At 39.5% G+C, this 104,711-nt stretch overlaps 2 protein-coding genes across 2 annotated transcripts; both read left to right on the plus strand.

Annotated features, from left to right (window-relative positions):
• Positions 1-13,695: 13,695 nt before the first annotated feature.
• TMEM71 (transmembrane protein 71) lies at positions 13,696-21,272 on the plus strand. The gene is made up of 8 exons (XM_018076629.2): positions 13,696-13,800; positions 16,813-16,870; positions 17,929-18,138; positions 18,934-19,103; positions 19,603-19,782; positions 20,314-20,389; positions 20,891-20,940; positions 21,144-21,272. The coding sequence occupies exons 1-8, from the start codon at positions 13,788-13,790 to the stop codon at positions 21,218-21,220; spliced, it is 834 nt and encodes a 277-aa protein (XP_017932118.2). The 5' UTR covers positions 13,696-13,787; the 3' UTR covers positions 21,221-21,272.
• Positions 21,273-29,593: 8,321 nt separating this feature from the next.
• On the plus strand, positions 29,594-63,140 carry LRRC6 (leucine rich repeat containing 6). Its single transcript, XM_018074419.2, has 12 exons — positions 29,594-29,653; positions 33,188-33,355; positions 36,259-36,336; positions 38,161-38,333; positions 39,026-39,225; positions 40,354-40,542; positions 43,196-43,273; positions 45,789-45,854; positions 47,506-47,575; positions 48,399-48,494; positions 53,830-53,915; positions 62,569-63,140. Exons 1-12 carry the CDS (start codon positions 29,644-29,646, stop codon positions 62,753-62,755), a joined length of 1,401 nt encoding a protein of 466 aa, XP_017929908.2. The 5' UTR covers positions 29,594-29,643; the 3' UTR covers positions 62,756-63,140.
• The last annotated feature ends 41,571 nt before the right edge of the window (positions 63,141-104,711 follow it).

Consider the following 104,711-nt stretch of genomic DNA (forward strand, 5'->3'; position numbering starts at 1 on the left):
TGCCTTAGGGACACTGGGCTGCTATGGGGATACACTGGGATGGGGACACTGTGCCAGGATGAGGCTGCCCTGGGGATACACTGTGGGGGACACTGGGACGGGGAATACTGCTCTGAGGACAGTGCTCTGGGAACACTGTGCCAGGGACACCGGGCTGCCCTGGGGACACACTGGAGTGGAGACAAACCTGGGGACACTGCACTGGGGATACTGCCATGGGCACACTGGGCTGGGCACACACTGGGATAGGGACCCTATGCCGGGGATGAGGACACTGTGACAGGAACACCGGCTGCTTGGGGGGCACTGGGGCAGGAACACTGCTCTGGGAAATGTGTGCCGGGGATGGGGTCACTGTGACAGGGACACACTGGGCTGCCCTGGGGATACCCTGCACTGGGGACACCAGGCTGGGGATACTGCCTTGGGGACACTGGGCCAGGGACTCAGGGCTGCCATGGGGACACACTGCTGGGGACACTGCAGTAGGCACACTGGGCTGGGAACACCACCCGGGGGACACTGGGTTGGAGACACCCTGCGATGGGGACACTATCAGTGTTGCTGCTTTCCCCAATGCCGTCACCGACTGTCAGCCTCTGTCTTAGCAATAGGGGAGAGTGGAGGGCAAGAAAAATGGTGAAGGGACTGGAGCATCTCTCCTACAAGGAAAGGCTGAGGGAGCTGGGGCTGTTCAGTCTTGAGAAGAGATGACTGAGAGGGCACCTCATCAATGTCTATGACTATCTGAAGGGAGGGTGGCAAGATGATGGAATCAGGCTCTTCCTGGTGGTGCTGAGCAATAGGACAAGAAGCAACAGGCAGAAACTCATGCACAGGAAGTTCCACCTGAATATGAGTAAGAACTTTACTGTGCAGTGACTGAGCACTGGAACAGGTTGCCTAGAGAGTTTGTGGAGTCTCCCTCATTGGCGATATTCAAGAACTGTCTGTACACAATCCTGTGCCATGTGCTCTAGGATGGTGCTGCTTAAGCAGGCAGGTTGGTTAAGATGACCCACTGTGGTCCCTTCCAACATAAGCCATTCTATGATTCTGTGAGAAGGACACTTATTCATTTCAGTTTCCCCACATCCCTCTGTGAGCAGGGGTGAGTGAGCAGCTGCGTGGGCACTTGGATGCTGGTGGAACCACCCCACTGCCGTCCCTGTGGCACCCAGAGTTGTGGTGACTGGTCTGTCTGTTTTTCACAGCTGTTAAGCTGCTACTTGCTGTTGCTGGTCCCAATGCTGAATTATTTGTTCCCTCTCTTGCTGCACATTAAGCTCCAAAGCTTCTGCATGGCTGCTGTCAGCTCTTGCTGTTTGTTGTGCTGCTTATCACTGTGTTCTGCTCTGCCTGGGAGACCTGTGATAAAGGCAATGACCGAGAGCCAAGTCTGGCGTTCGGCCCCTGCATTGCTGCCATCCCAGTGTTCAGGGAACCGTCTCATGGAGACATTCTCTTCTTCTCCAGGACAGATGTTTCCAAGCTTGTAATAGCAAGATCAGCATTATCATATCCCCATGGATGTGATCAGTAAGATAAATGTCGAGTTTCCACCAGCTAATAAAAAAGTTTTCCTAGGCATAGTGCATCTCTGGAAACTGCGTATTCTGGGTCACAGTCACTTTGTGAGTCCTCTCCATTGAGTGACCTTAAAGAACTGTTTCAAATGTATTGTTTGTGTGGCAAGATTTTGGTAGTTGGGGGCCAGGGGGGCGGCTTCTGTGGGAGATTGACAGAAACTTCCTCCATGTCCAACAGAGCCAATCCCTACCAGCTCTGAGTTGGACCTGCCATCAGCAACAACAGAGCCCATCAGTGATAGTGTTTTGCCCCTGAGGGTAACTGGTGAGTGATCTCTCCCTGTCCTTATCTTGACCTAGGAGACTTTTGTTACATTTTCTCTCCCCTGTCCAGCTGAGGAGGGAAGTGACAGAGCAGCTTTGGTGGGCACCTGGTGTCTGGACAAGGTGAACCCACCACAGTTCCTAAACAGCAGCAGGATGGTTTGTGTGGTAGCCCTTGGGCCTGTCCAAAAAGTATCAGCTGTAAGAAACATGCTCTGTTCACCTCGAGCCTCTGGCAGAAAATACCTGGAAAGACCCAAGGTTGACCGCTGAGGTTCTGGAGCTGGGGGTATCAAGGGTTCGAGGTGCTTGTGCTGCACTAGATGTTCACAGGAAGGGTCGCCTCTACACATCATGCAACGAAAGCTACATTGAGTAAGAGGGTAGGATTGATCACACAGCTGGCTCAAATGAGGAAACCCCAGTGCCCTTGTGTTACAATCTGCTTAAATGTTGCAGAAAGAATTTCAGATCCGTATATACCCTGGAGCAAAATTAAAACTCACACAAATTATCTGTTGATACCAAAACTGATTTTATTAATTGCTAAGAGATGCAAAGAGAAAGATGAAAAAATAAGAAAAGGTTGGAAAATGCTAAGATTACTTCTAGAAGCAGAGAAAAGATACCACCAAAAACTACCTCTCCACGGAGCTGGTGTTGGGGGGGGGTGGGGGGTGGTGTCTTAACAGCTTTAGTTCTCTGGAATGCAGCTAGGATGAGTGGTTTTGCTGCTCATGCCAAGAGCCATGTCCCAGGCTGTGCAGGGGTTGCAGTTCAGACGCACCTTTCAGCCTTCAAAAATATGGTCAGGGTGGAGAAATAAAATATAACTCACGTATGTCACACAGTGGTTCTCAGTCCTCTCCAGGCTGGCAGAATTCCAGTCTCCCGTGACAGCTAGGCAGCATACAGTGGCAGAAGAAAGGTGAGGGGGGCTTGGGAGAGATTCTCAGCTAGGGTAACTGGTTCTCTCTCTCCCTTTGCTGTCCCCTTGATTTTTCCCAAATTTTTCCTCAACTTTTATAGTGTTCAAAGGAGGTTGTGTGTGGTTTCTTGGCACGTAGCCCTATTCAGATGTTCGAGGAGATATGATAACCATAAACAATAGCAGGATCTTTTGGCAGGAAAACTCCAGCAGGAAGCTCTGGTGAGAACTTCTGGTAGAAAGCTGACAGAGAATTTTTGGTAGGAAGTTTTTTGACAGGCAGAAACAATGGCGAAACATTATTTTTGGCATTCCTATGTTATATGTGTGCTACAGCTTGAATGCTGGAAGAGATCACTGTTGGGCCAGGAGGCAGAGATTTCAGAGCATCATCTGAGAGGTGGCTCAAGCCCAAAAGTATAATAAATAACAGAAGGTGAAAGGCAATATGCTCTATTTGCCAGTGGATCCCGTTGTGTTGTGTGAAACCATCTGATGTGCTCCACACAGCAGCTTCCTACAAGTCATGGACCAAATTGATTGACTAGACTTGTATGGACATTTGGGAGATGTCCCACAGACTAAGGGAATGACGTCTGTGCGTATGTCAAAGGACCAGAAGGGCAGTTGTGGTTGCTGGTGATGACTGAGAATGTAGGACGTGAGTATGGTGGTAATGGTGTGGAGCAGTGGGTGGAGACTGTACTGGGTCTGACTGGGATGGAGTTAACTTTCTTTGTTGCTGCCCATGTGCTGCCATGTTTGGGATTTGTAGCTAAAACAGTGTTGATAACACACTAGTGTTATCAACTATTGCTGAATAATACTTGCACAGAATCAAGGCTTGCATTTTTTTTTTTCACTTGTCTTCCCCAGCAAGTAGATGGGGGCTGGACAAGAGAAAGGGAGGGGGCAGAACCAGGACAGTTGACCCAAATTGGCCAAAGGCATATTCCATGCCATTCCATTGACCTCAGCGAGAAAAGCTGTGGCAGAGGAAGAAGTATGGTGGGGCTTTAGTCTTCCAAGGTGACTGTTGCTGGGAGGCCGTCTGGGTGTAGGTCTGCTGGTGGGAAGTGGTGAGTGATTGCCTATGCATTGCTTAGGGGTTTTTTGGGTTGGGTTGTTTTGCTTAGATTTTTTATTTTTTTGCTTTCCTTTATTCATTGCTGTCCTTATCTGGAACTACAAACATTCCTGGGGGTGCTGGTTGACAGCAGCTGAACATGAGCCAGTGTGTGCCCAGGTGGCTAAGAAGGCCAATGGCATCCTGGCCTGGATCAGCAATAGTTTAGCCAGCAGGACCAGGGCAGTGATCGTCACCCTGTACTTGGCACTGGAGAAGCCACACCTTGAATTCTGTGTTCAGTTCTGGGTCCCTCACTACAAAAAGGACATTGAGTTGCTGGAGCATGTCCAGAGAAGCGCAACAGAGCTGGGGGAGGGTCTGGAGCACAAGTCTGATGAGAAGCAGCTGAGGGAGCTGGAGGTGTTTACCCTGGAGAAAAGAAGGCTCAGGGGGGACCTTCTCACTCTCTACAACTCTCTGAAAGGAGTTTGTAGCAAGGGGGGGTTAGATCTCTTCTCCCAGGTACAAAATGGCAGGACAAGAGGAAATTTCCTCAAGTTCCACCAGGGGACATTTAGATTGGATATCAGGGAAAATTTTTTCATAGGAAGGGTGGTCAGGCATTGGAACAGGCTGCTCAGGGAAGTGGTGGAATCCCCATCCCTGAAAGTGTTCAGAAAAACATGTGGATGTGGCAGCTGGGGACATGGTTTAGTGGTGAACACAGCAGCACTCAGATGATGGTTGGACTTGATTATCTTAGAGGTCTTTTCCAACCTTAAGGACTCTATGATTCCCACTTGTGTTCCTTCTATTTTCTCCCCTATGCCACTGCTGGGGGAGTGAGCAAGTGGCTGTGTGGGTGTTTGGCTGCTGTTCGAGGTCAACCCATCTGCTTCATTTAATCCCTATAAGGCTGCCTCCCACTTGAAGAATCTTTATAAGCAGACTGTTCAGTAGGATATTTTAAAGTATTTGCTATGGTATTTCTTTTTCTTCCTTTGATTTTCTCCTGTTATAATTTTCTGGAAGGTGGTGGCAAACAGGAGAGACTGAAGGAAGAAAGCGGCTTGAAGAAAAACACAGCAAACAAAATAAGAAAACAAAAAAAGGAGAGGAAGTGAGAAGTTGTTTTCCTTTTTTTCAGTAAAGAAGTTGCCATTGCATTCATTTGAATTCTTCAGTTCTTGCTGCCCTGAGTGTAGTTTTGATGCAGGCTTTTGTTTAGAGGGGATTGTTACAGGATGGTGAAGGCTGTTGTGCAGGGAATGAGATCTCTCTGAGTGGCAAGGAATGTGTGGTATCAGGATACCTTTAGAAAAGTGACGGTGCTTCTGTCCAAAGAGAGAGAGAGGTGGCAGAGGCAGTGAGGATGGGGCTGGGTATGTGGGGTGATTGAGTCATGCTCTTGACTGCCAGCAGCTGTCTGGGTTATCCTGTGGCATGAGAAGGGCTCAGAGCAGTGTGTGACGTCTCACTGCTGAGGGAGTTGGGAAAGGGAGGCAGAGCTGCCAGAAGATTACAAAGGCACAGCAAGCCCCAGGTATTTGGTAATATGGACATCTGCACACTCACAGAAGGGCACAGGAGGGTGAGCCCATATAATCCCCTGCCCTGGCAACTCCCGGGGGCAATCAGGACATCAAAATCCCATTTCCTTGATCTCTGAGGAGCACAGGGGCAAAATGGCAGGTGGGAACCAAATTAAGGACTCAGAGGAAGGGACACCCAATGTAGGGTGCTATGTGTGACTTCTACCACGCTGTCTTCAGAACAACAGAAGTCCACTTGTGGTCCAGCAGTACAGGGTAGCATTTCATTGCACTATTATCAGAACATTTAGGAAAACAAGGAGCCCCAGCCAGTGTACCCGTTTCCTTGCTACCATTTCATATATGGCACCCCTGCTCTGGTGGCCCCCTGCAGGCACCCACAGCCTCTGGTGGCCCTGACTTGCCCATCCCAGTGCCTCCCCACCACTGTCCATGGTCCAGGACCCAATTTCAGCTACACTGTTCCACCGTAAAGCAGCAACTTTGGCCAAGACCTTTTTTTATTCTTGTAGCACAAAAACATATCTGACATTTAGTTTGTCTCGTAGGAAAACAGGGTTGAATTGCCTGTCTGCCTTCCATTTTATCCTTCCTCACTTTTTCCTGAAACTTCCACCATACTTCAAGCTTGACAGAGAGAGAGAAATATCTCATCACATTATCCCAACCTTTCCTGTTAAAATACTCAACTGGACAGGGGAGAGCAATGGTGTCGACCTCACCATGATGGAAAGACTTGGTCCTTCTTTTCCTTCAGACACCAAAACATGACAAGGGAGAGGTGCAGGAAAAGAGATTTCACTGCTTCTATAGTGTTTAATCTTGTCACGAAGTAGGTCTTTAGCATCATGAATATTATACAGACCATAAATTGGAAACCAAACTGGATAGGAGATTTTATCTTGCCAGTCAGTGACTCACTGAGACTTGGAGGGGGAAGAGAGGATTTCATAATCAGCTGAGCATGAGCTCATGATATGCTGTTGATGCTGAAAAGACTAATGCAGTCTTTGCAAAGCACATGCACACGGAAGCACAGAGTAGGAGTAGAGAGGTGACATTATCGCTGCGCTTGGCACTAGTATGTTGTTATTAAAATAACTTACTGTTCAGAAAAGCCATCCGAAAACTGGAAGGGTTCAGGAAAGGTCTGGGAGCACAATTAAACACCTGGTGAGAAACCCAGACATCAGTTTATTTATTTTGCCATTTATTTTTTCTCGTGGGCGATTGTGTTAGTCCTTAAAGGAGCCAATTTAAATGTCAAATATTGCAATCATGAGGTGACAGCAGAATAAAGCTAAGTTGTTGTTTTTACCTTTATTATAGTAGAAAGACATATTTAAGATGACTGCTGGTGCTTGTATTCAAATGATGTCTGCACAGTCTCAGTTTAGCAAACGTGCAGCAGCACCTCTGCCCTGCTCTATCCATCTCTGGAAGCAGCTTGGTCATGACCTGGCTCTGCTCCATCATCATCTCTCCTTTTCCTGCCACTTCCTTGGTCTACTTCAACACCATGTCTGACAACAAGTTGTTGTGTCCTCCTCTTCAGTTTCTCTGCCCTTCTTCTTTCATCCAAGAAACTCCTTCCCCTCCAGAAATTCCTCCCTCCTTTGTGAAGGTTTCCACTATCTCACCAAACACTTATCTTTCCCTCTTAAAGCCCTAAATTTTCCAGAAGCTGGGAAATACCCTAAAGTGGATGAGTTTTGTAGCATCTGGCCTTGTATGGGAAAAGAAAGTAGTTTCCACCCATTGCTATGGACACCAAACAAAATAGTAACCACACCGGTTTGGGATACAAACCCCATTTTTTTCCAGTTTTGAAAGATACTGAAACTGAACATTTTTTACTCAGTTGCTCACTGGTTCTTTGCAGAGTGCCTTTAACTCAATAAATGATTTCTCTCAGAGAACTGGCTGTTGGCTGCATTTCACTGCATGCTGGAGAGGTGACATGAACCTGTGAACTAGAAGAAAGGTTTCCTACTGGCAGTATTTTAAGGGTGAAGTACAGTAAGGTGAGGATGCTAAGGAATGAAACCTGCTAAAGCCGGGTTGGTAATGAAATTGCATTTATCAGAGTTCCAACATTAGTGAAAGAGTCCCAAATCCATGCAAAGAAAGAGAAGAAAGAGCAAACATTTACATTTGATGGGGTTAAAGGGAATCCTTGAGGCAGAGGTTGCTGCTCACCAGAGTGAGCTGCTCACCCTGATGCTCTGCATGGTTGGAAGGGAGCAGATACCTGTTTTGGATGCAGGCAGCTTTGCTGTGTCACGTTGAAGCCTCGTTAAACCACTTTCTGTGTATCACTTGATATTTCTTGGGGGCACACTCAACATTTGCTGTGCTATGAATACTGTTTTGCAATGAATGTTAGACCTCTTGAGATGTAATTGTGCTTTTGCCTTACAAACATTGCTGTGCAATGCATCACTTACTTCTGCCTTACATATTGCAGCCATCTGTCTTGGATTGTGTTTTGTTTTTAGGGTAGATTCTGTAGATTGGAACACATCAGTAAATATTTTACTGACTTTTCTTTCAAAGCCTTGATGACAGCAGTGCTGAACAAAAGCTATACTAATCATACCTGCTCTATGCACTGATTTCCTAGATTATTTCCCTGTGAGATTGAAATTCAGCATATACTTTATGGTGGATCAACAGTGCCCTTGGCTCACAAACATATCTCAGTGGTGTGTTTTTCATGGTTTACCATTTCTGAGAGCAGACCTCAGGGTGGGTAAGGACTGTCCTGCCAAGACGACAGCTGAGTTGGAGGCACTGTCTGAGCACTCAGCAATGGGATGTTTATCAGCATCATAATGATATTGGGGAGTCCTGTACGGGGAAAGCACTGCAAACCCTGTAGTCTGGCAAGGATGGGCTTGTAGTCAGATAGACAGTGTTAATGCGTAGAGAGACTTTGCAACTTGGACTGAAGGAAAACAGAACTCCCAAACTCACATGTCCAGACTGGTGGAGTCCAGGAGTGAGAATGAAAAAGTATTAATCACATCTGCCAGCAGGCAATACCAATCACTTTGTAAAACTAATGTGATATTTTCCTGTGTTCTTTGTGGTCCTGTGGAAACTGGGATGTCCTCAGGGGCTGAAGGGTAGTGGTTGATTTTGAGATTAGCCCTTAGTGCCCAACCCTGCCAGTAAAATGCTTGCAAAGCATTTGTTCATGAGAGCACATGTTCATGGCAGGAGTCACTTGTTTCTTGATACTTGGCCATTGTGTCTGTGCTGGCATCACATGGGCAGGTTCCTGGAAGGCTATCGGAGTTCTGCTCTCTGTCCTTAATTGCCTTGTAGGCCATGTTCAAATCCTTGATCTTTATGCAATGCTGGAGAGCATCCAAGCTGTAAAACCACTCTGCCTCTAGTGTGTCGTGATCCTCCTCTGGATACCAAGGCTCCCTGTGCCTTTGCCTCTCCCTAGACATTGAATTAGTCCAAGACATCAGTTTGAATCCAGGTGAAAATGCAAATATGGCACAGGCATGGCTAGAAAAATTGCAAACAGTTCCAAGAAAGGCCTGTGGATTCTCAGCACAAATTTCACAAATTTAGACTTCGTTTAAGTACTGGTAGACAGGCAGAAAGGAACTCAGTCACTGTCAGACTACAGTGGTTATTTACAGAGACACAACTGATAAGGGCACTGTGTAAAGACAGGCATTTTAAAGAATGTTATTCGAGTATCACTGTCAGTTGTTATGTCTTCATTGGTGCCTCACTCAGCTTGATTTACTATCGAAATGACCATGACATCAGTATGATCAGTATTTTGCCAGTACTGTTGTCTCAGGAATGAGTGGTACCAACACCTCTCAACTATAGGTTTTCAATATATATAAAGCATGCTGTGATCCTTTATAGTCATATGTTGGCCAAAAGCCTTCGCAGTACATTGGTACAAGACCCTCTGGTCCATGTAGATCACATCAGGACTGTCACAGAGACTGCACAGGTTCTCAGGTACAGTGAGCAGCAGTGCAGCACCATCTCCAGAGGAATATTAATTTTCATTTTGAGACTCAAAAAATCACAAGGAAACTCCCAACCAAAGACTGAGATTTTACATGTCTAGTTAGAGCACCTAGAAGGTCCCTAAAGCTGCATGTATCTAAGTGGCCTGTTCAGCTTTCAGCCCCCAAGGTGCTGCTATGTAGGTGGTCTGTCCAGCATTAACCACAGTGACATGGAAGACAAGGAACATGGGCAATCAAGTCTTCACCATGTCTTATGAGTTCTTCCTGGGTTGACCACACAGTGATGTGTTTGGACACGATCTTTTACACCCTTTAGAGCTGAGAATAAGCAATCTTCCCATCCTGTCCTATCTGCTTTAGTCTTTGTCCTTTCCCTCTCAGTCTGGGTGTCTTAAAATGTGTCATGTAGATTTGTGCTGGAAGCTTGATGACCTGCTAGCTTAGGAACAAGCCACACACCATTCACACCTGCCACATCAAACCTCTTCCCACTCATTCTCTACTCAGACCAGCGATCAGTGCATTAATGTTTCTATTCTCTGCAAATAAGGTGCTGCTGGAGAACGATTGGCCAGGAGCTGACTCTGTCCTGATGCTTCTAGTCACTGCAGACAGGGCAGTGTGCTGATTCATGAACTTTTTTTCATCCTTAATAAAAATAAGTCAGACAGCTTTTAGTACAGATTTGTTGCTTATCTTAGTGTTTTCTTAGTGTTCCTACCTTCTTGTTCAGTAAAGTCAGTTCTCCTTGTGAGGAAATTTATGAAGAACTCTAATGAGGACCCACCTGAGTTCTATTAGAAACCTTGCCTAAATTCTGCTTTGGCTGATGGATTTGAGCCTCTTCCTTTTATTTTCTTTCTCTGATAAAAGTTTCAAAGCAAGCAGTATTTTCAGATGCAAGGTCAGGGAGCTGCAGACTCTAATGGAAGCACTTCTTTTATTTTCCCCGTATCTACTATTACACTGCTCATGATGTGGCATTTTGCCATGTCTACAACAAGTTAAATACCGAGGAAATTTCCCTCTGCTACCATATAATCAAAGAGCAGTGAGATACAACACAGACTGGTCATGGCTTTGTACAGAGAAATATCATTGTACATTGCAGGTTCACTTGATTTAGATCTTTTCTAAACACTTTTTGTCTATCTGTGTGCATAGTATACCACAGAGGTAGCTGACACAGCATTATTGCAGGTAAGCTCTTGTTGAGATCCAAGCAGCATGGACGTATCAGCACACTCAGAGCTAATTCCAAGTTTTACAGGTCTATGCATTGAACTCCACCATGCAAACAAAAAAATGCCCTTTGTTACCTGTTTTGCAGGAATAATTAAGCTAAATTAATTAATTTTGGAGGGAAAAGAAATCAAGCCTGAATCTAAGAAAGTCTCTGATAGAGTATGATGGGGTTGCCATCCGATAACATTAAAAATTACTTTGTTCCTCATTAAAGCAAATTAATCTTTGTTCATACAGCTGACCTGATAAGATTATTAAAATCATATATGATGTGTCAGTTCTCTAACTTACAGTGTAATGCTAACTTAATGCAGGATCAGCCTTCTCTTAAAATTGAAATTAAATGTCTAGGTTTGTGAGATTTTTTTTTTTTAAATTACCAGGGTACCTCAAACATTGCTAAGTTTAAAGGAATGCCGCATAAAGGAATGCACTTGGCTTAAAATGTTATCATTCATGAAAGTGTATGGAAATGGGTCTTAATTTTCCATGCAGCAAGACTGCAGGCAAGGACAGTTTCATTTTGACCCAGTGTTGCTGCTCCGAGGTTCTCATGGTCAGCCCTTCCCCTGCCGTTTTTTGGGGATTTTTTTTTTAATTTTTTCAATTAAATTTCAGATATTTCAGAATATTTTTTATTTGTTGAATACTATATAAAAGTATTGGCACAGCTCTGTGATATGGGACAAATGGCCTGATTTGATCACTGAAGCTGGTGGAAAAGCTAAAGGCTGTGAGGTTTCCAGGAGGTTCAAAGAGAGCTACAGAAGCATCACATTACTTTCAGTTGCATTCAATCAATAAGCATTCTACTCCCTCCACCACAGCCACTCAATTAACTCTACCAGGAAAATACCCTTCCTGAAAATTGTGTGTTTAGCTTAATAGTGCACTGCATTGAGTTGCAGTGGGTTGCTGAGATGGCAGAGTTATGGTGTAATATGTGCTAAAAGCTCATCTGCACACCCACAGAGGAGCTCAGAGAGACAACAGTGTGAGGGGGAGCCCAAAGAATGCCCTGCCCCAGCTGTTCCCATTCCAGCAGCCATCAGCCTAGAGGAATCCAGGGGCACAAAGTCAGGTGGGAACCTGAATTAAGGACTAAAGAGGAAGGGACTCCCTGTTGGGCCTTTCCCAAGGAGCATGTTGCTGCCTCAGCCTCACCCCTCTTGGACTGTCAGACCCAACGTAATATGGTGCATCAAAAGTAGAGTAAGCCTGGGAGAAGAGTAGAAAGATGGGTGGTGTCTAGTATTGTAATTTTTCATTTCCTTCCCTTTGTGGGTTGCACAAAACTACTGCACAGCAAGTAATCTTGTTGCTCTACTCATTTTGTAGAATCTGAAACCTGGCAATTGAGACAGGGCTTGGGGTGAGGTGGGAAATTCGAGGACCAACAGGGAGGGGAAGAGAAAAAGCTGTATATATACCTTTGTGTGTGTACTAACTATAATCAAGCACTCACTTATAAAATATTCACCAATGCACAAAGTTTATGCATCAAATGCTTGTGGAACAGTGAGTTTCAGATACAAATAGTAGTGATTAAAAAAGAAAACACCTCCAAGTCTAAACATGATGTAGACACAATATATTTTAACTATATAGACAAACAGGACATTCAAAAAAGCAGCCCTTCCAAAAAGCAGTCCAAGCTTGGAATTAACTGCTTTCTGTTGAGAAGAATATGAAAAGAAACCAAAAATACGCCCAAGGAGTAAATTAGTGTGTGTAAAAAAAATTCTTCTGTAGGTGACCTAGTTTTAAAGATCATTGGGAATTTATATTCATTGCCTGTAGAGAGACAGGGTGGCCAGGGAAATGCTGCTGTGATGCATCCATGGAAATAGTGTTGGACTAAATTTCCTCATGGGCATAATTGCACTAAATTAAAAGAACTGATGTGAAGATCGAATATGTTCCTGTGTTTTCATGTTCGAGAAAAAGGACCATAAAATGTTCATTTTAGTTTAACTCCCAAACAGAAGGTCTTTTGCAACATCCTAATTGCCTAATTCCTATTTTTGTTTTGTTTTCTATGAGGTGAGATTTTTATATTCCTTTTATCAGTAGAAATATTTTGCCTTCTCCAAGGGGAAAAAACCCCACAAACTATCATTAAATCAAATCAATCATATTTTACTAGATTTATGTTTTCTTCTTTTGTCAGTGATACATAGATACATCTAGAGATATAACTAGTAGAATATTTTATCTATTTGGAGATGAAGTTTTACCCCCTAAGGCTGTACAATTCTTCAGTGTCGAGCAACTGATTTATATTACTTTTGTGTGTAATAGTTCTACAGCCAAATCCTTTTGATTGCCGGGACATCTTATTCAGGCTCCATTTCTCTTATGTGGATTTGACTTTATTTTTGTATACTTCAAGGTATGAGGGATGGATACCTTACACAGTACGAAACATACAGAGTACAACAATGAATATGTTTACAAGTGGCTTTATTCCTTTCTCTTTTCAATGGAATTTATATTAACATTGCATGATATATATCTGCAATAATGTTTTTGACCATGAAACTTAAACAGCTCTGAACTCCCAGCAAACGCATCTTCTGTACAATAGTGCTTTTGCAAAATGTCATTATTGTACATGGATTTTTTTTTTGGTAGCAGGATCATTTTCTTACATCAAAGCCTCTCAGGCTGACAAGTATTTCAACAAATGGAATGATTTGGATACACCACTTCAAAGTTTTCTGCATGAGGTAGAAAAGTAAATTTGAAACAGAAAGGTGTCACTTTTCTTTATGAGAAAAGGTTCTGTCTTTGTTCTCTATATGATCGTTGGAGTGAAACGTTATTTGTAGCGTATCTCCTCTTTCACAAGAGCCTGTAAGAGCGTTCACTGAGCTAATCTTAATCTTCAAAACGAATGCTTCTGATGGGAGGCTACTTTACAGGAAGCGTGACCTCATTCGGTCTCTGTGCCGCTGATTGCACGGGGCTGTTTTCAAAAGGAAACAGGGCACTTCATAACCTGCCTCTCCGAAGGGCCAGAGCTGATCTCTCCCAGGAAGCTGCCAAAGGAACACCCTCCACCAACCACCGACAAGCTCTCGGGCTGATCATAAGAAACTTTTTTGCACACATTGGGTTAATTGTGAGATGGATTTTCCAGGTTTGGAAGATTTTAGACTTATTTATCTCTTAATAGATTTGTCAGCTGAGGAATAACTAAGCTTTGGATTCATTTCTATGCTGCTCTTCAGGAAGTTTTGCGTTCTTGTGAATGTTGTTATCATTACCTGCAGGGAGAAAAGACTAAACTGCTCTTCAAAAATAACTGATATGTGTGAACAAATAAAACTCTCTTTGCAGACACTTGTGTTTGATAGGTACAATAGAATAAAACTGGTTGCCTGGGCTTCAGCTATTTTGATAGTTAGCACTATATTTTGGCAGGTACTAATGTAAATATTTAGATTGTAAACTGATGGCATCATTGGCTTGAACACTAATTTGATTTTTGGAGGGAAAGATATTTAAAACTGACTGGCTTGGACTGTGATTTTTGTTTATATTATAACATGAACTTTTATGTGTTTTGAAATTCAAGGGGAGTTGTTGACTTAAATTTTTATTTGAGTTCTTTACATAAAATATTACCACATTCACCTCAGATTCACTTTTAGTGAGAGTTCATAGAGCTATTGGTCTTTTTGCATGCCATAGTTTAAAGGTTCTCTGTTGATGGCTCATTTTGTGGGTTACAGATACAATACTAGTGCTTCATTGTGCAGTGGTGGTTGAGATGCTTTGTTTTGGCTTGCTTATGTCGTTACTATAGCTTCTCATGCTATTAATAGCCCAGAACTAGGACTGAATATTAAATGAAAGCAGAACACTGTGCAGCATTGTCTAAAACATGATGTTTCCATGTTTTCTCCATCACTGATTGAATTATGATTTTCAGGAACTCTTTCATTATTCATGAGACAAAAAATTTCATGATCAAGGGCAGCAAAAAAATCTATTGGACTGCCTGTTCTACAACTGTTCACAGAAGCTTGGTATTATCATTACTTAAAACAGTTTGAAAGCAAATTACAGCTGCTTATTAACTGTTCTTGAAAAGAGAGAAATTCATCACCTCCCAGTAATATAATTGCATGTGTATATTGCTCACTGTCTTTTATAAATAGATGTATATACTCTATTCTATCTGAAACTTTATTTCTGTGGAGGGTGATGGATAAACAAGCATCCTGCAGACACACCTTGCAAAGTTATGAAACAATTCAAATGAGTAACAGAAGGACTGTGGTTTGTTCTGCCACTGTGATCACTATGTGTCAACACTTTCTAATGAAAGCACTACCTATATGAAAGCTGCCACTCTTAAAAGTTATTCTTTTTTAGCAGCTGCTTTATATTATCAGAACTGAAACAATCACATGCAATACAGCTGTGTTGTGGGTTTCAGTTGCTGGAAAGTTTCGCTCAGATCATTAGAGAGTTGTAGTAGGTATAACTGATCATGAGATACACTTCTATATCCCTTTTCAAACAAATTTGCTCTAGAATCAATCATTTTTGCCTGAGAATACATTATAACTAATAATGTTAATGATAGAATCTTACAGATCCTAATTTTCAAACAAGGCGAAATGTGTTTTTAAAAGTCTTTTCCAGGTAATCTATACTCCCTGTTAACCAAGAGTGTATGAAACAGTCCTTTTCAAGATGTATGGACTATCACATGTTGCACTGACAGCAGGAGCAAGTCAATTTGGGCACATTTGTCAGAGCTTTTAATAAAAAAAATATCTTGTGGAGGGGATCTTGTTTGACTGATAAGATTTGGGATTTTGCTGGGTTTAGTTTATATCCAGATCTACAAACTACCTGTTGAGTTCTTCCTGTATTTTCTTTTAGAGTTTGGATGGATTTCTTGGGTTTGAATACAATATTTTTTTCTCCTTTAAAAATCATGATTTTGCCTAAAATAAGAGAAATTATTTCAGAAGCTAGTTGTATGTGAAAAACAGTAGCTCTAATATGTCAGACTATGAAATACACCACCGCTCTCCCTGTTTGTACAACTTGCTCTGTGGTGTTCTGACCGATGCTACTTGATCTCTCTGTACCTCCACCAAATTTCTTCCAGTTGTCTCCTCCTTTTGGAAGCATTAGAGCATAATTTTTGCATGGTAAAGTGATTTTTTTTAAAGGGTAGGAGAAACGGTATGTATGGGAGCAGGGCAATAAGACTGATTTATAAAAAATACCCTGAAGGTTTTACTTCTCTTTTTTGGTGACCCTTCCTGGTCCCAAGGGTGTGACTGACAGCTGAACTCCAAATGAGGATAAACAAGATTACCAAAGTGGAAACACTGACCTTCCTGTCTTTTCTTTGCCTCAACTCATAACTGAACAGAAAAAAATAAAATTCTCTTAGACTTATCTCCTCTAGGAGGTGAATGATGGACACTTACTAACAATGTTGTAAGTCTGAAGCTCTAAAGATATAGAAGAAGCAAGGTAATATAGGGGAAGATCATATCTTTTATCTTTTTATGTAATAACAGATATAAATTCTCCCTATGCATAGCCATTGCTCGTATTTCCTAAGATTGATTCTGTCAGGTGCTGAACACCCAGCAGCACTTTGCGGGCTTGAGCCATGGTAATCCAGACAAATCCTATTTCCTTAGTCTCCTGCCACAATATTACTGTCAAATATTTGTCACTGTCACAATCCCTGTGCCTGTTGTGCTATGTCTGCAATTTTCATCTGAAAATATAATGTAATGGTAACAGTGTACTTTCCATTCTATTCTATATCTATTGCCAGTATATGTACTTGTTTTGGCATGAAGCAGATCTCTGGTAAAACACCATTAAAATTACTGCAGTTATTGTATTTGTGCCTACAATTATTTCTCTGAAGTCTGTAATCTATGCAGAGCACAGGTATCTAATTTTGGTTGCCTCTGATTCTGCATTGCTCAGATGAGTTTCTTATAAACACTATGTCTTTCCCCCATTCTTTCATCTGTTTTATCTCCTTTAATCCCACTATTAATTTCCTTTTCATTTTTTAGCTTTTTTATGATCTTTTTGATATACACAAGGTACCAGTCAGTGAATATGGTAACAACTCCTTCATATTTCACCTTTGCCTCTGCAGGTTCAACAGCATTTAATGGAGAGCATAGACGCAGCCTCTCACAACATATTTTTCCAAGGTACTGAGGAAAGTCCCACTTAATTTTATTTTGCTGTAGATTTTGTAAAAATACCTTTTGGGCCACTTAGAATTGTAGTGCCGATATTAATTTAATTACTGCTTTAAATGGAAGTTCAGAAGTACTGCTGTGGAGGTTGGAAACACTGGCTTTGCAATTACAAGGTTTTGGAGTATCTCTCTTCCATCTGCTTTTCCCTACGCTGAAATTATGGTATCACTCTGTGGCATGCCATATGGGATAGTTAAACCTGCTAGTGAAACACAGGTCAGACACTGAATCAATCCAGTGTCTTCCTTTCTTTCAAAGATGTCACTGCATGGCAATTTGGAACTTGGAGGTGTTGAGGAGAAAGGACTAATCATAAATCCAATCTTACTTAAGCTAAGTAAAATGTCTACGACATTTAGATTCTTTCACCTCTGTCACTACTTACTTCTATTTTAAATACCACATAGTATATTTTACTGTGCTAAATTTCATCTCAGAGTCAATCGTGTTTCAGTGCTGGATGAAGTTATCACCATGTGTAGACTTTATGTCATGTTGTTCTAGCTGCATGGTATTCTAGGATTTGTGAGAGTTACAAGTCATGTATCCTTAAATCTTCTCCAAGTATGGTTAGGCTATAAAAGAACAAATAAATCCTATCTTGTTCAGAGGCACCCATCTCGTGCCACGTAGAGTAACTCAGAGAAGCAAAATACTGGGATGCCTCAGATGGCTCCAGATAGGTGTAGGTGTGGCAGGATTCCTTGGCCAAGAGCGCTGCCGCAGAAACACACCATGCACGTCTCAGCTCAAGCTGGCTCCACGCAGGCATGAAATGCTCCTCTGGCATGTATCCCTCCTGTAATCTGAAGCTCTGGAAAGCGTGATGCAGGCAGACTTCAGCTGGCTGAAACCCCCTGGTACAAAATATCATTTCATACACATATTTTAAATCGATGCCATTACCAGCCTGCCTCAGCTGCGAATGCAAATTCATTGCTATTAAATGGTGGGTTTGCTCTGTCTAGACCTTCACTAAATTAGAAGCTTTCATTTCTCCTTTTCAGTTGTGCTTGTGCCTTTCTGGACGATGATCCTGCCTATGAGTGTTCCACAAGCCCTCTGACAGGCTCCCTTTCCCCAAGCCGCCGCAGCCCTCGGCTGCTTTCTAATGGTTATTACGTTTTGACAGAAGACAGTTTTCTGTCTGATGAAGAGGGCAATGTAACATTGACACCATCCCACACAAGAGTTACATATAAAGAGAATTTAATTCGGTAAGTGAACTATGTGCAGATTTTACTCCGTGCTGGCAACTGCTTCCACCTCTCTGGCCTTATCCAGAGGTATCTGTGTCTGTCTACGTTCTGCTTGGCGTAAGATCAGCATTGCTTCTGAATGGGAACATCCCAATTGCTTTAGTTTAGAGAGTGCAGTGACTGAAATAACCTGATTTTCAGTCATGTCTTACTACCCAAAAACTCTTCAGTACACACTTGCTGCTATAATTGAAGTTGTTTCCAATAACAAAAAAGGAGAGCTACAGCTCATTTTGCCAATGGGGTGTTGCTCTGAAAAGGACTAAAAAAAAGTACATATAAATGTCTAAATACCTATATCTAAAAAACACATGCATATATATAAACATACATATATATACATAAAAAAAAAGGTCTTGTCCTGGAATTCTTACTCAAGGAAAAACCTCTGTTGATTTCAGAAGAACATCAGTTTAGCCAGGTATATAAAATGTAGTTCAAAAAAAGTTGAAGTTCAATGGATTCATATGGCAGGGTGAAGCTCATGAGTAGCATGATACAGCAGTATCAGAGACCAATAGCTGTGATATCATTCAGCATCATAGACTCCAGGATTACAACAGCATCATGTGCCCTCCTGCCAATACATTCTCTGACATTCTATGGTGTGCAGGAGTAATTCCTAGCGACACACCCAGGGGCAAGAACAGGGCTAGCACCCAGAACCTGGTTCTTTTATGTCATTCTTGCAAGTTTTAGAGCTCAGCAAGAATAATTAGCTCTATTCCTTGACAACATATCTTTTCCTTCTAGTGTATTCAGGCGAAGGAAGAAAATCCGTCGCTCTCTTGACAGCTTGTTCAACCTCAGTGCCTCCAGCTCATGGCTCAGCTCCACCATTCCCAGCAACATGGATTCCTCCCATGTAGATGATCCTTGGCCTGATGGATGCAGTAAACCAGAAGCCAGTTACAGCAATATTGGTAAGCCCTGATCAGGTACCAAGTAATTAAACAGACTGTATTTAGTGGGACTTTGAGTATCTCTTTTTGTAAGTTTTGTGGGGGTTGTCTGCCAGGATGTGCAAATAAAGGATAGATGCTCAACAGAATTCAAAGTGGGGAATAAAGCTCTTGGCACTAAACCAGCACATGAGTTTGTAAAGACCTTTGTTCCAAAGAGGCATTTTTAAACTGAATTTGAATCCAAAGTCATCATCAGTACTGTTTATTCTGGTGTGATTAATATCTGGCACTCTCTGCTTTCACCTGGGTCTTTCAATAACTTCATCATGTTATACTCTATGCAGTTTTGTCTTTACTCTGCATATTTTCTGCGTACATTGGACCTGCCAATTCCCTACCCATAACAATTTGGGGCCCCTCCTGTGATTAAGCAATTAACTCCCTCCCCAGTTCATTAACACAAAGTCTCAAAGTTCTTCTTTTGTGCAATCTCAGTTATATGTGCACTTTTTTTCAGGTGATTCAGACTTTTCTTATGGATATAATAAACATGTGGCACAAAGGCAAATTCCAGCATATAATGGAGCATCTCTCACCAAAGATGATGAGTTTCTTCAGTCTGAGAAACCATTTAGTGCTTCAAAACCCTTCTCACCATTTATGATAAATGGAAATGAAGAAACCTTGAGCAGTGGAGGTATGTTACGTTCTTATTCTGACATGCCTCATTTTTGAGTGAACTGAAAATAGTCACATTAAAAATATGGATCTGGTCCCTTGCAAAATAGAATTTATTTCCTTAAACATATATTTTAAATGAATTATTAAAATTAACAAAATATTAAAATTGTTATTTACTTGTTTACTCCCTTCTGCTCACAGCTTTTCCTCTCCCATTTTTTGTAAAAAAAAAAAAATGTGGAGTGAAGAGGAAAATGGAGGAAAGGGCATGGGAACAAAAACTGAAACGGGCAATTATGCAGAAAAGCTTGTTTTCTGAGAGCATGGAGGGCATAGTGTCTCTGTGGTTGTGGGGGAAAAAGACTCCTGAGAGACACCCAGAGCATGAAAATTAGGTTTCTGCTTTGAATCACTCTAGGCAAGTTCTCTTAAAAAGGAACTGAAGAGACTGGTCTCACAGGCTGAAGGTAGTCTTTCAAAACACCTCCTGTCAGATATTTACTTTCCTGAAAACCCATTAAAATTATTTTTCTGATTTTTATTTTAGAATCCAGGACAGTGCAAAATGTCATTTCTCAGATGGTTGCACTGATCATGTGTTTAATCATTTCAACATGTACAAGGTAATTTTTATTTCTTTTATTTGCTGTTTCTGACATTAGTAGTTATTCCATTTCAACTGGTGAAAAAAATTTAAATTAAGGGTCACATTTTCAAAGTTCCCTATATCTTTCTGTGAAAATCTATTTTCACATGATAGTCGATGCAGGCAATTATCTGAACTATAGAGATATACACAAAAATAAGAAATATATGCAGATATGAAAACTACCTTTCCAAGTGTGCTTGGACAGGGGTTTTGGCAGGCTGAGAAGAATCTGAATGCATCTATGTCTTTTTAAGTGGATGTTTCAGTCTGGGAAAGCTGAGGTCTTTTTTTCTTGGAGATTATCCTCAATAGTTTACGCAATTTAAAAAGTTTCAAATTGCAGTTCACCTACCAGAGTTCAGAGGGTTCATCTGCAAAAACCTTCTCTCCTCCTCCCATCCAGGCTTCAACTCTTTTAACCAAATATGCATCCTGTGGCTATTTCTAAACTTTCTGGATAATTTTATATTTTCAGATATTTTCTAGGAGGATTGCCTGCCGCTTTGTTGCTGATAATTTTAGTTGGTAAGTACAGAATTTCTTTATATACAGCACAGGGATTTTTTTCTAAAAAAGAGGGGTTTTCTAAAAAAAAATCCAAGAACCAAAATCCATCCTTGGATGTATATCCATGGCTCTTACTGATGCCAATAAGAGCAGTATGTGGGCACATGGGCACAGAATGTAACCTTTAATCTATTAGAGGATTTTGCATTTGAATTTCACAGGTCTTTTGTCTCAAGATGCTGCTGTGTCATCTTTCTTCAGTCTTGACACATCTTTCAAAACCACAAAGTTTTGGTAAGTGGCTCCAGTGTCATGTGGTGAATAGGGGAATCTAGAAGTTTTATATTAAGAAGAGGAAGGAGAGATTCCTGCTGTTGTTTTCATGTCAGAAGAGAGAAGACAAGATCTGAAGCTACTAATGGAGTATTTGGCTTTTCCTGTTACTGATTTGTATTCATAGAAACTTTCTGTTTATTTTGAAAATTTGCCTTTTCATAATGTGCAATAAATTTTGTAGCACCTATTTGTTTGCAGAAAAGGAAGATAAACCTAATGTGTCGTAACACAGACAGAGACAGACCAAGAAGAGTAACTTACGAATCCAGAGATGTGCCGTCAAGCCTTGCATTGAAGTCCTTGCACTCTCAGGCCACCAAATGGAGCCTTTTTTTTTAACTGGGAAAAAATAAAACCAGCTAATTATGGTGCCAGCCCCATCACCACCTTCCAGGGACTGCAAAATTGACATAACTTGGGCCCAGTAACCCAATGCACCATTAGATTCAGGAGAGCTTTTCCTTTGGCTGATACTGCAACCTGATAAATGTCTTAGAAAGAAGAATTTAATCAGTCCAATCAGTTGAATAAAGGTGCAGATGTTGCTGTTTCAGACTGCATTATTTCTTTGTTTCAAGTGTTGCACAGAGCTGTAGCTTTTAAATCCTTCTGGAGAAAAATTCTTACGTGTTTAGAGGGTTTGAATTATATCTTTAGATGAAGCTCACACATAGGCCTTCATGCTAAAAGCACGTATGGATGTGCTCAATTTATGAATTGCCATTCTTTTACATTTTATGCATCAGAAAATTCTAAAGGTCTAAAATCTAAAATGCTGTTAAGACTAAAAAGTTAGGGCTTATCTGAATTTTTATGGGGTGAAAGTGAAGCTCAAGAGGATCTCTTTTGTTTCTGACACTGTCAGTGTTCAGGAGTTCAGTGTATCCCAAGGGCAAAAAGATAATCTGACAGACCTTTTAGCCTTTGAATTGAGTATGTTGGAAATGAAAAACAGCAAGGCATAGCTTGGAGAGCCATATTGCAATCATAGTCTCACTTTTTGAGCACCCAAGGGTCTTAGCACACCACCCTGGATACTCAAGGATGCTATTTCCCACTTTTGTACTATGTAATTAGTCCCTAAAACTTTGGTTTTACCAAGGTCACCACGTTAGGACCACTGTGTTGCAAACACATGCTCCAAAGTGCTTTCTGTCTTCCTGAATAGTTTAGCCCTGAGTCATAAACAGAGCTGTTCTTCACAAGAGAAAAACAAACACACTCTGAGAGCTTTTCTGTCACAGGTATACAGAAAATAACCTTTTTTATGCTCATCACAAGTGAGAAGTTACCTGCTCAAACAAGTAGTCCTACAACTGAACTAAATTTGTCAAACAGGGCCTACAATATATACTGATTATAAGAATCTGTGGTTTAAATCACGACATACAAAAACTTATTCTATTTTTGTCCCCCAGAGAATACAATAAGAAAGAAAGAATAATTGGTGAGTATATGTTTAAGTTTAGAAAGAATTCCATCTTTTTAGGGATGAGCTCTATTATGAGACAGGGTTCAAGCCGGGTTTAGAAAGGTTCCATGGACTTATGATTAAAAGGTTTAGCTGCAGTACCCTTGCAGTTTCCACTGCAAATGACTCCCACTTTGGTATCTACAACTCCTTTTTTACTTAATTTGGATTAAATATTCTTTTTTATTGTTTGACAACAGTGGCTAAATAGTGTAAGCTGTTAACAATTGCTGTGCTTCAACCCAGAGAAAACACGTTTTTCAGTAACAGGCAAAGCAAGTCTTCCTTTTTCCAAGTTTGAACTGAACAGCAGGACCAGGTGCTGTGCTGCTCTGACTCGGTAGCATTCCACGGAAGCAGTGAAGCAGCATCAACATGAATCAGTTCAGAATATCTGAAAAACACTTACAGATTCTTCTATTCCCTATCCTTTTTCACTAAAGCCTCATGCTCAGATTCCAGTTTCTGTTTTTCAAGCATTTCCAAGCTTTGCTGAAGCTCAAACCTTTAAAACAGGAGCACTGATTTACTTCAACTTGGAATTGGCCATCCCAGTCCTGGCTCCATTATTTCCTTTATGTCTTTACTTTATAAGGATAAAAATGAAAAGAAGGAATTAATTGGAGCTGTGCCCATGTTTGTGTTCCTTACAGTGTGGGCAGAGCAGCCTTGTTCATCAGCTTCCTAGTTGAGTGCAGTTGAGCTTCTGAGATCTAAAGGCATCTGCACGGCTGCAGACACAACCTGGAAAACCTTGCAGTCAGCCCTCAGAAGGAGGGTGTTAATCCTGAGAACAGTATTTTAGAAAGGAGTGCAGGCATTTGATCACTTTGCAGAATTGTTAAAGCCTATGGTTAAAATGACATTCTATTCACAGTGTGCCAAGTTGTGGACACTACATATGGCATTTAAAGTCAGTGGAGCTGTTCCTGTAAGGGCTGCAACACCAGGGCTTGAGAGCTGACTCTGATTTTGAAAGCCAGTATCAATGTTAACCAAAGCAGGTTCTACAGGATGGAGTAAAGAACTTGGCACTTGTTGCCTAGCAGGAGTAAATTCAATACAGACTGGCATAGGTTACTATGAGACAGGAGCTCCCACTGTTCAAAGTAAGCTTGTCTCTTGCATTTCATAAAAACTTAAAAGCAAAGTTGTTAATTCTGTATATTTTGAAATGAGTTCACTAAAAGTTTTCATTTTTCCTCCTCCTCAAATTTATTTTTCTCAGCTCTTCAGCATCAAACTCCTGTATACCTCCTTATGGCCATTGTTATACATGTTCCTGTGGAAAAAAAAACCAACCAGAATTGTTAGTATTCTTCCTCCAAATACAATTCATTTTAGCTTTATTTTTGTTCTGGTTACATGTGAATGAGGCCATACTTCTTGGTGACTGAAAGCAGTCATGCAAAATATTGCTGTACATATAGTCTCTTATGTCAATGAAATTCTATGTAGACATGTAGACTACAAGCATTTTGACAATATATTGATGGTAAAAAGTGTTTTCTAATCCCCATGAAATACTTTTATTTATAAAAATTCATGTTATCTCATATTTTATCTATAAATTTCTTGTAACAACATGCTGTCAAAGATAATGGATTTGGATAGTGGCTGAGTACATGTAATAACATATTTCAGAAGCTTTATTATATCATGTATATGAACTGCCTTTTGGCCTTTATGCTGAGCATTAAGAAGACAGGAAAAAAAAAGAAAAGAAAGAACTATTACTGGAAGGAGAGCACTCTTCAGAAAACCAGGAATCAGGATGTGGTAAAGCAATGATGAATCTGCATTACCTGGAATCATGTACCAAAATGTGAGACCTGTAGGTATTTACTTTGGAAACACTGAGCCCCGTTTTTCAGCTTGTATCTTTGCTACAGACTAAACTACAAATAGAGCCAAAACCTGTTATCTTGTGACTCCTAATAATCTGTTTCTTAAAATACGTCCCTGTGGGCCAGTTTATCTAGAACAGCATGGATTTCGTCTGCCTGTGCAATAAAGCGATGATAATGCATGAAGATGCTGTCACCCACCAAATCATTCTCTAACTCCTGTTGCTTCTGGTCTCCTTGTCCCCTGGTGTGCTAAAAGCAGTGCTAGCACTGACTTGAAACGCTGCCTGTGGAAGGGTTGGGTCTGCCCACGAGGTACAGTCAGGCTGGGAGGCAGAATGACAGGGATTCAAAAACTCTGCAGCAAAACTGCACAAGCGACAGGTTCTGGAGGAAATAAAAACCTACCTAACTAAAACACCACTGTCTGTCAGACACTGTGTCTAAGCCAAACTCAGGGAGGTTATAACTGTATTTCTAGCAGCAAAAATCCAAACAAATGATGCAATGAGGAAAAGAGTACTTGAAGATAAAATGTACATTTCTCTTCCAAAGGGTAAATGTATGCTGGTTATATTTTGAAGATAAGCATCAATAACTCAGCATTAAGAGCTTAAAGAGTGAAATTTCACCCAAATTACCAATTTTCATAGTCATTCACTGTATTCTAGTCCATTAAATTTACTGCATGAAGACAGACCATTGATATAACAACATCAGGAATAAATGGTGAGAATGGAATGTTCTTCATAAAACTGATGTATTATGTAACTAAAACAGTATTTATAAGACTCATCCTCATATTTACTTGTAGTTAATGCAGGTGAAGAATTTTGTCAGTATTAAATAATTCCTCTTCCTTATTTAAACTACGGAGACAACTGAGAGTAAATATCATTGTGTAAAATGTATAAATATTTTGTTACCTGTTTTATGACTACTTATAAAAGGTCCATTATGAAATGCACTTTTAGAACTAAAGAATTATAAAGATCTTTAGCGTTCAAATAATCTCCTGGAATAATAATCTGGAAAATCAAATCCCATATTGAGAGAAAAGTCTAAGACTGCAATTACTCTGCACTCATCAAAGCAATTATGCTGAAAACTAGAAAAACAGAGTCACTGTAAACTAGTTAATTCCCTGTAAACTAGTGAAGAAAAAGCTGATTCAGACTAAAAAAAAAAAAATGGTCTGAAATGAATTGCTATAATCTATCTATTAATAAATACAAACTGTAAATTAGAATGGTTTTGATCTGGAGAGAAGGAACTTCAAGAGCAATTTCCCAACTGGAGCTCAAGAGCTAAAAATAAAATGCTCAGGACCTGCTTAAGACCTGCTCTCCATGATATTCATTAACGTTGAATTAACAAAGTTCTGTTCAGTCACCAAACTGGTTGGCTGTGATAGTTCCCTTCCATATATTCCAATGGACATAAACACAGGCCTCATCTGTTTTCTCTGAAAACAGGCACAATTATACATTCATTCCTGTTGGATGAAAAATTGAACCCAGGGTCTGCCTGATGAAAAAGTGAAAACAACATTTTGCAGCCTCAGTGTTTAAATTCAGACTTTCAGAGGCAATTAGTATTTGCAGGTTCTGTTAACTAACTGATAATTGTGAAACGTAATTCTAGCAAAGTAAAAGCACTTATTGATTAATGATTAACTGACACATCCACAAACAGAGACAACAACGAGAATTTCATGATTTTGTCCCCAGTGATTAAACTCTTACTCCACTTTAACATAGCACGTTATTTAGAAAAAGAGAATCAAATAGAAATTTCAAGGTATAGATTTATAACTCCCTGTGTATTATCTCAAACCATTTATTACATTTTTAAAATTTATTTTTGTCATTACACCTTGTTTTACACTTTCTTATTTCTTGCTGAATTTCAATTCAGCTGAATTTCAGGGTCACTCCTGAGCATATATCATGTAGTGCTTTATAGCGAGAATGTTCATGTTGCAGACGATAATATTGATGGCATCTCTTACCTTATAATGTTCTTAGTCTGTGAGCAGGTCTGGTTTGTAGTTATCCTGAAAGCATTACTCATAGAAGCCAACCCATACAAGGATAACATCTTTTATTTAAGTGATATGGAATAAGCTACACTGGTACAGAATACAGATTATTACCATTTAGTCCAGTTCTGCAGAGTCTGCTCTTTGATGTATGTTTTTGTGAATTGGCTGCACTGTTTTTTAAACCTCTTTGTACATTTTAATATACGCTGAGCAAAACTGTTACTTCATTTTGTATTCAGGAGGGTTTTTTAATGGTTTCTCATGATGCTTTTCTCCCCTATCTCTGGCATTTCCATATCAGTACAGTTGTTCCTGTTCTCATTCATTCCTGTATTTGAGGGTGTTGTCAGTAATGCAGATTATTATCATTAGGAACTTCGCATATTTCAGTGAATTTCTTATTTGTGAGCTTATGTCCTGCCCTGCGGATTGTGTGCTCTTTGGGAAAGGATTTGTTGGTATTTTTGTGCAAACATAAAGCCTTGGTTTGTTATACTATGGTGATAAGTTACTTATCACCATAGAAAAATAAAATAAAAAGTAATATTTTAAAAATCAGTAATTTAATAGGAAATAAATAGAAATATATAGGTTCAGATTCTGAGTGGGTATCAATCAGCTGATTTACACCAGCTGAGACTCTGAGCTGCAGCATTTCAACAGCTAAGATTCAGCCATGGATATCAATTTGCTGGGGTTGTAGCACCTTACCTGAGTATATACTGATGGAACCAACACATGTTCAAAATAATTCTGATACACTGTAATAATAATGCTATAAAGATTATTTTGTCATGACATAGAAACATTTTATATTGCATTGTTTTGTGTGTTTGACAAATAAAGTTGTAATGTATTAAAGCAGTAAAGTGAATTTCTTCAGGAAAGGCATGCCAGATGCGACCCTTTTTCTTCCTTCTCTACTCCATTCTTCTGTTTGAAATGTGGGTCATTACATTATCTCTGGCATGTACATTGCTTCATGCTAATATTTCAGGCTTGTGTCACTTGAAGCTCTTAGTACATAATTTGAGTGAAAAATAACTGTGTGAAAATAGTGAACACAAAAAACCCCCTAATTCAGCATCTTGCTTTGCCCTATGTGTGCCAGGCCACCAGGTTAGGACCAGTGTGTTGCAAACATATGCTCCAAAGTTCTGCTTTCTGTCTTCCTGAATAATTTAACCCTGAGTCATAAACAAAACTGTTCTTTGCAAGAGAAAAACAAACACATTCTGAGAGCTTTTCAGTCACTGGTGTACAGAGAATACTTCTTTTGTGCTAAAAAACTTCTCACAAGTGAGAAGTTACCTGCTCAAACAAGTAGTCCTGTAGCTTAGGTAGATTTGGCAAACAGGACCTACACATATAGTGATTAAAACAAACCATGGCTTCACTCAGGATATAAAGGTAAAAGGGATTGAAGTTTAGTTGATCTGGGAAGAAGGGAGGAATAAAAGAGAGTGTGTTTAGAGTTATTATTTCTCACTATCCTACTCTGTTTAATTGTCAGTAAATTAAATTAATTTCCCCAAGTTGAACCTGTTTTGCCCATGATGGTAATTGTTTTGTCATGTTCCTGTCCTTATTTCAATCCATGAGCTTCTCCCCCTCTTCTGTTGAGGCTGGGAAGTGAGACAACAGGTAGTGGGCACCTGGCATCCAGACAAGGCTGAACCACCACACCTACTATTTGGCAATTTATTTAACTGCAGATTGTATATTTCTTTCCTCAGAACTATCACACAGAATCTCAGCAAAAGGGATGAACACCCTCCCCCCTCGTTTTTAGCATAACAAAATAACATAGTTACTTCCATGTAATACAATGTAGCATTTAAAATACTGTACACAGCAAGAACAAGATTTTTTTCTTCTTCTACTTATTGAAATTGATTACTTTGATTGTGATCTCTGCTCCCAAGTAAAGAATTGACAGTACTAGCAAAAGGAGTGGCTATAAAAGTCCTTATTTGAAGAGGCCTGCAATTTGATATGAACCAGCAGGTAGTGGAACCAGTGGCCCTCCTTTAATCTCTGTGGCTCTGTGGAGGGGCCTGGGGACACAGTGGTGACTCCGTCCAGCTGTGTAAACATCCCTGTCCTCGGCATAGATTTGATACTCAGCCAGTCAGACAGGCCTGGACAAATACTATGCAGTTATAATAAACTGCATAAACTACTTCTGCTCCTTTGTGTCTCATTATCTCCACAAAACTCAGTAGCCTGAACTCAATGACACCTTCATCCTCCATTCTCTAATCTGCAATACAGCAAGAAAGTTGCAGAGTGGCTGTGGAGAGTTGCATTTACATCAGAGGCAAATGACTTAATAAATGAATTTGATAATTTTTAGAAATCTTACAGCCTTATTTAAAATTACATGTGACTTTCCTGTTAGTAGAAGATGACCTTTAGGTTTGATTAGACCTTCAGGTTAATGAAGACCTCTGTTAGCAAAGAGGTAGGAACTACACAGTGACTTTCTTGCTGTTTCCACTTTGATCTGATGACAGCTGTGATCAGGAATTGGAATAGGCTGCCCGAGGAAGTGGTGGAGTCACCATGTCACCATCCCTAGAGGGGTGTGAAAGACATGTAGATGTGGCACTTGGGGACATGGTTTAGTGGTGACTTGGCAGTGCTTGGTTAACAGGTGGATTTGGTGATCTTAGACGTATTTTCCAACCTGAACAGCTCTATGATTCTAAAATTCTATGAATCACGGGAACAGGCAGCTTCCATAAACATGCTTTCAGCCCCAAATGTGTGAGGCAAACTGGCTGACGAACACGCAGGAGGAGGACAAAAGTGTCATAGAAAGGACAGACGTGAGATTTATGCCTGCGGAAAAGGCACCTCTGTTGAGTCTTCCCAGACGAATAACGGGGGCAGGAGCAGCGCTGAAACTCTCGTATGTTTGTACAAAAGCCTCGGCACCTCCCTCAGCACCGCCCGCCCGGGCCCGTTGCCGGGGCAGCGCGGCGGCGTCCGGTAATGGCGGCGGCGGCGGAGGGGCGGCCATGGTGCGGAGTGAGTGTCAAAGAGCCGCGTCCCTCCCCTCCCCGGCTCCTTCCCTCATCCCCAGGACCTGCCCCGCGCCCTGGACACCTCCTTCGTGTCCACAGAAGGGCACAACTCTGATGAGGAGCGGCTGAGGGAGCTGGGGGGGCTCAGCCTGGAGAAGAGGAGGCTCAGGGCAGACCTTGTCGCTCTCTGTAATTCCCTGCAAGGAGGTTGAAGTGAGGTGGGGATCGGACTCTTCTCCCAGTAACAAGTGACAGGACGAGAGGACATGGCCTCAAGTTATGCCAGGGTTTAGATTAGATATTAGGGAAAATTTCTTCACTGAAAGGGCACTGACTCCCCAGGGAAGTGGTGGAATCACCATCCCTGGAGGTATTTAAAAGGCACAGATATGACACTTAGGGGCATGGTTTAGTGGTGGATTTAGTAGTACTGGGTTGGTCTCGATGATCTCAAAGGTCTTTTCCAACCTGAACGATTCCATGATTCGTTTCCCCTTCCCTGCCATTCCCACACTCCCCTGGCTGCCCCCTCCCCTCCTGCCTCCCTTGCTCTCCTCAGCTTGGCTCGATTATCAGGTTTCCCTCCTCCCTGGCAATAACAACCCACCACATCCAGCACAGGGGTGCTCTTGTCTCCTGAAACAGCCCCCGAGAGGCCTCGCAGGCGGCCCAGCTGGGGAGCCCTCTGTGTGTATGGCAGCCCCTGCAAGGGGAGATGCTGGACAGGATGGGTCGTGTCTGAGCCGGGGGCTGTCAGATGTGACAAAAACCCAAATGGGGTTAGAATACTCCCTACTGTTACTTATGAATTGATTATCTGTTACGGGTACATCATCTGTTACAGGTACAGCAGTATGATTTAGAAGATTGAGTGCTCACACCTACCACTCATAAAAAAAGCTACTGAGGAGTTCCCTTCCTCTGTGATTTTTCCTGTAATCTATTTTGATTGTATATCATCACTGGACTGCCAGTCCCGTGCGGGGCTAAAACAGTGCTTTGGAAAGGAGCTCCTTCTCCCTGCATGAAGCTGTCAGATGCCTTCCCTGAGCAGGCACTGCCTGAAGGAGAATGGCTTTGCCTCCTGAACAGCACAGCATGAATTTGAGTCCTAAAATAATGGTTGCATACTTCACCTTTCTGAAATGCAGCTGCCCTTACTGTTTCGAGATACACCAGCAGCTGTCCACCTGCTTATTCTTCCAATTTTTTTAATATTATCCTTCGTATCTGCTTCCTTTTTTGAGTAAAACATGCAATTTTTGGAAGTTAGATCTTCAAGGTCTGTTGTCTCCAGTTGAGTGATGCCATCCCTTATTTCCTCCTGTGTTCATGGGAACCCGGGAGTAGCTGTTGCCTCCCAGGTCACTGGGCCAGTCTCCTGTTACTGCACACAACATCAGAAAATCTGTTTAATGAACTTCTCAGTGAATTCAGTGTGTTTTGTCAATGTCCTGAAAATGCTGTTGTTTTAAATTGCATTTAAAATTTGTTTTTTCTTACAAGCTTGTTTCCCTCATTCCTCTTAAATGAACTAGATCATATACCAAATGCCAAATATTCACTCAGTTGCCTGCAGCAGGACCCCAAAATAGGTCCCTAAAGCTCCACAGTAGCTTCTATGTGAATGATTGTCTCTGCTTTGCAAACCATCTGGTAATGGAAGTGGACATTTTTGCATAATTGCTGCAACAGTAATTTCAATTTTCATCAGAAAAGGGAAATCTGGCTGTAATTAAACTGCCAGGAACAGTTTGTATGACTTTGTATAAAAGGTTTAGAGCATAGTATTGCCATAGTGTGTATGTATGCAGATTAAGGAATATTGTTTTCTTGCTCAAAATTACTTGGAAATAGTGGCACTGAAAAATCTGCTCCAAATACAGTAGTAAGAAGGCCTTTTTTTTCCTTTTAATTTCTAACAGATTTACTGAGTAACTTATTAGAAATGCCAGTGTTTTCATAATTTCTCTGAAGACTAAAGTATTTAGTCATGGTTATTTGCCTTTTTTTCTCTTTTCTCTGTTACTCTAATCAAGTTCGATCAATGGTCTGTTAAAGAGAAGATGGTTGTTCAGATGCAGCAAACCTGCCCAAGATGGTTAAAAAATACAAAGACACTTACCTTTCCCAATATGATTTATGTGCAGACAGGTTCCCCCCTTCCATCAATATCAGTATCACCACGTTTAATTCTGTAAATCATGCCAGATGAAAATCTGTTGAGCAGAAGGGAGATTTAAGCCTCGTCATCTCTAAATCATATAATATACACAAAACCAGTTTCACCCCTTTTTCCAAAGACTGTAGCTACAGGAGAGGCACAGACACATGTGAGTCTGGGCTGTATTGGTACATAGTTTTCCCAGCCTGAAGCAGACCTGTCTGTGTGAAAGTGTGCAGCCATTCCAGGACCACTATACAACTGGATAATGTCACAAACCCTTCCTGAGATAAAGAAGTGAAAGAATACTTTTAATTAATGCATGATAGGAACAGTTTGTTTTCACAGATCTCTCTGTAATTTTTACTTATTTTTCTTCAGTCTTTTTTAAAGGATTAATTTTTTTGGGGGGGGAAGGGAGGGGGTTTGTTTTCAGGGTTTTTTGTGGGTTTTTTGTGGGTCTTTTGGCATTAGCAATCCTGAAAATACCCATGCTAATTTAATAAACCACTAGTTTTTTCATCAGTGCTTCACTCCTTGTCAAGGAGAAGAAAATACCAGCGTTTTTTTGGTGCAGCCGCCTGGAAACAAAGTACTAACATCTAGCTCAAGAGTGAGCATTGGTTCTCACAGAATTTCTTTACCTTCATTATCCAGAGCCTTTCCACTGTTTGAAAGATTGCCTGGCATTAAATATTACTACAGGATAACTCTGAACCCAGGTCTGATGTTTTTCAGCCACTGAAATTCCTTTGCTGGCTGCTAATGAGCTGGTGGTGCCTAAGAAATGTCCAGGTACACATTTCATTCTAACAAACGTTTATAAGCATGAGTTAGTTATGGCTTTGCCATAAAAAATATCTGCCTACTTTCAACATTTATCCTGCTTATTTCTGTGCACACTGTACTGAAGAATATGATGACACACTGTAGATAGTTTCCTTTCCTCCCACCCCCCTACTGCTCTCTGTGATGTGAACATCTGGCATCTGGAAATAAAACAGCATAAAACACTCCATTTCTTGTCTATATGAATCAATCTGCAACCCAAGCTATGCAGAAAATAATGGCTGCTGGATTAATTTCTGCAAGGGTTGTATCACACTCTTATGGAACACTCAGCAGTTTTCATTTGGATTTTTCCAAATGCTACAGGTGACATGAGTGTGTTTCACAAAAGGTGTTTACTGTGGGAGAGTGACTCGAGGTTACTTGGTACTCAATATCTTTTCTTGCAGATTTTATTTTTGTTGGCATTCCTACTGGGCTATTTGGTGTGGTGGAAAAAAGTATTGTAATGAATTTATAAGTTGTTTATAAGTCAGATGGCAGAAAAGGACTAAGGGGAAATATGACATCTAATGTTTCTTTCAGTCACTGAAGATCTTGTTAGAAGACGTGCAGAACATAACAACTGTGAAATTTTTTCACTAGAAGAAATCTCTTTACATCAGCAGGAAATAGAAAAACTAGAGTATCTTGACAAATGGTGTCGAGATTTAAAAATTCTCTATCTTCAGAATAATCTCATTCCAAAAATTGGTAAGTGTTTTCTGGATATGTTTATTTTAAAATGGATTTACATGCATAATTTTGAAATCAGGTAAAAAAAAAATTAAGAGAATGTACAGTGAGTAACTACAGAGAGGTTCCTTGTGGATGTGCTCCTACAAGAGTTCCTTCCCTGATTTCTTTATTAAATTTCTAAGAAGCTCAGAAATTTGCAAGAGAAATTTTAAATGGAAAAGATACTACTGGGATACAGATACTCACTAGAATATGAGTGTGGAACACCTTTCACTGATTAAAATCTCGAAAGTCAAGATATTATTAAATATCCCATATTTGTGGCAAACAAAGGGTTTAGCCATGGACTATGGTGTCGTAGGATTAGCTCTTTTCAGGCTCATTTTAAAATGAAGTGTTTATGCAAATGGTATTTTTTTGTTGACATTGAAATAATTTTCATTAGAATAAAATACTTGCTTTTATGCATAAACCAAACTTTTTACAACACAGTCTCAGTGGTCTTCCTGCACCACAGGAGAGGATATGACTTCATATGGTCTGCATTTTTTGGCATTGGTTCATGTGTTTCATTGGCATTCTATTGAAAGATGCAACATCAAGCCTATGGCTGAAAAAGCTTAGACTCTACAGATAGTGCATAGATGAGTACTGAAAAGTTGGAAGTGTTCAGGAATTATATTAGCATGTCTCTTTAAAGTTCCCTAAGAGGAAGAAATTAAATACTGAAGTTTTAAGATGAAATTCTGTGCTCAGAACTTGTAGGCAAGTCTGCTAAATTCTCTGGAGTGGCTCATCATGAAACTGTACTGCTACCATCTGCATTTCTTAGAGAGAAGGAATCTTCTCCCAGAGAGAATAAGTTTTTTGAAACTACTTTATGATGCTTTGCCCCATCAAAAATGGGACTGAAACTGAAGTTGCTTTTCTCTCTGTTACTGTGTCCTTAACAAGTTTTCATCTTGTGGATTTTCTGTCAACACTCAGACCTCCTTTAGGTTAGTACAGGATATCATATTCAGATTGTTGCTTTTTGGACACAAAGTTTTCTCAGCAATTTCATTTTTGAGGCATGCAGTTTTTATCTTGGCATGATCTAACTGTAGGAGTTGGAAAAGTGTGCAACTTAGTGAATCATATATTCTTGTATAATGTAATGGCTTTCCAAGATAATACCTTAGTAACTAATGGGATAAAAATCCAAAACAAACACACACAAAGACACACCATCCCTGCACTATAGTGGGTGACCAAAAGCATTGCCAACAGGGGTTATGTGGCAAAGTATTGAATTTGAGAAGTAATTCTTCCAGTGGATACCAACATGTCCTTGCAGAGGGCACAGCACTTCCAAGCATGCTTCTGAATATCATCCTGGAATGGTTTATATTGACTCTGTCAGGATGTGTCCTTTCTCTTCTTAAACAAAACCTTTCTGCAGGCCTCAAGATCAGACTTGCCTACTGAGCAAGGTTGTCAGGCACCCACTGTATGGATGCGTCCTGATTCTCTTCTGTAAATGCAAAAAACCCCAAGATATCACTGGCTTCAACACTCAGCTCTCTCACGTCTTCGTGTGTACAGGCACTGCCATTACAGAAATACTGTAAGAAAAACATCCAACCTAAGCTGCACAAGTTCTTGCTGAGAAATTAATTTCATCATTTTTTTGTGAATTATGAAGAAAATACCTCTCCAAGGTCTTAGTATTAAGTGGTAGGATTCATGTCACCAAATTTGTAGACATCTTTGTCTACAAATTACAGTACCTTCCCTTTATAACCAGTCATGAAGAAAAGGCATATTTTTGTGCATGATTTGATTCACTAGTTTTAGACAGCAAATTTAAGGTAAGATGAACTGCACCTTGAACAGCCTAGTTCTCTGTAATCACCGTAGAAGAGCCTGAACAACTAACTCAGCTGCAGACATGATCTGTGTTTGTCAGATGAAGCTCCCTCTGCTTGAATTACTTTGTTTGCCCCAGCAGGCACAGTTTGTACAGCAGTTATTCAGTGCAGCTTGTGAGTTAGAATTTGAGGTAAACTTGATGACTTCTTTGGACAGGTTTTCCAGTCAGATCTTTGAAACGTGGTGATTGGGAAGAAATTGGTAACTATGACACGAGTTACCCGCTGTATCTTGTCTCAGATTTAAGTCTCTGACCTGTGGGTCATCTATCTCAAGTGGTCTTTGCATTTTTCAGACATTTTTGGAAGCGATGAAGATTGTTGCTACCCTCTTCCCTCTTTACCCCTTTTCGGTATTCCAAAGAGGAAATGTTCCCCACTCACTGTGAACCTGCTAATTCCAATAGGTCATGGTGAAAATAATACAGGTTAGACTCCAAGATCAGGGAATGTGTGTGTGTGTCTTTGTTTTGTTCATACTGAACTCACAGAAATCCTTATGTGTAAAATTTTTAGAAAAGGGGAAGAGGAAGTTTCTTGTACTAAACCTGTAGATTAAAGATGTCAAAAATTTACAGATAAACTAAAAAAGCCAATATTTTCTATATAAGTAAGTGTAAAACTTTAATTCTATAAAGCTTGTCCAAGTATGGTCTGATCCTTTCTGAGTTTTACAACAGGTGCTTTTTGCATTTGTCATGCTCTCACCATGCTTTTTGGCCAGTCCTCTTGCATTAGATATGTGTCTTATGGATTTGTGCTAAAAATGTGTGTATAAGATTCCTTATTTCTTTTTACTTTTTTATTTTAATTTGTGTTTTCGGAGAACTTTTTTGTTTTGTCCTTTAATTAATATTAAAATATCGATGCCCGGTAATGTGATGTGTGTTCTGATTTGTCCTTCCTATTTTCTGCTTTATTTTTTCTTTGAAGTAAAGTGAACAGGTAAAATGATAATGCCCTTTCCAATGCAGAGAACTGAAATAATGTATCTGTGTTGTGTTACAGAAAATGTGAGCAAACTAAAGAAGCTGGAATATTTAAATGTAGCTTTGAACAACATTGAAAGAATTGAAAATCTGGAAGGTCAGTTTTTAAACAAACCATTTAGCCTTTTCATATTAGAACACTTAAACTGTGACTTAGTGTGAAAGACGGTAGAAGCCATTAAGCAGGTTCACCAGTGAAGGTATTTTCTTGATACTGAGTGGTTTTGTATGCAGGGTTTCAATAAATGCTGCTTTGTAGCCAAGGGCTTCCTAGTGCTGAAGTTTTCTCATTGAACTTTCTTAAAATTAAACACTGAACTTTTTAAAATGTCTCTTTGTAATGTTTCAACAATCATCTTCAGTTCAGCAGTCAAATGCCACACACAGGAAGGTTCTGCTGTGAGCACAGGTTGCATTGAGGGTGTGGGGTATTTTTAAAGAGGTTTTCAGATGATTTTTTTTCTCTCTCATTGCATGAAATCCTGTCTGTTTTATCTGTGTTTAATCCTTTATCCTATCACTTTTGCACATTTCATGTGCAAAGATATGGCATTTTCCAAGACTATAATCAACACTTAGAGCCACCCATAAACACATTCCATATTACTTGAATAATTTATGACTTGATTGTTTTCTGTTTCTTGATTCTGATTGGACCACTTACTGACTCTTTAAGATATCTGCCTTGAAAAATGAACAGTAAAAGAAAAAAAAAAATCTGGGTTTTTTTGGTTGGTTGGTTGTTTTGGGGTTTTTTTTTTTGGTTGGTTGGTTGGTTTGGTTTGGTTCGTTTTGTGGTTGGTTTATTTTGTTTGTGTTTTGAAGTCTGCGAGCTGATTCAAGAGGATGGCTTAAATAAACAATAAGCAAATAGTCTAAACACGAATTTGTAAAAGTTGAAGAAATAGGTAGTACATCATATTTTTGGCAATTTATTGAGAAACTTGCATTTGTTTTCATGCCACTAAATTTTAAATTCATCTATCAGGCTGCATTATTTTTTACTGTGATTTGTTATTTACTTAGAAGTTAGAAGCTTTGGGAATGACCCTTGCATAAATTTGGGTTATAATCCCCTGATAAATTGTTTTGCATTGTTACTTTCCTTCAGCTCCACTGTGAATAAAACTTACCAAATAGACCAGCAAAGGAAAAGAAGTGATTACCGTGATGAGCATCAAAGCTGAGCTTGCTCTTACCTGGACGTTTTTACTCTTAGAGTCAAGGTTTCATGGACAGATTATGATAACAGGAGAGGCTGATAAATTTTGGATTGAGATTTTCCAGAGCATTTTGTTATCTAATTTAGAGTTTCTGTTTATGATTTAGTTAACATTTTCTCACCAGTATTTGCAATTTAACCAGTGATAAAATGTTTAAAATGATAGCTGAGTCCATAGAGTGAAACCTATGGAAGACCTCTTCTTAACTTGGAGTGAATTTTTAGAAAACCTTGACTTTTCACTTTAATAATATTACCAAAGATTAACCATATACAAAAATGAAACCCCTAATTGATCCTGCTGTCTTGAAGCACTTAGACAGTGTTTTACCAACATGGTTAAGACTCAGTTGAGGAGGGGTATCCAGGTAATCAGACTGTTAAAAGTGAAGTCCAGCTTTTCTAGAAATGAAACATTTAATATCTCATCTATAAATGATCACAAAGTTTTGAGACTGATAAAACCAATAATGTTTTGGTATTTTTTATTTTATTGAGTTTGTTTCCTTCCTATAAATATTGTGAGTCACTCTTTTCACTCAGAGTCTCAGAAAAGATGTATTCTGATAGAATAAAAATAGTTTACAGAACACAAATGGAGACAGTTTTATATCCAGATGTGTGCATGTGTGTGTCTTTGTATGTCATGTGTACATTTATGTTATGGACAAACTGAATTAAGATTTTTCCAAAATTTAGGCTGTGAAGAACTGAAGAAACTTGACCTGACAGCAAATTTCATTGGTGAACTCTCCAGTATTGAATCCCTAAAACATAACATACATCTGAAGGAACTGTTTCTAGCGGGTAACCCATGCACTGAATTTGAAGGCTATAGACAATTTGTAGTGGCAACACTTCATCAGTTAAAAGTAAGATTTAAAAAATTAAATCCAAATTAAAAAAGAGCACGGTCAACTGAACCTACTAATCCTAAATAAAATAAATACCTGTTCTGGGAAAACCAGTAGCATTATTTTACTGTCCACAGGAAATTAAATGATATTCTGATGAATAAGTGACTGCAGTAAATTAATTCTAATAATTGGTTCTGTTTTGATGGAACCACATGCATTTGTGAACTTTTCTGTCTTTCTTAATTGAGATCCCTAAAGTTTTGAAGAAACAAATGTTTGTTCTGCTTTTTTTTTTTTTCTCATTTGTTTTATATACGCAGTGGATTTTAAATTATTATCATGGTTGCAGAAAGTTACCAGGTTGTTGGTACCATACCAACAGTATGTTCTAAACCTGCAATGCAAGGCAGTAGAAAGGCACAAGTTGGTGTAAAAATGTGCTATGTTGCATTGGCTGTAAATAGCTACTTTGAGACTGAGGTTCTGTGCAATGGCCAAAACTACCACAAACCATTTTCACATCTGAATAGACAGTTATTGATAATTCTTTTTAATAGATTATAACATAGTTCTATGAAGGTTTGAAAGGTACATTTCTAATTGTATACAGAATTTTCAAAATTAACCTACAGTTTAATAGATTTATTGATTTGAATATGCTTATAATTTCTCACATATCTATACTGATTTTTTTCCACCTTGGGAAGTATTTGGATAGTAAAGAAATAGAACGTTCAGAGAGGATTAAAGCAGTTCAAAACTATCCAGAAGTGAAACAGAAAATCAGAGAACAGGAACAAGTTTACCTTCTCAAAAGGGCCAGAGAAAAGGAAGAGGCTCAAAGAAGGATGCAAGAAAGAAAGGACAAGAAACAAAACCAAATGAAATCTAAGCTTGGATTTGACAGGTAACAGTAAGCAACAATAGTATGTGAATAAATATCATTCTTCTCTTTCTTTATTAAGAAGTTTGGTTTTCTTAATTGAAGAGTTTATATTATTTCACATAAATATTTTTGTTCATCTTTATTGTTGATTCAAGCAGAATTATTTCTCCTTTTTGCATGTTATCTCTAATGAAAAATATAACTAATTACAAACAAGTTTGTTATTTGCCTGCAGACAGTGCAATAGAATTTTTGTCCCAAAACTCCAACCTAAGTTTTCTGGATGCCAAAATAGTGTAATTGATTGCTTCTTTCAGGAGAACAGCTGGAAATTGTTATTTAAGGTAATGCAGAGGTTCCAGAGAAAGTGTCTGTTCACCTATAACTGCTTTTGCTTTAGCATTATTAGATCTGAAGATTGAAATGGAATGTAGCAGGTCTTTGGAGATGTAAAAGGCTTTGCAGTGTTGATTTTCATACTTCTTTCACTTCATATCACTGATAGTCCCTAGACAGCAGCAGGATTTTTATCTGGGGTCATCTTACACTGCAGTTGCCATCCATCTTATTTTTAATCTAATAGAGACTAAGTTCCATGGAGCTGCCTGCAGAACTTTGTCCTCATAGATCACAGCTCTATCATAAATTTAGTTTTCTCCCTCTGTTGGTAGAGAATTAGAGAGGCTTAGAGCTAGAAGAAAAAAATTACTCAATGTTAAGATGGCACTTGAGGAGATGCTTATTGCTACTTTATAAGTTTCTAATTTGCTGCTGCCTGATATTGGGAATACTTAAACATCACATGGACTGAAAGTTTTCTCTCACCTGAAAGTTGTGAGGGTATCTGAAAATTCTGCCTCTGAAATTGAATCTGTTGAACTATCTATCAGGGTTTTCAGAGGATTAGTCATAGCCATACTATCACTTCTTAGACAAGTCAATGAAAAACATTATGTCAAAATGTGTTTTGTTGATTGACAGAAAAAGCAGAGCAGAGGATGTTACCCCAATATATAAGATATTGTTCTTGGTAGGAATTATACAGTTGTTATTACTGGGTTGAAAAAAATATTACTGTAATTATTCATTAGCAAGAACTGTTACTCTTCCTTCATTTCATTGGGATAATATTCCAGTTTTCTTGTGTAGCCCCAATTCCCTACAGGAGAAAGAAAACCATCAAGCAGAAGGCGATGAAGAGCAGGAAACATGCAGAACAGTTGAAGATGATGAAGAAGACAGAAGATTTTGGGAGGAGCCTACACCATATACTCCAGAATCTAGATTAGAAACTCACAGATACATTGAAGAAAAGCGGAGAGCTAAAGACAATATAAGGTGCTTTTTTGTTTTAATATGTTCTATGAATTGAAGAAAGAGACATTTTCTAAGGTACAGAGGACAGGCGGGTGACTGCCTGACATTAAATATTACTGAGAACTGGCAGCTTAAATCCCTGTTGCCTGTGAAAATAGGCTTATAAAAATATAAATTAAATATTCAGATTGTTCATTTTGCTTTGTTTCATTTTCTGAACTTCATTTATGGTACTCTTTATTTTTCCTCGAATAGGGTTTTTAAATGTAATTTCTCTTTTCAACTCCATTTGATGGAGTTTAGAAGTTTCACTTTTCTGTCAGCTAAGTAATATGTTTTGTGTAGTTCTACATTTAATATTCTGCTAAAAGCATTCATGCAGATTGCATTATATAAATGCCATAAGGTCATGCTACAAAATTTTTGCACAAGTGGCATTTCAGGAACTTTTTCTGTGTAACTGAGAATTTTTTTCGCATACTTTAGAAAGTATATTTGTCATAAGTAATAGGATTCTTCATGTTATCTGGGCTACTTGGCATGGTGAATCTGAAGAAGTCTGGCCCCTGAAAAGCCTTTAAAACCTTCTAAAGTTGTCACTGGTTTTGCTGAACATGGAAAATTCATGCAGATACTAGCAAAAAGCCACAGTATTTTACTGCTACTGGCTTATCAGTTCCACAAACATTGTAAGCAATGTCTTTTTTTTTTCTTTACTTATATAACATAATTTGTACCAGAGATTTTTTTAGCTGTTCTTTTTAAGGGCATGCTTTTTGGAAATTTTATCAAGCCTAAGTGTTGAAAAAGTCAGTCCTAGGGAGCTCTCCAAGAAATCTGGAAGTGTGCATAACTTGTTGCTATTATTAATTCAAGGTCTAACTTGAAGAACTACTGTGAATCCAGATCCTACCCAGTTAGAATTTTGCTATGTTTGGAAGTGCCTTGCTCTACTCAAAAGCAAATGTGTTCCAAATGCTTCCCTGTAAGGATTCAAGGAGAGTCCAAATAGTGTTGTATTAAAGATAGAATAATTATTTTTGGGATTTTTCTAAATTTTGAGAGCATTTGAAGGAGTTAAATATCCTTTTGGTGTTTGTTTTGGTTTAGTGTTGATGTTTGTGTTAGGTAGCATGAGAAAGGTTAGAACAGAAAAGTGGCCCTGACAACTTGAAATCCTCTGGTAGACAGAGGCTGAAATACAACTTTCATATAAGTTACTCAGTATAAAAGGATGTGTATTTTAGTATAAAATTGACATGAACATATCTTTTGAGCAGGGTGGTGGTTTGTTCACTTTTATTTCAAGTCAAGAGTTGAAATTCAGGTATAGAAACTGTTAGCCCACAAATCCCACACGAGAACTCTGATTTATATTGTAGAATAGTATTTAACACATGGATAACTGTGAATCTTTCTTAAACAGAAATTGGTTTTATATAGTCATTCTAGTAGCTGAGTGGTTTTATTTCTTCCTCAAATCCGTTGTATTTATAGACCAAATCTGGTTTTATGTTTTTTCCCCCCAAGGGGTTCTAAATCTTAAGTATACTTTATATCCCTCATTAGTGATTTATATTTAATATTCTCTTAACCTTGGACTTAGAGTAAGAAATTGGTTCAGGAGCAAAAAAACCCAATGCATTGCTGCTGAGTTTTTTTGAGAAATATTTTCTTTTTGATATGCTGGCTGAAGTAAGCATACCTACTATATTGACCAGCTGAAGAGTAGATTAATACAACATGACAATTGCAGTGCTGTATTTTTAACAGCCATATTTTTACCTACATGCAAGCAAGGTTTTTCTTTTTCATGTTATAAGATTCCTTACTCTTCCTTTCCTTGCTAAACATTTGAAGAGGAAAATACCAGTACTACAAGTCTTAATGATCTTACTGTGACCTGCTTTGTTTGGGCAGATAAATTTAAGGTAGCTTCTTTATTGCACTAATTGAAAGTCAGCCATAGTTTGATTGCTGATAGCTGGAAATGGATAGTGAATAAGTACATCATCAATACATCAGGAATACGTATTGTATTTTTTCAAGGAAGAACACAGCAAAAAAATGTAATAAATACATCAACAAATAATGTATATGTCTGCACTTGGGCCCTACTGTATCATATTTGGTGCTGCTTGTAATCTTTTGACCATTAAAATTCTTTTTACTAGTGCAGAAGTGACTGAGAGACTGATGCTGTTTGGAGATAGGCCAAGCATTTGTTCAGTAGTAGTAATTAAGTGAGCATAAATAAAATTTCTTTAGGCTTGCTTAAACATACATCAAACCAGTTAGCAGCAACAGCACTTCATGATTAGTTTGACCATTCATAACTAGAATTTTCAGATGTTTAAGCAATCCACTGTTTTCTTATGGTATACCAGATAATTTGATATATTACTGTTTGATAGTGGATATTGTGACATGCAAAAGAAATTGTTATCCATGTAAGATGTGATATTACAAAGCATTTGCTCATCTTTAGCCAATGTTTTTAATGTGCAGTTGGAAATGTGATATAATCTGTTTTGTTCCTGAAATAACTTATAGCCTGAACATCAAATACTAGATAATTCTTACTTTTTACCATGCTCTTTTTTTGCTATTAAACATAATAATAGCAAAATTTTAACCGTTAACCATAAACCATTTTTGTTTCTGTTTTGTTAAGGGAATCAAAAAAGAGTGAGAAGCCTCCTTGGACATTGATCACTGCAGAAGGAAAAGTTCTGAATGTGAATGTGCCTAAGTATGTAAGGTTAAGAGGTTAAACAGTCTAATCTCTCTATAGCTGATTTGGGAAACTAGTTCAACATGTGTGACAATACAAAAGTAAGAGAGATGAGAAATTCTTGTTGGAGTATTATATTCCTTTTGGAAAAACTGTCTTCTAAATTTGTACTCTGGTGCTGGAAAAAGAATCAGTTTTCAGTGAGTAAAGTGTTGAAGGTTGTTTAATTTAATATCTTAGTCTTAAATGATTAAACAACTTGTTTTTCTGTAAAAGATATATTTTAGTCTTTACCTTTCTATGGTAAGGCTCTTTCTTGGAGCATCTTGTTAATATGGAAAAAGTTTAACTGGTTTGACTATTAAAGGTAAATGTGTATGAGCAGCCACTTTAAATGTGGAAAAAAACATCCATGTAATATTTCTGGATGAAATCATTTTGTCCTCTGATAACAAATGTAAAATTGGCAGAATTGGGAAGGATACCTTATCAGCTTCTGTGGCATGAGGCCCTTTGACACTGAGTGAAGTCTATAGCAACAGAGGCTGGTGTTCTATCAGCCTCTGTTGTACCTGGGTATTCGAGTGTTTTGGAATGAGTTTCCAGGGATATCAGCCACGTGTTGTCATTAGTTTCACTTGAACCAAACCTTCATTTCTAAGGGAAAGGAGGAGACTGAGAGCACAAATGTTCCCTTATAAACAGCTCCCCAAAGAGCCTCTTACAAGAGACTGGCATCAGAAAGTGGCCACTTACCTGTCTACTGTTCTCTGAAGAAGTTTTTCCATCTTAAGACTTAAATAGCTGCAAAACCAAAGCTATGAAAACACTTGTCCTGCTTTCCAAATCTTGGAAATTTATAAATCCATGCAAATCAAAAGAATTTGAAAACCTACATTATATGTAGTACACAATATTCAGTAAAAATATATATATAAATTTCTAGTCCAGAGAAGACAACCATAAAATAATTTAAATCTTGTGCTAATAGAAGCTAATTATGCCTTTAAAAAGCAGAGATATGTAGACTAAAGCCCTGGCTGTCTTTTTAGAAAAAATACAGGGTTTACTGTTAGCAGCAGACCTGTTTGTGTCACCCAAGTTTTCTGGATTAGAATTTAGTCTGTGGATGTGCCCACGTAAAGCCAGACCAATCAGCATTTTTTTTTCATGGCTTCAACAAGAATATCACAGCTCCTCAGTGCAATCTGGCAGTGAATTGGAGAGGCATGAAGAGAGAGATACGAGCAAGCAGATGGTATTCTCCAAAGTTTTTGCTTCAGTGTGGAAGTCTAATGTCCATAAGAGTGTCCAGGTTTCTCTGCCATTCTTTTGGAAGGTTAGGAAAAGAAATGGCTGCATTCTACTGAGGACAGACTATTTCTCTTCTTCAGTTCTGATTAAGCTTCCTCCTAGAAAATTTTACAGTTCTGTCTTCTTGTTCACCCTTTATGTGTTAGTGAATTCTCAAAACCAGTAATGCAGTGAGAGAAAGAAGCTGTTTTGTATTCATTGCACTTTACCATTAAAAAGACACATAAACTACTATTCCATAAACTTTCTTGCAAATTGACTGTATCAGAATATAGGAGAGAAAAGAGTAAAAAGTATATCTGGCAAATATTTTTAATGCTGAAAAAAATTACTCTTTTATCTGTTAACATTTGAGCATCTTTCCGTTATGTGAACCCAATGTATCTAAGTATTTTAATGTCAATGAAATAGTCCAGATAAATTACTTCAAGCAAACACCTCTCATTTTATACTAATAACTAATTTATAAAATTATTCTCATAGGTGATTTTATTCTGGTTTTTTCTATACTTTAATACATGGGAAACTTTTGAGCATGTGAGCAGACCTTGTAAGTCTAGACTAGATCTCCTTAGATTGTAGCAATAGGTGATGTTTTCAATTTATAACTGGTAAGATTTGTTTGTAATTTTAAGAACTCAGCCAGCAGATCACAAACATGCAGATAATACAATCTACAGGCTCATTTTCAACAAATGTGAAGATTATAGAACCGAGGCTATTATGCAAATCATGTTTTACTTTGGAAATGCACAGACCGATATCTAGGCAAATTAATTGCTATGAACAAAATTGATTTTTTTTAACATACCATAATGTTAGAGTTGCCAAGTTCTGGGCTTTCCATGCATTTTATATCTGATTTTTTTCTATGAAGATGTAACAGAGCAGGCAGGTTTCACCAGCAGATGTCTCTCGTTCTGCATTGACAGAATGAGCTTAATTTTAACTGACCTTCAGCAGTGGGGTTTTTTTTCATTTTCTTGTGGATTGAGTGGGAAGAACAGAAAATAAATGTAAGAATTACTTCGGTTCAAATGCCAGTATTTTTTTCTGTTCATGAGGCAAGTTGCAACCGTTTCTAAAATGATCACATGACATATTGTCTAAATGGTATTTGTATTCATCCGAAAGTGCTAGCAGTTGAAGTGTGCTGTAATGTTTGCTTATTCACTGCAGTTGTATTTATACTGGAAGTGTTTCTTATCATTGTTATTAGGCTTCATTTCTCTTTGAAAGATGATGAAGAAAACAACCAGTTCATCTTGGAACTTGCTGTTTACAGGTCAGATTTCTTTTTTTCCTCTTAATTTTTGCCATTTGTAAGATCTAATACACAGTGTTTCAATTATACTCCTCCCTGTACTGGGGCCTTTTCAAGAGGAAAACAAAAACCAAAGGGGTGATGCAATAAATCTTGAAGCCTGTGCCACAGAAGTGAAGCCAAATAAGCTAAAGACCCTTTAGGCTGTTCTGTTACTCCTGAATGAGGACTGTGTCCTATTGGGAAGTGATGTTTTCTGCAGTCCACAGGCAGGTCTCCTCCATGCCTGTCGTTTCATACTTACGTAAAATCTTTTCCATTCTTCATTTGCAGATCAGGGTTGTAGGGAGTGGGCTTTTTGCTCATTTTTTGGCCCTAGAAGTGCTCCAGTACAATTCACATCCTTATACTTAAATTCTTCTCCTCCCTGAAAAAGAGCAGGGTAGCCTTGTCCTACTTTCCTTGCTTACTGGAAAGAGTCCATGGCTAATTCTTGAACTATACCAGGGCATTACCTGGAATAAATTTGGTTGAACCAGGCCAAAGTATCATGAAGAGAACTGATAACTATTTGGTAGTATGTATATTTAAGCAGTACAATGACCTTTTCCATTCCTCAGGAAGAGGCTGGAAACCCACAAGTTTATCTACCCATAATAGGAACTTGTTAGAGTAAAGCTGGAACTAGTTTTACAGCACAGAAATACTGTTCTTGCCAGGTGTTCTTCCCTTAAAGCTCGTTAATTTCCCTCAGAAGAGGCCTGCTCCATGTTTCTGAATTATAAGATACAGGCTTTTTGGAAGCTCAGAAAATCTGTTCAGGTGCAATAAATTGTTTGATGTGTTACAGAATCAAAGAATCATTTAGGTTGAAAAAGACCTCCAAGATCATGGAGTCCAACCTTTGACCCATCATCACCTTGTCAACTAAACCATGGCACTGAATGCCATGTCCAGTCATTTCTTGAACACCTCCAGGGATAGTGACTGCACCACCTCCATGGCAGTGCATATCGTAATGTTCTGTGCTCACTTGTAAGAAATGCAGACTAAATAATCTGAAAAATTCACCTGAGAAGTAATGTTATTAAAGAAGGGAAATGGGGAATACATACTTGTACATTCACATGACTCGCATCAGGTGTCACATGATGAAGAGCAGATGTTAAAGTGGAGTTTTTACAGGTCATAAATTTTGTTTGACAGTACTGAAATTTAAAAGTATTGTGTTTTTTGGGAACGTAAAGTATTTCTGTTCATTAGTTTCCAGCAAATTCTGTGCAAAAAAAGAGAAGTCCTATTATAAATTTACTAGTAAAGACTTCAGAAAGAAAAGTAGGAAAACAATTTTGCAATTTTAAATAGAACATAGATTACTTTTCTTATTAATGTAAAGCACTACAGTAATAGATGAAAAACCTTTTTGTTCTCCACAAAGGTTTTGAATTCTTGCAGTTATACAATAGCTAATGGGATGGACTTCACAGAATTTAGACATTATTTTAATGGACATTCACAAGAAGATTGTGTTTTTCTTTCAAAGACTTTAAATTCTAATAATACAACTTAATAACTGAAATTTAAGTTTGTACTTTATAAACTGTGAAATCATCACAAAAGAGGTATATAGTCTACTATAGATTGATTCATGTATTTATATTTCATTCTGAAGATATTTAGACACTTCTCTGCTTGATGTTGACGTGCAGCCAACTTACATACGAGTACTGGTGAAGGAAAAGGTTGGTGTTTTCTTACTACATTCATTTCCAACCAGGAGTTAATGTTTACCATAGTTGTTCAGTGGACTATGGATTTGATTCGTATGAGTTCCCAATTGTATCTATGCAAAAAGAATGTTCTTTAAATACCTGCTTTATTTTGGACCACATATAAACTGTGGACATCCTAACCAGAAGACTTGCAAAGCCTGCAATTGAAATTTCACTGTCTTTCTCTCCTTCTCTCTTCTTATTCCCCCCACACAGTGTACCATAATTCACTTTAGAAGAGAGCTTCCCAGTTGCCCTAGGCTAGAATTTAGCAATTTCACAATCTGGAATTTATAGCTGACAGAAACCAATGGATGTGTACTCTTCTAAAAGGGCATTTAAAATGTCATTCCAGTTTTCTCTCTTCTCAGTGGTTTTAATTTTGTCATCAGTTTTTTTAAAAATTCAAAGTACTTTCACAGTAAACCAAAATCCCTATTTTTGACTGTACCAACTGAATAAACAAAACTTCAGAATTGCTTTACATCCAAAATAGACTGGATAATCTTTCTCATTTAATTGCTAATGTAAGTCAAGCATCATTTTATAACCTTCTTTAGAAATGTCACTTCAGGAATGGCAGCAATTCAGGAATATACATCTGACTATACTTACAAGTAAAAGCTGGTTAGCATGCTAATAATTTATTAGGATTATATAAAGTGAGAGTATTTAGACCTATACTGGCCTTAAAATCAAAGGATGTGAGAGTGATATTTTAACATGTGTTCTGTCCATATCAAAGAAAGAAAAAAGTTAGCATGATGTACTTCAATCCCATATTTTCTTATAGCCATTTCAGTTTGTCCTCCCTGAGGAAGTGAAGCCAGACAGCAGCTCTGCTAAAAGATCACAAACAACTGGTCATTTGGTTGTCACCATGCCAAAGGTATGTAAAGTAGTCTGAGGAGACATCACACGAAGATCCTTAAATGTTGTGAGTACTTTGGGAATATTTCTGAGTTACAGGTAACATCTGGCTTGATAAAGATATACAGGCTAGCCTTTCCCATCAGGGCATATTTTCCAAAAAAGGAACATTGCATAAGGACAATATAATCAGAGAGCCAAACCTTAGTATTTATAATCCCTTTAAAGGAACATTATGAAAATCAGTATTAATAGAACTGTTTGTATTTCCTTTATTTTAAACAAACCCAGCTTTTTATGTGCTAAAAGAGACTCTGCAAAACATGCAGTATTATGCAAATGTGTGAGAAGATAATTTTTTTTGAAATAATGAAAATAAGCAACATACCTACTTTCTTTTTCCACTTGTGAAACAATAAAAACAATTCAGTTTTTCAAAATTTGTGTGGCACACATATGTATGAAGGTCACATTATTGTGCAAATAGAGACACTCCTGTCATGTCTCATGTTTGGAACAAGAGTTGTTTCATTCATTTCTCCTTCACGCTCTCCCTGGTTGGAAAGGATCCACTGAGTAGTCGTACAAAGTGTTGTAGTCATAGAGCAAGAAGGTTGTTGCAATTTAGTATTTCAATTGAAACTACTTGGAGCAGAGAGAGAGCTGGAAGTTTTAGGGAGGTGGAGTTCCAGAGATGAGAATGAATTCTGTGATGGGGTCCTGGAAGTTGAGGGAGAGGTTAATCAAGTGTTCTTCTGCAATTATGCCTTGGGAAGGTTGGGCTGCTTTTCAGACCTTTAGGACTACATCATATACTTTCAGTTTTCAGAGTAGGGTAACCCTACCCTAGGATAGTTACAGTAAAAAATTAACCTTTTGGTGTTCTAGCCTTACCCTTCTGGCCTTTAGGAAGTTTCTTTGCTGTGTGAGAGGAGAGGTACATGGGGCTACATGTGAGTCTACCAGAATATATCAATTACAGCATTTTCTTCTGAAGGAAGAAGCTATTTAGCTGAAATAGCTTCAGCTGCTGTTTGGGGTCAGTTCTTTCTCTTTGTGCTCTGATTTAATTTTAAGACTATGCAGCTAGTAGTTCTAACTAAAAAGTTATTTTTCATTTTTGGCTTTGTCCATTTGTGATTCTTACCTTCTATATTTCCTTCCATTATCCAGTCCCATAGTCTGTCTGTCCCTATGAGGAGAGCCTCTCATTAAATCACAAACTATCACTCTAGCATCAAGCGTGCAGTTTTACTAAGAGCTTAAAGAATACTGAAAATTGAACTCATTTGGTTAAGGTCCATATTTTGTTAATGTTCAAAATTCACTCATATGAGAATTTATGCTTTCATAAATTTATTTGAAAATGAGGCCTTGACATTTACCATTTTGGATAATGTCATTTTCAAATGTATATGAACAGTCTTGTTTACTACTTACTTGTTGTTTGCATATTTTAAGTGCTATCAGCTTTCTATCCCATGCCCTGCTTTATTACTCATCCATCTTGCTAGTTCTTTGTGGATGATCAGTGCCTTAGAAAATGTAAATATTTCAGAGAGTCTTTGGATATATATTCAACTCTACCGCCTGCCTAGCAAGTCATACCTAAATCAGCAAAATTAATATTAGCTCTTTGTACTGTGATTGAGAACTGCCTTTATTCCATTATTAACTTTATATGTAACCTGCCTTAATATTTTGCTACACCTAAGTTTTTTACTTAGCCTCAGAGTCTGGAGTGTGCTTCATCTCAGAGGACCTGATTCTCAGGTATCTGTAAGACATGAGGAAAGAGAATAACTGGGTCAGCGTTCTCAGCTTTGCCTTGGTTTGGTTAAAAACTACTTGAGTAGCTTGGACACAGCAAGAGACGCATGATCGGAGTGCTGCATGGTCTAATGTCTTTGTTGTCATTGGATCCAAACACTTGGATCCTGGAAAGCAGCTTTGCAGAAAAGCACTGGGGAGTCTTTGTTGCCATGAAACTGAACATGAGTCAGCAATGTCCTCTTCTGTCAAAGACCAATTGTATCCTGAGCTGCATTAGGAGTGTTGTCAGCAGGTTGAGGGAGGCAATCCTTCCCCTGTGTTTGGCATTGCTGAGGTACACATGGAGAACTGTGTCCAGTGCTGGGCTCCCCAGTGCAAGAGAGACATGGACATGCTGGAGAGAATGTTATTATTAATAGTATGTAATCTAGGAAGCGAGGTATAATGAATAATGATTAACAACTGGAAGACCAATAGGTATTTTTCTTGCAGAATATTATGGCTGATTTTATCAACAATGCTTGAGAATACTAATTTGAGATCGCCAACTTAATATGAGTTCCTTTTAGTAAGATAATTGGAAGACCAGAGTTCATGCAAGTTCTTTCAGGCTGTATCAATAAGACAAGCCTAGTGACTATATTGCACTACATTTAATATTTTTGTTCCTGATAAAAAGTTATCAAAATAAAATTATTTGCAACTAGATAAATGGCCTAGCACATTCCTTAGGTAACTGAAATATTAAAAAATGCCACTGACCTAAAAATAGTGTCCTATAAGATGCTGCTTGCCATAGTATCCTAAAAATATCTCACTCTTCTCAGTAACAGAACAGAAATCTAACTGAATTGTGAGTGTTTTTCACTTCCTTTAGTGAGTTTCTAATCAAGTTACTAAACCTTGCACCATTCATCTTCCAGCCTGTTCATAGTTCTCAAGACTTTAAAAAGAAAAACAAAACCTCTTTCCTTGCCTCTCCAATGACCTTGCCACACCACAGATGCTGGAGATAGTAAATTCCACATGAAGCAGAAGAAAGCAAATAATTTTCACCTTCTTTTCTGGGAACATTTTTTTTAACTGTGCTGTTTACTATACATCAAATCCCACAGAATGGGTGCCTTTCTAAGGCAGTGTCTATTGACATTTTTTTGGAAGGTCATCAAAAGAACCTGAAGGACACAAGTTTCAGTGAAATGATACAGTGACACTGTTAAAGTGTAGTGTTTGTGCTGTAATAATCATCTGTACAGAGATTTTGCATGACTACATTGTATGTGCTTCATATTCTGGGAAAAATATTTGAGACTTGAAGCTTTTCAAATCTTGAACATCTGTTCCTGGCAGCATCATCTTTGCAGATGATGCAGGAAAATTAAAACCTGAGAGTTTCTTTAAAAGACTTTGACCAAAATTGGCGTATATGATTTTATGAAATGTCATCCTGGATTACACCAGTAACATTTTAATTAATGTCTGAGAAAAAGCATCGAAACCCAATATTATTAGCAAGCAGGTTTAATTTAGGGTTCTGAGACATTCTGTGTCATGTTTTAAAACTTTCCTTTTCTTATTTTAGTGAATCAGACAGAAAAATTTGAACTTTTGATCACAAATGAATTCTGACAGCTTTTTATTGCCTGGGCCTTCAAAAGCATTTAGAAATGTAAAGATCAGTGAGAGTTAAATTCCTTAATTAATCTAAAAATAGAAGTGGTATATATTATGCATGTCAGTGTTATTTGATAGAATTACATTATATAATTCTCACTTATCTAGGTATGGTAAATGCAGTAATATTTCATTACCATCAAAGGCATGTGGAGACATACAGCTGTGGAGCCCTGGAAATCTAATAATCCTTCAGAATAAATGTGTTTCAGTGAAACTCTGTTACTCAATGGAATTCCCATTGTAGAAGAAGAAAGTACTGCAGGAAAAAAATGTGGACTGAAAATATGAATAAAAATACAGTTTTCACATATTTCTACTGGTTTCTCAACTATACTCCAGAATCTGTTTAACACACCTATGTCTAGCACTCTCTGATAATGGTGTTGTTTCTGTTTTCTAATTAATGTAAATATTAGAAATAGTTTCATATAATAACTTCCAGAAAACTTCATCATATTAATTTAGTCCATCTTCCCGCATACCATAGGCTTTAAATTTGACACAGTTACCTCTGTACTGAGCCCAGTCTTACCTTTGGCCACAATTGAAGCTATGGCAGTTCTGTTTTTCAGAGCAGTTTTCCTCAGTGATCACTGTCACTAAGAGGTGGACAGTCAGTTACTGGCGTGGTGAAGCTCACATACCATTTTTTCAGAAAGAACTAAAATTACAAAGTATTCCTTAGTTTTTGGTTTGTTTGTTTGGGTTTTTTTTTAACTGAACAGAGGTAGGAGGACATCTTTTGAGCAGAAGAACTTTTATGTCAAGCAATATTTGATAATTGATAGATGTTCTCGTAGGCAAATCCTAATAACCCTTACCTAAGTTGCAAGATCAGTTCTTGTCAAGGAACTATCTTCTGTTGAGTCCAGAACCAGCACATTTCTTTACCATCCTTGATGATGCTCTGAGGGCAAAGTAAGGAACACGAGTCTCAAGGGGATCAGTGGAATAAATTATTTTAACAGAACAGAACACTTGAGGGCCTCCTGAGAAAAGAGGGTACAAAGAAACAGACTTTGCTTCACCAGAGCATATAGAGAATGAAAGGGCATCAGCCCCTTCACACTGAATTCTGGAAACAAATGACAGAAGCTACAGGTTTTGTCTTATTTCTTGGGGGCATTAAAATGGAGACTCTAAATTCGCAGCGCTTCTGGAACAGACTGCTCTCAAATCAACTACACTATGAAATAGTCAATAAAATGAACTATTTGGTATGCTTCCTGGTCTTCTTCCTTTCAAATGCTTAAGGGATCCCTCTCCCATGATGTTGTTAAGAAGGGAAAAAGACTCCTTTGCAATGAGATAACACATCTTCCAAAAAATGATGGCAGACATGTTTTCTTTGAGAAGGGGAATTCACTTGGACTTTAAACTTAAGATTCTGTTTTAGCAAAGATGCTGAGGGAGTTTGTGGTCACTTGTAATTTTTATAAAGAGTGAGGAGAAGTCCAGACTGTAGCCGAGTCTGTAATAAAAATGTCTGAACAACAAGCACATGGACACCAGAACTGAAATGTAAGTGAGAGGCATATCATGAATCAATTAGTTAGCTATGGAAAAAATAAGTAATATGCATTATTAACATGGTACTAAACAAGACAGCATATATTTAAATATTAATAGATGTATATATTTAAATACTCTCATATATATATATATATATATATACACTTTTATAAATGTTTGACTATAATTTCATTCAGATAATTTGGTTAAATTTGCCTTATGTCTGTGCTTCATGCTGAGTGAAGAGTGTTAAAATCTATCAGAAGGAATAAATGTCACAAGAGAAAATTTATGCAGACACTCTCAATTTTCTATTTTGGAGAGTATTTAAATGCTTGTGAGCAAAGTGTCAACTTTTATGAGAATTATTTTTTTGTCTGTTTTTATTTCAGGCTAAAGAAATAATCCTGGCTAAGCAAAAACTTTCAGCTTCAAATAAACATTCTGACTGCAATACACTGCAAAAAAATGCAAGAAGGTAGTTCCTTTTTTTCTTCCATATTTGTTTTATTTTTGTCAGTGTGTTATTCACATGCCAGAAAATGTGCTTCTTATTATGTTATTGCTGAAAATAGGAAAACATTGATTTGTGTAGAGTAAAACTATTTCTATAAGCTTTAGACTAATAGCCTGTCTGGTGCTGTTTATAAAGTGATCTCCTCCAATAGCAGAGCCAAAAAAGCACTTACTTCTGCCCATCGGTTTTGTACCACCAGCTCATTCAGATTATTAACTGGTATATACTAAAACTAAATCACCTACTGAGAATGGGCTCTGCAGAGCTCCTTGCTATGGAACCCAAGTCTGAAAACCTTTTAGAAAGCAATGATTTCGAACCTCTGTCATGAATGTATTTTCTCACTGATACACAGTTTGAGCTACTGTGCAAGTAAATAGGTTCTGAAGGCAATTCTGCAAGGGTTTATAACATAGATCCATCCTGTTAAATGTGGTGCAAACTCCAGCTCTTGAAATCTTCCAGTTAGTGACTGCCAGAAGCAAGTATCCATGATGCAGGATTTTTTGGTTTTACCCTTAGCAAGTATTAATGTAGATGGACACTAGGGTTGATGGACACTTGGCCTAAGTAAAAATACTATGATATCTCTTTTAATCCTTCCTTTTCCTCTTGCTGTAGCCAATGGTATTTATATCAGAATAAGATAACAACAGAGTTTGTTGAGTTGTTTATCTGTTTATATTTGAAGTGTTGCACTTGTTTCCTTGTTTGATTTCATTGTGGTGAATGTTGACAAAAAGACTAAGCAGATAGTAAAAAAAAATGGTTCTGCAAGCGTCAGTTGTAATTAACGCTGCTTGTTATTTCTAATAAAAATCAGTCATTAACTTCTTTTCTTTAATAACCTGCATCATGAGAAGATAGGGCAACTGTAAGAATTCATTGAGGTAACTAAAGAGCCACAAGGACTGCACCAAGTCAGCAGTCATCACAACAGTGCATCATCTTGATTACTGAGTATTTCAAAAATTTTTAGGAGATCCAATCTAAATAGTGGATTCTTACTCTCCATTATATTTCTGAAGTCATGACGGTCAGGGGAAGTCCCTGGTGACTGGAAAAAATGGAAAGATTGCACCCATTTTTAAAAAAGGGAGGAAAAAAAGAGGACACTAGGGACTAGTTACCTGTCAGCCTCACCTTTGAAATTTCTACTTTGGGAAGATCATAGAACAGATCTTCCTAGAAGCTGTGTTAAGGCATGTGGAGGACAGGGGGCTGATTCATGACAGCCAGCACAGCTTCCCCAAGGGCAAGTCCTGCCTGACTAACTGAGGGCCTTCTATGATGGAGTGACCACATCAGTGGACAAGGGAAGGGCTATGGATGTCATCTATCTGGACTTCTGTAAAGCCTTTGACACAGTCCCCCACAACATCCTTCTCTCTGAATTGGAGAGAGATGGCTCTGATGGATGGACTGCTTCAGTGGATGAGGAATTGGTAGCATGGTTGCATCTAGAGGGGAGTAGGCAACGACTCAATGTCTGGAGGGAGATCCGTGATAAGTGGTGTCCCTCAGGGGACAGTGACATAGACAGTGGAACCAAGTGCACCCTCAACAGGTTTGCCAGTGACACCAAGCTGAGGGGTGCAGTTGACAGACCTGAAGGACGGGATGCCATCCAGAGGGACCTGGACAAGCTTGAGAAGTGGGCCCATGTGAATGTCATGAGGCTGGACAAGACCAAATGCAAGGTGCTGCATCTGGGTCAGGGCAACCCCTGGTGTAAATAAAGGGGAAAGAAGGGATTGAGAGAAGCCCTGAGAAGTACTTGGGGATACCTGTGCATGGAAAACTGGACATGAGCTGGCAATGTGCACTTGCATCCAGAAAGCCAGTTGTATCCTGGGCTGCATCCAAAGCAGTGTGGCCAGCAGGTCCAGGGAGGGGATTCCCCCTCTCTACTCCACTCTGGTGAAATCCTGCCTGGAGTACTCCATCCAGCTCTGGGGTCCTCAGTACAGGAAAGACATGGACCTGTTGGAGCCAGTCCAGAAGAGGACCACAAAAGTCATCAGAGGGCAGGGGCATCTGTCCTTTGAGGAAAGGCTGAGAGAGTTTGGGTTCTTTAGTCTGGAAAAGATAAGGCTCCAGGGAGCAGCCTTGCATAATAAAGAGGATCTTATAAAAAAGATGGGGACAGATTTTTTAATAGGGCTTGTAGCTACAGGACAAGGGGTGATTGTTTTAAAGTAAAAGAGGAGAAATATATAAGAAAGAAATTTTTTATTATGAGGATTGCCCAGAAAGGTGGTGGATGCACCATCCCTGTAACCATTAAAGGTCACGTTGAATGGGGCTCTGAGCAACCTGATCTAGTTGAGGATGTCCTTGCTCATTGCAGGGGTGTTGGATTTCAGTGCAGTTTTAAGTAATTATGAATATGCTTCCTGCAGATTTTGAGGGTTAAAATATTACAGGAATGTATATCACAAAAGTAGAAGTAGGAAAAGAGTCTCTGAATTACAGGTCTTTCTAAAAATAGTAAGTTTTGACCTCTTTAGTTGAAAAGTTGCTGAGTAGCCAGATGTTAAAAAATTTGCTGAATAGTTGTCTCTTAGATTACAGAACATTCATTACAGTGATTACACTTGACAGCTACAGATGTCTTAGCTAAATGCTGTCAGACATATAATCTGCTAAACTGTAATGTAGAGCTTTAAATCTCTTTAACTCTTGTTAGCTAGATTACATGATGATACTGTCATTACTTCTGCCACATATGAGGGATTTCTTGTGTGACTGTATACAGAACTGTATTTCAAACCTTCAGAGAGGCGAGTGTCTGTGGAAAGAATTTGACAGAGTGATTTATTACACTTACAAAGCCCCTATCAATGTAGCTCAGTATGCCAGTTCTGACTGGAACTGGCCTCACAGTTCAGCTGTGAGGTACTGGAGTTGAGTTCTCCACAACTGCATGGATGAAACTCAGTGGTAGGTAGGAACTCACTTTTCTGAATAATACTGGAAATTTTAAGAGTAACAGTTACATAAAGTCAATAATCCTTGTCTCAGCTTTAGACTATGCTTCCTTTAGCATATTGGAAAAGAAAAAAAATGGAATGAAACTCAAAATCTCTCTAAATGTAAATATATACTTCCTCCAGTAAAGAAAGATATATAAGAATATAACTATTTTTCTTTGTTTTTGGGGGTTTGTTGGGTTTGTTTTGTTTTGTTTTGTTTTTTACTGTAGATCTTAATATATGGAGGTTGAGAAATGCAGACAGAGAATGGATTAATTTGAAGAGGCAAAGGAATAGAGTGGCAATTTCTGCTTCACAAAGCAGAATTAAAAACTAGTCAGCAAGTTTCGATCTATACACATCTTCTATAATGAAATAAGGAATGTAAGGTAAAGGTAATTTCTGTTTGTGTAGTTCAGGCATTGCAAATCTGACTGCTTACTCAAAGTGTCTTTTTCCTCTTAGCTAAGCAGGAGTGCACTGGATGACTAAGCCAGCAGGTGCTGTCGAAAATATTGTGCAATGCATTAGGCTGGAAATCTGACTTGTGTTCTACTGGAATCAGTTCTTGGTGGCAGTATGTAATGTGTGCCTTTTTACAGAGTTTTTGTTTTGATGGGTTGTGTGGTTGGTTTGTTGGTTTGATTTGGTTCTTTGTCTGGATTCTTAAGGGGAAAAAAACCAAAAAATATACTGCTGGAATATCCACTCTGTCTGCTGGAATACCCATAAATGTCTTTGAACAGTTTCAGCAGATTTCACTAATTGTGAGAAACATAAAATATATAAAATTGCCTCTAAGTTATGTTGAACTTGGGACCAGGAAAATTGCAGTTTCATGGTGATAAACAAGCATTACTTTACTTTCCTTGGAGAAGTTTTTGGTTTTAGTTGAGCTTTTTTTCATTTATTAACAAGTAAAGAATAAAAGACTGATTCTTTCAAAAACTCTGTATGGTTGTCTCACTTGAGATGTAACAGTTTTGCTGAAGATGAGACATACTGAGATGTAGTGTTTGCCTTCGTTAAGTACCTGGGAGTAGATCACAAATCTTGAGTTGAATAGATTTGGAGAATTAATATTTTCTGGTTACAAAGTTTGCTATCTGTCATGAAGACATTGAGAACTTCTAGAATGCAAGTTATATTGTCTGGGAAATAAGGAATCATAGGAACTGTAATTCAATTGACTATTTAACCAGAAAGTAGAGTCAGGTATGACTAAGCAACATATTAAAAAGGCTTTTTACTCAAATTAACCTTCAAGTATGGACTCATTTACATTCTCATGGAGGCATGGAGCAGAGGGTATACACCTCTATCATTTGACTAATGAGGAGAACAAAAGGTGGGGTGCCTCAGAAGTTATTTGAAAATTAATTGTCAGACACAGGCCTCTGATAATCCCTAACTGTAATAAGGGCAAGGAGACTTCAGAAAGGTGCCCTTCTGGAGGAAAAGCATTCTCAAAGACACTGCTCAGTAAGGTCTTGGTCACTACAATCTGAAGTTATCTCCAGTGTGTATATGTGACAAGGACAAAAGACTGAGGGCAGAGATGAACTTTAAAGTCATGTTCTAAAATTCCATAACTTTGTAGACAACTTTGCTAGAATAAAATTTTGTGTCACTATAAGCTTCCCTAATGTTTAACACACTAGGGACTCGACTTTGGCTGACAAATTGAACAGTGAAAGGGGTGAAAATAAGATGATATTACAGCCACATGCGAAAATTCAGAGTCAATTTACTCATTGCAGGTATTGGAGCATATATTTTGCTAACAGACAAGGTCAGTTTATTTAGTATCTTGAAGTGATTATGCGTAAGAAGGTAAGGGATGGAACAGTGAAGTTTAAAATGTCACAGTGATTATGATTTTCTGTCTAACTTTTAGAAACTTGGACTCTACTGTTATATACGGTCTCAGTATGATGAATCCTATTTGTGAGATGTATTTGTCTTTTAGAACAGAATGACCCAGACGTCATCAGCCTTTCATTTATCAGAACTGCTCACCAGTGATTTGTTAGTTCTTGGTTGTAGTTCAGTCCCTGAAAAATGAATTTGATTTTACCAGTATTTATATTTTTCCAATGATCCACTCAGTCTGAAGACTCTAGTTATAGTTTCATTTCTCTATGTAGAGAGATTTGAAAGACCTCTTATACAATGAAAGAGGTATTACCATAATTATTTGCTTAGATTACCTAGTAGATTTTTCTAAGTCTGTATTTTCAAGAGTTGAGACCAGGGTATGGTAAAAGTCATACATTTGCCATCAGTTTTTGACATACATAAATAAAGATTTGTCTCTCTCTAAGCTCTCAAATAAGATATTCGATATAACAGACTCATTCTGTTTTCTTATTCAAGAAAAGGATTTTAGTACTTTTTCTAAGATGAAATTATTTTTATGCTGTTTCATTCATAATCTTAGAAGACTGGAAAAAGTGTCTCTTCAAAACAGTTGGTTGTGACTTGTAAATATCTTTGGATATCCTGGTGCCAGAAACAAAACTTTCAATTAAATTTCAATGATTGTATATTCTGGATTAAACATATGAGAAATCTTTAGCAACTTAAATTTTATTGAAATTCAGAAGTTGAAGCAGGGGAATGTAACTGTCAAATCATTAAAGTATCAAATATGTGCATTATGAACTGTGTGAACAAAAAGTGTAAATTATCAAGAAATACCAAATTATCAGTTATGTGCTCTGTCACACACCAGATTGTTCAGCAGGCTGCTATAGTTATGCAAAATGGAGGGACTAACTTTCTTTATTGTGGTCTTCTCATTTTTACTTTAAAAGCATTATCAAACAGTGTGAAGTTAGAAATAGCCTCTCAAAGGAACATAAATACCAGGAAAAAAGAAAGGATGTAATCCAGTATTATTTATTTTTGTATGGTACTCTTGTCTTTACACCATAATTTTTTGAGTAGAGAACATTCAACAGCAGGTAGTAGTGCCAAAAACTGTGACCATCTTCTTTTAAACCTGAACTTGAAGTAATTTGCAAACACTGAGATTTTCAGATCTGTGCTCTGGCTGGTCCTGCAAGAAATATCACAGTTGTCTTACTATTGCTCATGGAAGAGCTTCAGCAACGAGATGATTTTATTTCCACTAGGTAGAATTACATGGAAAAAACCCTAATTCTTTCTTGCAAAAATGTTCAGGTGGGTTAGTCTTGATATCATCAATACCCAGGCTCTTTTTGCATGGATTGCACGATGAGTGGAGCAGATTCTCAGCAGATACTGTGCTGTAGCTGCACTGACTTCAGCATAACCGAGTCTTCTTGTCAGCCAAAGCTGTATCATGGTAGTTGTGATCCCACTCTGAAGCTTTGCTAAACAAGTATAGAATGTTTGATCATGTTCATGTAAGTATGTAAAAATCCACTCCCTTTCTGGAAAAAAATCACCTCTACTTGATTCTCAGTCTTACCTGTTGTCTGTTGCTAAGACACTTCCAGGTTACGTATTGATGGAATTTTGAGAATGGCTGATGCATATAATCCTTTCACAGCTTGTTGATGTGCATTGTTACTTATGAAACTACTATGAAGATTGTTACTTATGAAATAATTCATTTCTGGTATACTGAAGTTTATTCTGCTACTAAACAAGCTACTCAAACTCCACAGAGTTTTTTGTATTTGAATGACTAACAATTTGTACAATTTTAGAGCTGCTCAACAAGTGTGAAATACCACTGCTAATTAAAATACTTCTAATCAAGGAAATTCTTTTCTAATGTGATGGAAACAAACACTGAGCCTAATTTATTTTCATATTTATGATTTTTCAGCTTTTTCTGTGGTACTTCGGATTAGTGGTTAATGATTAAGATTCTGGACAGGGTCTGCTCTCTTTGCCATTCACCAAGAGCTACTGAAAAAGTGATTGCAGGTCACAGCACATTTCATAAATTAGACAGGAAGCAAAAATGTCTGTTAATTTTTGGGGATGAACATTTTCCAGAATGTTACCACAAATAGAATCCATTTTTATTTCATTAAATAGCATAGTGTAATATATGGAAAAAATCTAATCTTATAAATTGAAGAACATTCAGGGTAAAGAAATAAGACTTTTCTTGTATTTGTTTTCATTGCTCTTAAAATTCTACTCTGAGTAGTTTTTGCTTATGCCACTATTTGGAAAAGGTTTATCCAGGTTATTAAAGCAGGCTGCTTCTCTGGTTGTTTTCCCCTCAGCAAAATGATCAGTTGATTCCTGTAGTACAAGAGAAATCCAGTGGCATAGGGCTGAGAGGTGGTTGGGCTGGGGGCCTCTTCTTTCGTCATGCTGTTCTCAGCACAGCATAGGAGGAAACCTCCCATGAACTCTTTTGCTTCTTCACTGGGACAGAAATCCTGCACACAGATGTGGGCTGGGATGTCTGCTAAAATCTGACAGAGCCTTGATGGAGAAGCACTGGCAGAATTTGGAAACTGCTTGGCAGAACTCTCCCTGTTTTAATAACTAAAGATGGCGTATTTTCAGTTAAAAATCTTTTAATATACTTTATTTACATGCTTTCGTCATCTGTGTTGTGATCCCAGAAGTGCATTCTCTCATACAGTGACTTTGCCTCTTTTCTGTTTGTTCTGGTTCTGATCTCCTGGGTAAACACATAGTTTTCTCACATCTGTCTTGTGCCATACTGAGCTTGGAACTGTGACCCAAAGTACCACTCAGTATACAATGGAGTAGGAAGATGTACAAATCATGTTGTAATTGGGAGAAATTAAACATTGTACTATTAAATTTCCATTTTGCTATTTTTTATGTAAACACAAATTGCATGAAAGCAAGCTAGATTTTTTTCCATTTAATCATTGAGCTCCTCTATTAGAAAAGAACAATGAGATTAAATGCTAAAATCCGAGAGTATATTTCAAATCTTTGATCATCATTTGAAGTGGCTAAGTTGCCTTAATGAGTGGCCTGTACACATTTCTAAGTGTAATCTAAAGGAGTATCCTTAATAGCAGTAGAATCTGAAAATTTTGTTAAAACTCTAACCTTTCTTATAAATTTTTTTTCATAGTACAAACATGGGGAGGATTGACATTGCTAAAACGTAAAAATTAGATGATCAAATCAAAAAGTTTATACAATTTTGTTTTCACTCTAAATAAAAGTATTTCTGTTTTCCAAAGATGAATCTGTCACATAAAAATTAATAGACAGCCAGTGTGTTAAAAATGAACAGAAAAAAAATTAAAAAAACCAATTAGATTAAAAAAATGTTCTTATATCAAAAGCCAACCATTTGTAGTGTGATACCAGCAGTCACCACGTTCTGATATAAAACAAATTACACATATGAAAAATTACATTTTGACGTTCGTAGACTAAAGATTCTTTTCTACAAAATCTTAGAGATTTTGTAGTACTTTTCTGGGTTTACACTGAGGTTTTTTATAGTAATCAATTTTTAAGTTACAAGAACTCTTAATCCTGGTTTAATTGGACTTAGTAACAACCCTCACACTAAAGTCAATCTCTTTATAAACAGGTACTCAAAATAGAATCATGGAATCATAGAATAAAGTCAAATAGTTCTTTTATATTTGACACTGAAATTAAGTTTCTTTCCATTTATTTCCCTCTTGTTTCAGGAGTGGAAAAGTTGAGAAGTTAGAAGTGGATCCTAGTAAATATTCATTCCCTGATGTGACAAAGATAATCCAAGAAAAGGAACGAACTGGACAGGGACCTATAAAGCTACATCCAGAGAGGATTACAGAAGTTAAGAAGAGTTCTGTTAATTTTGAAAATGATGAAGATGTTCCTCCCTTAATTTGAAACATTCTTAAACAGTCCCTCTATAATACATTCTTAAACAGTCCCTCTCTCTCTATATATATATGTAGTGTGTATGCTTGAGTTGATTTTGGAACCCTATGTGTAAAGCAAATACAATAGAGCTGGAGCTGGAAATATCATTACATTTCTTATCAATAACTTTTTTTTGCTTGTGTTTTTTGCTGAATTTTCTGTTAGTATATTGCTATATAAATTCATTTTTCTACATTGCTTACTTAGTGTGAAATCAGAATGGGAGTCATATATCAGAGATTGTCATTTCTTCAAAGAATTTACTGTCTGGGTTGAAAGATGACATATTACTGTAGAAAAAGAGAGAAGGAAGGAAGAAAGCACTTGTAACTGGATTTATGATTATTCTTATTAAACTACGGATAGAAAAAATCTCTGCATTCCTTCAGTGTTTTCATTTTCATGAAGGACAACAGTAGAAGAAAATAAGGCATTAGGAGAGTGAGAGACATTGCTGTAATCTACCATACATCAGTGGATTTTCCTGCATAATGCAAACTCCTGGATTCTGGAGCTGGTTTAACAGTGCCACTCCATGAAGATTTTGGGAGAGAATAAAAAGAAACTTCAAGCAAAAAGTGACCTACATTACCTTGCTAATGCTCTTGAAGTTGTTTCTTTGTAAAGAAAGACTTCATTTGGTTCTGCAGAAAGAAAATGCTTCAGATTTAAATCAACTTTTGCTTCTAGTCAAATGGGATAGGGCAGGCAAATTTAAGTCAGGAAGTATCAAACCACATTATGTGGTTAGAACTTGTTTACATCCTTAAGGTAGAAAATTAATAAGTTGCAATTATAACTGAACCACTAAAACTCCACTTAAAATATAGTGTTTAAGTAGCAGTCTAGATTCAGATAATACCCATAATACCTTCAACACATAGTCAAGTTCATGACACATTCTTTAAAAGTGCTGTATCCCTAATTGTGAAAAACATCATGCAAAAAACCTCAGCAGTTTGAATGAAAATATTACTATTGAATTCTGGGAATTTTTAGCCACTCTGAAGTGCTTTACGATTCTTCACAGATGTTTAATGTAAGATAAAGATAAATAATCTATCTTAAAGTGCACTGAGGAGAAGCAGAATATACCCATCAACTCAGGCTGATGGCTTGAACTGATGCATTTTCTTCGGTTCAATTTGAAACGGATATAGGATTTAAAAAATGAAGTTTCATACTAATGCTGCCTATACTGAGAGCTGAAAAGAAAGTTTATATATTACAAAGACATAGACCAAAGTGGAATTTGAGCATCGTGTGCTGTACTGGCATATCATCTCAGATTTTTCTTATGAACTGACTCAATTTTTCCAGTTCCAGAATACATTCTTCCATGATACAAGCCTCTCGGCCCTGAAATCTATTTAATTAGCTCTGCTCTGGTTAATGGAGTATAAAAACATCAACTGCTTTTGCAATATGTCCCTATTCACTATAAATGCCTAATTGTGCCGAGGAGGAGAAGCAAAGGAGGGAGCTGCAGCAGAGGCACCCTGAGGGGAGCTGGAGGAGGAGGAGGAGGGCAGGGGGGAGCTGCAGGTCCTGGGCAGGGATCACCCCCTGGCAGCCCCAGGAAGACTTCACTGGAGCAGAGACCCCCCTGAAGCCTGGGGGATCCTAAAAGTTGGTGCTATTTTATGTAACTGTGCAGCCCTAGTAGGGAAACAAGCAACAATGTAATTTTTACCAGTCAGATGGGCAATTCATGTTTTTGTTCTTTTTCAAGTCTATTTCCTTTTATTTTGTGTGGGAGTATGAATATTGCTGACCTTGGGATGGGTGAAGAGGAAAGGCTCCACCACCTGTTTGAGGATAAAAATCAGTAGATTTTGGCAGCACATCCAAAAATTTGTCTCCTGTAGTTTCATTGATTGCTGTGGGGATTTTCTGAAGTTTCTAAGAGTTGAACCCATTGCAGGTTTCCCTCTTTTTTCTTCATTGCTTATTTCTGAAAGTCATGTAGGGACAATCCACCTTTCAGACCTTCTGCCAATTTGGATGAACCTGTCAAGAGTTTCAGAAGGTTGTAGAAAACAGGCATCTGGTCATGTATGATTATTTTATTTTTTTCATAAGCAGAGAGCTCTAAAAATTGATCCTTTTTTCCAAACCAAAGGATAACACAACTGGATCTTTCCCCATTCCAACTCAGATCTCTTTTTCATGTAGTTTCTACTGAATATATTTTGCTGTTTTGGGAAAAAACAAACAAACAAAAAACTGCATTGAGCTACAATTACACCTCATAGGAGAATTAATAGCAGATACCAAAATATACTTGGAACTACCGAAGAAAGAGTTCTTTCACATGGTACCATAATTTTGAGTCCAGCCTGAAAATGGAGTGTATTCTGAGAATCAGCTTCAACAAAACTCTCAGAGTGCATGTATGGGCCAGGGAGAACATGAACAGAGGTTGATCACAGAGAAATGAAGTGCACAAGCACAAGATGACACCAATGGCCCACAGGAGCATAAACACACCTCACTAAGTATCAATTACTGATCACTAAGGTAATGCAACTTTGAGAAAAGAAAGCAAGAGGAGAAAGGACGTGTGGCCAATGTAGATAAAATATCCCCTGCACAGTGAAAATGCAAAGAGGATAACAAAAGGAATAAATGATAGTCACAGCCCTCACCAGGAAAAGGAAGAGCAAAGGAAACTCCAACATCATCTCCCCCAGTTAAGGAGGTGGCAGCTGATCAAAGCCATTGTGCATCTGCAGCATGATGCTCCTACTTAGAGCAGGCAACAAAGAGCTGCTTTTTGATTTGCCACTTGCCTCATTCTGCCACTGCAGACTCAGCAGTTGAATGTACAGCATTATCTCTTACTATGTAATTGGGTTAAGTAGATTAAAATTTCAGACAGCACGGAGTGTGTGTTGTGATATTTCACCTCTAACTAGATGACTGGATGAATTTTAGCAGTATGCAGTGGATGGAACAATTCATCATCCGTTAGACAGGAGATGGATGAGGTTAATGACAAATTCTAGCTGTACTAAGAGGAAAGATCTGTAATGGTTCAGGAGTGCCCTTGGATTTCCACAAAATCTTACTCTTGTTCTATAACTGGGATGGCATTTTCAGTCAGAACAAGAGGGTTTTGTTGATGCACAAAACAGAAGGTGTCCAGTTCCCTCCAGCACTAAATTGATTCATCTTAGTCAAAAAAAGCAAAAGCAGAAGTAAATCTGTTACACTATGACAGGGTAAAGCTATCCTGCCCTCACAATTACAGCTGTATTGTAGAGCAACATGCAATAAAATAGCAAAGCTTGGTTCAAAACTGCCTTTTGTCTTACAGTCTTAGATGTATTTGTGAATATACTCAGTATGGGTAACAGCACTGGACATGCAAAATGTGCTTTCCCACTGCATGTTTCAACTGATATTTGCCATAAGGGGAAGCTGAAGGGGAAGCTGGTGAGGAGCAGATAACATTTCTTCCTGGTTAATGAATACTGAAAGAAAGCTGCAGAGTGGCCCAAGCATTAAGCCTTTTTCTGAACAATTGCTAAAGACCAGGTGTTTGCTGTCAGAGCTAGACTGGCTAACTAACTTCACCCAAACAAAAACAGCATCCCAAGATGTTCAAAGTTGGAAGGGGCCTATGGTGATCATCTCGTCCAACTTCCCCGCTCAAACCTAGAGCCAGTTGCCCTGGACCATGTCCAGATGGCTTTGGAAAATCTCCAGAGATGGAGAATTCACAGCCTCTCTGGGTGATCTGTGCAGGCACATGGTCACCCTCACAGTAAGAAAGTGTTTCCTGATGTTTAGGGAGAACCTCCTGTGTTTCAATGTGTGCCCACTATCTCTGGTCCTGTCACTGGGCACCACCTATTTATTGTTTAATTGTAAATTATTTGTGAATAAATGTATTTCTTCTGTTATAGAGTCATCTGTAGCATGCTGAAGCTTATTGTTCTCATTTGCAGCACTTAAATGATACTGACAGAATCCAGCTGTCTCTTTCCACCTCTGATAAAACCAGGCAGACTAAAAGCTCAATGAAGCTGAAATCTGAGAAAACAGCATCTAAAATAACAAAGACAAAAGGTATGACATAATTTAGAAAACACAGCTTACTCTGAGAGTGACAGTTCATGTTTTACTTTTTAAAAAGCAGAAATGATCAAATAGATTATTAGTGGCAGAAGTGCTGCTGTTTGTTGCGCAGTTGTGCACTGAAACTATCTAATAATCAACTGGGATCTCTCTGAGGCAAGTTCTGTACAAATTGTTCCCGCATCAAACCTGTCACAGTTAAAACACTATGAAAGCCACATCAGGCCTCGGGACTGTTAACTGTATCAGTTTCCAAACCACCATGGATTAGCTGAGCTAGTTATAAAACCTTTAGACATTAGAAGGAACAGGGAAGCAAGGGAAATAATGTCCTCCATTAACCCAACCACTGGAGATGTTACTTTGTCCCTTGTTTCCTTTAACATAAAGCAAGTTAGAAAGTCTGGGCATAGTCTCTTCTGCCTTACAAGCCCTTCCTCTAGGCAACAGCCACGCCCCCCTGCCACAGAACAGACTAACACAAAGCTTAAAAGAGAGCCACACATTGGTTTAAGAAACTACTCTACAGCTCCTCCATAGGGAAGCCCTGATATGGTGGGAATTGGCCAGGGATTGAAAGTCAAAAGCCCATTCCCTTAAGGAGATGGGATAGTACAGAAGCAGCCCTCTGCTTTGTCTGGGTGTTGGCATAATAAATAGTTTGCCCTTGAATGACTTCAGATCTGCACGGTGGCAATTTTTCTGTATAGGGCATGGTCTCAACCTATAAGGGACTCTTCTGATATTTAACAAAAGCATTGGAAAATCATGATAACCAAGTCCGTGCTGGGAATCGTACTGCTGGTACTGAAAATAGAGCTTTCAGTGTGGTACAGCCTGAGTGTCTGGGGGAAAAAGTCTCAGAAGTTATAGCATGCATCATATGAACAGAAGCACTTAAAAGCTCCACAGCTCTAAACTCTAAGCATCTTTCTCCTCAGAAACTTCACGGGAAATATGTGTATAGAAGAGTTGACTGGGGAACATTTGGCTAGAAAGATGTGAGCTGTGGCTATGCTTTGACCTTTGTTGTTGTGCTCTCAGTGCTAACCATCTGCAAGTCTACCAGCAGCATAATTATGCCTGTTTGACAGTGTACATAAATTAGTGTTGGCTCTTCTGGTTTTGCAACAAAGCAGGCAGCCATGTGACTTTTTAATTAAGGATTTAACTGAGATTGATAATAAAGTTCCAATATGCTTCCATATTTAAATGAAAGTGCATCAGCATTATAAAATTTTCAAAGGGAAAACATCCATGGAGATTTATCAGTCACCTGTGAAGCATAGCTGAAGTGAAGCATGACATCAGCTATGGAAGAAATCCAAGCTGTCTGTTTTTCCTGCACCGAACTACATTCTGCAGTGGAAATCCTCCAAGGGAATCAAGTCCCTTTTTTTCACTCATTTTATTTTAATTTCCATGAACCTGAGACTTGGTATTGTACTTGTGAACATTTAAAGATGCTGATATCCTGCATCATTTTCAGAACTTCCTTACATGTGCTTATGCTCAGTATCTAGTTACAGCTTCAGCTACTAAAATGCTTAAGTTCCACCCTCCCTTATGTTTATAGTAAAAGCTATATTCATCTCACTAAAATTATTTTTCAATATTCTAAATAAAAATGTATGTCTGTTTAAATTTATGCTTAAAGTTTAGCTCAATCTGGAAATTCATGTTTGAAACTAAATCACTGTCAAATATTCTTAAAACTTTTCCAAGTGCGCCTCCAGTACAGGTCTACAGTATCTTAAATCAATCAATTAAACTTTTTCAGTTTCCTTCTCACAAATCTTGAGTGCAGCCTGAACATTCTTAAAGTGGTAGTGAAGTGCCAAAGGCTCCTGCAGCATGTTAATGTGTACCTTATAGGTGTGAATGTGTCATCAGATTACTTAGTGCTGACTGTACTGGGGGGATTTTTGTGGGGCTAGAGGTAATTTCTCACACTTTGTCAGCTGTGATGAGACACATCATTACATGCCTGTGATCTGTAAAGCAAATTCTCCCTCTTTATCAGTGTTTGACACTGGATGCTTAACAACCTGGTTAATCAAAACTAGATTATACTGCTGGAATTAATGAGGCATTGAAAGGATTTAATGACTGAAGGAAGCTTTTCAAAGCTTGTGTCAAATAGATTACTTAGTTTAATATTTGCTCATAAATAATAGAGAAATGTGTGACATGGAAGTTGCAGTTATTCAGACAAATGAATTTCCCTGGGTCAACCTAACCCTGATATCACTGAAAATCTGATGCCTAGTTCATGTTCTTTTGATAGACAAAGAAGCTCTTTCTTCTTTCCCATTGTATTAGTTCAGGGTTCAATGTATAAGATTCAAGGACAGCTGACAAAAATGACCATCTAATCTGAATTAGAAGAGATTTTATTGTTGGATATAATATCTGAATCACGGGGTTAAAACAAATTATTATACCTAGTTAGAGATAGGGAAGTCTGCCTGTTATATGAGCTACAGAGTTAGTTTCAGCACCTGATAGCTCTTGAATTTGTCACTGGGCCCTTCAATCAGGGAAAAAAAGCATAGTTTGGTCAGACAGACTGAGGTTCAAGGTTTCCCTCTTTGATTATAAAAACTTTATGTGGTATTCTTTGACCTGGAGCTTTTGTCAGATTGGGAAAGAGGATCCAAAGTGTTGTTCAGTGTGTCCAAGGAATGAACACCTGTGTGGGAACGCAAGTACGAATGTTCTCCCCACTGCTTGTACTGCAATGCTTCTGTACTTCCTTGCTCATACTGAGACATGACAGTGGGTCTTTTCAGGTGGTTCTAGGAATCTATTGCCTGACATTGCAAACAAGGGAACAGCAAATGGATACAAGCAGGACACCCACTTCAAAAGTACCATTCGGTCCTGAACTAAGCCATATTCCACCAGTCCATTTACAGGCTATTGCTTCTCGTGAATGTGGAGCTGGTTTGGACCTTTCATGCTGATTTTAGAGTTCTTGGTTTATGTTCACAGGAACTTGCCATTTGCTTTTGCCAAAGGAATTTGAGTAAACAGCTTGATGTGCAAACTAACTCTTAAATTCTGCATCTAGCATGGTTTATTGTCAAGATGAGTCACTTACGGAAAAATGCCTTTGCAGAAAGAAATCCCCAGCACTCAGATCCACAGGTCCTTTACTCCAGGACCCCATGGATTATACCCCACAGTTTCCCAGAAAGGGCTGAGCTCTATTGGTTTAGCTAGTCCCTACTCACTTCCTGAGGAGGCCTGAAAGCTTCCCAACATATCTCAGCTTCACAGATGCTGAAATTACTGGTGAACTAAGAGTCAAAACTGGGAAAATATATCCCCATCCTATGGGTGAGCACATGAAGAATTTTAGGTAAAGTGACAAACATCGGTAACTCAATTCAATAGCGGCAGAGCTGAGGATATAATTCTGAACCCCATCACTTGAGGATATCATTCAGTTGAGAGTAGGAGGCACAAATACACCAATAAATTCCTTATGCAATGACCCACAGCAGTAGGTGTAAGGAAGACCAGCTGAAGCCACATCAGGAGTCCATTTGGCCCAAGATGTGGCTCAGTTCAAGCAGGACTTTTCATAGGCCAGTGAATACAGTGAATAGCAATGTAGCCACCACTCTGGGGGGCTGTGTGTGACTGCCCCATCACACTTGCTAACCCTTGAGGGAGGCAGAATTGACACTGTGGTTCTCTTGCACACTCCAACATAGCCCAGCCCCTTCCTCCTCATCCTGGGAGAGGTAAAATTCAATTTTGCATATCCTACTGGGAGCACTTGACCCTGTTCTGTATAAGAAATGTTGAAAAGAGTGATCTTTCCCTGATACAATCTCAGACCGTCAGCAGCTGTAGGAAAGCCTGGCCTAAGGGTTAACATGCAATTATCTTTGATGGAACACTCCTCTGTGAATTTGTGTTGTCATTATTTCACACTAACTATGCTTATAAACCTCCATTCTGTATCCTGTGGCTACAAGTTTCATGCTTCAATTATGCATCCTGCAAATATTGACCTTAGTTTATTTTAAGCTTATCAGCATTTCCTCGGGGATTCTTAGTTCCTTTGATTCATCCTGTTGTTTTCCTCAGAACCTGTTCTACTTCTAAACATTGAGGAATGACCAGGACAAAATCCAAGAAGTGCTTGTTCTGTAGTTTCACACAGCCCCATGTTATCTCTCATTTTCCTACAGATTTGTAATGGTCTCCTATCTTTTGAATACTGTCAAGCACTGAGCCCACATATTTATAAAACTGCCTACAGGGAGCTCAGATTTTATTTCCTGGGTTTTAATAGCTAGACAAGAACCTGCCACTATGTACTGACAGATCAAGCTGGTTTAGGTAGAGTTATTTTCCCCTTTGTATTTAGAGACATTAAACTATTGTTTCCTTCAGTCACTCAACTCCTTGGGATTTTCAGACATTTTTCTGCTCTTCTCAGTCAGTTTGAGATATGATTCCTGCAAGCTATTTTATCACCTCAAAATTTATTTTAGCAAATACTATCACCTCATTGTTCATCTCTTTTTCTGGACCATTTGAGAGGCTCAACTTTAAGTCCAGGTCTCCCTAGGGATCCACAGATAATCCTCCATTGTGAAAACTGACTATTTATTCCTACTCTGTCCTCTCTTTAAGAAATTCTTAATCCTTGGGGTGACCTTCCTTCTTATGACATGGCAGCTTAGTTCCCTTCATAATCTTTCAACCTTGTCAAAAGCTTTCTGAAAAACTGAATGCATTATATCAACTAGAACATCATTTCCCATATACTCACTAAAAGTATTTCTATTTGAGTTGAAATATTGACAGAAAAACTTTCAAGTGACTGGTCATTTTAGTTGCTTCTGTATTTGGTATCTAATGTGAGATGCCTTTGGAGGGCAGTGATTTTTCACTTTTTCAGTAAGTGACCAAACACTTTAGTCATTGCCCTGGAGAAGTTTAAAGTTGAACATGCCAGTTCTTGCTTAAAAACTCTTAAGCTATGTGGAAATGTACAAACAGAAAGTAGAATAAAGTGGCATTTCTGATTATGCTGAAAAGAGAAACCGGTCACAAAACACAAAGGTGAGAATTTCAAAAACACATGTCCTTCAAAACACACAAAATAGACACTCCTTGCTTCCCATCCAGCTTTTATGCAGTTAAACAAGTTAAACACACAAGATGTTTTTTCCCATGAAGGCAGATAGGATGAAAAAAAGACATCACCACTTACAGAGAAAGCAGAGGAGAGAGTGTCCTCCCCTCTTCTGGACTGGAGTTGAGGAGGAAGCAGAACATGCTGAGATTCCAAAGGCACTAAGGGCAAAAACCCTTCAAGCACTTTTGTCCATGTCACTGCCTGAGAGTAAATTGCTGGGGCCTTTTCACTTCCACAGCAATCTGGCTGTACAATGGTTTTCAAAAATGTCATTTTCAATTGGAAGGTCATTCCAGCAGAAAAGTTCTCCAACAGCTAGCAGTGCAAATTTTGACTTTCACCTTTAGAAATCCATTTGCAAATTCCTTTTTGATTTTTTTTTAAAGGTAATGAACTCTTATTCTACACTAGAACTCGAAAGAGCTGCATGTTCTTGTTCCCTTTAGACTTGAAAGAATTTACCATTTGCATGTCAATAGTCTTTAGTAGATCCACTTTGTACATCATTTGCATGCCTTTGACTGCATGACAATTAACAAATTAATATCTGCGATGTATCTTTCTGGGAAATGGTAAGAGGTTAGTGAGAAGCTTTACCATATTCAACATATTCATTGGCATTTCAGGGTAAAGCAATTACAGTGTCTCCATTAAATTTATTACTGCACTCTGTCAGGGGATTCAGACCTTGACAGTTTAACCTTGGTTATTCTGATAGTGTGATATGGAAATATGGCAGACCATAAAAAATGCAAGAGTTGTTTAGACCTTAGTCAGGAAACTCATTGTGAATTCCATTGTAAAGAGTTTTGGAGTGAAGCATGACTTGGGGGTCCAAATATAGCATTTTAAATGGCAAATACATCAATGAACCTGAGAACATCAGTCAGGAGAAGGAGTTATGGTCTGAATACAGGAACTGCAAACAGGTCCTAATTCTTCTTCCACTAAATCCTTATGAACTTGGGTAGTTTTTACTGGTCTTCTCCTTCATTCTGGCATTTCAATACAAGAAAGGCTGTGAAGAATTCAGCTGCATCTCCACCTCCATGCATAAGTGTTGAATCCTTGTAAACAAGGTCTGATATAAATTTTTGCAGACCTTATGCATATTAATCCACTGATGCACCACTAAGGTTGTATTTGTAAAACCCTGCAGAACTGAGACAAGAAGAATTGACTTGACATATACCATGAAGCTTCCTGAGATCACTTTTACCTGCCTCTTTCCCATCAAGCGTTTCTATAATCTTCACAGGGTTGATGGAGTTACCTGATCCTGATCCTCACTCGCTCTGCTTCCTGTTTCAAAGTGGGAATATGTGGGTTGTAAGGCAACAAAATTTCTTCCTGCAGTGGTGATAATGCACTGTAATACCCATACTATGGCAGTCTGACAAATTACCATTTTCTACACTCTATAGACATTTAGAGGATGAGGGTGCACAGAAAGGTTGAAGGTAAGTGGGGGGGGGAGTTGGGCGTGCTGGCAACCTTTGGTTTGCTTATGCTGGATTTCATAAGTAGGATACACTTTAGATCCATGGCTTCCTACAAGCTTCCCACTGTGTGCTGGTTTAAAGGTAAACCAGCAGGAGAAATGAACCCAACTCAAAAGAGACCACAAGTCAGAGTTACAATTTAATAAAAAATAATACAATAATACAATTATATGGACAAGCAATCGGTTTTAACCCACAAAACCCAGATGTATAACCCAGCACTCTGGGGTATGAACAGAATGGTGTTTGTTGGCCCCTGTGCTGAGCCCCACATGGTCCCCCTGAGTCCAAAGTAAAAGGAAAGGTTGGTAAGAGTGCTGGTTGCAGTCTGGTCGAGGGTGGTGGTCACAGTCCGGTTGAGGTTCTGGTCCTCCTCTGGATCTGATGAGTGGTACCAGAAGTCCCAAGACCCCAAGGTTATATACACTCAGGTTCAAGTGGGAATGCCCAGTACCTCCCCCAGGGCGGGGAGTTCCACAGTGGGTGGTTGTGAGACTTGTGATATTTTTAGAATCCGTGGTGACCCCTCAGGCTGGGTGTGGAGGTGCTAATGACTCCTTGGAGGAGAGTTAACATCACCCATAACTATAACCTGAGGGGTCAGGTGTGCTCTGGGCAGCTGCTGTAAATGGTCTATTGTTAACAGTTCCTGGGAAATGACACAGAGGGTGTAGAATACACAGTTTGGGTCACACCCACACAGTGATGAACTGCTCCTGGCTGCTCTAACTAGGACACACTGCAATATCCATAGCCTAACACTCTGGTGATGACAGCCAGCCTTCTGGTTTGGAGTGCTCATATAGGACAGGTGAAGAAAGACTGCAGCATCCTGGGCACTTGTTTGAAGACTTTTGGCTGGTAGTGGATGGAGTCTGACAGCAGGTGCCTCATCCTGAGCTCTCCAGGCTCTCTCCAGGCAGTGGGAGTCGGCTGGTGAGTGACACCAGAAGGCTGAAGGCAAGTGATCCACAACATGTGGTACCCAGTCACCTTTAGCAACCCTTCCCTTTGATAAGACAAGAGGATCTGCATGACTTTTTGGTGAAATTAGCTCATAGACAACAAACCTTTGCTTGTTAAATGCATGACACATCAATTGTTTGTACATGCATCTAATTAGCACGAGATTTGAAGACATCTTTCGAGGGAGCCAGAGGGTAGGGAAGGCATCACAGGCTTGTTTGTCAAACCCATGTCATTTATGTTAAATGCCTTATTAACCAGAGCTTGGCTTTCTGACATGTAAAAATACATCCCTTTGAAACTAAGCTTTCCAGATTATGTAAGACCCAAGACACATTTCTTCCAGCCTTGCAATGGATTAGCCTCTGTTACCAGGTTAGTGAACACTGACATCTTTTTTCTTTGATAGCTCTGCATATTTAGTTGCTGAGCAAACCAAAATCCCTTTTACTTTTTTTTAATTTTTTTTTTGCCTCTAGGTGCATTGCCAAGGTGCAGTCAAGCAGCAGAACATTTCAGTAAGTATTTTATGAAAGAATTTGAATTTGGTTATGTCTTACATGAATTCATCCCAAGTCACCTTTGGTAGTTTAAAATACTAAGTAACCTTTAAATTGGACACATGCAAATGCTCCATTTTAATTGAGGGCCTATTTAATTGGATGCTGGAGTAGGTTGCCCAGAGAAGTTGTGGATGCCCCATCCCTGGAAATGTTCAAGGCCAGATTGGATGGGGCCCTGAGCAACCTGATCTAGTGGGTGGCATCTCTGCCCATGGCAGGGGGGTTGGGACAAGACAATCTTTAAGGTCCCTCCTAACCCAAGCCATTCTATGATTTTTCAAGTGTCTTTTCCTACCTCATCCAAACTTTACTAACATGAAACTTTACAATCAGGTCTTTGCACAGGCTGCAGCACATCCTAGGAGCTCTTCTGCAGAATGGCCATGCACAGAGCATGCCTTATGCACGACCTACACAAGGTCTCTTCACCCCCTGTCCCCATGCCTCAGTATCTTCTAACAGTATCTGATCTGTGCATTTCCAAAACTGACAGTCATCATAGAATCATAGACTATCCTGAGTTGGAAGGGAGCAGCTCCTAACAGTCTTACAGAAGTAAAATATCTTCCAATCTTTTTTTTTGTGCTGGGAAACTGTAAAGGGAGTTCACTGCCATTGAGAGCAGCTATTGCAAGTTCTGCTGGCACTTGCTTTTGCACAGGAGCCAGGGGAGGAATGTACAGAGAAGCCAGACTGGGAGCATGGAGAAAGGCCCTTCAAAATGCCAGTCACCTTTGAGAACAGAGATGAAGATGATCCAGGAAACTGAAAGCTGAAGATGTGCTGTGGAAAACTCACCAAAAAGACCCAGACACACTTGCAGAAGTTGTTCATGGAGCTGATCTAGTCAGAGGGGCCCTTTGCAAACAAGACATATGAGGAGATCCCCAGTCAACAGATCATTAGCAAAATACCTTCCATCTGTGGATCTGTGGGTACAGCCAGATCTTAATTTATCCTCAATCTGTCTAAAAGCAAGGCTGATTTACTTCACTCCTGTCCATATGCAATGTGGGGCACCATGACTGTGAGGTTTTTTGTCCTTTGGATCAGGCTCAGAAAATGATGGGAAGAATCAGCCAGCCTGAGGGAGCTGAGGAGCAGTGTAGTTATGGCTGATACCATGGAGAGCAGGCACAGTTTTGGGGTGATATGAAAAGCAGTGATATCAGTAAAAATTTTCAGTGACTCCAGCTCATTGCAAATATTGTGCTAGTTCCAGATGTCTAGTAAGCACCAAATTGCTGAGCAAATAAAAAGCCACAAAATATAAAGAGAAATAAATGGGATATTAAGCACTCCAGAGACAGGGAATACCAAAAGACATGGTTGCCCTGAAAAAATCAGCTCTGCTTTAGTGCACACACCTGGCAGTCTTTATTCAGTCTTTCTCATCTTTATATAGAAAGAGAATGAATATATGTATACTTAAAAGATAGGGTTGATTCGCACTGAAATGAACTATCATTACTGTAGGAATTCCTGACTTCATATATGCCTAAAATATTTTCTTTGAATAATATTTGTATTAATCTTGTTTTTATTTTTAATTTATTTAATTCTGAAAAAATATTTAAACTCCAGAGATGCCTTGAAAGAAGTCACAGACAACTATATGCTCCTGCTTAATATTCAGAAGAAAGAGAAAAGAAGCTGTTAAACTATCCATGGTCTGTGCCAGATCTCCAAATGTCTTCTCTGAAAGCTAATTACATCTTGGCATATGGAGTCTTGGCAAAAGTGTTGCAACAAAAATAGAGAACAAGAAAAGAAATAATTCTCTGCACTTAAAAAAAAAATTCTTAGAGCAAAACTCCTTGGTCTCCTGCTGCTTGCAAGCTGTTAATATAGAGCAGAAAGGAACGTTTCCTAATTTAGTATGGACTTTCTTGTAAGAACTGCCAATTCTTCAGATGCTGGAAGAGAGCTAGAGTAGAAGAGCTGTCCAGAATACCAGAGTTATAATTGTTTTTGTCAGTCTCTGCTGCCTATCAGCAGAGACACTGGCAAGTAATCCAATTAAAACAAGCATCTCTCATTTGGATACTTGAAACTCAACAAGGAAATCCAAGTTTCAATGAGGAAAATGGGAGTTTGCCCTCAGCTTCAGTGAAACCAGGACTGAAAGAACTGGCCTTGATTTTAGAAATTATTGATGGGCAAGAAGGACATTTGAAGTACATGTGTAAAACTAAACTATTAATTAAGTGCCACTGACTTTAATGTGGGACATTACGTTCCAAGTCTAGCTGTCAGACAATTCAGGAAGATTCACCCCAGCTACCTTTAGATTCCTACCACGTAGATGTCTATCTCTCTCCTAGTCACTTTTCACACTTTTAAAGTCAGAGAGAGAAAAATAAACTGCTTAAAGATGTAAATAATCTACTTTTGGCATTTATGACAAAGTATCTGTTTCTCAAGTTTATCTGGAAGAGGACTCTCAGGCTACATCTGTGCTATTAAGGTAACGGTGTTGATTGTCCACACAGTTTCTGGAAATTATTCCTGATGCATTTTCTGCCTGGGACCAACTAACATGCTCCCACATAGTCCCCAGACTCATCTGAGGAGCTAACACAAGCCAGGGTCATTCTCTATGGGACTATGGATGCAACTCCTCTGTTTCCCAGTGCAGAGGATTTGTTCATACAGGAGCAGGCAGCTGCCCTTGGTGTCAGACAGGGGGATGTAGACACAACCTGAAAGACTTGGTCCAGAGTACAGGTCAGCTTTGGAGAGGTCTGCATTCAGCCACATGAATGGCTTTTGTGTGTCTGAGTAGATGAAATGGGTTTTTTCTTCCTAATAAAAAAACTATTCCACGGCACATTTCTTTGATGGCAAGGGCAAACATGGCAATCAAGTAAAAGCATCATGTGTTGTAAAGTGAGATTAAAAGGAAAGTACTGTCAGCAGCAACAGAACTGAATTCCTCTGCAGTTCTGATGCACTGTTCATCCTCTCTGAGCCTGGCCTGGCAGGCAGAAATCTAGACAGCCTAGAAAACAAGTTCAATATGTTGCAGCTACTGTGCAACCCTTGATCTGCATTACTTAGAGCGAACGGGAACCTGATCATGTGCTCAGTGCATGCCTATATTAGAAATTGCAGTGTTTATCTTACTACATCTAGCAATAGATGTAGTAAGATGTACACACTAACAACAGAATTAGGATTTTGACCTTCACAGAGAAGGAAAGAGAGTTAAAGCTAAATAGATACTGACCAGTGACATGGTGACAGCATATTCCTGGACATTTCTCAGATTTCATACACTTTGTGCCTTTTAGTGCTCAAATATTTTTCTTCCAAGGTTTATTAAAAGAAAGCTAATCTTGAAATACTTGTGACTTTGGGTATGTGTTTGTGAAATTCAATTTGACATAGGATAGAGATAATATTAGTTTACCCAAGGCCATGGAGAAAATCAGCTTCAGTGACGCCAATCCCAGATCAGTTTAGAAGAGTGTGATTTTTCTAGGGTCTGAGTAGATATGCTATAAAAAGATGAGGAGGACATTTTAACCATCCAAACAAAAATTTTATGGAAGATATTTTCAGAATCAGCCAAGAGATTGTAATCCAAGTGCCACCGAAATAAAAAATAACAGGACTTTGGATCACCAGGACTATTTAAGAATTTTAAATAGATTGCATTTTAATGTTTCTTACCCATGTCACTTTCCAACAGGAGTTAGTTGGGAAAGATACTCCTGCACCTTTAAAACATTTTCATGATATATAATTAAAGTATATAAGGCAAGTATGTTACTGCTCATTTTAAGTCTAAACAGAACACATTTCATTAAACTATTATAGACTTTGCTCTTGGTGGTCAGACTCACAGAACCATAAAATCGTAGAAAGTCCTGAGCTAGAAGGGACCCACAAGGAGTATTGAGTCCAATTCCTGACCCTGCACAGGACAACTACAAGAAATACACCATGTGCCTGAGAGCATTGTCCAAACCCTTCTTGAGCTCTGTCAGGCTTGGTGCTGTGACCACTTCCCTGGGGAGCCTGTTCCAGTGCCCAACCACCTCTGGGGGAAGAACCTTTTTTCTAATATCCAATCTAAACCTCCCCCTGACACAACTTCAGGCCATTCCCTAGGGTCCTATCACTGGTCATCAGAGGTTACACAAATCTCCATTGATACTTTGCTACTTTAGATTTTGATCTGTTACACAGAGTTATTGCATGAAGTTCTGGATTCATTTAGTCTAAAATTGAGAGGTAGAGTCATACCTGTTATAAAATCAGGGAGGTGTTTATTTAGCTTAACATCTTCTGCATTAATGAGAATATCACAATATGTAGGAACACTGCCCTGGGGAAACCACCAAGAAACTATTCCCTCATATAGATTACCTGCCCCCCCCCCCCTTCAGTTATTCAAATTTACTATAATTTTTCAAGACCATATTATTTCTACAGCTTCACCTTGTATTTCATTACCAAGGACGACTGTAGCAAACAATGAAAATGCTCTCATTTATGCTAATGTTCTCTTTTTATTTTGCTTTTCATTCAGCAAACAGGGTTGTACTAATCTTCCTCAGCAACTGAAACACTGCAGTCTATTAATAGAACAAGATGTTCAATGTTCAGCTATCAAATGATGTTAAGCATATTTCTTATTCCAAAATCAAACAGTAAGAAAGAGGAATAGAGGTTAAAACTTAATTAAAAAAATAGATTTGCACTAACACAATGATTGAAAATTATGAGATTTATGAACATTTCATATACAACTAGTGGTTTCTCCCATGTTTACAAATCAGTGATAATAGGGAACCAATCAAAGTCAGGGAGTGAAATGCCTGTGTTAGACTCACAAGTGTATGAATTGTGCTTTAATGAGGGCTGCATCTGGCCTTTCAGAGAACAGAAAGGTGCCCAGCGAGGCTTCTGTGAGAGCCAGCAGCACAGCCTGAGTGAGGTTTGGGTTCTGAAAACCATAGGCTGCAGTGAGAGCCCCAGACCCAGCCTCCATGTGGCAGCTCCTCACAGAGATGATGGACAACCACGGGCCCTCTGATCCAGCAGGCAAAGGTACAGAGGCCCAGGGACTATAAACTGAAGCCACATTGCCAGGAATGGAAAAGTAAAGCTAATGTTTAACTAAGAGGGCAATTAACCAACTTCATGATACATCAAATAAAGTCTTTTATCATTACAGGCCTTTAAACCATGGCTGAGAGCCTTCTACTATAAAAATTATAGGTCAACTCTAAGATAAGTTGTGGTCCCTGCTGTGTCTTGACCCCTTCCCTCTCTACACATCCAGTAAATTGTTTCATTTTTGAGGGAGGTGCTTTGAGGTTCCCAATAATTTGAATTTCATCCTTTGCCCTGCTTCCCTACTTCCTACTAAGAATTCTTCTTGAAGACCACCATGAACTTCCCTGACTGGCAGTGCAGACAAGCCCCACTGCTCTTCTGCAGTCTGTTTGTGGGTATCACTTACGTGGGCAGAGCAGGAGAAGAAATCACTTCTATTTAAATAGGGAGAATTTGGTCTGCAAATGGAGGTCAGGTCAGTCATGTTACAATTCTCCAAGAGCCATTGAGTCCTCCCACTGGAGTCATCTTGGATTATTTAATCTAAAGAACGGAAGAGAGATCTGTTATGAAAAAGAGATGGGATAAGTACTGAGTGACATGATCACAGGCCAGGACTATGTGTCACTTGTAAGTTAAAACTTAGATTGTCAGCAATTTAGACTGTCAGTGAAGTCAGAGAATCACGTCTTGTTGAGAGCAAAATTAGGGCTGTTGTGCATGGTGTTCAGAAATAGCACAGTATGTAAATGCAATTAAACCAGTATCACTGATGACTCTGAGAGACTATGCCAGCAGAATAAGCCTTGGCAAAGTAGTGACTGGTTCTGAGGCCCCTCTTCCACTTCCCTTGTGGAGCAGCTACCCCCTAGGAAAAGAGGTATGATTGTCTATGGCCTTTCATCCTGGATGTAGCTTTTAAGTCGCGTCCCAGTGTGGTTCTGCTGTCAAGACCTTTCTGTGCCCACCCACACACCACTGGATGAGCTTGGCACCTGGTTCCCAGTGCTGCTGTGGGGTCCCCCAGAGTCTTAGGAATTAGAGCACTGAGGACATATTAGAGACTGCTTCAGTTCCTCAAGATCAGAACAGCTATACCCAAACTTTTCTCAGATGTTTGCCTAATGTGCCTTTAAAAGCACTGTCTATGGCCACGTTGTTTTCATGCTGTAGATTAACACAGCACCATTTTGTCTGCCCTCACTGAGCAGAAAATATTGCTTATCCCTTCCACAGCCACCTTGCCTGTATGCCATGACTCCTAAAAGGCTCAGCCACACTTTCCCACTACTTCCCAGTTGATCCTTTCTCTGAAACACTGCTCTTCTTTGGACATCTTGATCTAGCTACTCTTTCTAAAAGCTTGTGTTAGGACTAAACTTGAATTAAATTTGAATTTGAGATATAACTTTTCCTAAGGGCTGTGCAAATGTTTGTGGAAGGTAGTCTCACCTCCAGCAGCTGAATTCAGCTATGTGCAATTTTCTTCTGCCTAGCACTAGGCCTTCTTAAAAAACTGTACCAGGGAGATGAGTAAAGGTTTGTTCTGTTAAAGAAGATGAAACCAAGGAGTGAGGTTTATTGTTATTGCTAGTATTTAGTCACTGTGTGGGAAACAGATTTCCCAAACCATAGGACTAAGGAAGATTCCCAATGACTTGACAGCCAGTACAGAGAGAGGGGCAGCATGGGAAGGCAGTGATATTTTAATAGTCAACCTTGCCAAAGATAAAGATCTAGACTGAAAAGAACTGTCCTACTTTGGATATGTCTTTTCAGTATATAGAAAGAATGTAAGACAAAGTGTTTCAGTTTCAATGCTCTACTTCTCTTGCACTCAGTTTGGGAAATGCAGTGCCAGCAACAGCAAGTGCTCATGAGATACAGAGAAAACTGTAGAACAACGAGGCATTTAGGGCCTTGTGGATCCCAGTAATGACAGATGATGGGCTACAATAGGGCAAAGCACAGACCTTTTGCTGGGTAAAGCCCTTTTGGAAGTTAAAAATAAGAGCAGGAAATAGGAAAATTGGACTTGATGATAGTGCAAGAGCACATATGGGGGAGAAAGAAATCAGGTGAAACACTGAATAGGAGAAAGACTGAGAAATCAATGACAATGAGGGAGGCATAAGGGAACTGCAAGCAGTCAATCATATATGAGCCCAAAAAGCAGTAGGGGAAGTAAAGATTTTTAAAGAAAGCAGTATAATTTTGGACTGGAGACCCAGGTTCCTACTCCAGATTGCATAGTAAGTAGTTGTCAAGCAGCAGCTCCCAACTTTACTATTTGCAAGCTTTACTCTCTCTAATATGTTCTTCCTTCCATTTGCCCATTTCTGGGCTCATGAGCCTATTGACATTATCAAATATGAGCTTGTGTCCCTCTGTTCAAATCTAATGATATATTGATTTCACTTTCATTTCAGAATTCTTTAGGCATTTTTATTCTAATCTGTTAAAATATAAGGACAGAAACCTTTTTGAATGTTCTGCTAGCATGCAGGCCAAATTCTTATGAAGTCTACATAAGTCATATTTAGAAATTTTCGCTAAAGTTCGAAGGACTTTTATGTTCACAAACCACATTCAAAACACCCTCATAAAGTTTCTGGTCTTTGGTGCCAGCCCTAATGGAGTTCTCATGGGTGTATTGGAAGGAATATGTATAATTGTGGACTGAGATTGGTCTAGTTTGACTTTTGCAGCATGCAACACACTGAGAAAGGATAATGTTGCTTTTTCTTGCTCATTGATTATGCTCTTTTATTGCTTTAATTCTCAAAATGAACTGCATCCAGTTAAACTTCAAAAATTTTAGGCAAGTTGGAAAAAAGTCATAGCATAATGCTAGAAAGATTTTGGCAGGGAGAAGTGAGTTTTGAAGGACAAAGCAATCACAGTGGGGCTAGATTGAAATTGGTGACTTAAAGGCAAACAATATGAAATAATAAGGCAAATCCTAAAATAGCCTGGTCAGTCCTTATCCCTGCAGAAAAACCTCCAGTGATGTCTCAGGCAGCTGTTTTAACAATGGTTACTTAGAAGCATTTAGAAAATTAGTTTGCTTTGATTTTAGTAGTGTCAGAAACCTGAACTTCTTTTAGGAAGTTTACCAAAAATATGGGTTTAAGAAAATACATCAGTATCTGGTTTCATATTAGCTTACATGGAAGGGAAGTGCTGTCCCAGCGGGATGTAAAGGGATACAGTCTAGAAGCACCACCTTATTGCAGTTTGTTTTGAAGGGATGAGAAGAATGTGTCATATCTATTTTGATCCAAGGTCAAGAGGTAAAAACAATAAAACCCAGTGATATGCTAAATCAAAACTTAAGCCTGGCAAAAGGATTTGTCCAGATTGAGGTATTCACTCTACCTGACAGTTATTCTGCATAGTGTGAACAATCAAGTATATATAAGATTATATACATATATGAGCATATAAATATATAAATCTTTATGTATTGTAAGTCACTAGCATATCTACCAAAAAAACCTTCCCAAATACAAACATTGTTGCAGCATTAGCTATTTCTTCTGCAGGCAGACCAAAACACCTTCTCTGAATGATGTCTGCACCTGCCACTCACTGTTATCCTTGTTGAGAGCAGCTGCACTATTTTTCTCCATCAGGGTAGTTCCAATATGACTTGCTATCACTCACTGTGCCTTGCAGGTACAGGGCCAAAACACGGTCCCTGTGCTAAAGAGCATCAAAGAAGTATAACTTTAATCAGACACATTTCCTATTTAAGGCCCATAGCTGACTAATAGTTGTAAAGCCTAATGTCAAATCTAGAAGATACTATTAATAAAAACTCTGCTAGTGACTGTGTTGCCAGGTGGGGCACCCAGGGAGACTGCAAGAGAGACAAAAAAGGAAAGAGGCAAGGGAATCTGAGTCAGATTGGAAGGGAGGATAATGTGCTGCAAAGCATATTGGCCATTGTAGCAAGTGCAGCATGTTAGAAGTCATAAAGATTTTTTCAGAATTTAGTCACTGAAGGAACACTTTATTCTGCTCTTGATCTCTGCACAAGTTTCTGCTTGACATCAGTGGGAAATTCCCCTGCTGTCTATCAGCCTGAGGATCATCACCAAAAAGGACACTGACAATCACTTCCCAGTGTCAGTAACTATCCAATGAGCACTACTGTATTTACAGATTACACTCTTTCTGTCCACCCACTGTTCCCCACTTATTGATACATCAGCTTAACGACAGCAAATGTTGTCAGACCAGCCTTGAAGGTTCCAGCTTTTTAGATTTATTTTTTTTTTAACCCAGAAAGACCATAGGCAGCAGTGGTAGAGTTTACCTCTGCTCCTCTGCTAATATTCCTTATTCCCCAATGCCAGGGACCTGCAGGGAGCAGACAGAATTGAATTTCTGCCTTCCCTCTGTTTATGCTGCTAATGAAGGAGACTCACGGACACATTCATTCTGGGACACAGACAGCTATTTTTTGAGAAATGAGACATTTTATCAGGGAAACTCAGCAGTGAAGACAATCGCACTTGTTATTGAACTTCAGGCTGCTTGCAGCCTTCTTCTGGGGGTTTCTGGGAGGAAGTGGAAGCTGTGTGACAACATTAATCAATGCAAGAGCCTGTTCATAACTCCCTGTCTGTCAGGGGGACCACGTGGAAAGAGAAGATACTGAGGCAGATGAGCATGCACTGCAGAGTTAACCAGCATATATACACTGTATGTAGTACATACCATATAGCTGGTGGCTTTTTGTTGAGGTCTTTTGCTCACACAGTAGTTAGATGTTTTCTACTGACATCAATGTGCTGCATCAGCCATGGTAGTGGGAGGGCACTGGGACACAGGCTAAGCCCCCTGAAACCCAGTTCTCCTCCATACTAGGCAAATGGTGGCTTTTGGCCCATAAAAAAATCCCTTTGCTTTGCTGCATCACTGGGGCTGTAAGTCTTCATCTCAGCTGCACGTTGGGTAAGCCAGTGCCTACAGTGCTGACACAGGGCTCTGGGTTTATGCAGTGGAGGCACTTCCTAACAGCACAGAGAAAGCTGTGGCTGTGAATACAAAAAGCAGGTAATCCTGTTTTCTACAAAGAATATAAAGAGGAAAAAAAAATCCGTTGAGACATTCTCAAATCTTTTCCCCTCCCATCTCCTAAAAACCACAAGAAATTCTGCTGAAAAAGGCATTTGTCAAAAATATACATGAAAAATAGATCACTGCCTAAGTATGCCTGTGACTGGAGTGGAGAGGTACTGTTCTTTGCTGGAAATCCGGATCTGGGATTGTACCCAACATGGCACTGCAGGCTTCCATGAATAGCCTCTGCCAACAGCATCTAGGAGTAGTTCCTTTGGAAAACTGCTGGAACACATACCTGTGATAACCTAACCAGCCACTGAGTGTCCTCTTCGCTCCATAAACCCATCTGGAAAAGTACTTGTATGACAGAAAGGAGAAGGGATGTTTGACTATGAGGAGCTCTCAGATACAACTCTTAGGAGCAAGACACAAACCTCGTGGTAAACTGGAGAACATTAATTAACTCACCTGTTTGAACAGCACAGCGTTCAGTCTCTTTGATCTGCAGTTTCTCTCTGATGTGAGTATTTGAACTTAAAGATCACAGCTTGCTTCTGGAGAATGGAAAGAATAAATTTCTTTCTGTTGTCTCCAGATGTGCTAAACCCAGGGATGGATTTGACCCAGTGAAGCATAAGGCTGAGCTAGTGAGCACCAAAGCAATATCTTCCTCTTCATACTCAGGGGCTGAATCTCACAATGCAGCAGTTATTCTCTTTCCTTCCCCATTAATTAATTGCAGCATATAGTTCTCCTGAAATGGCCCATGCATTGAAACAGATAGCCTGACTCATATTTTCCACTGAACATTGGCCAAGCTTTCCTGTCCAGGGATCCAATGCTACATCATTTGAGCCAAGACTCTTTATTTAATAACCATAACTCTTTTAATGGACTCAGTCTCCTCCTCATGTCTTGCTGGACAGGCTTCTGGGTGCTCCAGGTCTGTTCCCTGACAGGTCAGAGAATGCTGCCAAGACCTCAGGGACCTGCAACACATTTCGTGACTTGTCAGCAGACAAGCTGTGACAGTTCAAGTCACTCCTAGATGACTTGGGACTGTGGACAGCCACCAGCATGTCTCTCTCAGACTCTCCAGTTATGGTCCTACATAGGCAAGGTCATGCACAAGGCCATTTGCAGCTGCTCTGAGATGTTCAAAGTAATTTTTCATCTAACATTAGTCTGCTGACTGCAAACACCTTTGCCTTTGCTCAGCCACAGGACTCTCAGCACCTTGGTTCTCACTTCCTAATCCCTCTCCTTTACCATCTCAAGATGATTGCAGACAGCATCTCCTCTTTGTTACTGTATGGAGGCACAGCTGAGCACCACTGCAGTAATCAAAATGTATTTATTGGTTTCTTGCTACTATATATAGGCTGTTAGGAAGTTTAAGTTTGAATCCCTGCTGGGGAACGATCAGGAAATCATTAGGCAGAAGTAGAAGAAAATTAAATTCTAGAGGAGACTGTTCTTCCTAAACTGTACCATAAACATGCAAAAAATTATGGCAATACTTGCAAGAGGAGAGTCATGGATATCAGAGGAAATTCTCTCCCAAAAATTTTTGATGCAAGGAGAAACATGGCAGTGTCTGTGGATATATTTGCCACTTCAATTCCATCTGTGTACTCTTCTGTGCTGACTTATAAAGAGGTACTGTGTTGAGACACCAAATGAACAGTATTTGGTTTCCCCCAGCAATTTATTCTTGTCTAATTAAAACCATAAACTCAGAATATCCTCTTGCTCAAGTCTGAACAAAGGCACCTGAAGATGCCTGAGTTATGGAGCTTCCATTTCAGCCAACTGCCATCAGAGTAATCACAAAAGCATATCCCAGTGTCAGATATATTGTCCCAGTTTCACAGGTGGAGCTCTGACCTTAAATTTGAAGGACTGGCTCTAACTCCCGGGTCAGCTGTTGACCCACTGTCTCACTTGTTTTGCCCACCACTCCAGTAGAACTGAACAGTCTCATGTTTAAGAATTAAGTAGCACTGTTGTGTGTTCTAAAGGTTTAAGTGTGTCAGATCTGTAGTACAGGTCCTCAGGTCTTACCTGGGACGGAGGCAGTGACCTTCAAGTGTGACTCCAGAGAATCTGTTTTATTCAAGCACCAAACAAAACCCCCCTGCCACCCCTTCTTTTATATATCTTCAGAACATAAGTTACACAGGGACTGACTTTCAGCCAAAGAATATGTGAATAACTTTTTGCAGCCAGTCACTGGGCAGGTTGGGCTTCACAAAATTACATAGCAGCTGAGGTTGGAAGACACATCTGGAGCTCATGTAGTCCAATTCCCTGCTCAAAACAGGGTCACATATCAGACTGCCAGGGCAATATCCTGTCAGGCTCTGAGCATCTCCAAGAATGGAGACTACACAACCTCTCCGAGAAACACATTCCATTTCCAACCACCCTCAGAATACAAAGGTATTTTTGTATATTAAGTGGAATTTCCTGTATTTCAATTTGTGCCTATTGCCTCTTTTGCTATCACTGAACATCAGTGAGAAGACTTCATCTCCATCATCTTTACTCCCCCAAACACGTATTTATAACCAAGGATAAGATCCCACTGATTCTTTTCTGCTTCTGGCTGAATAGTCTGAGCTCTCTCAGACTCTCTTTGTGCAAGAGATGCTGCAACCCCCTCGTCATCTTCACAGCCCTTCAATGGATTTGCTCCAATGTGACCATGTCTCTCTCACACTGGAAAGCCCAGCACTGGATACAGAATGCAGGTGTGTCACACCAGTGCTGTGGAGAGGGGAAGGATCACCTTCCCTAGCCTGCTGGCAATACTTTATCTACTGCAGCCCGAGAGGCCACTGGTCTTCTTTGCTGCAAGGACAAATTTCTGTGTCATGGTCTACTTGGAATTCACCAGGGACCCCATGATCCTGTTCTGCAAAGCTGTTTTCCAGCTTGTTGGCACCCAGCCTATTATGGTGCATGGGGTTGTTGTTTGGCAGACGCAGGACTTTCCATTTCCATGTGTTGAATCTCACTAGATTCCTGTCAACCCATTTTTCCAGCCTGTTCAGGTACCTCTGAATGGCAACATGACCCTCTGGTGTATCAACCACTTCTTCCAGTCTGTGTCACTTGAAAATCTTCTGAGGCTGCACAGTCAAGTCATCTATGTCAGTAAAGCAGATGTTAAATAATATTTGGGCCAGAATCAAAGCTGTTTTACACCACTAGTGACTGATCTCTGGCTGAGCTGCTGCTGATAACAGAACACTGAGCCTGGAAGTGGATTGTTTGTGACCTCCTGTATTGCCCCTTCAGAGGATACCAGAGTGATTCAAGCCCCCTCTGCAGACCAGAGTCTATGAACGTGAGGCTTCTTTCAGTTTTCTGAAGAAGCATCATCTGATGCTTTTATCAGCTCCATATCAGCTGTGCTTTTCTGACCACTATTCCAGACCCATGAGCTCTCATCTGGGTCATAATCCACCCCTAGACAGAGGTTATTGCCTTTCTGCTGCTCTCACACACAGGGAAACTTGCTTTACTTTCCAACCAGTCCCTCCCAAAGAGCCTTTACTCATCCACTGTAGCACTCCAGCCATCTCTACTATCCCACCACAACTCTGTGATCCCAATGAGACTGTATTTGACAAGATTTCTATTAAAAGTAAGCTATTTTTATTTTATTAAAACAAAATGGTCAGGGTTAGCAGCCTTCAAATGCATATCACCCTGTTCATAGAAAACCTTAATGAATAATACAAAAAAAAATCACCTTAAAAATGAGCTATATTGATGAAATAGAGAAACATGGGAAAGATAAAGAGTCAGCAGCTCATAAAAATAATATTTTCCAATAAAATATTAATAGAGTGGGAAAGATTGTGGTTCAGTGAAACTTAGACCTCATGAAAGCCAGTGGGATCTCAAAATCCCTTTCAGGGCAGAATAAAGGTTGTAATGGGAAACAGAGGCAGAGGAAGATTGTTGGCACCTGAGGAGACAGTCCTTATCTTAGGACTTGGGAAACAGAAGTGTGTGTCTCCAGCAGGTATAAGGGTTTGCCTTGCTAGGACAGCTGCTTCTGCACTGACTGACTTATAAAAGCTGTACCAGATGAAGATGCATGGCTGTTTTTCATGTTCTTAGCCAGTGCAGCCAACTGGTGAAAATTCTGCCTAGAGCGGGATGTTTCCTTGGTATGGTGCTCATCATAGGCCTTGCCACAATCATTTCAATGATTTCTTTTGCAAATACAGATGTGCTAGAAAGTAACTCACATGCCATGATGTTTTGCAGTTTTTTCATGTTTTTTGTCTTTCTGCTCTGTAGCCATGCATCTGTTCTTATTCAAATTATAATGCACTTCCTTCCCCTTTCTTTTCCTCTTCATATTTTCACATTTTCCCTATACAGCTCGATGATTTCTTTTAAGTGGTAATTATTGGAGGTTTGTATTCATCATATTTGTGTCAGTTTATACCCAGGAACATAAGAAGAATGAGTCCTTTCTGCATGCAGTCAAAACAGTTCCTTTGATAAAAATTGTCAACAGAAGAGATCCCCCAGATAGAGAGTCTATGACATATTAGACAATGCACTGCCCACACATGGTGTGTTAGAATTCTCTCTGGTTTCATTTCTCTGCAAAAATTGTGTCCTGAGTCCAGGTGTGCAGCTCAGAGACAGAGATGATCAGCTGTAGTAGATCAGTAAGAGATGGTGAAACCTTGAGGAAAGGAGTGAAGGATACAGAGAAAGTGCTAAAAATGTGGGAGCAGCAAGGGAAAAATGAAAGTGAAGTGAAGGATGGAGAAGGCTAAAATGAGTCATTGTGAGAAGAAAGTAGTGTCAGACCAGATGTCATGGACTGAATGGAGGCTTTGGACAAGGTTTATCAGGGAGACTGTCCTTTTGAGTCATGAGGTGCAGAAAGGACCCTCTTGCTCTCTAAACTCCTCAGAAAGGAGCCTGCATGTAGCTGGATCCACTTCTAATCCCAGACTTGGTCAATGATTTATGTCTAAAGGATTATATAGGTGTAATTGGGCCTCTATATGACTTTGTTGCACAGGATTAAGGATGGCAAGCCAAACATATGGATTAAAAAAATGATTTATTTAAAATGATGATGATAATGATAATGATTAGACTACGAGGCTTTAATCAGAATTATTTACTACACAGTATAGGTAGCTAGAACTATTAGTATAGTACACTATTTATTAAATCAACAATTTCAAAGCTATCTTAATAATTTTGAAGTAGAGATTGAGGTTAGTCACCCATATCAATGACTTTGGGCAAATCTCTTTCACTCAGCCTTGAGGAGTGACCTTGAGGGGAGTCCCCAGTCAAGGGGGAATCTCCACACACTCCTAGGAGGGGTGTGTTAAAAGTCCCTACCATTAAAAAGTGGGAATGGACTTTTATAGGATAAAGTGACTGTCAGTCAGATATTTCCAGGTGAGCTGTGTCAGCTCAGCAGCCTTTGGCTCAGCAGCCTGAGATAGGTCCTCAGTACTATGACTTGTTGGTTCCTTTGTCAGGAGCCTTGTGGGCCACATCCTCTCCAGTGCCAGTTTCTGCTAGAAAACATTGTTCTTCACATCCTCTGAATGTTTAACTTTGGGGCTGATGGATCAGGCTGGTCTCAGCATTCTTCAACACCAAAAGCAGGATGACCCCACTCCTCCATCCACCAAAAGCTTTTGCAAATAGAAAAAAGTTTGAGCTATTTTACCCGCACTTAGGCAGAGCATCCACCAGAGCTTTCCAAGGAGCCAGACATCTCTGCTTTGGATGCTCTTGGAAGTGCTTTTATCAGCGGGGCCTCCCCAGGCCTTCATGGCAAGGATTGAAGGTATAGGTATCATCTGGGATGAGGAAGCACATGATGTTCCCCTGAATTGGAGCTGAAGAAATATCCTGTTAATAAACCTGTAGTTTTCTTGTCCATCTGCCTAGCAACAAGAATCCAGAGTGCTGCCGTGACCTCTGTTTTTGTTCAAGGTCTCTGGGTATTTGTCACTTCCAATTTTTGCATTTCTCCTAAACACGGACACAACACTCCCCGCTGTAAGAGGGCAGAGAGCCAACGCGATGCGACGTGCAGCCCTGCTTCCACTTTGTATATGTAGTTTCCTCTCACATAAAGCAATTCTTGGAAGAACTCACTGTCTTTAGGAATCCTTCCTTCATGGAGGTTTGGGAGCTGATGAAGCATCATTCGGTCATTTTTTTTAAGATGAGACCTAGAATCAGGTCAATGATCCAATGGCTACAGGACAGAACAACCCAGTCTGCCTTTAAACACCACTTGCCTTTGCTCCCAAGCTGCTTCCCCCGGAGAAATTTTTTCATCATCTCTGTTTACTTGGAAAGATTTAAGGAATAAGGACAAGAATCCTGTCTTCTTGATAAGCTTAAAATTGGTACAGAGCTTGCAGTGCTGATATTAATAAAGGATTGCAACAGTTCAGCTATTAATACATTTTCTCTGGCAGAGCTTAGCAGAATATGATGAATTCTGGGTATAGTATGTTATGCTAATTAGCATAAATATAGGAAAGCCCTTTTCCCTTCTGAATATAAGAATACTCCAAGCAAATACTGAAGGTAACATATGCACACAGGATCATAAGATTATATGTATCACTGACAACATCAGTTTATTAGCTACAAACATATGCTTTGTACAAGGAGAGGTTCTTATTGTTAAAGGAAGGGCAGGATACTGGCAGATGAGGTAAGGAGAAGTAGTAGGTGGTGTAGCTCTTTAGATACAGTTCATAGAGACAATCTTGGAGACTTCTTAGACTGAAAACTGCTTGTTTCTATATAAACATATTTCTATACAACAGCTCTTCAGGGCTTTTTTGGGAAAAAAAAATGAAATGACCCAACCCTGTCCTTCCCATCACATTTATATAAGTTAATTAAAGTGGACTGGATTTTTTTTCCCCTTTTAATAAGAGCTATCATGCAAAGATGAAGGGGAAAAAAACAAGCCCCTCAAAGATATCTTTCTCCTCAGTAGTCCAGGTATTCAGCTCCATGGAAATAAATAACCTTGTCTGAAATGCTTCCTTATATAATTTCCAAAAATGTAATAACTCCATAGGAATAAGGGGGGGGGGCAGTTTCCTTTTCTTTTTAAATACTGTCTTGACATAAGAAATGGAAAAACTTCCAAAGCTTTTGTAATCAATTGGCAGAATTGGATGCTGGTATGAAATATTGCTTTTGGAAAGATAACCAGGACTGTGTCACAGCGGGAGCTACAGTAGGATAATGAAGCACAATCCTCCTAATTACAAGATTGAAACAAAACAAAATGCTAATGCTTCTCAAATCACATGTTGTGCACAGACATAGTAGATGTTGCTGAAGTGGAGGTCTTTATATCTTTCCCCTTTCTTTTAGCACCCCTTTAAGCCAAAAAGAATTTCTCTGCTGTTGTGGTTGTTCATATAAAGCAGAGTTTGGCTCATGTCTCTTGATGGCACTGATGTAAAGTGACTTAGCCCTCTGAACCAAAAGTGGGGATTTATTGAGCAGCTGGAGCTTTGGATTTTACGGCATGTAGAACATAAGGTTGGGTCAAGGGTATCTTACAAAAGGCCAAGGGTCTCTACCAGGCACTGCTGAAATTAGCACTGAGTTTACCGTACCTTCTGGTCAACCTTTTTTTGGGCATCTGATGGAAAATCCATTGGGAATGGTGGAATTATTAGGTGGCCTTGAGCAACCTGGTCTAACGGAAGGTGTCCCTGCCCATGGCAGTGGGCTTTAACTAGGTGATCTTTAAGGTTCCTTCCAACCTGAACCATTCTATAATTCCAAATTTCTAGTTATTTGAGGTTGAATTGTATTTCCTCTGTGAACACTTATGAGCAATTTTATATACGAGAGTAACAAGAGGAAGTAGAAACAAATGTACAGCAGAATTTCTTTTCATTTTTCACTCAGAAGCTGTTAAGAGTCTGATTTCTTCATCTCAAGTCTAGAAAATTACTTCAGGTGCCATACTTGAAGAACTAATAAAAATATGAGCAGCCTGATCTCACAAAGTTTACAGAAGTCAATACAAAGTTCCCCACTGCCTTTCTAGAGTTTTACGTTTGGGCTTTTTTTTTTTTTTTTAGGAATGAGTGTTTCTATTTGACCTGTATTGTGGTGCTTCATCATAAAAAATTAAGATGATACACAATATCTTCTATTATTCAGTACTACTCTGAAGATGCATCAAATGGAGTATGTTTTCCAAGCACAGGATGGCCCGTCTGCTGTTACTTATGCTGCAGTAAATTCTCTGGAGGATACATTATATGACTCAAAATCAGGTTGAAATAACACAGTCCCACTTGGTTCCTGGTAATCACATTGGAGAGGCACTTTGCACCATCCTATGCACAGACCATGTTGTATTATTCAGATCCATCTTTTTAGTCTCTGTTTTCTTTCAAGTACACAAAACACAGGGATAGGTCATCAAAAGTTCAGGTTTTGGTGAGACAGCACTTATGATTATGGTTCTAGCCTGTGTTCATAGTAAAAGGAATATATATATAAATAGCCACACCATAACCCTGGTTGCTCCAGATCTTTTCCAGGTTGAAGGAAGAAGGAAAGACAAGGCAGAACTGCCATTCAGACACAAAATGCTAGAAGGTTATTTTTGGGATTGTGGGATTTTTTTCCCCCTATTCAATGTTAGATACCTTTATTTACAAAATGCCTCTATCACCTATTCTCTAACCAGTCAGTACAGGCTTTTACAATTGATAGAAACATAAGTGTAATAAAGGTAAAAATATTCTCCAAAATTATATGTGGGTTAAAATGTGCTTGTTAACAGAAGTGTAATACCAAAAATTTGCAAAAGACTTTGGCTATTGAGACAGATGCTTCAGAGAACGACTATTTCTCCTTCTATCCCAGCAACAATTTATTGAAGGTCTGTATTTAGAAACATAGATCATGGATGTCTTGGAGAGGGCTGCAGAAGTACAGCTGCTCCAATCACATTCTGTATAATTTTGATCACCAGGATCCAAGAGTAAGACCTGCAGTGCAAGGCTGCAGTTCTTTGAGCTTCAGGGTGGACTGTCTGAAAATTAAGTGATCTAAGCTGCCTAACAGTTCTTTGGATTTAATTGCTCAGAAACACTTGTGCATATTTTACATATTATAGAGATGTTCTGAAAAAAATACTTATTTTTTCCTTTGCATGTGTTCTCTGTCAACCAAGTAAAGTTAAGATTTCCTCTGTCTCACTGCTGCACTGTAAACATTGGTTAAGTGAAGAGTTGGAAGTATTTAATTATTGTGATAATATGAGGCCATTATACCCCATTGATTGTAGGTAACTGGCTCTAGGGAATGGACTGTATAAACATCTGAAGTGCTTTCCAGATACTAATTATTGCCACATCATCTCCATTTGAAGGTAGGGAAATTAAGGCATGGATCAGTGAGCACTGGGGCTTTAAAAAACCACAAATCCCAGTTTAGGCACCGAAATCCATACTGAAATTTTCCAACTAATTCCAGAGTTTTGCTCTTTCCAAGCTTGCTGGAAATCTGTTGGGGAAATACACAGGTATTCAGATGTGACTGAGGCCTTTCAGTTTGGCCAAGTCATCCTTGCTTGCCCTTAACTTTCCATTAGTTCTGTTTGTGCAGAGCTTCTGGTGGTTAATACAGCTTGTGCCTGGGTGAACTAAGGACAAACTTTGGAATTTGGGGGCCAAGAGGTTTGCTCCCTGTTGTGCTGTGAGCTGCTGGGGTGAGAGTTAGAAATTCCAGATTCAGCTTCCCAGATCTCCCGCCCTTCCATCTTTCAGTCTCCAGGAGCACCGAGTCACACCTCTGGAACAGCACAGCCCTGTCATAGACAAATGCTGAAAGGCAGCTGAGGAAGTGAGCAGGAACGTGGGCTTCCCTCCAACATCACAAATGTGCAACGTCTCATTAATGCTTTTAAATTAATGCTCTTGTAGCTTCCTGGTGAGGACAAAAATATCTTGTGATGCTGGCATTTTCCCTTTTAGTGAACAGTGATGCCTCCAATAAATAAGGTCTTGACAGTCTGAAATAATTAAGTCTCTTTTTGAGCAGAAAGGTCAGCCACAGGTGAAGGAGTTGCGCTGAGAATACCTTTTAAACTGTTCTGTCTCTTGCCTCCATGATGAATTGCTGGAAGTTCTTTCTCAAAGCCTAGATATATTTAGACTTTCTTTGATAGATCATTCTTTTAATAGCAGATTGATTGGGCCAAGATAGGAGCAGATCAGCTGTAATTTGGCCTTGAAGTAGACAGTGATCTGGCAAAATGGATCCTTGTCTGCATCTCTTCCTCTGAGCTCTTATGTTTTATTCACTTACTGGCATCTGTGCTGAACTCTGCTACATTCACACGGGCCACCAATACTCAAAAGAACAAGAAAATACCCAGGAAGGCATTTAAATACATTTAAATATGCTAAATTGGTGGGATTCAAACTTCAAGAGGCTGCAAGAGGGTGCTGAACTGGAGGCTGTAACATTGCTCTTCTGCTAGAAGTAGCCAAGTCTTGGGATGAGCTCTGGACCTTGCACTGTTCAAAGCCTCTGCCATTCAAGGGGCTGTAATTTCCAAGACTTCACATTATGACATGAAAAGAAAGTGGAAGCTTATTTTTTAACCTGCTTGTTTTGCCCCCCCCATGAAATTACAAAAGTGGGTTTGCAGAGTTCTTCTGAAACTACAGAAAGGTGCCTGAACACTGGTCCAAGAAAGGTGTCTCCACTAGGGTCAAACATCTGGAATGGCAAATCCCTATGGCAAAAAAGAGTGGCCATCAGATCCCCCAGGCTCTTAGCTTGTCTTATATGTTCTGCAACCAAAAAAGGATGTCTTTTTCCCTAAGCAGAGCAACAGTCAGCTCAGGTAGCCAAAATCTATGACTAGAGCAGAGTTAAAATTTATTTCTCTGTAGCCAAACTAAATTGCTTGTGAACTAGGGAGGAAGGCACAGCACCCTGAACTTCAGCTGCTTGAGCAATGCCCCTCAGCCATCATCAGTCTTTGCTAGGTGGAGTTTGGGGTGTTTGAGGCTGTTACGATGGTGCAACTACACAGATGGATTTCACTACAAACACAGGGAAAAAGAGGTGTGGCACTGGAAAGGAACAAGAAATGGGTTCTGGCTGCTGTCAGGTTACTGAATGCAGAGCAATGCCATAAAAAAAGTCACTGCAAATTCAACCCCATTAAAGAACCTCATGCAACTACAGCAGTACTGCAAGCAATCTCAAAACTCAGAAAACAGTGGGAGAAATTTGTTTTTAACTGTTCAAAATGCTGGATTTTGGCTTTGGCCAAATTTCTAATTTTGTTGCTACTGGTTTGAACTTCTTAAAAACCCCTTTGAAATGGTAAAACATACACTTCAAACAAATCTTAAAAAGAAAATTTTTGACTCTGTTTAAGCTTCTGCAAAAGAGTTAAAACCCCTCCACCCAATTTTATCTTTGTTATCATTTTCCTGTTAATATTTTTTGAGTTTGATGAAAAAAAAGTTTCCCCTTAGCTCAACTTGTGGTCCCATCATGAATTCAAGAGCTTGAATCCATTCAACTCACAATGCTTTTGTTCTCATAGCTTGCTAGAAATGTCTACCAAAGACTTCAGCATTGTGGTTTGTAGTGAACCTGGATATCACAAATGATCTTCTGCCTAACAAGGAGGATCAAGCTGGAATTAAGCTTGAGTGTTCCTCAGTTTGATTTCAGTCTCCAATAAAACAGTCATAGAATCATAGAGTCGTAGAATGGTTTGGTTTGGAAAGGACCTTTAACACCATCGAGTTCCAACCCCCTGCCATGGGCAGGGACACCTTCCACTAGACCAGCTTGCTCCAAGTCCTGTCCAGCCTCCAGCCACAGTCACAGCCCAAGCATTGGCTGCTGTGAAAATGGGATGGGACAGCAAGATGAACACACAGCCATGCAAGGAAGAAATATTTTCTCTTTTCATCAGAACAGAACTGATGTTTAGCTTGGGAGCCCAGGAGGTTATGACACCTTCTTTACAAGGTGAAACATTACAACACCGAGTGTGAGTTCAGGCTGTCTGAAGATTCAAACAAACATGGGGACATGTGGCCTTGCTACTGAACCTCAGTTAAAAATGTATCAAATCTTCCCCGTTTACAGGGTCACAGGTCAGCAAACAGATCTTTGGCTGAGTGGGAACAGCCTGTTCAGTCCCTGCCGTTCTGTGCTGCCCTGGCTGGTCATGCGTGTCCTCAGTGTCCAGCCCAAGAAGAAAACAGTGCCCTGGTTTAAACCTCCCTGAAGCTCTGAGCACGAGGAACTGCTGAGATACTGAAACCTTGAATTATTGTTTGCTCAACCTTTTAACAACTTCTTGCCAAACTTTTCCATTTTGCTGTTTTTATTTTGTTAAACTGAAATAGAATCAGCTTTCAAACTATTTTTAGTGAGCAAAAAACTTGTTTCCCAAGCAAGAAACTTATAAAACTTCTTTCCAGGAAAGAATAATAATAAAAGAAAGACCTTAAGTTAGCACATTTTGATTTAAAAAAAAAAAATTGGTTTCTCTTTTTTTAATCAGTTCATCCATTCAAAAGAAAACTCTGAGAGTCTTTAACTTATTGTTGAAGAATTTCCATGGGTTTATGTTCCTATCAAAGTTTGCACCTGTTAGACCACTATTCCCCTATCTGGGGTGTGTCCACTCCTCAACTAGCCCTGAACTAAAATATAGGTTAAATAAATTACAGTAACTTTGGGCACAGAGAGGAACCATCTGGTGGAGATGAGGCTAACAGATGTGCTTTCACTGTCAGTACCTCAGTCCACACACTTAAGAACTGCACTGCCATCCACCTCCTCGTTCACCTGCTTATTAATAATGTAGCACGTCTGTTCCTGCAGCGCTGAGGGAGCCCATTCATCATGCCAGGCCCTGTGTAGTACCAGACGTTGTACTCCCAAAGCACTAAAGCCCTAATGCTCCAGTGAACTGTGTGCACTGGCCTTGGTAGAAAACAAAGCACAGGACCAAAGCCTAAGGAATTGAGACAAACAGCTGTTCCCTGAATGGTACATGGAGTATTACTGATCACAGTCACACAAGGAATAAGTAATAGCGGAAAAAGAAACCAAGATCTTTTAAGTGCTACACCCACATATTAATTTCCAATTCAACTCTCCTCCTGAACAGATAAGAGCAAATCCTACTCCTTCTCTCTGTGTCTTCTAGACACACAGTCTCTGCTCACAGTTTCTTTGAATCTTCTGTTACGAAATCAAGCTAAGAAATAATATGGTTTAAGGAGCACCTCCATGTTGTCACTGCTCAGGTACCCTGGACTCTTCCAAACCAACATTTGCAATTTTCCTGCAAGGTTAACTTGCTGGGTAGGCAGAGGGTTACTCCAAAGCAGAGTAATCATGATCGTGTTCTCATGGCTACTTCCCAACTAGCCCTTTTTAGGAACAGGAAAGATAATAGTAGTAGGAACAAGTTGCTTTGATAGTGCAGGGCTCCACATCCTTCAGGTTTGGAGGTATGGACATTTATTGTTCAGAAAAGGGGAATAAATATTTAATTTGGCAGATTCCCAGTGCATTCCTTACTCACTAAGCTATAGGAATTATGTGATACCTGGGAGCTGCCACAAAGTTATAGCCACACCATGGTTTCTTGTCTGAAGTCAACTGTGATACTGTGCAGGCTAATCAACATTTATCTTTGTGCAATAAAGTACAGTTACATATAGTCAATGATTTTCCCTTTCTCCTTCTAAACACTAACATAGAGGAGGTGCAAATTATGAAACAGAAAGGCAGCATTTGAGAACAACAGAAGCCATAAATTTTGGACCATCATTCAAAGGGTTTGAGTGTGTTGGGGTGGGTCTGGTAAGCTGAAAAGCAGGTACAAAAAAATCTGTGAGCTCCTGGCATTGTGCAGCTCACTGTTACTTTCAACATGAAGAGACTACATGAGCTGGAGAGCTGTGCCTGCCTGTGCAGTAGAATGTCCACCCTCAGACGAACCATCTGAAAATTTGGATATGTGTGGGGGGTGGACTTGGAGGCTTTTGCTGGTCCTTCAGAGCTGTAGTGTTCAGAAAGCCCTGGAGAAGCTTGTCAGAGACTGCTTTCAATGGAAGAGGGAAGTATCATCTTGGAGATGAGTGGGCAAGGAAAAGGAGGCTGGAAATAGATTTTCAGTTTTACATTTGCAAAGACAGAAGTTGTCCTAACACAGGGCACTTTTTTCCTCTGTTTAGGGAAGTGATAAGTGGCATCCTTGGAAGACTGGAGTGAAATCTTGCAGCTACCAAAGACAGTGGACAGAAATTTTGCCTGGAGGATCACTGCCAGCCCATAGGGTGTTCTCCTCTCAAGAGCTGAATGTAAATAAGGATGGGATACCTATGCAAGCCAGAGTTGGATTCCACATGTGAAGGACTGATAACTGTCAATCATGCTGTAGCTCTGGGTCAAATTCCTTGAAATTAAAATATATGTCAGGTTCTTCAATCCTTTGTGTAGCTGGAGTACAAGGATTTGACTAGATGACCTCCAGAGATCCCTTCCAACTTCAATCAGTCCTTGATTCTGTGATTCTATGAATATCTGAAGACTGCTTCCTATCCATCAGAGATGGTTCCAACTGAAGTTATCAGGAATCTGCTGGAATAGGACTATTGTAAAGCAGACTGTGCCATGAGAACTTGACAGACAACATCTCCATTTCACGTTATGTGGTGCTTCATACAACCAGTTATGGTCCTACCCAGGCCTGGTGGTGAAGTTGTACCAGTTATTTAATCATCCTCATATTCTACCTTCAGTGATGGAATCCATGTCATGAAGAAACATAATTCTGGCACCCAAAACACCCAAAGCAAAGGCTTCTTCTCTCTTGCTCCACTAGAAGGAACTTGACTGAGGAGTTTGCAGTGGATCATAGCAATTATAAACTGGTATTCAAAGGTTTCTGCCATATGTAACCACCATTTCTCCCTCTTTTCTACTTCAAATTGTGCCACATGGACATTTCTGTTCTGCATAACATTAGAAGCACTGGATAAATATTTCTAGAAAATACCCAAAAGAGCTAAGCCAGGCTGCTGCCTTGTATAAAAATAGGCAGCATAAAGGAAACCAGTGGGTAAGTTCCCTGCAAGACAATTCTTTCAAGTGTGATTTCTTCAGGTCTAAAGGCAAAGAGGGAATTTGATGGGAGCCCTTTGTAAAATCAGTCACAGGCTGCACGTCCTAGTAACTCTGTACTAACTTTGTTTGATGTTGAATCTATAGCACAATCAGATTTCCACTACTGACATTCCAACTGATTATTCTGATGTTAAGGAAAAATATCCAGTTGACAGACTCACTTTGACATGGGGAGACTGTATTATATTAGGAACATTATGGAACCTTAAAAATTACCTAAAAGAGAAAGGAGAAATCATTTCAGTCAGTAACAATTCCAATACATATTCCTTAGAGTTGCCAACTGTAGGAATAAGAGTTCAAATGTCAGTATTTTGGTTTGATCGTGTGATGTCCCAACACCTGGAAGGGAGACTCTCACCTTACTTTCACTCCCTTATAGTCAGGAGGGAAAGAGAGAAATTCCAAGAGGCTCAGAAAAAGTCGTAAAACATGAGACTAGGGGAGAGGAAGCAAAACACCCATGAAGACCCATCTTTATTTGCTTGCTTTTCTTCTGTGAAGAATTTTTTCGGGCAGCACTTTGACTTTTAATACTTTAGTGCTGCCTTGTCTTGTGTGCTAAATGGGCATGCCCCAAAATGAATCAAGGTAAGGCAGATCCAACCATGTGAAAGGGTTAAACTCAGTGGGCTGAGAAACAAAGAAGTTTAGGATTAATAGTTTTTTCAAGGAAGTCAAGGACTGGGATGGTTAGAGCTCAGCTGAGCTAGAACCCAAGGTTTGAAGGTACTGATACAATACATGAACCTTGCTGCTGAAATCCCTCCTCCTGTCTCAAAGACAGGGACTGTGCAAAATGACGGGACAAGATGATGGATGCACACATGCTTCCTGACTGTGACGTGGATTCAGTAAGGTGAGCATGAGTGAATTATGGATGCCCTTTTGATTGGTTTTCAACGATCTTTTAATGGCACTGAGACGGTGTGAAGTTACAGTGTATTGATTTTCTTTACCCATGCAGTAATTTGTAGTGGTGGAGATTTATTTTCCACTTCATGTTTTCCGTGAAGCTGGTACGTGTCAGTGCTGGACTCCATACTTGCACTGTCTCATTTGGCATTTGGCAGCAGCAGCTTCCAAACCATGCTCAGTCACACTGGTAGGTTTTGTGGGCATCCAAGTAGTGAGTTTTAACTACGTGATTGAAAGTGATCTTGAGGTAGTTTTGTCTGTGGACGGAGTCCTCCTTCGGAGCTTCAGAGAAAAAAGCATGAGGGTGCTTAATGGAGCTTATACCAAAGGTTGAGTGGAGGTTGGTGTCAGATCCCCCAGCTAAAAACAAGATTAGATCTTTTCACCCTAAAGGAGAAGCCTTAAAGTACTGCAAAAATTTTGCTTGATGAAATAGAGGAGCCAGAAGAAGGATAGAAAGAGAAGGGCAACAAAATTCAGCATCAGTGCTTACACTGAAACTGAGATCCCACTTACTTCTATGGTTATATAGCTTCACCCTGCATGCACTGAGTCTTGCTATATATAAGACTCCTGGGTCAAGAGGTCCTCAAGCTTCAAATCTTTCATCCCAGGAAATGTTCCCTGTAGTTCTGCTCTTCAGCACCTTTTTCAAAGCACGCCCTACTAAAGTAGGACAAGACATTTTAATGAGTTTCACTCATACTGTAGACAGTGTTGCTTTCTGTTCCCGGTTCCTAGAGAGCTCCTGACTAGTTTTTCAAGTACCAAATCTCTCTTCCTCTGTCACTGAAGCTCATGAGCAGCTAATCTCACGACCATTTTGGTTCTGAAGTCTTTTGCACAGTAACTGACTTTCTGTTTGCCCTTTTCCTTCTTGTAAACGTGATCTAGATGTTCCAGCTGAATGTTCATGTGGCTCTACTAGAACACACTCTGTGCATTCGTGTGAGGTTTACCAACCACTCCTGTGCTTTGTCATTCACAAGAATCCAGATGATCTATGAAAAAGCCAAGATAAAGGTATATTATATTGACCAACAGATATATTCCCTTGCTGGTTTTCTCTGATTTTAGATATAAACTCTTTGAGTGAAGCAGTTTCCTGTTTGACGAGGGCCAGCACAACCTACTGGGAGATGCTTACCAGCAGTCCCTCTGCACACTCCCAGCAGAGCCTGTTACAGCCTCCTGGCTGCAAGCTCCAGCTCGGCAGAAGCACTTGCTTTTGATTACAGAGATCTCCAGTGTCAGCCAAGGAGGTGGATATCAAACCTGTGCACGCTGGGTGCTGCCAGCAGCACATCATAAATAATAGTAATGGAGTGTAATTGCTCATTAAGCCAAATCATAGCCTGGAGCCCTCCATCTGGCCAAACTCCCTTCGACATCAGGGGGAGCTTTGCCAGCAGGTGTGCAATAGGATTGGGGTCCCAAACAGTGGTACTGCCAACCACGTACAGTAGCACTACTATTGGGTTTTGATTCAGATCCCCTTGAAACTGCTGTGTGGCTTTTGGATTGATCTAGAAGAATTTAGCTACCTCCCCTTGCGTTACACTGCTTCTCAGCCAGCACAGCTACATCTGTGCAACAGTTATCCCAGATGGAGTATGGAGGAGGAGAATTCCTGACACTGAGCTACGGGATTTTAATTTTAGAGAGGAGATGGAAACTCTTTCCTGTTGGGTCTCAAATGGTGTTTTGTACGGTTGTAATTTGAGGCTTGAAAATGTCCCAGAAGCCTGCAACTGAAAACCCCCAACATGTAATTGATATTGAAAAGTGTTGTGTCCCTGGTGCAAGGGCTATAAAAGGCACTCCTGGTGTGCCTGCCTATCAATCACCTATTGCTATTTGACATTGGTACAACCCTTTGCAAGTGAAAATAATTTACTGCCTTTCCCCATGAAAATTATTTACCATTCCCATTTTGGTTTGAACATTTACTGTTGTGGTTCAAAGTTGTGATGAATTGGTTAGCTATAAATTTTCTTTCCTCTCCCATTCTCCTCCCACCTCTTCCTAATGCAACACTGGGATGAAGGTTAAGGCATAGGGTGTTATCTGAAGGAAATGCTCCACTCTCAGTGCCCCATCCATCCTCGCTAATGCTTATAGCTCCCCTGTGGTATTGGGAAGTGTAATCGCTATTGTACTGAGGTAGAACAGGAGCTGGAGAGAGATAAATGGCCTAGTTATCAAAACTTCCTAGCCTCCCACAGCCCTCCTTGGGAATACAGCTATAAATGACATTCAAATGATGCTGATAGATGTGAGCTGAGCAGGCAGCAGAACGTGTGCGGTCCCGGTGCTGCGCCCAGGCCAGCCCCTCCTTGCTGAAAATGTCATGGAGATCTCAGCTATCCTGACACTGGCTGCAGACATTGGGGGATGTGTGTGAGATACGTTGCTGTCTGCTCTCAGCTGCTTGTAGACAAATCCCACGGGGTTGCAAAGGCTCAAAATCAAATGGTGACTGAGACATGTTAAAGCTGGAGCTTGCAGAGCTGAAGGCAGAGGTGGTTTTTCTTCTTTGGCACAGATTCTGCTCAAGAGAATTACCTCAGAGGTGAAATATGGTAGGGAAAACAGCCCTTCTTCCACCCGGCACTGCAATGGCAGAAGTGTCACTTTTGAGTGACTCGGATCCAAAATAGTATGGCCTGTGGTGGGTCCAGGTATCACCTCCAGGAGCTCCCTTTCCATCTGTTGTCCTTCCTGGTGTGTGAAACAGGAGGACTGCACATCCCTCAGAAATGGAACAGGAGCAGCTAGAGTAGGTGGCAAATCTGCTTCTCTTATGAGTCTAGAAGGGCTCTTGGGTGTCTTGGCATCTCTTCAGGAGATACCAGGAAAATTCCCCCATCTGGAGGAGGAGAACCTCCCATGAAAACAACCAGCAATCTGTAAGGCTTTGAATCTTATTTTATTATTTTAATTGAATAATTTATTTAATGTTATTGCATTTTATTTTTAGACCCTTTGTTCCTCCTAAGGGGCAGATATGCGAACGCACTGCCCTGCAGACAGGTTTTTACTCAAGAGCACGTCTCGGAGGGGTTGTTTCTAGTGCGTTGTGCCAGAAATCCCAGGGCACCAAGAGTGTAGGGCAAAAATAAGCCCATCTTTCTTGCAGCCCAGAAGCTGAAAGGAAAAGGGTACAGGCTGTCAATCACATCCCGTCAGGTTTTAGGTCCGAAGTCTGGACCGGGGGGGTACACATAGCAAAGCGGAGCGAGGGGAGTTCTTGGGTCCAACGGGTCGGGGCAGACCCCTGGGGTCCGCAGCCGGGCTCGGGACCGGCGCTGCTCCCTCCAGGAGCCACCTGGGAGGGGACAGAG

The sequence above is a fragment of the Manacus vitellinus genome, unplaced genomic scaffold (assembly GCF_001715985.3).
Source record: "Manacus vitellinus isolate BGI_N305 unplaced genomic scaffold, ASM171598v3 scaffold_1_pilon, whole genome shotgun sequence".
Lineage (NCBI taxonomy): Eukaryota > Metazoa > Chordata > Aves > Passeriformes > Pipridae > Manacus > Manacus vitellinus.

Bases quoted from the DNA above. Each gene is read 5' to 3' on its own strand.
- LRRC6 (XM_018074419.2), top strand. The intron at 36,337-38,160 runs GTCAGTTTTTAA...TCCAAAATTTAG, and splicing joins AAGAATTGAAAATCTGGAAG to GCTGTGAAGAACTGAAGAAA. The intron at 45,855-47,505 runs GTCAGATTTCTT...TTCATTCTGAAG, and splicing joins TTGGAACTTGCTGTTTACAG to ATATTTAGACACTTCTCTGC.
- TMEM71 (XM_018076629.2), top strand. The intron at 19,104-19,602 runs GTAAGCCCTGAT...ACTTTTTTTCAG, and splicing joins AGCCAGTTACAGCAATATTG to GTGATTCAGACTTTTCTTAT. The intron at 20,941-21,143 runs GTAAGTACAGAA...TGAATTTCACAG, and splicing joins GTTGCTGATAATTTTAGTTG to GTCTTTTGTCTCAAGATGCT.